General features: G+C 37.7%; 3 protein-coding genes across 11 annotated transcripts; 1 reads left to right on the forward strand and 2 right to left on the reverse strand.

Annotated features, from left to right (window-relative positions):
• Window positions 1-695: 695 nt before the first annotated feature.
• On the forward strand, window positions 696-75,564 carry hdac9b (histone deacetylase 9b). 7 transcript variants are annotated; one of them, XM_048211631.1, is made up of 12 exons: window positions 696-923; window positions 1,198-1,323; window positions 49,263-49,504; window positions 49,603-49,753; window positions 51,781-51,913; window positions 52,224-52,345; window positions 60,224-60,355; window positions 63,449-63,564; window positions 65,846-65,968; window positions 68,172-68,397; window positions 70,370-70,581; window positions 73,224-75,564. In XM_048211631.1, the coding sequence occupies exons 1-12, from the start codon at window positions 908-910 to the stop codon at window positions 73,542-73,544; spliced, it is 1,920 nt and encodes a 639-aa protein (XP_048067588.1). In that variant the 5' UTR covers window positions 696-907; the 3' UTR covers window positions 73,545-75,564. The 7 variants fall into 7 exon arrangements, with proteins under 7 accessions (XP_048067588.1, XP_048067590.1, XP_048067591.1 ...); XM_048211633.1 differs by lacking the exons at window positions 696-923; window positions 1,198-1,323 and adding an exon at window positions 36,159-36,427; XM_048211634.1 differs by lacking the exons at window positions 696-923; window positions 1,198-1,323 and adding an exon at window positions 36,161-36,427 and having other exon boundaries at window positions 51,790-51,913; window positions 68,172-68,367.
• Window positions 75,565-112,570: 37,006 nt separating this feature from the next.
• twist1b (twist family bHLH transcription factor 1b) lies at window positions 112,571-114,414 on the reverse strand. Of its 3 annotated transcripts, none has more exons than XM_048153879.1 (2): window positions 113,642-114,414; window positions 112,571-113,068 (listed from the first exon to the last, which is right to left on the reverse strand). In XM_048153879.1, exons 1-2 carry the CDS (start codon window positions 114,056-114,058, stop codon window positions 113,015-113,017), a joined length of 471 nt encoding a protein of 156 aa, XP_048009836.1. In that variant the 5' UTR covers window positions 114,059-114,414; the 3' UTR covers window positions 112,571-113,014. The 3 variants fall into 3 exon arrangements, with proteins under 3 accessions (XP_048009836.1, XP_048009837.1, XP_048009835.1); XM_048153880.1 differs by having other exon boundaries at window positions 113,697-114,270; XM_048153878.1 differs by having other exon boundaries at window positions 113,513-114,270.
• A 21,681-nt stretch (window positions 114,415-136,095) lies between these two features.
• tmem196b (transmembrane protein 196b) lies at window positions 136,096-140,945 on the reverse strand. The gene is made up of 4 exons (XM_048154267.1): window positions 140,579-140,945; window positions 140,065-140,121; window positions 139,586-139,840; window positions 136,096-136,761 (listed from the first exon to the last, which is right to left on the reverse strand). The coding sequence occupies exons 1-4, from the start codon at window positions 140,591-140,593 to the stop codon at window positions 136,711-136,713; spliced, it is 378 nt and encodes a 125-aa protein (XP_048010224.1). The 5' UTR covers window positions 140,594-140,945; the 3' UTR covers window positions 136,096-136,710.
• Window positions 140,946-144,179: the final 3,234 nt, after the last annotated feature.

The following is a 144,179-nucleotide window of genomic DNA, read 5'->3' on the forward strand; positions in this document are numbered from 1 at the left end:
ATTTCCCCCTCACTGCCGGAAAAACTCGAAGAACGTACATATATAAGCGGCAGGTTTATTATGAAAAAAAATATAAATGTTAAAAAAATTAAAACAACTTACTGCCATAGTGTAAATAATATGTAATCATGTAATCCATAAAAAAGTAACTGTGGTCTGATTATGAGTATTTTAAAAAGTATTTTAATCTAATTACAAGTACTTGACTTTTGGAATCTGATTACATAATCCAGATTACATGTAATCCGTTACTACCCAGCTCTGTGTATATATATATATATATATGTATATATAGTGTATAGAAATTGGGATTGTAGTTCTTTCTCTCACTAAAGACTGTAAGTCTTGCATCTTTGTCTTTTTGTCTGATTTTCATATAGGCCTACTTTTTTTTTGCTTTAAATCAAGTTTGTAATGTTGTGATTCACCTTGTAGCTGTAACACTTTAACAAAGACTTTTAAAAAAATGAATGGGACAAAAAATTGCGTTCAATATCAGCACTCTTGGAAGTCACTTGGTTTTATTATGCTTTTTATTACACAGGTTTCATAGAAGGTGTCACCGAAATATGTTCAAACCGTGAGTTTTCTGACAGTAGCGTAGGACTGTGAACGTGCTGTAATGTGTGACAGTAAGTGAGAGGCAGCTAATGACTCAGTCCCCACATCACTGCTGTGTTTCAATCCTTTCAAACCACTGAGATGGGGAAAGAGGAATTGTGAGAGCACGACTTTTTCATATCCTCAGACAATGTTCAGAGACCTTTAAACTTCAGATGGCCATTAGACACCACTTCCTCTGCTGGTGACTTTCTGACAGGAATCCTCAGTGTATGACTGTATGAATGAGGTGTGTGTGTGCTAGGATGATCGCAGATGAATATTGCAACAGAGGAGTGACTTCTTTATGAAGATCAAGAGTGGTAAGTGCACCTTAAACTGTTGATATAACTGTAAATGGGACCATTACACACACACACACACACACATATATATATATATATATATATATATATATATAAAAGTCTATGACCAATCACAACATTAAAGATACAGTCTAGATTATGAATCACATGATTATCAGTACAGTGTTATGGTATATTTTAATATAACATTGAAACATGAATCACTGTTTTTTTTCCTCTCTGTTCCACACAGTAAACATGTTTTTCTCCTACATTGTTCTTGTAATAACAGCTTTAGGTGAAGGCTGTGACGACTATATGACACACAGGTCATATGGGCCATCAGGATGGGGCAGGAGAGGTCACCTCTTTCCCTTTAAAACTCTAATCAGGCCAGGTCACTCAGTTTGGGGCTACGGTGAGTGGCTTCATACAGTATTTGTTTTGCCTCTCTGTAATGAGCACTGAATTGCGTTATTGTGCAAGTGGACTTACAAAACAAGACCTTGTGACAGACGAATCACTTACTCAGCAAAACTAGACATTACATTCTGTCTTTTGTATTCAACGGTCAAACATGACCAGGGTTCAGGCCAAAAATAGCACTGAATATGACAAAAATAAAATGTATAAAAATGCATGAAAAATGCAAAAAATAATGAATTACTGTTTTATCTATCATTTGATAACATTATCTAATATTTGGGTAACACTTTACAATAAGGTTTCATTATTTCATTAGTTAACACAAACTAATTCTAAGAATGAACAATACTTCTACTGCATTTATTAATCTTAGTTAATGATAATTTTAACATTTAATAATACATTATTAAAATCAAATGTTGTATTTGTTAACATTAATAAATGCGCTGTGAACTAACATGAACAAACAATGAACGACAGTATTTTTATTAACTAACATTAACAAAGATTAATAAATTCTGCAACAAATGTATTTCTCATTGGTTATTCATAGTTAATACATTAGCTAATGTTAACAAATGCGACCTTATTATAAAGTGTTACCAATTGATATATTTTTAAATTCTTATAGACTTATGCATGGGTATTAGGAGTCTCAGAGGCAAGTTTTGTCGAATATAGATAATTTAAAGTATATAAGTAAAAACATACAAATGTGTAGAAACAATTTTAACTCAAATTGCTAGCAAATAATTACAAAGGAATGATAAATAACATGTTGAACTGAACATGAAATTCTGAAGTATAAAAACTTAAATAGTAATTTCTGCTTCAAATAAATGCTGCAGCACAAATACAAAGCTCTGTCATAAAACTCTAGATGGTGCAGGCTGATAGGTCCTTAACTCAATCTGCTTGTAATCACATCATTCTAGGGCACAGCTGATTGGTTCAGTATTCAAATACTCGGTCAGCATTTGCTGTTGCAGTTGCAGTGCGCTTTCAGAAACCCCTCACCATCCCCAGCTCCACCTGTATAGATCTGCTACGGGTAATTCATGTATACTACACTGATCAGGCATAACATTATGACCAACTTCCTAATATTGTGTCGGTCCCCCTTTTGCTGCCAAAACAGCCCTGACCCGTCGAGGCATGGACTCCACTAGACCCCTGAAGGTGTGCTGTGGTATCTGGCACTAAGATGTTAGCAGCAGATCCTTTAAGTCCCATAAGCTGCGAGGTAGGGCCTCCATGGATCGGACTTGTTTGTTCAGCACATCCCACAGATGCTCAATTGGATTGAGATTATGGGAATTTGGAGGCCAAGTCAACACTGCAAACTCGTTGTTGTGCTCCTCAAACCATTTCTGAACCATTTTTACTTTGTGGCAGGACACATTATCCTGCTGAAAGAGGCCACATCCACCAGGGAATACTGTTTCCATGAAAGGGTGTACATGGTCTGCAACAATGCTTAGGTAGGTGGTACGTGTCAAAGTAACATCCACATGGATGGCAGGACCCAAGGTTTCCCAGCAGAACATTGCCCAAAGCATCACACTGCCTTCGCCGACTTGCCTTCTTCCCATAGTGCATCCTGGTGCCATGTGTTCCCCAGGTAAGCGACGCACACGCACCCGGCCATCTACGTGATATAAAAGAAAATGTGATTCATCAGACCAGGCCACCTTCTTCCATTGCTCCGTGGTCCAGTTCTGATGCTCACGTGCCCACTCTTCCCTGGACAGGGGTCAGCATGGGCACCCTGACTGGTCTGTGTCTATGCAGCCCAATACGCATTAAACTGTGATGCACTGCGTTTTCTGACACCTTTCTATCAGAACCAGAAATAACTTCTTGAGCAATTTGAGCAACAGTAGCTTGCTTGTTGGATCTGACCACACGGGCCAGCCTTTGCTCCCCGCATGCATCAATGATCTTTGGCCTGCTGCCGGTTCACCACTGTTCCTTCCTTGGACCACTTTTGATAGATACTAACCACTGCAGACCGGGAACACCCCACAAGACCTGCTCTGAACCAGCCGTCTAGCCATCACAATTTGGCCCTTGTCAAACTCGCTCAAATCCTTATGTTTGCCCATTTTTCCTGCTTCTAACACATCAACTTTAAGGACAAAGTGTTCACTTGCTGCCTAATATACCCCACCTACTAACAGGCGCCATTATGAAGAGATAATCATTGTTATTCACTTCACCTGTCAGTGGTCATAATGTTATGCCTGATCAGTGTATATTGTACAGCAGCAGCATGTCTTACTTGCTCACAGCAAGTCCCTACTTGCTCTGCAGCAGCAGCAGCAGCAGCAGCGTAGCAGATCTATTCCGCCAAAACCAAACATATCCATTATCATGTCAAACACTCTGAGAGCAGTTCATGACAGAACTGCTTTCAACTGCTTTTGCACATGGGCCTATATATAATATATATAGTATATATAAAACAATGCACTTTTTTCCTAACTCGTATATCCCTGTTGATTCTTCATTGTGAAGTACTGGAGTTTGGGCAGGGATTTGGTAGCTGTTATTGTGAGAGAGAAACTTGGATAGGGAAGTGTAATGTGCCTGAAAGAGGAAACACTGAAAGCTTCACACATCCTTGCACAAATAGGATAGTACATTCATGAGATGTCCTTTCACAAGCTTCCTGTTTGACTCTAAAAACTGTAAAGCTTCTTTTGTAATTTGTTGGTTTCTCAGAAACGGAAGAAAGACACAATGAGTGGCCTGCTCTAACCAGTGATTAAGACATTTTAATGATGTGAGATCATATGAAAGACACGTCCACCACATCAGACATTTTGATCTGAAGCGTGTAGCTTGAAGTACATATTTCTTGTCAAACAATGTTAGGATATGATGAACCCTGACAATAAGAGCAGCGTGGGTCGATTTCACACTTGTGGCCCGGTACGGATCAGAGTATGTCATGAATCATAGTCCCCCCGTAATGATGAGCTTACATACGTACCAGTGATCTAATCTTAGATTTAATCCATTTGGAGATCAATCAATAAGAGTGCAGACAGGGGTGGAGCTGAACAGAACGAAAGCTATTGTGCTCTATATCGGGAGCCATTTCAGGCTTGACGCAGAACATGGTCTCTAAGCAACAGCATCAGATTTTAAAGTAACAGAGCTGTCTACATTTCCATAGCGGTAGATAAACAACTTACCTGCATTCACCAGCACACATATCTGAAAACACAATACATGGGGAGTCTTTTGCATTAGACCCTCTTTGGTTGTAATATGCACTTGGAATTAAAAGGAGCCTTTATCCTAGAAACCTGTTGATGGTCTGTGCGACCTCAGTCCTACAGAATTGCCTGTTGAGTGATCGGATTGGTAAATTAAACTCTGGCCACTAAGTTTTGCCACCTGCTAAAAGAAGAAATCATTCTAAGCCTGCAACAACATGCACAATGTACTGCATCATTCATTTCTGTGCTATTTATAAGGCATGTGGATGTGAAGATATGAAAAAAAAAAAAAAAAACTGACAGATTTTGTGCCTCTATGTGTTTGAGAGAGAAAACGTGTGCGAAAAAGTGTGATAAGTCTGTGCAAATGCATCTGTGGTTTGCTCCATCTCTCAGCAGCAGTGGCCCTTCACACATGTCATACTCATCCTTCTACTGCCGCTGTGTGCTGGCAGAATGGAGATGAGACCAGCTGACAGTCACACATTTATTTGTCTGCTTTCTTAAACCTTTATGGATGTCTCTTCAACTCTAGCAGTTCTGTCTCCTAGGGGTTAATTTGTTTAATGAAAGTCACATTTAAGGTACACTATGCAACTAATGTTATGCAACTTCTGCCCTCTAGTGGTTAAAAACAAAACTGCATGCATTTTTCTGAAGAACATTGTTTTGGTTGTGCTTCAGCTCTGCGTGACTATGTGGCTAATTACGGTTATCCTGCTCATAAAACATTCACTATCTGGCTAAAGAGATATAAACAGTTGAGATGGAAAGGATCCCAAGCTGACTAGCTGAAGACGTAACTGTAGCTTTACCCATTAATAGATACGGTATTTCCTTGAACATTTATTCTAGCCCAGTGCTACAACAACCAAATGACCTTTCACAATAGATAATGCTTTACAATGAACTCTGTTAGAGAGCTACATTTGGCAATTTATCTGTTCAATAAAATACTTTACTCTCCTGGGGAGTACTAAAAACACCATTCTATAGAAGAGTGTTTTACAATATTTCAAATTCCTCAGTTCTCGCCATATTCAGAAAGCCACAGACTTATCACACTTTTTCGCACACGTTTTCTCTCTCAAACACATAGAGGCACAAAATCTGTCAGTTTTTTTTTTTTTTTTTCATATCTTCACATCCACATGCCAACAGGCAATGTTGATTCAGGTTTTATTACAAGCTCTGTCGCATTCTCTTTTTGCCTGATGACTCTCCTCTGTTTGATTTTTTTTTTTCTAAAGGTGCCCTAGAACATTTTTTCACAAGATGTAATATAAGTCCCCTGAATGTGTCTGTGAAGTTTCAGCTCAAAATACCCCATAGATTTTTTTTAATGAATTTTTTTAACTGCCTATTTTGGCGCATCATTAAATATGCGCCAACTCAGGCTGCTGCCCCTTTAAATCCTCACGCTCCCTGCCCCCTGAGCTCTCGACTATAAAACAAAGTTTATACAGCTAATATAACCCTCAAATGGATCTTTACAAAATGTTCATCATGCATGCTGCATGCATGCTTCGGATCATGTGAGTATAGTATTTATTTGGATGTTTACATTTGATTCTGAATGAGTTTGATAGTTCTCTGTGGCTAACGAGCTAATGCTACACTGTTGGAGAGATTTATAAAGAATGAAGTTGTGTTTATGCATTATACAGACTGCAAGTGTTTAATAATGAAAATAGCGACGGCTCTTGTCTCTGTGAATACAGTAATAAACGATGGTAACTTTAACCACATTTAACAGTACATTAGCAACATGCTAACGAAACATTTAGAAAGACAATTTACAAATATCACTAAAAATATCATGTTATCATGGATCATGTCAGTTATTATTGCTTCATCTGCCATTTTTCGCTATTGTCCATGTTTGCTTACCTAGTCTGATGATTTTGCTGTGCAGCTCCAGACGTTAATAATACTGCCTGCCCTTGTCTAATGCCTTGAACATGAGCTGGTATATGCAAATATTGGGGGCGTACATATTAATGATCCCGACTGTTGCGTAACAGTCGATGTTATGTTGAGATTCGCCTGTTCTTCGGAGGTCTTTTAAACAAATGAGATACACATAAGAAGGAGGAAACAGTGGTGTTTGAGACTCACTGTATGTCATTTCCATGTACTGAACTCTTGTTATTCAACTGTGCCAAGGTAAATTCAATTTTAAATTCTATGGCACCTTTAAATGGGTGATTTCCCAGAGGTTGGAGATTTAGTGTGCTAAATCATGTCAACCTTTCTCACACGTTGTGACAACTAACCTATGCCATTCCCACACCATACACGCGTCAAAGGAGCCGGGTAAACCTTTCTCTATTTACGAATTTGACAAACGGCCAAAGGCGAGTGATGTATGTTAGTTGAAATAATAGTATAATTAGTTATATTTAATATAAAGTATAAATATTTATACATTATAAAATAATTATAAATACATTTATAAAACGGTTAGTTCCTGTCCTTGATTCTGATTGGTCAATAGCTGTGTCTTATTCACGATAAAACACGGCTATGACCGCTTCACACAACAGTTCTGTGTATCACTACACAACACCCTTAGCAACCACTCTTAGCAACGTAAACTGTGTGTTCTCAATTGATATTGTTTATTGAAGCTAACTGTATTATGCAGAAAAGTATTGTGAGAAAGAGATCGAGTGAGCGATTTTCACACCATCTATTGGCGTGTAACTTCTGTTGCTGTTCACGGTTAGGGACTATTTTTTTTCCGGCGGAAGGAAGGCTTTTAGAAAAAGTTTACTTCATGAAAGTTGCATTGATACATATTTCTGGCTTTAATATTTGTATTGTGTTTTATAAAACCAATAAGGTACTCGAGGCTAGTGCTGTATCATGAATAAATCACGGCTGAAGGGTGTTGTTAGGCATGATGCAAAGCATTATTCACGATACATCACAGCCTTTCGAACATTATTGCTTACTAATAAAACAGTTAGTTCCTGTCCTTGATTCTTTGTTCATTGAAGCTTACTGTATTATGTAGAAGAGTATTGTGAGAAAGAGATCGAGTGAGCGAGTTTATTACCTGCATTCAGATTTAGCATTTTCCTTCAAGTCAGTCCTATGTTCATGATAAAAATCAGTTTAAATGTCCAATGTATTATCTTGTCCTTTTACCATTTAAGGGGTTTTTACATGACTGACAGCGCTAGTCAAAGCATTTGTCAGTTACGTCTTGTCCCATGTTCACAACAATTCAGTCTTTTTGATGTAAAAGTCTTCGTTACTTTGTCGCCATCTAATGGTGTGAAAATGTAACTTCTGTTGCTGTTCACGGTCAGGGACTATTTTTTCCAGCGGAAGGAAGGCTTTTAGAAAAAGTTTACTTCATGAAAGATGCATTGATACATATTTCTGGCTTTAATATTTGTATTGTGTGGTAAACGTTTTTATAAAAGCAATAAGGCTAGTGCTGTATCGTGAAGTCACAGCTTAAGAGGTTGCAGGCACAATGCCCTTCAGCCGTGACTTATTCACGATACAGCACAGCCTCTCCTTGCTTACATAAAATATAATATTATTGTTTTACTTTTTTCTGTTAAAATATGAAAACCCATTATAACAATACTAATTAGTCCCACTTTTTAAGTGTCTTTATGTACTAACTTTTAAATTAATCATTTGATAAAATGCACTTATTGTGTACATGTTTTTTCATTGTACTTATATTTAAAAAAGAGGCTACCTACATGTAGTTATATAGTTATTTTCTATAATTACATCGGTTGACCCTTCCCTTACACCTTAACCCACCATTAAACTTTCCTGCATCTCACCTCAATAGCAGCGAAAGTGTTTTGCAAGTACATAGTAAAGACACCTAATATATTGTGTGACCTATTAATCACATTTAATACACTTTAACTATTTCAATATTTATTGTGTGGAAATAATTTATGTACATTTTAACCCAAATTATGACTAGTGTAATCATTTCAACCACAAACCAAAAAGTCACTCCAAATGTTTTTTTTTAAGCCTAGTGTACTTAGTTACCATGGAGACAACAGTGTCAGTGAAGTGCATTCTTGATTTGATATGCGAGACATGATGTGTAAAGAAAACAATGAACATTCAACGCAAATATCATATTTAAAACTGTAATATTTTGATCGTGCCAATTCCAGTCTAGCTGCAACTGAAAGAAATAGTGGGAAAAGTGGGAAACAACTGCATTATGTGTGGTTCTAGTTATGAAATTAGCTTTAGCAAGATGAGGGAGTTAGCATTTTATTTCAGAAATGTTTAATGTAATTTCTACCACAGAATGAATGGTGATTTGAAATGTGGTATTCAGGGAAAAACAAAAGTGACAGCATTGTCCTTCATGCATGTTATTTCCACGGTTGGAAATGATTAGCAGACACATTAAATGAACTAGCGAGTTTGAAAAGGATTTCAATGGAGTCTTATTTCAAAAGCAAAGAAAAAACCCCCTAACTATGTGACTCACTGAGCGCTCAGAAATTAAATGTAGACAGATGATAGCTTATAACACTTTAAAAACCTTGACTTTGGGGGAATATCTCTGCTTACAGTGAGGACGGACACATTGAGTAATAATGAGTGTAATTAATTATTACAGGACTGTCTGTTAAGCTGAGGGCAAGAGAAGTCTAAAGGAAAGAGAACTAATTCTTTCACTCTCTGGAGGGTCATAAAATGCCTCCGACATTGAAGGTTGAGTTATTTTAGGGCAGGCCTAATTTACTACGCCTTCTATCATCTCCAGTTAATAATCCGAACCTCTCTCCAAAAAGACTTGATATATTGGAATTAACTCCAATATAATTTTACTAAAATAAACAAGAAAGTCTCTGCTGAGCCTTTTGTAAAGTGTGTAATAGCAAGATGTTAATGTTGCAAAAACTTTACTCCATGTAAACAAGAGAGATGGAATGTTAGCGGTTATCGGTAAGACAGGTGCGACCAACTGCATTCCATCTCAGCGTGAGATCTGTGATTCCCATTACCACATACTTGTTTTGACCCTGATAGCAGTAACAGACATTTCAGGGTGACATTGACCAGGTCCCATCATCCTCGGGGCCCAGGTCACCACGCTCTGTGATTGGACGGCCCTTTGTTCTGGCCTTTCATGTGCAGTGCACCTGCTCTGCCCCTTCCTTGAGCTGTCCTGATGAGTTATGGGATAGCGGTGGATAGAAAGGCGTGAAATGAGAAATGTGAAGTTGCTTTAAGTTTCCACATGCTTTAGTCACACTAAGTGGTGCCCCTGTTTGGTGTCTAAAGCAGGGCAGCAATATACCCCAGATGTGTGTGATTGACAGAAGGCTTCATATTGTCTGCTGCATTGTCTATGTTCTAACATGGTATGATGCAATTCCAGAGACACACAATTTTTTCCGTCTATTCTACAATATCACACAATCAATTCAACGTTTATTTCTATAGTGCTTTTTACAATACATATCCTTTCAAGTTGCTTTGCAGAAAAAGCATGTTTCAATTCACAGCCAATCAAAACAGTTTCACCCTGATATTTAAACCAGCATCATGGTTGCCAGTGATATTTATTAAATAAAATAAAAAAGAAATTAATATAGAATTTAACTTACATTTTAGACACAATAATTAGACACTATTTGTGCTGCGCCAAAAAAGAAAGAAAAAAAAAAAGCCATTGCAGAGTTAACTGCTGCTCTGAGTAACACACAGTTAGTAACGCACATTACTGTAACATGTGCCCTGGGTCTGTGTTCATCAATGTTGTCATATGGACTCCATTTCCCACAATTCCCCATTTAGGAACTAATCACACACTCACACCTGTTTCCCATCAGTGACACTTTATAAGCTGCATTCTAACACACACACTTGACTGATATTCACTCAAAGTAAAAGTGAAAGTAATAATCTTAAGTTACTTGAGTAAGAATAAAAAAGTATCCAATGAAAAAAAACTACTCAAGTAGCTTATTACTCATTACTTTGTAACATATATGTATGTTTATGTATATATGTATGTATGCATATATACAATACAATAGCATGTTATTATTTAGATAGATATTTAAATTATTATCATAATTAGATATCTTTGCAACAAACACAGAGACAAGCTGTAGCCACCATTGCGCAATAGGCTACCCACAAATCACTGCGGGACGGCGGGTGTTCATTTCATACTCTCTAAAATGGTAGCTTATTTAATGTATAAAGTAAGATATATGTCCAAAAAAACAGTAAAGAAATGCTACATACTTTGTTATCATGGCGTAATAATCTGTTTGGTTGTAAAATGTAGGCTATTGTCTGTATGAATTGAAATCAAATGAAATCGATATCTGTGGAATTGTTCACAGACAGCATACACAGTTCAACTAATAAAGATCTTCATCACTGGCAAACAGGATGCATTTGCAGATTTGCTTTTAATTGACTCTAGGTCCACTGCCACTTCATCCAATGCAACGAGTAAGAAACAGCTTCAGAAGATTCAGCACGTGCAGGGAACTGAACAAATCATTCAAACTGATTCGCGAACCAATTTAGACAGTTTTGCCAACTTGTTTGATCAATTCTTGACTCAAAAGAGCGATTCATTTGTGAATGGGGCATCGTTCATGAAAAAAAGAGACAGCGTGCTAGGAATAACTACGCATTTCTTAACATGTACAGTATTACATTAAAATACAGTAACGAGAGGAACGTTGCCCAACGTAGCGAAGTAAAAGTACAGATTTTTATTTAGAAATGTACTCAAGTTAAAGTACCCACATTTAAATCTACTCTAAAAAGTACAAATTTTCCAAAAAAAATACTCAAATATAACGAATTATGATTACAGGGGCAGATTAGCTATTAATAAATGCTTAAAGGGATAGTTCACCCAAAAATGAAAATTCTGTCATCATTTACTTATCCTCCTTCGAAGCTTTACGAATCTTTTGTTTCGAATCCGTGATTCAGAGTGCCAAAGTTACGTGATATCAGCAGTTTGGCATTTTGATAGGCAATCCGATTCGAAACAAAAGATTTAAAGCTGTGTTTTGAAATCAGCCATCACTAGATATCGTTGAAAAGTCATTATTTAGTTTTTTTGGCACACAAAAAGTATTCTTGTTGCTTTATAATATTAAGGTTGAACCACTGTACTCACATGAACTGTTTTAAATATATCTTTAGTACCTTTCTGGATCTTGAAGTTCAGTGACATTGCTGTCTATAGAGGCCTCATTGAACCATTGGATTTTATCAAAAATATCTTAACCCTTAAATGCATGACTGTTTCGCCAATCATTCTTACATATTCGGGTCTTTATCGACCTGGATCAATATCTAACACGGAAGGATCTCTCCCTGTCGCAATAATATAAAACTCCTCTGATATTAGAGTAACAATTACAGAAGAATAAAATAAAGCATATTTTGTTACCCTTTGGAGCTTGAAAGGGCTCCGTTTGAGCAGATGTTTATTGCCATCATCACTGTCCTCGTCAGAGCTCATTTCCCAGTAAATTCTGCAAATAATGGGCTAGTTTTATGTTTGAGGTCACGAATATGAGCCCATTTGCGATCTCAAACGTATTCTCAAAACTATATAATTTTCAACATCTTCAAAATCGATATTTCGATCGCTAACAGCTTCACCAGATCCATCCAGTCACAGTTACTGTCATATTTCATTGCGTTCAGTACTTGCTCTGCAGTAAATCGCTGAGCCATTTCATGTTTTTCTTATTATTTCGTTTTCTGTCTGAATGAGTCGTCACTTCAGCATTGTGTATCAGACATTGCCACCTTGTGGAATAAAGGTGAATTGCACTTATTCCGTCATCTAAGATTCAATTATTGTTGTGCAGAAAAAATACACGTACACTCATACATACCTCGGGTCGTTTGCAACCCTATACAATTTTTACAAAAAAATGAATACAAAAATAGGCATTCTTTTCTAATTTTATGATTTTTTTTCTTGTTATATTCTTTATAATGAATTGATTGAGGAATACCAAGAAGGTTGATGTCTAACTTTAAAAAATGAACTAGGAGGAGGGTAGTGAATGGCGTCCCGGGTCACTAAAGACCCGAGGTATGCATTTAAGGGTTAATTTGTGTTCCGAAGATGAACGAAGTCCTTACGGTGAACGACATGAGGGTGAGTAATAAATTACATTATTTTAATTTTTGGGTGAACTAACCCTTTAAAATTGCAGTTGCTTGTTTCGGTCCAAAATGAACCCATGTTTTGAATTAATTGATCGAATGAATGATTCAGTGACTGTCTAAAGGCAGTCACTTGTTGCCACCTACTAGCGTATCGATGTAACCTGCAGGGCACACATTTTGTCATTAGTTTGGTTTCTATTTTGTCATTAGTTAAAATCTAATAAATTAAACATAAAATATTTCTTATCGCCTGAGACTGTCACATATCGGAGCAGTTTCTCGTAGTGAACAAATTGCTTCTTGCTTGAGAATTGTCTCGAGTAACTTGTCTTTTATTTTGTTAATCTCTATAACAATATTTTTTTTTTTCAATATTTATATGTTGCATAAATATTTTGTGTACAATTTTATTGTAATTTTATTTTATATAATTTAATTTATATAGTAGTCATTATAGTATGTTAGATTCCTTTCTGTATGAGTTTCTGGCACTGTGTGCATGCATCTTACAGTAATTCTTTGCAACAGGTAGGCTATACTACAGTCTTTCCATTTCTCTTAGTCTTCTGTTTTTATTTCTCTCTTGTCATCTGCAGCTTGATTGTAAGGCTGATAAAGGCAATGGAGTTTCTATTTTAAGCCTTGCCATAGTGCTGCTGCCCTGGCCAGGGATGCAGCTAGTGCACTGATGTCATGTTTGCTTCTGCAACTGCATCTGTTTGATTCTGTTTGTAGTGGTAAGTCAACAAATCTCATAGTTACCTCAGGGGAGAGACTGTTGCTTTCCTTACCACTACTGTCTAAAAGAGAGCTAGAGGGAGAGAGAGAGAGAGAACAAAGATGAGAGGTTTACAGCTTGTTAGTGTGGCTGACATCGCAGTGGTTTAGTTGGAAAGACCAGGGCGGAACTAGATCTGGGATGAAAGGAGCGGTTAGGCTCTCCGAAACCACTCCTAAACACAGCATGTGGTGTATGTGCATGTGAATGACTGTGTGTCTATACATAAACCTTCACTTCCCTTTGTAAATGGTTACTTGAGATGGTAGGAAAACTAAAAAAAAAAGCAATGAAAAGAAGAAAGACTTAATAATTAAAAAAGCAAATTGAAATGACTTTTTCAGGCCAAAAGTCTAAACCAGGGGTGGCGAATGTTGGTCCTGGAGAGCCACAGTAATGCAAAGTTTTGCTTCAACCCTAATCAAACACACCTGAACAAGCTAATCAAGGTCTGAAGGGTCACTAGGAAGCTACCGGCAGGTGTTTTTATCAAGGTTGGATCAGAACTCTGCAGGACTGACTCTCCAGAACCGGAGTTCGCCACCACTGTTATAAACATACAATGGCCTCAAAAGTATTTGGACGTTTTATGATTTTTTGGGTCTACAAGAATAGGTTTTCATGCTTGAATGTTCAAAAGACAAATTATTTTTCACATATTTTACATTATTACAGCATTTCTCTTCCCCAGTCTGTCAGTAGTACTCTGTTTAGATCCAGTCTCTATGAAGCCCCTCCTTCCAATGTGCAATGTGCTCTGATTGGTCAGTGTGTTGTGATTAGTCAACCTCTTTAAGTGTGTTTCGGAAATGTCACAGCCTTTACCATAACCACGATTTTCAACACACAACTAACATGACTCAACCAAGCTTCACCCCTTTTATTCGTATGCCTTGAGCATGAATTATTTAAATGAGGAATATCAACTATCAACATCCAAATGAATCTTCAGCAGTCAGGTGGTACAAGTCAGAGCTCTGTAAGTTGTTTATGTTCATTATTTTTGTAATGTCATGTCTTTAAGCACATAAGGTAATTTAACACTGTCTCTCATGACGCTTTGCAGACTTTGCTCTGGCTGTGCGCGTTCATGTGTTTTGAAGGAGGCGTGGATTTGGGGAGCACTCTGAAGGGAAGGGAAGGTGGGATCTAATGATTTCAAAGCTAGCTTGCACTTCATACTTAAAATGTCTAAATGTCTTTTCATTGTATAATGCAATATAAAAACAATGCCAGTTGAAATAATTTTAAAAATCACTCAGAAAAGTGTCTCACAACTGTTTGCAGATGCCACTTGTGGCATCTGTTTTTATTGTGTTTTTATTGTGCTGTGCAATTGTGTGCTTTATAAAAGTACTTAAGATATTCTTTATTTGTGTTGAGCCTTTTGGGAAGCGAGAGAAAGAAGGGATCAAGAAGGATAAATGATGCAAAGTATGGATAGGGTAAACGTGCTCTCTAGAAACATTCTGTGGGAGGTTACGGCACTGTGAGCTTCTGGCCAAATGAGTGGGCTGACCTGATGTGCCCTCTGATCTGTATCCCACTCCTCATAACAGGATTCTGGGAGCTCCTCTGATAATTAATAATGAAGACCCGCTACTCCCACACAACATCACAGGGATAATGAGAAGAGACTTTGAGAGAAATAGAGAGAAGGGCAAAAGAGTTTGAGGAGATTTAGAGAAAGAGAAATTTTCCCTGTAGAATTATTTAAAAAAGTATAATGGTTATTTTTCAAATACATTCCAAACACTGTTCATCAAGAGCAGCAAGTGACCAGAATCCATCGGAAACTGATCTATTATTAATATTTTTTAGATATTAATATTGTACAACAAAATTCTAACATTCAATTATTATTATTATTATTATTATTATTAGTAGTAGTAGTAGTAGTAGTATTACATGCATTATGGTTAATACAATTGTAATTTATAATTTTTTTTAGATATTAATTCTATTAATATTGTACAACAACACTCAAAAAAATGAACTTTCACTGTTTTTAGTTTCACTCAAACCATCCTTGTTCACATTACTTAAAAAACCTCATGTAACTACATTAACTTAATTTAACTGAGTTGTTTCTACCAAAAATGAGTATTGTCAGCTTTACTTAAGTGTTTATTCAGTCAACTTAACATTGCTGAGTGAAACACAAATTAATGTTGACATAACTAGCTGGGCAGTGGATCCGTAGTTCCCAGCATGCTTTGCAAGGGACTGCATTAGGAGAGTAAATTTATGGATTAAAGTGTTATTTTATGTGTTTTTCAGTAAAGGGAAAGATGTTGTTAGTTTATGTTAGTGTTTAATGTTCAGTTATGTTGGACATTTAGAGGAGTTTCTGTAATGTTTTTGAATTTTGTGGTTACCATTATGCAGAAGTGTGATGCCTGTGTTTAGACTGTGCGCACTCATATAGCATGTTTAGTATGGAATGCCTGCTCTCAGTTCAACTGAGTTTGTTCAATGAGTTAATTTCTGAGTGCATTTTGTAGAGCAAATAGTTAATTTAATAATGTAAATTAGGTCAATAAATGTGTTCACCTTACATAATAAACATAACATTATTAAGTAAATTGCACATACAAATATTATGTAACAGTGACAAATTCAAATGATTTGAATTTACTCAAAGAAATTTTGTCAGCTTTACTTGAAATTCTTTTGTTCATACAGCTAAATTGTTATTTGTACTAATTACTCAATATAGTTGCATGGAACCACTTGATACTTTTTTTTTTTTTAAAGTAAATCCAACAGTTCGTTTTTTTGAGTGAATATCCTACAGTTCAATTATTATAGTTGTTGTTGTTGTTATTGTTATTATTATTATTAATAATAATAGTTTCAGTGCTAAAATATTGTATACAGTATAGTATATAATTATCATTATTACATGCATTATTGTTAATACAAAATTAATTCTGTAATTAAATTAATTGTATATTATAAATAATACAGTAACTACAATATAATATTAATACAATACATACATATGGCCTGTATTCCAAAAAAAACTTTGGGTTGGAGAGCAGTTTGATCATTTTTATTTATCATTTTATTTATTATTTTATTTTTTTCTTTATATACATATACATACATACAGTGGGTAAGTATTCAGACCCCCTTACATTTTTCACTCTTTGTTATATTGCAGCCATTTGCTAAAATCATTTAAGTTCATTTTTTTCTCATTAATGTACACACAGCACCCCATATTGACAGAAAAACACAGAATTGTTGACATTTTTGCAGATTTATTAAAAAAGAAAAACTGAAATATCACATGGTCCTAAGTATTCAGACCCTTTGCTGTGACACTCATATATTTAACTCAGGTGCTGTCCATTTCTTCTGATCATCCTTGAGATGGTTCTACACCTTCATTTGAGTCCAGCTGTGTTTGATTATACTGATTGGACTTGATTAGGAAAGCCACACACCTGTCTATATAAGACCTTACAGCTCACAGTGCATGTCAGAGCAAATGAGAATCATGAGGTCAAAGGAACTGCCTGAAGAGCTCAGAGACAGAATTGTGGCAAGGCACAGATCTGGCCAAGGTTACAAAAACATTTCTGCTGCACTTAAGGTTCCTAAGAGCACAGTGGCCTCCATAATCCTTAAATGGAAGACGTTTGGGACGACCAGAACCCTTCCTAGAGCTGGCCGTCCGGCCAAACTGAGCTATCGGGGGAGAAGAGCCTTGGTGAGAGAGGTGAAGAAGAACCCAAAGATCACTGTGGCTGAGCTCCAGAGATGCCGTCGGGAGATGGGAGAAAATTGTAGAAAGTCAACCATCACTGCAGCCCTCCACCAGTCGGGGCTTTATGGCAGAGTGGCCCGATGGAAGCCTCTCCTCAGTGCAAGACACATGAAAGCCCGCATGGAGTTTGCTAAAAAACACCTGAAGGACTCCAAGATGGTGAGAAATAAGATTCTCTGGTCTGATGAGACCAAGATAGAACTTTTTGGCCTTAGTTCTAAGCGGTATGTGTGGAGAAAACCAGGCACTGCTCATCACCTGTCCAATACAGTCCCAACAGTGAAGCATGGTGGTGGCAGCATCATGCTGTGGGGGTGTTTTTCAGCTGTAGGGACAGGACGACTGGTTGCAATCGAGGGAAAGATGAATGCAGCCAAGTACAGGGATATCCTGGACGAAAACCTTCTCCAGAGTGCTCAGGACCTCAGACTGGGCTGAAGGTTTACCTTCCAACAAGACAATGACCCTAAGCACACAGCTAAAATAAAGAAGGAGTGGCTTCACAACAACTCTGTGACTGTTCTTGAATGGCCCAGCCAGAGCCCTGACTTAAACCCAATTGAGCATCTCTGGAGAGACCTAAAAATGGCTGTCCACCAACGTTTACCATCCAACCTGACAGAACTGGAGAGGATCTGCAAGGAGGGATGGCAGAGGATCCCCAAATCCAGGTGTGAAAAACTTGTTGCATCTTTCCCAAAAAGACTCATGGCTGTATTAGATCAAAAGGGTGCTTCTACTAAATACTGAGCAAAGGGTCTGAATACTTAGGACCATGTGATATTTCAGTTTTTTTTATTTAATAAATCTGCAAAAAATGTCCTTTTCTGTCAATATGAGGTGCTGTGTGTACATTAATGAGGAAAAAAATGAACTTAAATGATTTCAGCAAATGGCTGCAATATAACAAAGAGTGAAAAATTAAGGGGGTCTGAATACTTTCCGTACCCACTGTATATATATATATATATATACACAGTAGTCAACATTTGAAATGGATCAAAACCTTTCATCAAAGTTGTCCTAAAACCTTCTTCTAAGGACAACTTTGATGAATTTTTTTGATCCATTTCAAATGTTGACTACTATATATATGTCTGTGCTCAGTTTTAAGGTCAGAGATGGGATGCAAAGGGAACTTTTCACTTGGTTCTTTTGGTTTATTTAAAAAGACTCTTTCATTCTGAAAAAGCTCAATTTTCATTCTGCTGTCAAGCAAACATGAGTCACCCTCCTTTGAGAATGTAATTTATTCTTCTCTGCAAATAAAAACAGGAAAAAATTGTCATCAGTTTTGTTCATTGTGCTATATACTTCTCTCTGGGACCTTTAGGAAAGCCGATTCACCCTGGTCATGGAAAGCCACAATGGCGTAGGTGGTAACATCCAAGACAATAGCAGTCAAGGAAATCTGCCTTTTCCTTTGTTGTAATGTATAATTTCCTGTTTTTCTCCAACCTTTTGCGCATATATATAGAATGAGATGGGATCAGTTCTGATCAAGTGCTGAACTGAGCTTTCCTGAGAGCTTTTCACTAAATGCAGAGGGAGGATCTGATTTACTGAGTCAAATGAAACTAAAGCTGTTATGTAAGAAATGTCCTCAGATCAGTTACTTTTATTGGCCTTTTATTCAACTCTTGCTACTGTATATGGTGAGTTTCTAAACATGGAGTTTAGAAAGTGAAGTTCCTTTGACGTCTTTGATTTTTATAGTTTTTGTCCATTGTTTTCATTGAGATTTCAATTAAATATTGTGTTACACAGGGAGACTCGAGCCAAGCAAAAGAATGATTATTTAAAAAAAATCTAGACTGAGCAATTTAGTTGTGACGCAGATAATCCCCAAAATAGTAACATACCTAAATAGGTAATGGATTTAGCATTACTGGATTGTCAGTGGCAGGGAAAAAAAGGACATAGAACCTTGAAGGTTGTGTGTGTTTGTGTCAGACTCCTTGTGTGCACGTTATAGTGTATATTAGTGCTTGTGAGGACATTGAATGTGTTTATAGATTGAGATGTTGAGATTATTGTGAGATAAAATCTCAGATTAACTCAGCGAGGTGCCTCAGTATTCCACTTTTGTGTTGGGATCTCTGATCTCTAATCACTGAGGCATGTGGCATCCAGTTCACAGATTTGTACTCAGTTCATGCTATTATATTATATTACATTATTATATTATATTAATTATTTTAACAAAAAAAAAACAAAACAAAACATGAGTTTCCTGCTTTGAGCCCCATAATAAAGAAAAATAAAATAAAATAATAAAGCTTCTCCTCATATGGAAATTTAAGTGCCATTTTTTTTATATTAATGCATCCCATTTATGACAGGTGGTGACCACATGGTTTATAAGGTTGGTATTAGTCAAATATTTCCAATGTGAGGGCTGAGATGGGTTCAGGAAGTAGGCTGCAGCAGGTTAAAGGTCAGAGAGAGATTGTGCGGTTGTGCTAAACTCTATCTAGCCAGACTGTTATTCTGAGGTAAATCAATATGCTCCAGCAGTCATGGTCTGATTGATCAGGGGGATTTCAGTGAACTGTCCCTTCCCTCCCAGCGATATGCACAGCAACATGTCTATTTTTAGAGCTTTATCAATACAGCACTGAAAGGACAGACAGCAAAGCCTCTTCAGAGACAGGCAATGCACAGAGAATACCAATAGAAATGGGAAAAATTTCTGATGTCATCACTGCTGCAAATGGCAACGTTCATCTGGGGGAAAATAATCTATATTGGTGATGTAAAATAATCCACATAGAATATTCTTCAAAACTGCTGAAAATAAAATCTTCAAGTGGTAGAAGTATTATTTTTTTTACCATCTGAAACCTACTGAACACATAATTTATGCAAAACAAAAATGATGCTATATATGTTTTCTCCAGGAGACCTGTAATACCTGGAGAACCTGTTAGCATTCCCATTCATCTCAATGGGAGTTGATCAGAATAGCACAAGCAGCCTCAGAAGGGCCCTCCAAAAATTGAGATTGAGATTTTTCTCATTTATATGACTGAGATTTTTCTAATTTATTTGTTGCTTTTGTGGCCATTGATGGAGAAACAAGCCTTTTTACCCAAATAATGATCTCGTTTTCTCAGAAACCAAATTGCATTGTTGACAATGGCCAGAATCGCCATGTCCCTGGGAGTAAGATAATTTTAAATGCTAATTCAGAAAAACCTATTAATATCTTCAATAATTAAACAGTTAGTTCACCCATAAATTAAAATTCTGTCATTAATTACTCACCCTCATGTTGTTCCACACCTGTAAGACCTTCGTTCATCTTCAGAACACAAATTAAGATATTTTTGATAAAATCCGACTGCTCAGTGAGATCTGCATTGCCAGCAAGATAATTAACACTTTCAGATGTCCAGAAAGGTACTAAAACTTTTAAAACAGTTCATGTGACTACAGTGGTTCAACCTTAATGTTTTTAAGCATCAAGAATAATTTTTGTGCCAAAAAAAAAAAAAAAAAAAAAAAAAAGACTTTATTCAACAATATCTAGTGATGGGCGATTTCAAAACACTGCTTCGAAGCTTACAAATCTTTTTTTTCGAATCAGCGGTTCAGAGCGTGTATCAAAACTGCCAAAGTCACGTGATTTAAGTAAATGAGGATTCGTTACATCATAAGTGTTTCAAAATTTCAATGGTTCACCACTCGGGGATATGACTTTGGCAGTTTGATACGCTCTGAATCACTGATTCGAAGCAAAAGATTTTTAAAGCTTTAAAGCTTCATGAAGCAGTGTTTTGAAATCACCCATCACTAGATATTGTTGAATAAAGTCGTTATTTTGTTTTTTTGGCGCACAAAAAGTATTCTCGATGCTTCATAACATTAAGGTTGAACCACTGTAGTCACATGGTCTGTTTTAAATATGTCTTTAGTAGCTTTCTGGGCATCTGAAAGTGTTAATTATCTTGCTGGCAATAGAGGCCTCACTGAGCCATCAGATTTGATCAAAAATATCTGAAGATGAACGAAGATCTCACGGGTGTGGAACAACATGAGGGTGAGTAATTAATGACAGAATTTTCATTTTTGGGTGAACTAACCCTTTAAGTTGCATGATTATTGTAGGTACAAAGGTGTTTTGTGGCAGTAACCACCCATTCTTTTCCATCTAAATTTGGTTCAACTGAGTCATGACACCCACATATAATTTCCTTTAAAATGGAGAATTCTGTCAAACATGTTGATCCAAACCTGTATTACATTTTTTCTTAAAAAAAGATGATTTTGAGTATTTTGTGTCCATATATGAAAGACTTTCATTGTATATGGAAAACATCATTTAAAATATCTTGAAACAAATTTCAAAATATCTTATTTTGTGTTCTGCAGAAGAAAGAAAGTCATAGATGTTTGGAACAACATGATGACAGATTTTTATTTTTTATTTTTTAATTAGTACATGCGGGTCCCTTGACAATGGCCTATGTGTGTCAGGGTTTCTTTCTTGCCTTATTATTAGACACTTCCACTAAAATTTATGAAGTAAACAGAAGAAGCACTTTCTGCACATTATCTGATCCGAGCTGCAAAGTGCTCTCACTCTCAACCTAAATGTCCTGCAGGAAATACCAGCGAAGGCTAGACTGAGTAACCTAATAAAGCCACAGCACCTAAATCATCAGACGGAGCGGAAACATGCCCCTAGAATACAGCCAGATGGAGATGCTAATTGGGTTTGGACCTTCATTCAACAGCCCTGATGCCTTTGGGCTTCTACGTGCTCAGCCAAGTGGTTGTATCAGGATGGAGGTGGACTTAGGTGACAAATTCACATGGAGAGAGATTGAGCAGGTCTTAGTGAAGGGCGAAATGGCAGTGAGCAGAGGAGGGAAAACCTCAGGATAAGGTGGGAGGAGGGAAGGAGAGCTGATGCAAGTGTGTGTGAGTGAACCTGAAATGTTGCCAGTATGTCTGTGAGGTGTGTTGCCCCAGATGAGCAGGACCCAGGGGAGAACAGAGATTTCTCGTTTGTTTTTAGGTACACCTACAGCACCGGGCTCCCCTGCCAGCGGCAACCTGAAACGAGTACATCCCGCTTATAATGCCACAAACAATTATGATGAAACTCTGAGGGGAGCAAATATGTAGCCATGCATAAACCGCACATATAGGTAAACAAACATATTTGCACATGGAATATTTCACCCTGTTCTTTTAGTAGTAGCCTAACTCACAATCTTTTTTTTCTTAGGCTACTACTGTAAACTAAAAATAAAACTGAGGTGAAAAAAGTAGTTCCTTTTCGATACTACACTAGTACTGCGACAAGTTTTATTATACATAAGACGAGACGCATATGGGGAAAATTTCTCTGATTTCTGAAGACTTTTTCAATCACGCAGTGAAACTGCATGGCCATTGGTTCGTGAAGTTAAAGTGAAGCCGCGCAAGCAAATGGTGAGTGATTCCGCTCGAGCCCGCCAAAAGGGGTGGGGTATCAGGCTATATAAGTGGCCGTCTCACCATGGCAAATCGTTTCATTCTCCTTCAGTGATGTGGATATCATCTCTTCGCTGAGACTACGAGACTTGAAGCTGCCTTCAACTGCTCGCCACTCTCTAGCAGCCGCAGCCCACGAGCAGCCTGCAACTCTCTCACCGCTCTTGTGCAGCGCTGATCAACCCGCAGAGTCTGAGTCTGCCCTCTTTGCGCTTGCGGATCGCTTTCTTTTCCGCCCAGGGACCTGTGAGGAAAAAACAGCGGGGCAGAGTATCCCAGCGCTCGGATGAGAGTGAGCTTATGCCGGCTCAAGTCCTGCGTACCTCATTCTCTCCACAAAGAGAGATTTTACCCGTCCGTTTCTCCCACCCTAACCAGCGCCTCTCTGCCATTGCGAGCGACCTGGTCTCGTTCGGGGGATCTGATGAAGAGCCGCTGAATGACAGCATTCATCTGCCCGCCGCCATTAGTTGGAAAACGAAGGTCGCTCACCCCTCCAAGCCCTGCCGCACTACGTCGACCCTTACTGGCCAGGCATACTTATCGGCCGGCCAGGCAGCTTCTGCACTCCACACCATGCCGGTACTCCAGATGTACCAGGCTAAGCTCCTGCGGGCTCTGGATGAGGCTGGTCACGACTCAGCCACCTTCAAAGAGCTGTGCAGCACCACGGACCTGGCCCTGCACACCACCAAGACCACGGCTCAGGCTATTGGCCGTTTGATGGCCAGCATGGTGGGGCTGGAGCGCCACCTGTGGTTAACGCTGACCGAGATCAAGGATGCAGACAAAGCCATCTTCCTCGACTCGCCCGTCTCCCCCACTGGTCTCTTTGGTCCCGCTGTTGATGGTTTTGCTGAGTGCTTCACAACCACACAGAAGTTGTCCCAGGCTATGCAACACTTCCTGCACAAATCTGCACCAGCTCAGCAGCCACCCAAAGCTACGCCACCAACCACTCAGCCCGCGCCACGACCTGAGCACCGGCAGCGCTCGCGCATTTCAGAAGATGCTGTAGTCCTGGCTGAAGCCACGAGTCCCGTCCCAAGCCTGGCGACATGGTCGCTGCTTGCTCATGGTGAACCAGATGTGCGTCACTTGGAAGACCCTCTGCTGGTTCAAGCAGGGCGTGGCAATCGGGACGATGAACAGGAGGAAGGTTGTCTGCACAGATGCCTCCAAGATGGGTTGGGGAGCTCTGTGCGACAACCGTCCAGCCTTCGGGACTTGGAACGGCCCGGAAAGCGAGCTTCATATCAACCGTCTGGAAATGATGGCGGTATATAAAGCTTTCCAAGCCTTCCTTCCTCTCCTGGTGGGACATCACGTCTTGGTCAGATCTGACAACATGACGGTGGTGTCCTTCATAAATCACCAGGGTGGGCTCTCTTCAAAGCCCCTCTTCACTCTAGAGAAAACCATCCTAGAGTGGGCCCAACGTAACCTGCTCTCACTGAGAGCAGCGCATGTACAGGGCGTACTGAACACAGGGGCGGACATGTTGTCCTGGAACAACCTTCCCTCAGAGGACTGGTCGCTCCACCCCCACACAGTTCAGAAAATTTGGGATGTCTTCAGGAGGGCATAGGTCGACCTCTTCGCCTCAGAAGACAATTATCATTGCTTAATATATTTCTTAAAAAACAGGGATGCGCTGGCCCACGACTGGCCCAGCCTCCTCTTGTATGCCTTTCCCCCGATCACTTTGATTCCCCTGGTTGTCAAACGAATCAGAGAGGATGCTCACAAGGTCCTCCTGGTGGCTCCTCTGTGGAGGACCCAACCATGGGTCGTGGACCTGTCTCAGTTATCGCCCAAGAAACCATGGCCGATTCCTTTGAGGCAAAGACCTCCTCTCTCAAGCGAGAGGAATGATATGGCACCCTAGACCCAAGCTTTGGGATCTTCACATGTGGTTTCTCAATGGGAGCCTGCAAGCCTCCCCGAGAATGTCTTAAACACCATCTCACAAGCTAGAGCTCAGTCAACAAGACATCTCTACTCCCTGAAATGGTCCATCTTTGCCGCCTGCTGCATGGCCTGCTGCGTGGATCCATTGACTTGTGACATATCAAAGATATTGTCCTTCTTTCAAGACTTAATGGATAGAGGCCTTACTCCCTCTACCCTTAAGGTCTATGTCATAGCTATAGCAGCCTCTCGTGCTCCTATAGCAGGGCAGTCTATAGGAGAAACAACTTGGTTGTTAGCTTCCTTAAGGGATCCAGGAGGTTGAACCCTCCCCGTCTCCTCACGGTTCCTACCTACCAAACCCCTTTACTGTTAGCTTTAGCATCGGTTATGCGTGTGGGAGATTTGTGGGCACTCTCTGTGAGCCCCGAAGGTCCTATCCACCCCCTTTAACCCTCTGGAGTCTGAGGCTGATTTGGGGCCTGGAGAAGTTTTGACATGCCCTGACATTTGTGCTTTTTTCAGTTGTTCATAAACATATAAATGACAAAAGTGTCATTACACTGTATTCAGCACAAACTAGGCTACAATAATATATGAGGAACATGTATGTACATGTTTGTGTTTTTGAAGGAATAATGTTTATGCGTGGTTACTGAAAAAACAAAAAAACTTAAGTCACTGAAATAAGGCCAAAAAAAGTATAGTAAATCTGTGTTTACAATACTTTAGGGTATTGGAGGTTGTAAACTAGAGTTTTTGCTTCAAAATTATGTAAAAATTATGCTGCCTACTCCTTCATATAAAACAATATATTGATTTAGTTTTTGTAAGACACTTTTTGCCAAGAAACACAGTATGCGTGGAGGCGTGAATCACCACTGAATAATGGGCCATTCTCACCTGAGAAGTCAGGTAGGCTGTGAAAAAAACCTTCTGTGATGTCTCAAGCTCATCATGATATATGAAACATACAGAAAAATATTATTACAATATAAAGTAATGGTTTTATATTATACTTTAAAATATAATGTATTTCTGTGATGCAAAGAGTCTGAATATAGGCTTTTAGTTTAAAAGCATGCACATTTGGAGAAATATTGGATTCTCATATGCTTATGTCAATTTTCTATACAGAGGAGTTATATTTATTTAATATTCATTGTCATTACTATGAGCGCTGGTGTTTTCAATTCATCAATTTAGGCTATTCCATGAATGGAGTTTCCAATTCATACTGCAGCCGGAGGGCGCTAAAGAAACAAAAAATCTAAAATTCATCTATAGAAGAAAAGAAAACAGGAACTAACTTCATGTCTTCTAGAGCTCCCTAACCATGACTTTTACATCCAGATAAACACTTTTCAAGACAATAAATACACGATTGAGATGATGAATGCATGTATTGCCTCTGAATTTGCATCTGAATAGCGCTCCCTCCGTGGGCGTGGCCGCATTAGCGGATAATGAGCTGAATCAAGGACTTCTGACATGGCTCTCTTTTCATACAGATTACATAAACACAGAAGGTTTGTTTTCGATTTGACTTACATGATTTAAAACCTGACATCTTAACATTTTTTTAGACATAAGTTTAATTTTTCTGTGATTAGTATTCACTAAGTTACAGTTCATTTTCTGAGAACTATCAGATTGGACTTCGTTCAGAGGGAGAGGAGAAATCACACATCATGTTAGTTTTCTTTATTTTACAAAAAGCACAACATTGTGTTTTTACTCTGAGTGTATACAAATAAAAGAAGATATTCTATAGTTTCAATTGATATATTACTTATGTCTCTATGACAAAAAATGACGGAGTATTTTAAGTCTGTTTTGCTGCAATGTGAAAAAAAACCTGCAAAACGCGCCAGCGCGTTTTCAGACCTCAGAGTGTTAAGGCGTAGTTGGTTATTCTCTCCGCTCTTCCTCCTTCTTAGGATGATCAGGAGTCGAACCTACTCTGTCCTGTCAGGGCCCTGAGGGCCTATATTGACCATTCTGCCTCTTTTCGCCAGGCGGAACAGCTTTTTGTCTGCTTCGGTGGCCGCACGAAAGGTCTTCCGGTCACGAAGCCCAGACTTTCCAGATGGATTGTCGATGCCATAGCGCTCGCTTACTCCTCTTTAGGCCTTTAAAGCCCTTTAGGCGTAAGAGCGCATTCCACGAGAGGCATGGCCTCTTCGTGGGCATGGTCCTGTGCGGTGGCTGGCTGGGCCTTGCCGTCCACATTTGTCAAGTTTTATAACCTGGACGTTCCTGCGCTTCAGACATGGGTCCTTTCTGCGTAAGCCTCACCGCTGTGACTAACTTATGTTTTTTCTATTATGTCCCCGACCATGTCCGGGTATAACTAAATTTTATGCCCACTGGTGCCTTGGCTATATGGGATTGGGAGGATGACTACAGTATTTCAGTCCCCGTTGTCCGTGCCATCCTGTCCTATAGGTATCTGGCGCGAGCCCTTTTAAGTGCTCTGCCCCGATGCTCTGTCATCCCCCTGCGTAGCAGGGCATGATTGAACTGTCCCCATATGCATCTCGTCTTATGTATAATAAGACATTCAATGCAGTACGAATGTAGTATCGAAAGGGAACGTACTTGGTTACTGATGTAACCTTGGTTCCCTTAGATACGGAACGAGTACTGCGTACTTTGCTGTGCTACTTGCGGGATGCCTCATGCCATTGCTTCAGTCGAATTAAATCGATTTGCCATGGTGAGAGGGCCACTTATATAGCCCGATACCCCGCCCCTTTTGGCTCACTATTGGCTCGCGTGGGCCTGCCGGGCCATCATTGGTTTGTTTACTTTAACTTCATGAACCAATGGCCGTGCAGTTTCACTGCGTGATTGAAAAAGGCTTCAGAAATCGGAGAAAAAAGGAGTTTTCCCCATATGCATCTCGTCTTATGTATAATAAGACATTCGACGCAGTACTCGTTCCGTATCTAAGGGAACTGAGGTTACATCAGTAACCGAGTATGTTTCTGTTATCGAACCATCTTCACACGAAAATTTAACTTGTACATTTGCAAATTTGATGCAAATTTGTTGACAAATTGTCAACATTGTGTCTAAAATGTAAGTTACTTATTATCGTCTTGTTTGTTGAACAGTTGTAAAAGCGATATCATCTTTGCAAATGTGCTTTTGTTCAGTGTCTGCGATGGCGTGTGTGGCCGTGTTTCTACAACTGAATCACATTTAAGTCAATTCATGTGCCGAAACCAGCTTCCATGCTTCAAAACATACCTAACCAGCATTGCTGTTTTTTTTTCAATCAGATCAGAAAATTTAATAACCTTGTTCACTATTGTTTTCTTATTATAATTATTACATCATAGACTGTCCTTTAGTTTATAATACTACTATACTATTATATTCTGAGGAGAATAGAATACATTTATTCTCTTTATGAATCTTTACTCATTTGAAGACGTTCATAAAATGGTTGTTTTTCAGGTGTAGCTAATTTCTTTAGATATTTTTCAGCAATTTTGTGTTAAAAAGTACAGCTGCTGTCTCTCTCACACATAGTACACCCAAGCCATCAATGAAAAAGTATAATTTCTTGGTCAGACAGTGCATCTAATCCATTTATTGGATCTAAGAGTTGCAGAGAGAAAGAGACAGACAGAGATGAGAGACAAGAGAAAAAAAGAGAGAAAAAAAGAGAGACTGAGATCTTTGAAGCAAAGAAAAACAAGTGAGCAGACACTCTGGAACTGACACCTCCTCTCCCACACAAAGTGGTCATCATCCAGTATGGAACAAAAACACGCTGCAGTCTGATCTAATTAACTAAAGAGCAATATTTGCTCACCCGGAGGACAGCTAATGCAGCGCTGCCTTTATATGGAACGAGGCGAGAGCAAGGAACCAAAGAAAGAGTGCAGAGCTTTTAGAGTAAACACATTTGGTGCCCTTGAAAAAAAAAATTCTATAATGCGCTTGGATGAAAATATATGGACATAATGCAATTGAGTCTTTTTGTGTATGTGTGTTACTTCATGTAGTCAAATGTATTTCTGCAAAAGCTGCATATATAAATCTATATAAAATCTTGCCTGTGTAAATGCAGAGCACGATGTACGTGCCATCTGTGCAATGCGACACAAAGCCCATTGTGGTGACCTTCCCTTTTGATGTGCTCTCTTGTTCTCCTTTTCTCTCTATTACCCTGTTTTGTTGAGAGCTCTCCATTTAGCTCAAATTTAAATTCAGAAAATGCTCAGGAGCTTTTGTCTGATCCAGCTCATGTCCTAGAGGTGACAGCAGTGGCCAGGCATATTTGTATGTTTGTGTGTGTGTGTAACTCCAGCTTAGAATTTGATGCTAGACTTAAATGCTTTAATAAGACTATAGAACGAATAAAGGCCAGTGATGACGTGGATGAGCTATAACTAGCCTCCTGCCACTTAGCCTTTTTCTGTCCATCTATCAGCGCGACTTGCTCTTTATGGACACAAAAATACATACCCTATCTCTTCAAAAAACCAGCACGGGAAGTAATGTACAAATATCAGTGAAGGCTATCTGTGAGTAAATGGCGACGAGTATTTTTAGATGCAGAGGAGATGGGGTCTTTGAGGTGATCTAAATCTTTTGAACACTATAAAATACTATGAAGATGCAGACTTAAAGTGATAGTTCACTCAAAAGTAAAACTTCTGTTACTATTTACAAATCTGTATGACTTTCTTTCTTCTGCAAAACACAAAATAAGATATTCTAAAGAATTGTAGTAACCAAATAGTTTTTGGCTACCCCATTTCCACCACATAATAAAAAAGTATTAGTTGAGACATAAAAAGTCCAAATTATGACATACAAAACATAATTATGACATACAAAGTTGAATTTATGACATACAAAACATAATTATGACATAAAAAGTCAAAATTATGAGATACTAAGTCATAATAATTAGATAAAATGTCAAAATTATGACATACAAAAATAATTACGAAAGAAAAAGTCAAAATGAAAGGGTTAGTTCAACCAAAAATGAAAATTCTGTCATTAATTACACACCTTCATGTCGTTCCACACCCTTAAGACCTTCGTTCATCTTTGGAACACAAATTAAGATAGGATTTTGATAAAATCCAATGGCTCAGTGAGGCCTCCATTGACAGCAAGATAATTAACACTTTTTTGTGTGTGTGCCAAAAAAAAACAAAATAACGACTTTATTCAACAATATATAGTGATGGGCGATTTCAAAACACTGCTTCATGAAGCTCTGAAGCTTTACTAATCTTTTGTTTCGAATCAGTGGTTCAGAGCGTGAAAGTCACGTCATTTTATTAAACAAGGCTTTGTTATGTCATAAGTGTTTCAAAATTTCAATGGTTTGGCAGTTTGATGCATGCTCCTAACCACTGATTAGCTTAGCTTAGTCTGTTTTTAAGATTCACGCATTTCATATGTATGAAAAATTCTTATTAAAGTGAACTCAATGCATGTGAACTATAGTTCAAATAAGTAAAAGTATAGACATTCAAAGCAAAATACACAGGTTTTTAACAATACAGTTTGCTCAATGGCAACTAATATTATTTCATAATATGCTTGGCAAAAAAGCCAAGACATCGGTTATGCTCATCTTTGCTCGCTCCTTTGAAGGTATCTTGAGTAAAGCGGCTCTATATTTAACAAAGCACATACAAAACACCTGAACCAGAAGCGATGCGACCTGTTTTACACAAAACGGAAGTTTGTTTTACAGAATATGGAAGACTATAGATGAGTTCTCTTTTGTGTTCACTTGAATGGTTTAAAGTGGAAGTTTAAGTGGAATGGTGTGTCTTATCGAATCTGTGGTTCTTGGAAATTTGGAACCGGTTCTAAAATGGAACCAGTTCTCGATACACAACCCTAATAATCTGTATAATTATTAACTTTTTATCTCATAATTTTGACATTTTATCTCATAATAACTATGACTTAGATTGTCATAATTTTTGTTTCTCATTATTATGACTTTATGCCAATTTTTAAGCACAAATGCACACTTTTTTATGTGGAAGAAATGGGCTTCTACAACAGCAACTGCACCAGTGGCATGCACACGCACACACACACACACACACACACACACACACACGCACACACACATTTATATATGCAAATATCTTCTTTTATGTTTCACAGAAGAAAGAATGTCATACATTTTTGGAATGAAGTCAGGGTGAGTAAATGAAGACATGAACTATCCCTTGAAAACAACTCTTTATTTAGCCTATGCAAGAAAGCTGACTCTTTATCTTAGCAGTCAAAGCATAGATTAATTCATTGGTTTTGATATTAACCTTCCTGGAAAGTGCAGTTGATTTAATTTATGCAGTTGATTTTAAACTTATATATATTAAGTTTATGTCTGCAATAGAAAGTGCCAGCTCATTGATACTATATAACTGACCAGCTCATTGAGTTCATAAAGACGCCCAGGGGCGTAGTTTGTGGGGGGGATGGGGGGGATGTAACCCCCCAATATTCAAATCCATCAGTTACAACCCCCCCAATTCAATACAACCATACCAACGTTCAACCCCCCCAAAGTTGAAACCCAATCTACGCCCTTGAAGATGCCAAACTGCTGTATAGTACTGTACTGTATGCACTATTTATGGATGCATGCTTATGCCATTAGTTACTTGAGTTACAAGTACTTAAGCTCTTGCCATAATATTTACTACTATCAGTAACCCTTTCCAAGCATGCTTGTTTAAAACTCCCCTTGAGCTCATCCTAAAAATCATTAGCCAATATGCTTGAGGTAGTGCAGTGCAGTGATCCCAACTCTTTAAATGCTCAGTGTTATGAGATGGTGAGCACTGGTGTTACATGATTAGCACTTAGACTAGAAAAAAACAACAGGACAATAAACAGTAACACAACGAGAACTGACAATGAACTGAAAGAAACACAGAGCTTAAATACACAGACCAAACTAATTAACCAAATAAACATCAGGTACAAACGATAATCAAACATTACATTACCAAGGTAACTAAATGAAAACAAAGGAACTGAACTAGTGCAAACAAGACTATAGCATAACACAAGACGTGTCACTCGTATTGTTTTGAATGGGAGAAAGTGTAACGCGCAATATGGCGGAATAAGTCCCGCCTTCTAAATAAGAGCCAATCGCCGACTGGTAAAGTCATCGCGTCACTTCAGCGGCAGTTAGAATCACCGGTTTCTATAGAAACAGTCAGCCTCCGAAGAGACGCGCATTTAGGTCTGCGCATGCGCATTAGCTTGATCCAGCCTGAAAAATAGTTTTTTTTTGTCATGATTCGAGCGTTCAGAAACTAAATTTATGAGCCGATTGTTGTTAGATTTCATTCGTGATTTCAAATATGAAATTGAATCGTAAGGTTGGCGAACAGTTTTGGAGAATTTGATGTTTCCCCATTCAAAGAGATTGCATGATGCCCAGGATGCCCGAGAGGCATTTCAAAGATGGCCGCCGAGTGAAATGACTTGTCTTAAAGGGACTTTGGTGCACATCCACCAAAAAAAAAAAAAAAAAAAAAAAAAAGCCCTATTTGAGGTTGATGAGGTGAGCATTTGGATGTCCTGCCTGATATACTGTAATTACCACATTGACCAGCTGTAAACGATCTGTCCATCACAGACTGCATGATTTCGCCACTTTCTGTGGATTTTTTTCCTGCAACTAATACAGTTTTGGCTGACTAAGCCTCTTTTCGTCGACTAACAGTTAGTCGACTATTAGGGGGCAGCCCTACGGAACTGGAATTTTACGTGAGGGATAGATGAACTTTGAACATGTAAATTCACTGTGTTGAGCAATATAAAGCTTATTAGTTTAGAAGTGACCTTCGTGCACCACTACACTATTGACAATAGACCTTCTTTGCATGCTAAATTTCACCAATGTTTCACTAATGTGACCGAGCCTTAACCTTGTTTCAGTCATAATTTTTAAAAAATCTGTAGTTTGACAAGTGTGTTGTGCCTTGGTAGGACAGTAAGATTTACCCTATGAAATTAAAAAGACATTAGCCTCCTAAAGTCTGATAATGGAGCAAAAATAACAAATATGATCTTCATGAAGAGGAAGATGTGGAATGTAAGGAATATGGTTCATCTCTATGAGTCAGTTTGCTTTACTATATCAGACACCACAAATATTTTTGTGCTGCTGGTTTGGCCGAAATTTCAAATGCTTTACATTTCTGCAGCTTTAATGCAATAAAAAGTATGGAAGAGTTTACTGAACTTTTTAGCTGGGATTTCTAGTAGGATTTCTACTATATAACAAAAGCTTTCTATCATTATTTCTCTTTCTCTCTGTAAGTAGTTTGTGTCTAAAAAAAGCTCAGGAGGCCTAAGGCTGGTGCATGGGGATGCATCCTAAATCTTGAGACAAAATGAGATGGAAGATGAAAGTGATAAGTAATTTTGGGCTTCCAACATGGCATCAGATTTCATGTTGGTGTGTATGTCTGCTGTAAAGCTTTTTAATAAGTGAAAAATAGCATCAATATAAAAATATCACATATCCAATTGAGGAAGTTAAAAATGCAGAACTAGATTTTCAATATTGTTGATGTCAGGAGAATCAGTTTTGTCTCTCAAAAAATTGATTGTTTCTCAAAAAAATTATTAGCAAAAGTTATTACAATAAAGCAAAATATGGATTAGAGTTCAGAGCAGTGTGACAACTGAAGGGATTGGAGTGAGAGTTTTAAATAAAGTTTGACCGTCACAGAGATGGCTCCCCCTGTGTGCTCTGAGCTACTAATTCATCTTAAACACACTTGGCCAGCTGGGAAATCCCTCCTGAAGAGCAACACTGGCCTCAATATACAAAGTGCCCGCTCCACAAATGACCACACACACAAACACAAGCTAAACGAGTTCAGCTTAGACGTACGTTAGTGTTTACACAAGCTAGGAAAGAATGTTTTCTCCTGGGAACTGTACTTGGCAATGCAGAATTGCTATAGTACATCTTAGCAATGAAATATCACATAGAGTGCACTGCTAAAAGTAAGTTAAAATACTTATTATAAGTTAAAATAACTTATTATAAGTTAAAATAACTTATTGTCTTTCTTTCGTCAGTCGAAAAGAAATGAAGGTTTTTGAGGAAAACATTCCAGGATCATTCTCCTTCCAGTGGATTTTAATGGCTACGCTGTATGTCCTACGCCTTCCCTATTCTACTTACGGAAAAAAACGAAACTGGCGCCGCGTTCTTTCCGTAAGTAGAATAGGGAAGGCGTAGAACATTCAGCGTAAGCGTTATGAAGAATGCGGAAGCGGAAAGTACGTTCAAGGCGATATTTTGTTTATAAAGCATAAACGGTTGTATTTTTTTCGAAAATGACCGATCGATTCGCTAGATAAGACCCTTATTACTCATCTGGGATCGTTTAAAGCCCTTGAAGCTGCACTGAAACTGTAATTTTGACCTTCAATCTGTTGGTAGCCATTGAAATCCATTGTAAGGAGAAAAATCCTCGAATGTTTTCCTCAAAAACCTTCATTTCTTTTCGACTGACAAAAGAAAGACATGAACATCTTGGATGACATGGGGGTGAGTAAATTTATCAGGAAAAGTGTATTTAAAAGTGGACTAATCCTTTAAGGGCTCGGTGATGGAAAATATGAGATGGGAGGAAAAATGATCTTTCACTGCTTTTGGATTTGTTTCAACCCGATCTCACGGCAATTGGTACGTATTTCATGAGGTGGCTAATTTGAATGAGGTCATACAAATTCATAAGTTTTTTTGCTAACTCATATGTATTTTACGAGTTGCCAAATTCGTATGAATTCGTATGAATGACCTACCCCTAACCCCACTCCTAAACCTATCCGTCACTGGGGTTTATACAAATCATATGAATTTGTACGAATTAGCCACCTCATAAAATACGTGTGAATTGGTCGTGAGATAGCGTTGGTTTGTTTACAAAACTTTTACATTCTTTTGCAAAAGTGTTGCATTTCACCAAGAAACTTTGCATTCACTTGAAAAGTTTTGTGAGCAAAGGCAAAATTTCTTGGGGGAGTGCAAAAATTTTGCGAGCGAACGCAACATTTCTCGTGGAACGCAAACATTTTTGGAAGAGAATGCGAAACCATCGAAATACAAATTTACTTCCTATCTCAATTTTATTTTTACCATCAATTGTCCTTCTTCTATAGCAGGGGTGTTCAAAATTTTATGAAAAATTGAGAATAAAATATATTTTCATGGCTAACATTTTAACAGTTATGATATTAAAATAAAATATGTTGAAGGTAATATTTTCAAAAGTACAATAATATAATAATTTGTGATAATCTGAATATTTAATTTAGAAAACAATTATTTAATTTTATTTATTTAATATTTTAAAAAATATTTCATATTTAATATCAATTATTTAACATCTGTTTTCAGAGATTTTATACATGAAAATATACCACTGCCGTTATATTTTAGGAATGGAACCCTGTAAGCGGGTCCAGAACAGTTTGAAATATGGAATCAGGCTAATTGGAGTATTATCATATAGTGCCTTTGCAGTGCCTTATGCAACATGCACATTCATATTTTAGTCAATACAATACACCAAGCATGGCACATAATGCCATTCAGTTTTGAATGCAAGATCTGAATGTATATTGTTGACAACCTTAGAAATGTTGCATTTCACTCTGCGTGCTGAGCACAGAAACCTTGCGAGAGTATCAGCGGCGCGGCTCAGAGCAGCAACATGTCAAGCAAAATACAGGGAGGTTATATTTATACCTCCAGAAAAACTGGTTGTGTGTCTTTTTATGGAGGCCAGAAGCATGATAACAGAAAAGAGATGGAGTGAGAAAGAAAATGAGAAAAAGAGATAAAGAATGACAGCATACTAAAACGATAGAGAGATAGACACAGAGACATGCCTTCTGGCTGTAGATGAGGGCCACAGCTGTGTTTGGTGTGGTATTTTTAAACGCATCAATGCTGCTCCAATCCCCGCACCGCGCCTGACCTATTTATAGCCCGAGCCGGCCATTGTTCTATTTCTGTCACCTGTGGGCCATGCTCTTGTTGATTCACATGCAAATCAGCCTCCTCCTCTCTGCAGCAAGCAACTTGACGGAAAACGAGAGGGAGAGAGATAGAAACGGGAGCTGCAACTCTGAAGAAGCAGAGAGCCACCTTGGAGGACCAAAAAAAACCTGTTTGAGAGGGAGGGAGGACCGAAAAAAAAACAGTGAATCTGACACATCGGAGAGAAAATAACAAGCAGTTTTGTCGGGACAAGAGGAAGGCAGAGCGTAGAGAGTGTGAGAGACTCTCCTGCTGATTCTCAGAGCCACTTAGGTGTTGACTGGAGAAGGATCGAAGAGAAGAGATGAGCAGAGCAGAGGAGGAGTGAAGCTTTTTAGTGTTAGTGAGGGAGAGCTCTGTCACTCTTCGGGTGTCGCTTAAGAGGAGGAGGAGGAGGAGGAGGAGGAGGCAGGGGCGAATGTTCCTAGTCTCTTGAGAGAGAGAGAGAGAGAGAGACAAACACACAGAGAGAGAGAGACCGAGAGAAGAGGAGGGGACAAGCTGACAGCAATACAGGAAGAGCAGAGCTGGCAGACGATGTGCTGCTAACTGAAGTACTAATGCTCCAGACCATTTACGAGGCCGACTCTTGTTTCTCTGCAGACGGCATCGGGAAACACCGGCTGCCTCTGACCCCTCACGACGCTGATATGCACAACGTCAACAACTCAGGTGACTGTTTTATAGATCTTGCATTGTGACATTAAACTTGTGGCAGCATCATCAAGAGAGTTTTATTCTGCAGGGTTGAAAGATTTTAAGTGCTTTAAGATTGTTATTATGATCTCTGAGGGGAAAGTTTCCAGGAGAGTAGGGTTCTATTGATGTCTATTAGTTGGCTTAACCTTAAATCAGTAAACTAACAAGGAGGCGGCTTGAGGTATGTGTAATTATCCTGTCAGACGTCATTTCGGCAGAAAGCGTAGGTTATAATGGGCACAAAGACAGAACATGTACAGGATGTTATGTGACTTTAGCCTTTAATTCAGGAGAGAGGAAACTTCCTGATAGAAATACGCTGTCAACGTTAAAGGCGCGTTACTTTTTTTTGTGTTTGCCAAAGACAGTCGACCCGTTCTATTTTTGACCTGACACTGTTTGCTGAGAGCTGGGGTCTGACATCACTGAACGAGCATGTTTGCTATATTGTCTAAATTTTGAGCGTGACTCATTTTTGCTCTTTGCTGTTGTTTCTGACTTGCGGTCGCTGCCAGAAAGCTGCTCTCACAACCTCTGACCGGTTCAGAACGTGGTGTTCTGGGAAATCCATGATATGAAAGTTGGGGTGAATGGAGGGGAAGGAAGTGCATGTATAATAAGAAGACAGATGGAGTCATTTCGGTTCCTGAAAGAAGGGTGGAGGACATTGCTTCACCTCTGATTTTTCTCTCTTGCGCTTATCATCGCTGAACCGCAGGAGATCGCCTGCCTAGATTTCAGATTTGTTGCAACATAACTGAAATTTTGCTGAATTTAATCAGCACATGCACAGCTTAATGCAATCCTGCCGTTCTAAATATACACTCTTAGAAAAAAAATTAAATAGATGTACTATGTAGAACCTTCTGCCAGGCACTTCATATATAGAACCTTTTAGGGGTTCCCACCATTTTATGGATTTAGTTTGAATTAATTAGTGTCAGTCCATTTGAATTTAAATTAAATATTATGAATGAAACTTACTTTATCCCTAGAAAAAATGACAAATTCTGTGAAACAGATCTCGCCTCCAATTTTCTACCATAGTAGTACTATAGGGGCGAGATCTGCTTGGTTACAAACATTCTTCCAAATATCTTCCTTTGTGTTCAGCAGAACAAAGAAATTCATACAGGTTTGGAACTAAGTGAGTAAATGATGACAGAATGTTCATTTTTGGGTGAACTATCCCTTTAAATAGCCCATTAAGACATTTCTCCTTATATAGAAACTTTTTTGGGGGCACAAACTGAGTGAAGAACCCTAGGGTTCTATATATAAAACACATTAAACCTTTTCTCTCTAAGAGTGTAGTTCTAACCCTCAATAGTTCATGAACTGTGCACAAAGACTGAGCTGTCGTCTTCAATAAGACGAGCAACCTGTTAGGAGGCTAAATCCAACCAACCAGGTCAGTAGGGCGCCCCGTTCCACCCCCAAAACTCTGATACCGAACAATTCAATTAATGCTCATCTGTCCAGTGAAAGCCCTGCACAGGCATGCGTGGCATTATACAGAAGTATGTGGTTAAACAACAGCCATTCGAGTGAGGCAGGCAGGCCTGTTGCACGCTCTATGGGTCAGCTATTATTAGTATGTTATTTTCAGCTTATAGCATTAGAGTGCTAAGATTAGCCACCGTGGCACTTTGCTATCATACCATCTCAACATACTCTTAATATAACCGTACAGTGGAACAGTTATTAACAGAGAGTTTTGTCACCGTCATGTGATATGCAGTCGGGTTTACATCTGTTATTGTTAACGAGGGTCTGCTTGTTTAAAAAAAGACTGTTTCTTCTTTTTGTGTTTCATTTCTTGTGTTCTGCTCAAGGCAAATAGCATCTTTGCAAAATTCAGAGTGTAGTTCTCATAACGTTGTGATTTTTTCACCGTGTGATCAAAGATCAGACACACTGCAGTTAATGTGTTTGAGGCAAATAGGTCAAGCTAAGTATTTCTTAAGAGTGCAGACACTAACCAAGCTCTTTGAAAATATGTGATCAGAGTCGAGGCAGAAATCTAGGAGAGCAATGCTGCTGTCGGAAGATGTTTATTGTAATGCTAATGTACGCTCACTGTCAGTTTTAAACCATTGAAGCTAGACTTCGAACACATTTTATAGTCATTCTGATAATGTCGAACAAAGCAAACACTTTAGAAGGCTAAATATTGTGTTGAATGAACAAATTATATTGAATGAACAGGTGGAAATCATCTTGTGTCAGTCAGCGTTGGGCATAAAATATCTTGAAGTACTATAATTTGTTCCAGTTTATTTGACTTGTCTGTTTCAGCGAAAACAAAACACAAGTGTCTCAAGTGTACAGAACTCATTATTCTCACATCGAACACACTTGCAGCAATTTTATGCTCACATAGCAAGAAGTCCCTTAATGTAGGTGATAATTAGAGACAATTAATTGATTTGTGCGGTTTGCTGTCCTTGTGTTTTTTAATATATTTCTGAATAAAATAAATGACTGTTCATGCATCATCTTGTTGTTTTTATCGGTAGCCTTTCACACTGCCCCAGGCTATTTTATTTTTAAAAAAATGAGTTTTGGATTATGCTAATGACAGTGATAAGCAAATAATGTGATCATGTGGTCTATGGAGAAATATACAGTAGAAAATTAAACCTTTTGTTGGCCTGATATTATGAATGTAATATGCAACGTAATGAGTATAACTCTCTTACTGATGTTAGAGATGTGATCACATTTCTTAAATGTGAGCTTTGAGTGCTATAAAACCTTTACATTTTCAAGATTTAGATTATTGCAATAATTGATTTTGATTGGTTTAGGCAAATCAATTTTAAAGAGTTTCTAGGTATTAAGTTTTCAATTCTAACATACCTTCTTCCAGAAACACATTTAAAAAAACTACTAATAAATATTTTCACTAAGTGTGAGAGTTTTCCCATATGGCTGTCTGACCAAAATATATTTAAAACAAATATATTTTGGTCCTCATTAGGAAAACCTTTTTTTTTTGAAAATGTAAAAATGCAGAAAGTTTTCTTTGAGGACTGTGTTTAGCATTTGGGATAGAATATACAGTTTGTACAGTATAAAAATCATTATGTATGAATGTCCCCATAAAACATGGAAACCAAACATTTGTGTATATGTATGCATGCATATGAAATGAAAATTGAAATATATCTAATTTAAACCCTCACATTTCTAAATAGAATATGCAATGTATGTCAGAGGTGGCTATTTTCTATTCTCTATTTCTACAAGACTTTTTTTTTTAAAAATATATATATTTTTAATATTTTTTTTTTTTTTAAATGCTTAGAGAAAAGTATGTAAAATACATTTTATACACTTACACTTTTACTCTTTTTTTTTTTTGGGCCATTTTTCTCCCCATATTTTATAATGCATCCAAAAATATACCCGAAAACATATTTTTGCTGAATGGGATGATCTGGATTCCCCCTGTCCTGTTTTTGCTGTGAGGAATAAGCTTCTACTTAAAAATACAGCAGCGTTTCCTGCTTTAGACACGCCTGCAGCTCAGAATAACATCAGCCGTAATGAGCACTCAGTCACCGCAGCATATGCAGCCAAAAAAGCATCACCCTGTTTTTGCTAAGAAACAAACCGTATCTCAACCCCCCCCCCCCCAATCATAAAAAACTGTTACTGACAACAGAGGTTAAAAAATAGAATTCCATTTAACTGTGCCGGAGGCTAATTTATAGGGCACCTGATTATTTTGCAGCTTGTTATCTGCATATAAACCATGTGCAGGGCAGGCAGGTCACACTACAAGAAAGGTTAACATATGCAGCATGTGAAGCATACTAACATTTGAGCTTATTTATGCAGTTCTTTATTTAAAAATGTCATGAACCATATAATTGAATTTAGTTATTCAACATTACCGCTGACTCTGTCAAGCCAAATTAAACTGAAGTAAATTTCCTTTCAAATTAAAAGGTAGCAAATCATTGTGAGACACATTTCTCTCAATAAAGAGTGTCATGTATGCATAGACAGTTAATTAAGAGTCTAATTTAGTACCTTTTCACTTAACGGTGTGTGGGAGGTTTGCTTTTGTGGCTGGATGCAGCACTACAAACTCAACGCTTTGATCATCTCTGTAATCAGCGGTAATGAGAAACATCAGTCTATGAGAAATGTATTGCTCAAGGGATTGTGGGAAATGTAGTACAGCAGATGAGTCACCATATCCCTTGAGTCTGGCCCTGTGGGGAAAGGGAACTGTTTGGACACAAGGCAGGATGCTTGTCATCCCTTCCTGCTAAAAATAAAACAGGGTGCTTTCGGTCTTCGAACTTGTGTTTACTGATTCAGTGCCACATTTGCACCACAATTCTCCTCTCATGTCATATCGTTCAGTCGAGAACTTGTAAGTAAAGCCACAACTAAAGAAGACAGCTCTTGAAAGCTAAGGTGCTTGAAATGTTTGCGGTGGGGGGGTTAGGAACGTGCCGCCCAATAGCTTACATAAATTTGACAGGGTGCTCTTATTTTTGCCCGAGTTAAAATTACCAGATGGCTCCACACGTTTGACAGTCTTTCACACATTCTCTATATTAAGAGTGTGCTCAGAAAAGCAGTTATATTTAGCCCAGTTACTGCTGGTTTGCGATTCTCTTTTCAGCTCAACTGGCATTAATACATCAACAGCTCTTCTTGGCTTCGTTACACATAATGTTCTCGCGAAGGCTCAGGGCCAAAACACGAGGTGTGATCGTGTTTTGTCTCATAACATAGATTTAGTGATGATGTCAGGTGATGCAATAATGGACCGCATCCCACTGTAGTCTCAACAAGTGCCTTGTTAACAATTAAAATAGAGTGACGGAAACATGCACGTCATTGCCGTTCTTAATTCATCATCCAACCTGTTGCTTCATTTACTAAACAAGAAATTATGAAAGTGCAGTGGATTCAATCAATATAGGCCTAATCCAATGACTGAACCGGTTGCATTCGGTTCTGTTAATGGTCTAACACATGCTTTCTGTACTAAGAATAAATATGTGGATACTGTACTAAAACACAGCCAAAGTTTCCTGAATAGTGCATGCAGTGCCTCAGTAACGCCGCTATTGAATTTATAGCATGAAATGACCAGTGTACTGCGACTCCTGAATGAAGTGAGTAGCGAATCAAAACAATCAGAGCAACCAGTGTAGACTGATTTACTAACAACTGACTTTAACGAGTTGGATCTTTTTAGTGAGTCAAAAACATTCAGCGCATAGTCAGATTTCCAAAATAATGACTCTTATGAGTCTTTGTTGTGAATAAGGGGGCGTTTACACAACACCATTTTCAACTAAAAACGTCAAACTTTTTATGCGTTTTGGCTGTTCAATTACACAACAATGGCGTTTTAGGGGCCTGAAAAGGCAAACAAAGTGCAAACTTTTGAAAACGATACCGTTATCGTCTCCGTGTAAACTAAACTACAAAAATGCGAATTTGTGAAAACGGTGAGGTCATGCGCCTGTATATTACATATTCAGTCTATAGGAACTTACTAGTGTTTCTTTAAGTTACATCGCCGACTACTGCCCTGGCATGCATAATACAGCGTTTTTAGTTGTTTTTGTCGATCCGTGTGGACTGGGATCGTTTTGACAACATTGTCGTCTGTACGCAAAAAATGCAAAGGAAAAACGGTGTAGTGTGATTCCCAAACGAATGAGTCTTTTTAAAGAATCAAAACATTTAGAGCAACCAGTGTAGTCTGATTCCTGAACAAATTACTCTTATGAATTGTTCTTTGTAGTATATCAAACATATTGTTGGACTTATGGTAATACTTCACTTACTATTTTTACTATAGTAATAACAGTAAATTATGGATAATTACATGCAACTAACCCTAAACCAAACTTGAACCCCAACCTCAGCCCTATAGTAAGTACATGAAATTAATTATTATTATTACTTAGTACTTAATTGTGTAATTACACCTTAATAACGTCTCCTTAAAATAAAGTGTAAACCGGCGTAGTATCTGGCTGGTTGTTCATATGAAAATGTGTACTTAGAGATACACAGTATGTGTTTTGTCAGTAACAGTGTATATATATATATATATATATATATATATATATATATATATATATATATATATATATATATATATATGTATATATATGCAGGGGTGCACATATAACTTTTTTTGGTCTGGTTCTCAAGGGAGCACCTGGAGATGTTGCTTGGGACTCACACTTTACGCAACACATTGTCCTCATCACTTTCCTCCTGACTGCCCTCCTCACTATCTTCTTTTCTCTCGAACATGGTAGATGATGATTTTTTTTATTCATTTTATTTTACTAACATTAATGACACAGACAACAGCAAAGGCTGCTGTCACTTTAAGGAAAGCACGGACCGAATAACTGACGCACATCCGGTTTCTTTCTTAACTGTTCACTCATGACATAACCGAGAGAATACTTGCCAATACAGGTATTTTGACATATTTTTGTGTGTATGTGACCATTCAAGCGCAAGTGAACGCGAAAGAGGAATTAATTCAGTGTTCGAGCGCTGACTCTCTCTCTGCGTGCGCGCACTCGGGGTTATGAGGCTGTGCGCACAGATAACAGCCCGCGAGTCCCGATTTTCGTCTCTTCTTCTGCTTTTAAAATCGTTTGAATGTGTTAATTGGCGAGACAAAACACGTCCAAATGATAAACTTTCACTCTATGATGGTTAAATTTAGTTAATCAGTTAATCCACGAATCACATGCTTGTCAAACCGTTGGACCTTATCCGTATTGATCACGGATTAACTGCGATCCGTAGCACACCTAATAATTAAAAAACAAACTTATCATCATGATTGCTATCTTACCAGAGATGAAGACAAATCCTACTCCAGTAAGTAAACGTGTCCCTGTGAACCGGTCCTCAAAAATGTTGGTACTCAAAAGCACTTCCCTCTATGTTATCTGGTGCGCATCGTTTATTTTTACCGTGTATGCGCACCTGTGTACCACTTATGTGCACCCCGTATGTATGTGTGTGTATATATATATATATATATATATATATATATATATATAAAGAATACTTAGAGATACACATTATGTGTTTTGTCAGTAATATATATATATATATATATATATATATATATATATATATATATATATATAAAGAATACTTAGAGATACACATTATGTGTTTTGTCAGTAATATATATATATATATATATATATATATATATATATATATATATATATATATATATATATATATATATTACTGACAAAACACATAATGTGTATCTCTAAGTATTCTTTATATATATATATACATTGCCCTCCATTAATATTGGCACCCTTGGTAAATATAAGCAAAGGCTGTGAAAATAAATCTGCAGTCTTCTTCTATAATGCCTGACGAGTTTGGAGAACACCTGACAAGATGAGAGATCATTCCTTCATACAGAATCTCTCCAGATCCTTCAGATTCCAGCTCCATGTTGGTGATTCTCGTCTTCAGTTCACTCCACTCATTTTCTTTAGGGTTCAGGTCAGGGGACCGGGATGGCCATGGCAGAAGCTTCATTTTGTGCTCAGTGATATATTTTTGTGTTGGTTTTGATGTTTGTTTTGGATCATTGTCCTGATGGAAGATCCAAACATGGCCCATTATTGGATTTCTAGCTGAAGCGGTCAGGTTTTGATTTTTTATCTGTTGGTATTTGATAGAATCCATGATACCATGTATCTGAACAAGATGTCCAGGACCTCTAGCAGAAAAATAGGCCCACAACATTAAAGATCCAGCAGTATATTTAACCGTGGGCATGGGGTACTTTTTATCCATGTGTGCACCAAACCCATCTGGTGGGTTTGCTGCCAAAAAGCTCTTTTTTTTTAGTTTCATCTGACCACAGAAGCCGGTCCCGTTTGAAGTTCCAGTCTTGTCTGACAACTTAATATACTGGAGATTGTTTCTGGATGAGAGCAGAGGATTTTTCTTGAAAACCTCCCGAACAACTTTTGGGGATGTAGGTGCTGTTTGATTTTTTTTTTTTTGACTTTCTGAGACTCAAGACTCAACTAATCTCTGCAATTCTCCAGCTGTGATCCTTGGAGAGTCTTTGCCCACTCTAACTTTCCTCCTCACCACGCATTAGGACGATTTAGACACACATCCTCTTCCAGGCAGATTTGTAACATCTTTAGTTGATTTGAACTTCTTAATTATTGCCCTGATAGTGGAAATGGGGATTTTCAATGCTTTAGCTTTTTTCTTACAGCCATTTTCTATTTTGTGAAGCTCAACAATCTTTTGCTGCACATCAGAACTATATTCTTTGGTTTTTATTTTCTCATCTCAAATATACCTCATTAATTATTACAATTATTTGTTTAGTATTGTTGTTTAATGCATAATTAAGGTGTATTATTGGATTGGAATTTTTTATGCTTATGCTTTTATGCTTAATTTTTAAGCTTTTTTATGCTTATGTTTTTTGTGTGTGTGTGTGTAAGCATAAATACAATCACCTTTTGCAAGAATTGTTTTAAATTTATTAATTTATTAATCTCATTTGGCAGTGGAATTTTATTTTCCCCCAAATTTTTATTCCTAAAAAGTATTACAAGAATTTGAGAACCATGATGAGGAATCAAAACCGGAATCATGAAATTCTTTACAGTTACCATTCTTAGACCTATAATAGTTCACATTAGAAGAAGTCCTTTGGCCTTCAATGACGTCAAAGCTTCTCTTCCCAACAATGTGTCGCAATGATGTCACGCTGTCTAGAACAGGGTTAAGTTGTGTTATCCAGAGGTCCATTTGGTCTAACCTGGTCATTCTTAATCTCTAAACTGCCTGCTACCAGTTGAGTTGGGCGGTGTGAGTGGGTTGACCTGAGGTTTCTTTGCCGAGAGCTCGGCTGGATGGTCGATCAAAGTGTATCTTTTTAATGACTCTAGTGGGGAGGGCAAGCAGGGAAACATAAGATAAATGAGATATCACCGTGGCGAGCGCTCCAAGCCAGCAGGTGTTTCTGAGGCTATTTTTAGCTCCATTAGGGCAGCGAGCCCAATGCCTGTGACTCATTGTTGAAGCTCATTGGCTGACTCCATGAGTGCTGTAAGAACACAGGCTGCTCTTTGTAAAGAGCTCTCTCAAGTCAGAATTAATATTCCCCCCATCATTCCAGGATGCTTAGGGTCATCTGTTTGCCTCACTACAGAGAGCCGCAACTGTCTCTTCAAACTCGGCTCTCTTCCAAGAAGTGCCGTCACGACAACAAACCAAGGTGAATTTTTGCTAAACATCCAGAAGTTGACTTCAAACACTTGCTTCCAGCTCAACTGGAGCTGACAGGCATAGCCAACATGTATCAGTTTCGACAGAAAGAGGGAGCGCTTGTGTGTGTGTGTGTATATGTATGTTTCTGTCTTATATAAGGGATGATATAATATCCATGGGTGCTCTCGGGGAGGAGACACCACACAGCGCAGCTCAATATCTGCAGGAAGAGGAGTCATTATGATGTCGCCAGCGTTGCCATGGCAGCCAGTTTGGGTGGTGGATTGGGTGTGGGTTTTGTCATAGTCTAAGATTGCACCACTTGCTTTTATGTTGCTATTTATAATCAGCGATTGCGCATGCAGACGTTTTTGATGATGGTGAAGAACATTATGTTCAACAAGCATAGAAATGCTTCACCATTAATGTGTAAATTGCTGCGTGTCACAATAAGTGCTTTGCTATGGCAACTCATTAGGGGAATATTCTAGGCTTAAGAGACACTGGTTCATGGTTAGAATTATGGTTTAAAGGCTCTGCCTGTGTTTGTGTGTGTGTGTGTGTATGTGAGCATTGAACAGGTGGTCGTGTGTTATGCCAATAACAAGCTTTATGAGGATTAAAGTTACATAGCTAATGAATCTAGTCTCTTGCATCTAATGTGTTTATTGAAATCCTATCTGTCTGTCGGTCGGTCTATCTATCGTTCTTTCATTCATTTGTTCCATCTGTCATTCTATCTTTCATTCTATTTATGTATGTCTGCACTATAAAAAATCTCTTTTTTAAATTTTGTTTTTTTTTCTTTGCACAACCTTTTTTGAGTTTTACTTACTACCAAAACTTAAATAAATTTTCAATAACTTAATTTTGTCAATTCAAGTACATTGGACAAATCAATTAAAATAAGGGTTAGTTCACCCAAAAATGGAAATAATGTATTTTTTTACTCATCCTCATGCCGTTTCACACCTATAAGACCTTCGTTAATCTTCAGAACACAAATTAAGATATTTTTGTTGAAATCTGATGGCTCAGTGAGGCCAGCATAGCCAGCAATGACATTTCCTCTCTCAAGATCCATTAATGAACTAAAAACATATTTAAATCAGTTCATGTGAGTACAGTGGTTCAATATTAATATTATAAAGTGTATTATATAATAAATTAATATTATAAGGTGCGCCAAAAAGACTAAAACTTATATAGTGATGGACGATTTCAAAACACTGCTTCAGGAAGGTTCGGAGCATTATGAATCAGCGTGTCGAATCATGATTCGGATCGCGTGTCAAACCACCAAACTGCTGAAATCACGTGACTTTGGTGCTCCGAATCGCTGATTCGACAGGCTGATTCATAATGCTCCGAAGCTTCCTGAAGCAGTGTTTTGAGTAATAAATGACATTATTTTCATTTTTGGGTGAACTAACCCTTTAAGTTTATTTGAATACAAGTGTTGTTCAATCTATATATCATAAAACTGAGACATATAAAAAATATAAATTTTTAAGAATTTTTCAAGTGTTTTGTCTACATAATCAAAAACAGTGGACCAAAAACATTGACTTTTAGCACAGACCAAAAAAATAAAATAAAAAATAAATAAATAAATTTACATTTTTCGAATCATTTTCTCTTGTGTTCTACAGAAGAAATGAGAAATGAGTGATACGGGTTTGGAAGAACAAAAAAATATACCTGAAACCATGAACAAATCAATATTCTCAGTTATTGATTCTGTGCAGTTTATCAGCCATTAACATTATGTACTAAAAAACTAGCCAACCGATCCATCATGCTGACTAAGAGGAAAACTATTTGATTTAATCATGTTTCCAGACATTTGCTCACTCAGTTAATCTTAAAGTGAATTGTTTTCTGTGTTGGGCTTGGGTTGTTACATCATTCCCAGTTGTGTAACCACCACTTCAGCGAGTGCTTTCCCTCAGTGTGAAACCTAAATTCACTATACCATAAGTATAATCTTGACCCGCTACTCTATAAACTTCTTTGTCTTTCTTCTCCACATTCTGTACATATGCACACTCCATCTCTTAGTAATTGCTTTTCGTCATGCAGAAGAGTCACAGTCTCATATGATGAACATCTCCTCTGTGTTTCAGGCTTGCTATTGATTTTCACTGTCTGTTGGATATATATAGTTCTTGGGGCCTTGGGGATGCCCTCTGCTTTTCATACCCGGTGTATTACTTGTAATGAGGCACAGCTTGAAGACAACAGCAGCAATTTTCCATAATGGTGAAGGTGTGATGATGGCTCTAAGGAGGGAGGACGGTGGGGGAATAAGAGGCAGGGACACAAACATCACAACTATCTATGTGAACAACAAACTGTGGCACTGCAGTCTCCATACAGACCAGAGGAGTCAGTGGAACGGGAATACTGGCTGGGATTCACACTATTGCAAAAATAGAGTTTCTTTAATGTTTCTACTGTATCTCTGCATGCTGTATCAGAGAAGCTCAAATGGGGCCAAACTTTGATGACTTTGAGATGTAGTTGGTACAGTAGCTTAAAGGCATAAATTCTGTCATCATTTATCTTTCTTCTGCTGAACACAAAAGAAGATATTTTGAAGAATGTCTGTAACCAAACAGTGGATGGTCCCCTTTGACTTCTATAGTAGCCCCCCTATACTATGGAAGTCAATGGGGCCCGTCAACGATTTGTTTCCCCATATTCTTCAATATATCTTTTTTTTGTGTGCGTGTTCAGCAGAAGAAAGAAATTCATACAGGTTTGGATCAACTTGAGGGTGAGAAGATGATGAATTTTCGTTTTGGGGTGAACTATCCCTTTAAGGCCAATTCACACCAAGCTATAACAATTAATATCTACAAATATAAAGTTTTAAAAATCACTCTACACCAAAACTATAACCATGATGACACAGAGAAATAATATTTTTGGAATTTATTAAATTTATTTATTTATTAATTTATTCATTAATTTACAGAACATAACTGAAGCACATTTTTAATAAGAATAAAAAATAAAGGGACATTTAAAAAAAATAATATTAATATATTTTATATATTTTTAAATATTCTTTTTCAAGGTAAAAAGTTTATTTATTTATTTATTTATTTATTTATTACAAATTTCATTAGATTTTGGGAGAGGTGCACCACATGGCATTTTACATTCTTGCTTTGTCATAAAAATGCCAAATATTTTAATATTTTAAGTGAGCTTTTGACCCCCGACACACAGTCGTGATGATCTGCATGGGCCTTTATGATTTAATATCTTGTTTTAGGTTTTTTCTAATGAATGTTGGTTGCACCACATGACTTTATTGGTTGCACCACATGTCATTGATTTGACGGAAACAAGTTTTTCAAATATTAAGAATTCATAAGACCACAGATGTTCGATAATATATCAAAATAATGTCATGCATATGTATACCTGATCGTTAAAATATCTATGAATGATTAAACCTTCAAAACATAGCAAAGACATCTGTACTAAATCCTTGTATTCTTGCATTTTTTCTCAGTGGACATTAAGCCAGAGGTTCCATTGGCTCTTGATCCAGGCTCCCCACTAGACTTACGTACAGACATCAGGATGCAGGGTTCTGCTTCAGACCCCACTGTGTGGGAAAGACAACTTCAACAAGAGCTGCTCCTCATTCAGAAGCAGCAGCAGATTCAGAAACAGTTACTCATCAGTGAGTTCCAGAAACAGCACGAGAACCTGGTTCGCCAGCACCAGGCCCAGATACAGGAGCATTTGAAGGTAACAACACAACAGTTGATGCAACACAAAAAGCAAGAAGCAATAAAATAATACTATCTACTGTAGATAAATAAATGTGTAATAAATCTGCCTCTCAGCTGCAGCAGGAACTACATGCCATGAAGCAACAACAGGAGCAGCTGGAGAAAGAGAGGAAACTAGAGCTACAGAGTCAGGAGAGAGAACTGGAGAGACATCGGCGTGAACAACAAGTCCTGGTCATCCGCAACAGAGAGCGAAGCAGAGAGAGTAAGAGCTCATCATCGCGATCACCCACACAACACTCAAGCACTCCACAACCTGTCTGTATCTAAGGACATCGAAATGTCATCAAGTCAAATGACACATGTATATGACGTCTGGGTATTTTACATGTTCAAGGTGTTTGAATAACACAGGACGAAACTGATAAAAACAACATAACATCGAAAAACGACTAGATCTAGTCGGCTAGATCTGAGCTGGCAAAGTGTACTGTATGTCAGTTTAGAAAAAAAATGTTTGTTTTAAAAAATGTAAAAATGAAATAAAGTAAATTTACAGTATAATAGCGGGTAAAAGTTCTAGAAAAAAAAAACAACATCAAAAATGACAGAAGGAAAGATAAAGTTAATATCTGTGTGTAATTGTGTAAAATGTTGTTAAATGTGACCAATGCGACCTCATATACAGTACAGTCCAAAAGTTTGGAACCACTAAGATTTTTAATGTTTTTAAAAGAAGTTTCGTCTGCTCACCAAGGCTACATTTATTTAATTAAAAATACAGTAAAAAACAGTAATATTGTGAAATATTATTACAATTTAAAATAACTGTTTTCTATTTGAATATATTTCACAAAGTAATTTATTCCTGTGATGGCAAAGCTGAATTTTCAGCATCATTACTCCAGTGTTCAGTGTCACATGATCCTTCAGAAATCATTCTAATATGCTGATCTGCTGCTAAAGAAACATTTAATGTGTACAATTGTACAAAATATTTGTGTACAATATTTTTTTTCATGATTATTTGATGAAAAGAAAGTTCAAAAGAACAGTGTTTATCTGAAATCTAATCTTTTGTAACATTATAAATGTCTTTACTGCCACTTTTGATTGATTTAACGCATCCTTGCTGAATAAAAGTATTAATTTCTTTAATTTCTTTTCAAAAAAATAAAAATAAAAATTCTTACTGACCCCAAACTTTTGAACGGTAGTGTATAATGCTACAGAAGCTTTGTATTTCAGATAAATGCTGTTCTATTGAACTTTCTATTCATCAAGGAATCCTGAAAAAAAAAGTACACAACTGTTTTCAACATTGAAAATAATCATAAATGTTTATTGAGCAGCAAATCAGCATATTAGAATGATTTCTGAAGGATCATGTGACACTGAAGACTGGAGTAACGATGCTGAAAATTCAGCTTTGCATCACAGGAATAAATTACTTTGTCAAATATATTTAAATAGTACACAGTTATTTTAAATTGTAATAATATTTCACAATATTACTGTTTTTTACTGTATTTTTAATTAAATAAATGTAGCCTTGGTGAGCAGACGAAACTTCTTTTAAAAACATTAAAAATCTTAGTGGTTCAACTATTTGCGTATAAATATTATATAGAATTAGGGAGGATGAATTATATCATTACTTTATTACAGATTAATTAAAATTTGGGGGAAATGTGCTTAATTGTCATCTCAGAATGCAAAAAAAGATTGATTGCACCATTAGATGTTTATTTCAATAGACTTTTTTTTCTATAGGCTCCCTTTTCTATAAGCATTTTCATTTTTAATGGTAAATATGAATGAATTTGAATGTTCTTGACAAGATTTACCCATAAACAGATCAATTACAACTTCATTTATCAATTATCAATCAAGTTCAGCCTTGAAGGGTGCCTCACTCCTGCTGTCCAGAAGAGGGAGATATTCCTTCATTTGTTTAAAGGTGCGCGAAAATATTTAGCCAATAATACTTTAGAGGCATCTGAACTTTTGAGAAGCTCTTGAGAAGAGCGTGTGGGTGAATGTGTAGGAGAGATGCTATTGTTTGAGTTGAGGCTGATCCTGCTGTGTCTGGGAGTGGCAGTAATACAATCATTTCTCTGACCTTGAAATGAAGCCAAACTCTGCAAACATTCTTTCTGTTTACAGTGACTCTAACCAGAGACCTAGCTGAGCTCTGTCAGGAATGTCTCAGTTTGACTGTATGCATTTTAAGTCTAGATATCATTAGATTAAACCCCAAGATACTCATGATTTCTCTGTGTGCGTCTCCTGGTCTGACAGGTGCAGTGGCCAGCACTGAGGTCAAGCAGAAACTCCAAGAGTTTCTGTTGAGTAAATCCACCAAAGACGGTGTGTCAAATGGGGTCCCCCAGAAAATCTCACCGAGCTCCAAACTGTGGTACACGTAAGTAACCTGCACAAACCGTTCACACTTGCTGTTTGAAATGAGCTTGTTTCAGAGTTTTCATTTTAAATGGATGTAGCACAGAAATGGCACAAACATTTAACATTTAGTGAAATGTACTTAGAGTTTATCAAATAAATAAAGCAAGACTGGAAGACTTTCCTAAAGTAATAACATTTAGGAGATTTTAGCTAATAATCAGTAAAGTGATACTCGAGTTGGATGGTACTAGAGCACAGAATGGCTGTCAGCTGTATTTATGACTGTGAGGTAAGTTCAGGAGTTCAGTTTGCATCTCCTTTCTGTTCAGGGCCTCCCATCACACCTCTCTGGAGCAAAGTTCACCTCCTTTGGGAGGCACGTCCTCCTCCTGCAAGATCTCCCTGCCCTCCCCACAGGACTCCCGGGACGACTTTCCTCTGAGGAAGACAGGTAGGTTTCTAAAAGTTGGCCTCTCAAAATGCATTATTTTAAATTAGCTGTACTGTCTCAAAAAGGAGTCACTCACAATCTGTTCCCACTATCATTTTGTAATATTGCCGTAATGTGCGTTGCGCATACTATTTAATATGTGGTTTTGCTCACAAGTCATTGCTTTTTACATGAGACTGGGGTTCTGATCAGAGTCTTTTTCCCAGAAATACAGGATCCCTTAAGAGAGATAATTCTCATATTTGCATTATTTCAGGGATCGTTTAAGTACAGCAAATGAAGAGTAGCTTTCCACAGTAGGATTTCTTTTCCTCCGAGCATGCAATGGAACCACAAATTTCCTAAAACGCTAAAAGGTATATAATTTTCATCTATATAAGAGGCTTTATTTATTTAGAAAATCCTTGACTTTTCGCAGAAAACACCACAGGTTTGTTGACTCAGTGTTGGAGGGAGTCTCGTAGGAAGTCAGTATTAGTGTGAGTTATGACTCCCACTTGGCCGGCCAGTCATGAGTTCTTGCAAAGGGCGAACTGTTCATAACTGTGCTGTTAAGTCACGGAAATGACATTACATTCCTTCCCCTTTGTGTCCCTTTGAATTATGATGGTAAACAATTATACCTGCTTAAATGCTTCACCATATGGGTTGGCATGTTGTGTATTTACATAATTTAGGGATCAGGCAACGGAGGTTTAATTCCAAATTATGCAGACTGTGTGTGCCAAATGTAAACTAATCTAAGGTAATTATGAAGGTTGTTCTGTTCAAATAAGCACTTTATAGACACATGAAAGAGACATGTTTATTGTCTTAGCTTTTGAACAGTAACCTCCCGGTTTCAGCATCAATTTCTGCTTCGCTCCACTGAAACCAGCCAATATCCTGAGAACTAAAAGGAGCGGAAGGTTCTGGAATTCAAACAGCCTTCTGAGAAAGCAGTCCCAACAAAGAAAAAAAAAAAAAAAAACTTATGCTGTTGCTGTTAGGAAAACTTACAAATATGAACTGCTTTGGTCCCTATTACATAGTATTAAGATCGATAACATATGGTGTGACCATGATAAAGCAAACAAAAAATTTTGTTAATTTTTTTTGTATTCATATTGGACTCGCACGGTTGTGAAAAACATTTTACAAATTTTAAGAAAAGTTTAAATTTAATGACTCTAATGTCATGCGGTGTAACCATCAAGTAACCATCATCTTAAAGGTGCCCTAGAATTAAAAATTGAATTTACCTCGACATAGTTAAATAACAAGAGTTCAGTACATGGAAATGACATACAGTGAGTCTCAAACACCATTGTTTCCTTCTTCTTATATATCTCATTTGTTTAAAAGACCTCTGGAAAACAGGCGAATCTCAACATAACACCGACTGTTACGTAACAGTCGGGATCATTAATATGTACGCCCCCAATATTTGCATATGCCAGCTCATGTTCAAGCATTAGACAAGGGCAGTACGTCTGGATGTGCACAGCTGAATCATCAGATTAGGTAAGCAAGCAAGGACAACAGTGAAAAATGGCAGATGGAGCAATAATAACATGACTTGATCCATGATAACATGATATTTTTAGTGATATTTGTGAATTGTCTTTCTAAATGTTTCGTTAGCATGTTGCTAATGTACTGTTAAATGTGGTTAAAGTTACCATCGTTTCTTAGTGTATTCACTGAGACAAGAGCTGTTGTTATTTTCATTATTAAACACTTGCAGTCTGTATAATTCATACACACAACTTCATTCTTTATAAATCTCTCCAACAGTGTAGCATTAGCCGTTAGCCACGGAGCACAGCCTCAAACTCATTCAGAATCAAATGTAAACATCCAAATAAATACCATACTTACGCGATTAGACATGCTACATGACGAACACTTTGTAAAGATCCATTTGAGGGTTATATTAGCTGTGTGAACGTTGTTTATGCACTGTTTAAGGCAAGCACGAGCTCCGTGGGCGGGGAGCGTGAGCATTTAAAGGGGCCGCAGCCTAAATCGGCTCATATTTAATGATGCCCCAAAATAGGCAGTTAAAAAAATGAATAAAAAAAATCTATGGGGTATTTTGAGCTGAAACTTCACAGACACATTAAGGGGACACCTTAAACTTATCTTACATCTTTTAAAAAGACGTTCTACGGCACCTTTAATTATTATTATTTTTAAAATGTTAACATTTATTTTTCAATGTAAAAAACATGTTTTATAAATGTCATGAATTACTAATTCATAAATATAATTATACTGTTGGGGAGTCGCACCACACAATATTTTACTATTTTTGCCAAATATCTAATATTTTAAGAGACTTATTGACCTTGTCAGACACTCTTTATGATATAATTTCCTGTTTTATGTTTTTTGTCTGTTTCAGCGTGTTGGTTGCACCACATGAAGTCAATTTAGCCAACATTTTTTTCAATATTAATATGCAGTGCAGTTTTTTTCCCCATAAGAAGTAATATTAACAATACAAATTATAAAGTTTATTTTGAAGTTTTTCTTAATTCATTATTATATAACTTATTGAAGTGACAATATTTTAGAATAAACCATTTCATAGAGAATTAACATTTATTTTCCATCAATACGCTACTGAAAGCAAAATAAGTGTTCGAAATTACCTGTTCTTTATGTGTGTTAATCTTATCCATTGCCTAAACCTTTTAAAACCTATTTCCTGCTAGTTGGATTCCAAACTCTATATGTGGTCACACCCGTGTAAGGTCCCCTCCCCCTCTTCCTGTCTGTCTCAATTAGAATCCCCTCAATGTAGGCACACAACAGGAGATACACAAAGATGCTGCTTGTTCTACATCCTGGATTTCATGGGAGATGCTTGACTGGCATATGTCAAGGGTTTAGGTTAGCGCTGTGGAGAGAAATAACAAAAACAAGGCTGTTTTGCATGTTTAGTGAGTGCTACAAGAACTGACACTTTTTCAAGAGGTAATCCTTAATTTCCCTGGGGTCCTCAATGCCGTATCATCTACAATGTGGCTTTGGTTTGATCTCACTGTTGTGGAAAAGCCTTGATTGGACTTGTCAAAGAAAAACAAGCCGTTTATCTCCAAAGCATCACATGATTAGATTGTTTACTTGCCACCTATCTTCTTTGCCACCTAAGATCCGTGTGATCAGAAAAGATCGTTTGTGACACTGCTGCGGGCAGGAATAGCCCAGCTTATTGAAGGCGGGAAAAAAAAAACTCCTTCTTAGTCTTGACCCACATACCCAACATGTGGAGCAGGTGCAGCTGAGATGAGAGGGATTTGAGTTTGTGTGTCTTAAATGGTGGATATTTTGGGCGGTCAGACCAGGCCTGCTTTATTATGTTACGCCATTATTCCCCACTGGAGATGGAGGGATATGGTAGGGGAAAAAAACAAGAAAAATGAACCGAGATACAAAGATGAAGTAATATGATTTGCAAGGGCAGTGTTGTTTCATCACATAGCCCCCATCTCCTGAGTAAACAGGTGTTTGTATTTACTAATGAGAGAAAAAAAGTATCAGACAGGCTGTGGACAGGATAAGGTGTGTGCACAGATGGGTTACCTTTAGAAGGTCTGACTGTGCTCTTCTTTTAAAGGTAGGGCAGCCAATTGCAGAGAGGCTAGCAATAGCAAGTTAGCTTTGAAAACTTGAGATCCCACCTTCCCTTCAGAGCGCTCTCCAAAGTCTCGCCTCCTTCAAAACACACGAACACGCACAGCCTGAGAAGAGTCTGCAAAGTGTCACGAGAGACTGTGTTACCTCATGTCTTAAAGCACATTACAATAATAAAGAACGTAAACAACTTACAGAGCTCTTACTTGTACTACCTGACTGCTGCAGATTCATTTCGCCGTTGATAGTTTTGACGTATAGAAACGCATAAATCCGAGTCTGAGGACGTGAACAGCTCCGGGTAGAACATCACGGGTTGCCATCTCGTAATTATGGTTATGACATGGCGTGAGTGCAGCATAAGCTTTCATTTATTTTTTTATTTTTTTTAAATGTTATTTTAAAAAGATATCAGCTGATAACCAATGTAGTGCTGATACTTTTTTCGTTCTGAGTGCAGAATTATTGTGACAATGTGCGAAATTAGTGTAAATTGCAAAAATCAGTCATAAAACTGTATTTTGCATGTTTTGACAAATAGTACAGTGCTCACAGCATCATATATGAGCTGATTTCCATTTCTTAAAAACTGGATCTTGCAATAGAAGACTCATATTGTCATGTTGGTGACTGAATATTCAGTCGCCACAAGACGTTCTGGAGTTCAGTTCACATATCCCAGATAAACTTTCAACTGATGATACAAGACACACAAGTAGCAAAATGTTTTCTTTAGTTCGCAGTTTAATAAGTGTTTGTTACTAAAATAACACTGGTGAGAGAAACAAATCAATGATATACTATAATAGTTTTTGTTAATATTTTGAATCACTTTAATTTTAGTTTTATGGTCCCACTTTATGTTAAGTGGCCTTAACTACTATGTACTTACATTTAAATTAATCATTTGATACAATGCACTTATTGTGTACATACATTTTTTTTACATTGTACTTACATTTTAAAAACACCTGCATGTAATTACAGCTGTAATTAATTTCTGTAATTACATTTATAATTGCACTGTTGACCCATCCCTTACACCTTACCCCTACCCTTAAACCTACATTGTATTTATTTTTTTAATGTAAGTACATAATAGTTAAGGACACCTAATATAAAGTGGGACCAGTTTTTTTTTTTTTTTTTTTTTTTTAAATATGTCTGTATAGTATTTATTTATTATGTATAGGTTTTAGTTTATTTTGTTTTAGTTATTTTAGGACTTCAACTTTAAACACATTTATTCATGGTTTAGATTTAGTTAACAGTAATAACCCTGTCTCTCATATCAATTATATCTCTGAACATTTAACCATGATTAAGTTACCGTAACTAACAACAAGTAACTTTGTTTTATTTTTTTAGCCGTTTTAAACCACATTTGCACTTGGTGAATGTCAATTATTGACCTTAGTTATCACATAGTAGTAGATCTTTACAAGATCTTTACGCACTTTTTTGTCACTTTACACACACATATACACTCTTTACACTTGTCAGACATGCTAAGCCGCACAACTTTGAAGGGAACTTCATCTTTGACTTGAGACAACACAATAAATAGAACTCGGCAGTGCGTACCCTCCAGCGCTGCTTTCAAATGTAATAATCTGATTGATTTATGGGCCTGTTAAGTCTTTGCCTCATACATATTCCTGTTTGACTTGGCCTCTGGTTCTAGGCTGTATGTCAGCTCAGGGAAAAATCAAGCAGGTGTTGGGCCTGTCGCTCCAACCATGTGATGACCACTGTTTTTTAGCGAAACTGTGGAGTAGAGTGATGAGTTCTCCCATGGCATCACGATCACAGCCTCCCACTAAACCCACCAACAATCGCTCTTCCACCTTCACAGCAATAGGGTAGCGTTCCCGTGGTGACAGGCTGCAGCGCGGAATAAAAATAGAAGGCAATCAGGACAGTGTGGGGTGCAAGGCGGATTGGAGAGGGCTCCCTGCAGTTCGCTCTCAGCCCACTCCGCTAGTGGGATTTACATCCCATTAGCGCACTGCTGGATGGGAGCAGACAGTCCTGCCTCTGCTTCTGAAGAGGCCTGAAATAGCAGCCCAGCCTGCGGTCCAGTTCTTTCCCTTGAGATTACTACTTACAGCTGTGTCTTCCCATGACTCCTACTTCTCATACCAAGTCATCCTGTATGGTCATTTCCATTTGGTCAAACTCTCTTTTTAGTATGGCAACAATACGTTTCTAAAATAAATCAAGATCATAAGATCTTAACTGGAGGGCTGAACAACATAAAGTGGCGAACACACACACACACACACACACACATAAATATATAGGGCTTTTAACGCAATTAACGCAGCATCCTTTTTTTCCCGTCATCCTTTAAATAGCATTGCATTATATGATTACACTAACATTCATTCAAGTGCTATTATTCAAGCGCAATAAGATGAAAAAAAGAACTCAAATCTTTACTGGCACGCTGTCTGTGAATCTCCTGTCTGTGTGGCAAACACACACGACTCATGCACACAGAAAGCCGTGCATTCAGTTCTCTTTCAAGCTTGAACAGAGAAAAACACACAAAGGCATACCAAAATGCCTGCTTTGTTGAGTATCCTTGTAAGCACAGTCTTAAATGAGTTAAATAAAGTCTTAAATTACCTGTCATCACAGTCATTCTAAATGACTTCACATTCTTAAATGTGTCAGATCTTAAAGTTACAGCAGCCTAATAAACCTGCTGTGTCTGTAATTGATGTTAATTAAAGAGCTAAAGACAAATAGAAAATCACTCCCAGCTCTTGAGTGAAAATCACTTTTGTAGCTTTAATAAGAATTATTCTATATTTAATTGATAATTTATGCAGTGAAGACTGTGAAGTGTTTGATAACTTTATTCAGTTTCTGCATATTTCCTATATGTTCGATCAAATATTTTAAATATACTATATTTATGTTGTTTCTACATTAATTTGGAGATTAAATGTGAAATTATTACAATATATATGGGTTGTGAAGCAAAATTAGTCAAGAACCATTGATCAACATACAGTAATAACTTGCTCACGAGGTGGTGGTGTTACTACTGCACAATGAGGAACTGATGGGGAAAGAAATAAAGCAGCACTCATAATGAGACCAAATATCGATATTTTTGGCTGCTTGTTGTGATGTGGGTGTTTCCCAAAGGGAGGCACTGAATGTGGGTGGCTGGCTGGCTGGCTTACTCACTCACTTCCCATCAGGGAGTTGTTCAGAAACACTTGCCTGTACATTACAGTCATATAAACAGACACGTCTCCATAATTCAGCAGTATTTAAATGATGGTAAACTACTCCACAGGGTGTAATTTCAATATAATGATATAAAAAAAAAAAATTCTATTTTAGTTATTGTAATTTTTTTTTTGTATGTTTTGCATTCATATATTTTTGCATAGAAGGCATGTTGCTTTCACTCACCAAAACATCTGCCAAATTTATCTGTTAATTTAATGACTACTCACTATAAAAAAACACTCAACTAAAAACCACTGCACACTTGAGTGCATGCTAAATTGGCTTAATAAAATATATCTAAACTGAAGTTGCTGTTACTATAAAATGTTAATCCTGAATATTAATATAATAATAAGAATAACTTATTTGCATTAATAATAATATATTTATTTGATTAAAATACAGTAAAACAGCCATATTGTTATAATTGATTCGATTTGTTATTATCAATGTTGAAAACGAATGCGCTGGACAATATTTTTGTGGAAACCATGGTACTTTTTTTCAGGATTCTCTGATGAATAATAAATTGAAAAAAGAGCCTCATTTTTGTAACATTATGACTTTACTGTCACTTTTGATCAGTTTAATATGTCCTTGCTAAATAAAAGCATTAATTTCTTTAATATAAAAAAAAATCTTACTGAGCCCAAACTAATATTATACATTACTAACATCATGCCAACATTTCTTATTTTTCTGAACATATTTTTTTTTATGGTCATTGTATGTCAAACCTTTTTGCTACTCAGCCTAATTTACTCCAGATGATAAGGGAACTCTGATCTTTGAAAATAGCCGGTAAATTCCCACAGATCTAATCACAGACCTGTAACATCACAGTACATGAATGTTACTACACAACACTGTGGATTCCCCTCTCCTGCTTACTAACAGGCATAGCTACAAATACATCAAAACATTTCCATAACAACACTTGGCTAAAAAGACTAAAGAGTTTAGATTCAGAATATTTGATTTAAACGTGTCTTTTTGTTTTCTCTTCAGTCTCAGAGCCCAATCTAAAGGTTCGGTCCAGATTAAAGCAGAAGGTTGCAGAGAGGAGGAGCAGCCCGCTCCTCAGGAGGAAGGAGGGGAGTATCATGACACCCTTCAAAAAGAGAGCCTTGGAGCTTCTGGGTAGGAGTTCCATCCCATAATGCATCTCACATTAGACAATATACCTAGGGCATAATCAGTAAGACTTCCTACTGGTTGGCAGTCCACTGGCAGTTTCTCTCCATCCACCCTCTGTGAAGCTCAGTGTGCTGATGTTATTATGTAACAGCCGCTCTGGCAGGTGTAATCCAGAGTGCCATCCAATGTGGTTTTGAGCCTTGGCCGGTTGAATGATTTTTCCATGGTATTTCAGTCACTTATGTATATTTATAATGTATCAGTGGCAGCATTTGGTGGTTGGGTTTGGAAAAACACAGTGGCAAGATTGTCATCCAGTAAAACTTATGCAAATATGCCAAATATGACATCATCCTATTGCTGTTCGCCAGATCCAAGTCAATATATCATAAAATGCATAGAGAGATTGATCAATGGCATGACATGCATTTTTTTTATCAAAGTTTTTTATTAGTTTTTACATTATACAGAAAGGAGAAACGCACATAACTAAACCCCCCTCCCCCGATCACCAGACATAAACATAAAATCACCATGCATACTTAGACGTCCATGAAATAAAACATTTTTACATTGCCATGTTGCCTGCTTCCATTCCCTCAACAAAAGTTAAGAAAGGCTGCCAGATATTATAAAATGTCCCAGTAGACCCTCTGACTCTATGTCTAATTTTCTCCAACTTAAGATGGCTCATGACTTCCCTTATCCAGTGGCGATGTGTCGGTGGATTAGGGTCTTTCCATTTAAACAGTATCAGTCTCCTAGCCAGAAGACAACAAAAGGCCAAGATGTTAATTAGGTTAGTTAGGTGTTTATGCAATAACAATGCAATAAATGGGGATGGCTCTACTATCTTTCCAAATACCCCAGAAAAGTTCTCAAAAATATAAAGTCAGAAATGTGTAAAGTCTTGAACATGTCCAGAACATGTGCATAAGAGTGGCGGGGCCTGCCTACATCGATCACATGTGGTGTCTATGTCAGCTTTAATTTTAGAGAGTCTGACTTTAGACCAGTGCAGACGGTGTACAATTTTGAAATGTATTATAGCATGTCTAAGGCATATGGATGATGAGAAAATTCCCTGTATTATTTTGTGCCAAATTTCTTCTGAAATCGGTTCATCTAAATCTGTCTCCCAATTGTTTTTAAGTAGGTTCTAAAGCCTTGTTTACACTGCACGCGTGTGTGGCGCGTTACGGCTGCGACGTGGCTACCAGAGCTGATACGCGACCACTCTAGCCAATGCTCGTGTTTACACCAGCCGTGCCACGGTGCGTTTGAGAAGTGTCCCAGAAGCGGCTCACCGCGGCTCACCGCGGCGCTTCGCTAAAGATAGGCGCCTCGCCTATTTTTGATGGACGCCGCTTCCAAGACGCGCAGCTCAAATACAAAATAAAGTCAAAATAATCACCTGGTGTAAACTCCCACTCATATTTCACATCACTACGATGCCAGAAACTGACGACAAGAGATTCGAAGTTGAAAAACTTGAAATTTCTTTGTTTTTGTTTTCCATAACTGGATTTTTAAGTGTATTAACTTCACCTGCAGGCTACTGCAAAATAAAGTATGGCATAGCAATAAAAACAATCAAACCAGACAAAATATAATCATTTAGCCATTAAAAACACGAAAAAATCATGATCCAGCCGCTTCGCTTCTGAAATGCTTCTGGTGTGAGTTGACACTACGTAGAGGACGGAACAAAACCTTGCTGGAGCCATAACATACACGCGTGCAGTGTAAACAAGGCTTTAGGGTGTTGAATCATACATGTTGAGTAGTTCATAAATTCTGCTTATAGCCTGTTTTATGACTGATTTACATTTAAAAATTGGATCTAATAGAGAGGTGGGAGGGCATGATGGGAAGCAATTAGAATTCGATGCTACAAAGTCCCAAAGCTGCAAATACCTGTAGAAGTGCGTTTTGGGGATGTTATATTTCTGTACCAACTGTTGGAAGGAGGCAAAATTTCCATCAATATAAAGATCAGACAGTGAGACCACACCCTTTCTGGTCCAAACATCAAAAGCCTCATCCATCATCGATGGGGCAAACAAGTCATTTTTTGCGACTGGTGCAGCCTGTGATAAATCTTTAAGGGAAAGAGATCATCTAATCTGATTCCAGATTTTGATTGAATGTATAATAACTGGATTAGAAGTTAAACTACTTGGGCCAGTTGTTCAAAAAGTTTAATCTGGATCAGAATGATCTGGATTTGGAAATCCTATGTTTTGCTATCCAGGATCAGGTAATCCATCTTACTCTTGTGCTGGTTTTTCAAAGAAAAATTGGATTGGATTACCATGATCCAGATACACACTTTTCTAGAATACCAAATCTGGATTACCAGTGCTCTACGGAGCCCCTAAAGGGACATGATGATAGAAAGAATATGGGTTTTGAATTAAATATAATATTTTTGTTGGATATTTGGGGATTGTTTTATGGCACCAAAATCTTTTTTACTTTACAGTAGGTTACCGAAAGGCTAAATATGTAGGTTAATGTCTACTTCTAATTTATTTAACAGTTAAACTAATCAAGAGCAAAATAAAAAAATGTGTATGTATATTACATGATATAAATGTTGTATTTTTTGACCAGTTTTAAAGTTTTACTACTTTACTACATTTTACTCCTGGAATCCACCTTGAAATCCTACCCCCTGTTGGGATCAGGATAATCCTGTTTTTTTGGATCAAAGTTATCCAAATCCTACTGACAAGTTTTGAACAACACAAACTGAAGGTTTGATCCAGATTAAAACTAGGATTGGATTTTGTGATCTAATCTGATTTCAAAATCCTTTTTTCCTTTTGAACAACCCATTTTCAAGATTTGATCCAATCCGAAAGCCGGAATCCGATCAGATTACTTTTAAACAAATGGCCCCTAGAGATAGGCTGTGTGAATGGTAGGTCCACACGGTCATAAAAATTGGGGTGTGTGGACGTCCGCGGACCCTCCTGATGACGAAAATTACGTCACACGGACAGTGCGCGGACTGTCTGTGGTGTCTTATAAATGATAATGTCAATGATGTATACACTTGAACTTATGTCTGTTTAATTGAATCTTCCCCAGAATCCACAGCCAGCAGCAGTGCACCAGGATCAGGGCCCAGTTCACCCAACGGAGCCTGCAGTGCCTTGGGGGCTGAAAACGGACCCTCCTCACTACCAGTCACCACACGCACTGAGGTACTTACATTAAACATGTTTTATTACAGGTACAAAAGTCTATTAACAGTTTAGCTTTCTTACAGCAGTTTCATCAAAGCTTTCCTGAACGATTAGAACCTGTACGACTTAAAGAAATGTTGATGGCCACCAGGCTGCACCCATAAATTTCCTTGACACAAGCCCAGTCTGTCCTTGTGCAGCTATGAAAACAGAACTCTGTCTCTACAGCATGTGACCTGCTTGTCCGTCGCAGTCCAATGAAAACTGCTCCCAGCACGGACAATAAAGATTCAGTTCACTTCCTCCCACAAACTCCTGCTCTATACCACTAACATTTACTGGCATAGCTATGTGGTTCTCTTTGCCTGCGGCTCTCGTAAAGCTCAGGGCAAGAAAGAGTAGATCAGATACTGCTCGAAACAAAGTTCAGGGATCACCTATGGACACCTTCATCCTTCAATATAGCGTGCATATTAAAGAAATATTCTAGGTTTGATACACTACAAGTTAAGCTCAATTGACAGTGTTATTCTTAATGTTGATATCCACAAAATTAATTTTGACCATCCATTTAAAAAAAAAAACAACTGTTTTACATTGAGGCATTTACAATGGAAGTGGACGTTAAATGGTGTAAACGTTAAAATACTCACTGTCTCAAACGTATAAGCAAAAGATGTAAAACATATGAATGCTAACATGATTAGCCTATAGTTTGAAAAAGTGCTTTTATAAAATAATAAACTTCATATTTTAAATCATCCAAAAAATTTGCCTCAATTCACCTTAAAATAATAAATGTCATATTTTAAATCATCCAAAAAAATGACCCTAATTTACTTAAATTTTAAGTGCCTCACTGTAACCTTAATTTTTGCTTCTTTTTTTTTTAAAGGAAACATAGAAGTCAGAATTATTACTATTTTGTTGTTGTTGTTGTTGTTTTGTGGTAATCAACATTATGCCAAAAATGCTGTCAATTAGGGCTGCATGATTATAAATAATCATGAAAATAATCATAAATAAATCACAACTGAAATCGCAATATGTCTTAGAGCAGCATACTGCAAAGGCTGCAATTTAATTAAAAAAAATATATATATGCTGCACGTTTAAAATTGAAGCGCAGCACTGTGTTCTTTTACATTTCAGCAGCTTATGAAATTTACAATAGTAATATTTTTAATTTAATTTTTTTTATTTATTTATTTAGTAATAATGATAATAATATCATTGACATATTGATTTATAATCACAAAATTTGGTGCCAAATTGCACAGCACCACAAACAAGAATTTTTATCAGAAAAATATAAAAAATATTTTTTATCAGAAAATTTTTTTTTTTGAATCCCTACTGCCGATTGAGCGTAACTTGTATTGAACCCAAAATATTCCCTTAGGAACGCGGAGGGCCTTTCCTTTTCGCCGATGTTCATTAGCTCCCTCTGACTCACTTCCTGGTGGCTTCATGGCTCGGTTCCTCCGGGTCCCTGTGGACTTTGCTCACAAAGAGGTGTATTCTGGGCAAATGTGACATGTCTCTGTGAAGCCTCAGCTTAGCAGCTGTGTTATTCTTCAACACCACTGTTTACACTCCCATGGACCTCCGATGCAATAGCCGACAAGGAATGCTTATTGCGCTGTGATCCAGGGTCGAGGTGGTGGGTGGTTGAGCTTAATTGATCCACCAGCCGCTGGTAGCCAAAGACACACTAACAACACAAACACGCCCGATCGCTATTGTATTGACATAAGCTTGACGTCTCATGGATCGGACCGCTGGGTCGAGGTGCTACCCGCAGACACCGCGCCAGTTTCGAAAGCGAGCCGTGTTTGCGATCCGTTACATTGGGTATCTTCTTTCAGAGGGAACTGGTCCCCTGGGTCAAATAAGGCCGGATATCCACATACAGGTCAGTGAATAGGCAGGAGGGATTGGAGGGTAAACAGTACAGCCTCTCTGCCACATGCTGATGGGCCACACCACTGGGTGGAGGAAGTACAGTTGAAAACTGATCAGTTCTTTTCTCTGACACTGTTTAACTTCAGTTTGTGAAATGATAGCGACTGGGATACGATTCTGCATTTGTGGGTTTCTCTGTTGCCTTGGTTTTACGTCCTCCACGTTGAGCTCATACAGCTCCGCTGTGGCAGGAACAAAACCGTCATTCGTTTTAGTACATTAAAGTTTATTGTTCTGTTGCTGTTGCTCTTTCCAATGGTCCATAGTGGGATTTCAAAATATCTCTTTTTCTCTCTCCCCTTCTTCCATCCCTCTCTCTCTTTTTCCATCACAGCGGTGGCCGTCACAGCCGAGGTTATTAGGGCCTGAAAGCTCAATGTCTATGTTAAATCTCTATACGTCTCCATCGCTGCCCAATATCTCCCTGGGTCTCTCGGCTGCCTCCTCTCCCATCAGTGTAAGTCAAATACTGACATGACTTTCATAACTTCTCCTGTTAAGGCCTGTTCACACTAAGTCTAGATTTTCGGCATGAACAACATGATACAAAAGGGCTTTTCACACTGCTTATCCCTGGGTTATCGTCATTCTAAACACCGTTTTTAACCCCGGGTAAAGGAATGTTTCACACAATTTAGAAATGGGGTTAGCAACGCTTTTTACCCGGGGTTATGAAGCCCTGTTCCAGAGCAGGGTTAGCAAAGCTTTTGCGGTGTTAACCCCGCATTACAGTGCCAAACAGTAAATTCAGCGTTCGAGAGGAAAAATGTTGACAGAAAATGCGACAATTTGAGTGAAGAAGAGACCGTTTCTTTCTTACCTTTATAGTCCGAAATGTCCATTCAGTATAAACTCGATAATACAGTTGGCAATAAGAGGATGAGCAATGCTAGAACTATGTAAACAGGTCGTGCGCAGTGTTCATCCAATCAATGACACGACACTGCAAATATCCAAATAAGAACATTAACCCAGGGTTTATCAATGTACAATGTGAAACGTCAGCTTATGAATATCCAGGATTAATTTTAAACCCCGGGTAAATTATGAGCAATGTGAAACGTGAAGCAAGATAACCCAGGATTCTGTTTACCCAGGGTTTAGAATGACCCAGGGTTAATTATTTCAAGTGTGAAAAGCACTTAAGTCTAGATTTTCGGCATGAACAACATGACACATGGGCTTTTCACACTGTGCTTAATCTTGGGTAATCTTCATTCTAAACACTGCTTTTAACCCCGGGTAAAGGAACATTTCACACTTGTAGTTTAAAAGCGGGGTTAGCACTGCTTTTGCATTGTACAGTGTGAAATGTTAGAATGTTACGACTAGATGCTTAGCAACAGACAGTCGCATACTCACATTCACATGCTTTAGACAGTCACGGAAACACTGCATGGGCAATGTTAGAGCCTTTGTGTAAACATATTGCGTGCAGTGGTCGTCCAATCAGTGACACTGACTCCACAAATATGCAAATAAGAACATGAACCCAGGGTTTAAGAATGTACAGTGTGAAACATCAGCTTATGAATATACAGGATTAATTGTTAACACCGGATAAATTATGAGCAGTGTGAAACATGAAGCAAGATAACCCAGGATTCCATTTATCCAGGGTTTAGAATGACCCAGGGTTAAATATTTCAAGTGTGAAAAGCCCTAATGAAGTCTGTCATACTGATTCAGACTGTGATGAGTATGGAGGTAGTGCATGTGTGTACACACACACACACACACACACACACACACACACACACACACACATATATATATATATATATATATATATATATATATATATATATATATATATACACACACACACACACACACACATAGTGAAGATATAGTGAAGATAGATATATTTATATCTTCACTATATATGTACTTGTTCTCATATATATATATATATATATATATATATATATATATATATCTCTTGATGCTGAGCAATTAATTCCGGTATCAAGTCTATTCAAAAGAACTATGAAACTTATGTGTAAAAATACATATTGTATAATATTTTATGAAATACAAAATAAAAGAATAATTAATAAATCACATTTTTAATTTAATTGTCTCTTGTAAACTCTGTTTTAAAAACTGATTTAATTCTAATTAATTTTATGTGGATGTTTATGCTGATAAATGAGGGGAAATGTAGTTTATGGTCTTGGCTCAGCTGCATATTGCTTTGACTGATGAAAGACTAGCCATCACTGGCTGACTGGATGATATGTGTAGCCTCAGGGTGCTGGCCTTTGACCTTGGGGGATTTTATAGGCCTTAGATAAATATTGTGCTTAAGTGTCTGGTGTCGGTTGCACTCCAGCCCTCCCCACTCACCTCATCCATTACTGCTGTTTAAAGTCCAGCCAAACCAGGATAATTAAGTATAGCTCCAAATAATGTTTAATCTTCAGATAATTTGCAGTTTAAATATGTTATTGTTCTTTACCTAGAAAATTAAATAAATATGGATACATTTGTCTGTGTTTGGCTATACAGACATTTTGCTCTGAACAATTCAAGACCATTTCACATCATCCCTTGTTTATCAGAGCACATATTGAGGTTTTAATCAGTCTATATTTAAAACTTTTGCAAGTGATCCAAGAGAAGAAAAATAAGACAGTATCCTCTCTATCATCTGACAGGCTGCTTTAGGACTTCAGGAGAAGCATGTTGAGGCTGGCGGGGTATCAGCGGTCATTCAGGGTTTGCCCGCCCAACTTCTGGGTCCAGTGCCCCTATCTGTTGCTATGGAAACCAAAGTGAGCAGCAGCCACCAAGCTCTCCTGCAGCACCTCCTCCAGAAGGAACAACTTCGCCACCAAAAGATCCTTTCTACTGGTGAGAACATCAGAGCCTTCGACATACAAGGTTCTTATAGAATACTTCAGAACTCTCTGTTCTAGTTCAATAGAAGATTATAAATTGTATTTCAATGGCTTTCACATGGCAGTGTTAAGTTACATGGGTAACACTTTACAATAAGGTTCATTAGTTAAACATTAGTTAATGTATTACCTAACATAAACTAACCATGAGCAATACATTTGATAATCTTCATTAGTTAATGAAAATACAGTTGTTCATTGTTTGTTCATGTTAGTTCACAGTGGATTAACTAATATTAACAAGATTTTAATAATGTATTAATAAATGTTGAAATTAACATTAACAAAGATTAATAAATGCTGTAGAAGTGCAGTTCATTATTAGTTCATGTTAACTAATGTAGATAACTACTGTTAACTAATGAAACTTATTGTAAAGTGTTACCGTTACATGTATAGTCCCCCTGGAGCAATATGAGGATAAGTGCCTTGATCAGCAGCACAACGTTGGTTGCTCAAGATATTCCCTTGTGGGGTTTGAACCTGTAACCTTTTAGCTTGTGGCCTAAAAGTTTTTTTTAAAGGAACAGTTCACCCAAAAATGATGATTCTGTCATTAACCCTTAAAACCATACATTGGGTTATACATCAACCTTCTTAGTATTCCTCAATCTATTCATAATAAACAATATAACAAGAAAAAAATTATAAAAGAATGTCTGTTTTCACATTGTAAATTCATTTTTTGTGTATTGGGTAATTTTAAGTGTGTAGGGTCGCTAGCGACCCGATATATGTAATAGTGTAAGTATTTCTGCATTCATAAGCCACCTTGTGTGGCAATGTCTAATACAAAATGATGAAGTAGTTACAGCAGGCATAAAACAAAAAATCCACAAGTATCATCAGCAAAACTTGAAATGGCTCAGCAATTTACTGCAGAGCAAGTACTGTATGTAATGAAAAATTTGTATCAGTCAGTCATTTGATGGAGGATCTGGTGAAGAAGCTGTCAGGGATCAAAAAATCGATTTTGAAGATGATGAAAACGATAGTTTTGAGAATATAGTTGAGATTGCGAATATGATCCAGATGCTGATTGTACTGGAGAAATGAGCTCAGTCGAAGACAGTGATGATGCTCAAATTGAACCCTTACCAGTTCCAATTGGTAAAGAAATATGTTTTATTTTATTCTTTTTTTTTATACTATTGTGGCAGTTATAGATCAATTCATGTTAGATATACCGGGTCCCAAAAGACCCGAATATGTAATAATAATTGGTAAAACATTCATGACTGAATCTTGTAAACTTTAAAAAAAGCAACATTAAGGCTTCAAAGTCTTCTGAAGTCATACGATCTCTTTTTGTGAATAACATACTGCTAACTACCGCAACTGGGTCATTGAGTCTGAGTTTATAAAGACTGAAAACTGGAATGCACTATATGACTTTTAAATTCTGAAAAGATTTTAAAACACTAGGGATCAAACATTTGCCGACTGAATGGTTAAAGAGAAAAAAAGGGCAGCATACACTAAACAACTGAGGATCACACACTACCAGACTTTCAAGTTGTTCTGAACACAACAACCTCTATCGTGGCTGTTCTTCTTAGCATGCAATAATGATGACTGAGGACTTGAATTCAAATAAAACAAACTGTTTGCTGAAGTTTTGAGCAGTATTAAACAGGGATTCAATCATTTTTGCAGAGCACAGACTGTAAGTCTGTAAATCTGCACAGAAGTCATGTAGTGTTTTCTAGCTTTAAGTCTAACTAATTTGTAATAATTTGTGAACTGGATCATCCAATTCATTGAAAAAATCCAACTCAAAAGGATGATTCATTCACAAATTGAGCATCGCTTCTTCTCTAGGGAACATGCAGATCTAGGATGAGCAAATTTCATTTTTGGGTGAACTATTCTTTTAAATGAAATCAGAGCAGAGAGGTGAAACTTTAATTCTATTTACATTTATATTTATCAGATACATATATTTTGTTACATAGGTCAAAGTCCTGTGCATCCTCCCTCTCCGCTGGCCATGATGGAAAGCTCTCCGAGCAGCACCCGGCCCAAACTGCCTCGTCACCGGCCCTTAAACCGCACCCAATCGGCTCCGCTGCCCCAGAGCACATTAGCTCAACTTGTGATTCAGCAGCAACATCAGAACTTCCTTGAGAAGCAGAAACAGTACCAGCAACAGGTCCACATCAACAAGGTACAGTCATTTAACCAACTGTCAGGGAGCAATGATTTTTCACACCTGGCTCGTTTGGAGCATTTGTTTAGAAACTTAGCACGTTTTCTCTCTTAGTTTGGTTCGTTTAGGCATATATGAACATGGCAATCATGCTTGGCTCCACACCAAAATAATTGGCCCGAGATGGCCTGAATGGGGTGGTTTCAGCCCAAATGAAAACAAACTCCAAGCTGTATGAAAATTCATAATGGGAAATGTAAAAAGCAGCAGTGTCTATTTCTTTGGGTGACAACATTAGTTATTGCAGTTGGAAACCAAAGACCTCTTAATCTTAAAGGGATAGTTCATCCAAAAATGAAAATTTGATGTTTATCTGCTTACCGCCAGCGCATCCAAGATGTAGGTGACTTTGTTTCTTCAGTAGAACACAAATGATTTTTAACTCCAACCGTTGCCGTCTGTCAGCCGTATAATGCGTGTCAATGGTAACACAATTTATAAGAGTCAAAAAACATGCATAGACAAATCCAAATTAAACCCTGCCGCTCATGACGATACATTGATGTCCTAAGACACGAAACGATCGATTTGCGTGATAAACTGAACAGTATTTATGTCATTTTTTACCTTTAAAACACCACTATGTCCAACTGCGTTCAGCACTCGGTTAGTGAGGTCTGATCGCGCTCTGACAAGGGCAGTGATGTCTCGCGCTTATACTTCATTGAGTGCTAGACATCACTTCCGCTGTCACTAAGCGAATGCTAAACGCAGTTGGACATAGTGGTGTTTTAAAGGTAAAAAATGATATAAATACTGTTCAGTTTATCACGCAAATCGATCGTTTCGTGTCTTAGGACATCAATGTATCGTCGTGAGCCGCAGGGTTTAATTTGGATTTGTCTATGCATGTTTTTTGACAGACGGCAACGGTTGGAGTTAAAAATCATCATTTGTGTTCTACTGAAGAAACAAAGTCACATACATCTTGGATGCCCTGGGGGTAAGCAGATAAACATCAAATTTTCATTTTTGGGTGAACTATCCCTTTAAATTGTCATGTAATTGCTCACCCCGACTGGTTTGTCATGAGCTGGTCCTAAGCAACTAGCTCCAGCTCAGGACTAACTAAGGACCAGCATAAACCAGCTCAAAACAGCTGCCATGCTTCAAAACATACCTAACCAGCATATGCTGTTTTTTTCAACTGGGTATATAATTGTTTTGCCTATAATTTTTTTTGATACTGGGATAATGAAGACTTATAAACATTCATAAAAGTGTTAATGTGCACTTTTATGTACATAAAGCCACAAAGCCCCCATAAATTCACATAAATCCCAGAACATAAACAGGTGCACTCTGACCACTCAGAGGGCAGTTGATCTCACATGTGACTTGCATAAACACAACTTGGTAAGCTTTAAAATGTTGTCTCTGTTTTGGAACCAAGCAAATGATCTAAAGGTCTAAAAACACCCTTAGTGCCATCATGGGGAAGATGAGGATGAAGCTGAATGATTATATTGTCATCAAAAAACACATTTACCTTGAAATACCATTCAGTTCACATGGGAACTAAAGTTGGACAGCCCATCTCCATTATGTGAGGGGGAAAACTTGTACTGGGTTCAGAAGAGGCATTTGAATTAGCATAGCTTAAGGCATCAGTTGCTTGCTAACACCACAAAATTGCACAGGGACAAGTTCAAATGGGCACCAAAGTGGATAGAATACATACTTTTGTTCCCTTGTGGAAATATTTGTGTTTCTGTGCACCAGCAGCCGTGACCTGGCCATCCGTTTAAGTGCAATTATTCTGCCGCGCATGCAAGGTTAGCGACACGGGAGGCTCGCGCTGTGAAAGACTCCATTGTTAGCGGGAGCTTGCAGATTGATCTGCCTTATTATTGCTGAGAGTGCTATGGGAAATTCAAGGTTACATGTGCAATTTTCAGACATGAAGATCAAAAGTGCCAAGAGAGCACTTGTTTTGCCTATTTATTGTTATGGCCTCAGTCACCAGGGGCATGTACAAAAAAACAAGTCTGGTCTGGGTCACGAATGACTGGTGTAGATGCACGAATGCAGTTTGAAAGTTGCTAACTGATTTGTTTTTCATGTTTAAATGATGTGAAACTGTAGAAAATAATGTTTAAATACCAAAATGAGTTAAACGCATAGTGTAGCTGTTAAAAGCGACTGGAAGCAACTCCTTGTAAGAGTAAATAATCTCTCTTTGGATGGTCTGTAACCCTAAACAGCTGTAGCTAGAAGTAAATGATTTCTGAGGGAAATGAGGTCATGAATGCTGTGAAATCAGGGATTAGCTCTCTGGCTTAATAACTGAATGTTTTACCTGTGCTAAATAGGGCACCTGTGTAATTTTACATCCAGCTTTAGTGGGAGATATAAAAAGTATGTTACTAATTCCAGGACACAATGACTATATTTGCTTGACGTAGGCTATATTTATATGAGGTTTAGATTCCTCCTCGCTATTTAGCTGTTATTCTATCCTTAGTATGAGTTCCAATTCTGATAAATGACACTGTTTGTGTTGCCTGAATTGGCATGGCGACAAGAAATCACTCATGAAATGATTATGTACGATGACAGAACCTCTACTAAATAATAAATCTTGTTTTTCTCTTCTTTAGATGCTATCAAAATCCATCGAGCAGCTTCGTCAGCCTAACGTCCACTTGCAGGAGTCAGAAGAGGAAGAGGATTTTCATGACCATGCCATGCAGGAGGACAGCTCGCCCTCTGGTGGCGTCATCAGGAAGCACAGCCCCGACAGCAACCGCAGCTTCGGTTCACCCATTGAGCCACTGGACACTCACCCTGGGGTCATCCGGATCAAAGAGGAACCCGATGCCAGTGATGATGAGACAATGGCCACTCAGAGCCTGGCTGACAAGCAGAGCTCCTACATTCACCAGGTTAACGGGAGGGTGGTGATACACGCCATGATATGAAATGACAGATACATCTTCACACTTGCACACGAAGGCACAGGCTGACATACACGCGACATGCTTACATTGCTTTGGGAGCTTCGGAACTGGTCTCATTCGTGAACTTGTGAAGTGATCTGTGTATTGTACGTTGTATGTTTTGTATATAATTGAATAAGATGAGAATTTAGCCGACTTTGGTCTTTTAAATGCTAAGAAGCAGTTTTTGATTGTTTGTTGAAATAATAATTTAAGAAATTCTTTCTACTTTCTATCCACCCTTTGAGAAACAGCAACTCAAAGCTCTTCTAGGATATTTCTGTGATTTTTCCCATGGCACTATGGATTTCTTATAGATCTTACTTTGCTTTATATGAATGTTATTATAAAGATATATTACAGTATGTAAGAGTACGATTTTTTTTGCTAAAAGACTTCTAGATGGTCTGGGAACAAAGTCGGTAAGCGTGAAAATCCACACAACAACAAAATAATTAAAAGAATATTCCAGGTTTAATACAAGTTATGCTTAATTGACAGCACTTGTGGGATAATTTTGATTACCGTAAAATTTATTTGCGACTCTCATTTTCTTAAAAAAACAAAAAACAATAATAAAAAAAAAAAGTTAAAAGTTAATGGGGCCAATTTTAGAAGATTAATATAATATAATATAATATAATATAATATAATATAATATAATATAATATAATATAATGATTTTATGAAAATGGTAATTATCGGCCAGGACATTATGCAGTAATTTTATGGAAATTTCTGTTAACACAATGCAATGCATAAGTCAAAATACAGGTAATACACCTGTAAAAAAAAAAAAATAAACAATACAGAAAATCTTTTCATATTTATACGGTACATTGTGCCCTATTTTTACGGTCTTTTTATACAGTGAATTCTTCTGTTGAAACTTGTGTATTATTTGAGCTATAAAGTTGTTCTCATTTTTATGGTCATTTTTGGGTTTCAGGTGTTCAGTTGTTGTAAAATGGCAGCAAACACATAAAATTGGATATAATTTTAGACATTTTCACACTAAAAACATGTTAACAAGTATATTGTTTACGTCTTGTGCTTATTGAAACTGTGAGTATTTTAATAGATTGGTCCCATTCATCTTTTTGCATTTTTGTTGTAATCAATATTATGGTAATTGCTGTCAAGCTTAACTTGTATTGAACTAAACCTAACTTGAATTGAATATTCCTTTAACAGTTGGAATGAAATCTGGAAAGCTCTAGAATGACATTCTGTGTTCCTTGTTCTCCTGTGGCCCAAACTGAAGGCTGCCCGGGATCGTGAGCAGCACTCTGCTCCTTTTCAGAGGGAGAGAGTTGTAGAGGAAATGCCTGGTGGAAGCCAGGAATCAGAATGATTCATGAGCGCAGGAATGCTGGGAGAGGACAACTCCATGCTGAAGTCAGAGGGCCCAGCAGTGAGCTCTGATTTACTGTTGAGGCAAATTACAAAGTGAGTGAGGAGACGGCGGGGGGAGCCCCCTTTTAAAACCAATCATTTCCTCTGTATTCCCACGTGATGTGTTTACCACGACACGCAGGCTTGATGTTTCTTCTGTAGAAAAAAAGGTAATCGTTCTGTTCTTTCCTGAGGCAGTGTTGCCATTCGTTGGCCGTCTTTCTTCATGAAGTGCTCAGATCAACTTGCGTGATCAAGAAATGTACTATTGTCATTTTTTTGTTAGCGATTCATCTTTCCTGTATTCCCCTTTTTTTTATTTCAAGCTTTTGGTGTAAAGTTATTTTTTTTGTGAATGAGATCCTCTGAAAAACAACAAAAAACAAGTTAACGAGGAAAACATGTTTAATTGATGTGAGCCATCACTATGTCTACAAATAGCCTGTGAGTCAACCTGAGCTGGCCTGTTTCATTCCTGTTGTCTGTTCCACTGGATGTTAATGAGAACTGTCCGTTAGCGATATAATGTCACATTTACTTTGTAACCGTACGCGTTCCCTTCTGTCACAGATCACCTTTTATAAATAAAGTTCTTTTCCATCCTGTACTTCTCTGGACAATGTTTTCACTGGAGATGTTAATGAGTGAATTTCCAAAAATAAACAGAATTGGAGTATAAAATGCAGTTGCTCCCTAACAAACTTTCCCACACTCAGCCAGAGTCCGGCTTCTGATTCTGAGGGCAATCCGGAGGTTTTAGTCTCTGACTTTGAAGGCTTTCGGAACGGGGCTTTGAAGTGAACATGAGAGGTTCCCTAAGTCTGCATTAAAGATGTTAAGATAAAGTGAACCTCAAGACAGTGATATATACCCTGGGTTAAAGCGACCAGGCCAAGTTTAACCAATTATGCAAGGTAGGCTTAGCCAGAGCCCGGACAATTCCCAGTCTGGACCAGTGATCCAAATGCAGTGTGCCACCTGTAAATAGTCGATTTTTGGAGTATTTCAGTTTGTGCAGCTTTCCAATCTTTTGAATCTAGAGAGGTGGACTGATGTTTAAGAACACAATAAATTGCACTTTTCTGAAACTTGCGCTGTAGGTCTTATATTAAATATTCAGTGTTATTGACTAATTGCCAGTTTTATGTCTGAAATTCTAAAAGTTTGATTATATTTTTTGTGACTGTTTCAGAACATCCAGCAAAATATAATTCACTGTAAAACTATAAAATTGAATTCAGTATAAAACACTTTATTTCTTTTATTCTGACACACCCATTTTATTTCATGGACACACCCCTCAACCATCATTGGTTGACAAAGAGATAGTCCCGCCCTGAACAAGCAGAAATGTTTTGATAGGCCTATATATACACACACACACACATACATACGTAGTTCAACTAGTTAAAGTTAGACTAGTTCAACGTAATTACTAGGCTAGGTGAAAGTATTTTATCATTCACTTCAACAATATAACTTTTTTTTTCTGTCACTATTAATTTTAATGATCTGGATCAACATGGTCGACAAGCGTCAGCATAGATTAGCTTGTAAGTATTAATGCATCATATAACTGAATGTATTTAGCAATGATTGACAGTAATAAGATGTTAAAAAGCCACTTTTTGGCACCTTTTACAATGTGATGGACAGAAAATGCCACGTCTAGTATTCCTAGTATCTGACAGTCCACAATCCTGAAAAGTGTCTTTTTTTCTGGCGTGGATGTACTGATGCCAGTGAGACGGTGAAATCAGATGTGTGGGGTTTTTTTTTTTTTTTGGTCCTTTCCATTTGCCTTGACCAAACTCAAGGTGTGATACAAGACTGCTGAGACTATCCTGGCAGCCAGTAAAGGAAACAGCGTTTCTTTTCAAGAAAGAGTTATAAAACGCCCACCCGGGATCCAAATTTATATCGAATAAAAAAGGAGTGTGAACTGTAAAGGCTCCTCTCTGGTGTGGAATCATTTATTTTGGAGACACGTCCATGCCCAGTTCTCTAGGGCCTGGTGTTGGTGTTATTTTTGCAGCCTGTCAAACCAAATGTACACGGTGTGCCGTTCAATTGTTCGGCTTCTTCCAAGTTGGCCGACTGTGATTGACTGGCAATAAACTATGCTTTGCTTAACTGACAGATCATGGGCATTACATCAATGGAGAAATTCTGTCATTGGATTCATCATGAGACATATAATATATCTGCAAAGCAAAATATAAGAGTGGTAACTGCTTGATGGGGACGTTGTGGCTCATGCTGGGTTATCATTACCCATTATGTAAAGCTATTTGGTGGTTTTGCAACGTTTCACGTTGTATGGTCAAGACCTCATCCAGTAGACGTCAATGTATTACAAGCAGCCAAAATGGGAGAGTGAGACACTGAGACAGCCAGCTTTCGTCTCGCCCTTTGCTGTTAGGAGAACGGCAGTCCTCCGCCCTCAATGATTGAAAAGGAAGAAATGTTGCCATAACTTTGACCCACAGAAATGTTGTCAGTCTCACTGGCCAGTGTCATCCAAGCTGACTCCAACAGCACTGATCTTCCTTTTCATGTTTAATGAGGGAAGGGAATTGAGAAGTGGTGTTCAAAGAGCAGGCAGCGTGCGAGACCTGCTGTATCTCACAGTCAGATTGGTCGGGCTGATAGGTGAGGGTGAGGAAGAGCAGTGGCCCGGGACAAGGGTTCCCATGGGACGAGCTGACTGCACACCAATCCATGAGGGCCAAAGAAGTTTTTTGAGAAAAGACCAACATCCTAGCTAACAATTTTAGGTTTCTAAGAACATTTTGTAATGTTGCCATTAAGTTTTGGACCATATTACAATGTTTCATTTCCTCATTATGCAATTGAACCACAAAAGTATTGTTTTTAAACTGAACATTTTAGACCAAACAAACTTCAATATGACTTAAACTGGATTGGACAAAAATACAATCTAACAACAATAAAACAGAGCCCAATAAAGCACTTATAACTATGAAACACTGCCGACTATTAAACTAGCTGATTCATTAACTACACTAACAATGTATGAAATTCATGCTATGGTTTTGAGAAGGCTTATAAAGCCTGATAACTTTGAGCGAACGTTCTATTAATGTTACTACAAGAACATTATGTTTGTAATATTAAGAGGGTCACCGTGATTTTGCCAAGTAAGACATGTTCCTGGATCAACATATTTTGTTGATCCTGGAACAACATTCCTGTCCAAAAATTTAGTCCTAACCCTATTCCTACCCCTAAACCTAACCCTACCCTAAGTTATCACTAAAATCAGAGGGAAATGATAGGTGAATAACACTGATTTAGAAGCACCTAACTCTGGTTGTAAACCTAAACTTGACATAAACTGTAAACTTGTCCATCAAATATGAATGGTTGATTGGAATGTTGTTCCAGGATCAACAAAAGCTGAAATTACCCGGAACAATTTGTCACAGGAACTTTTACCCCTTGGACCTGCTGCTGTCTGCGTTTCCATCGCGGTCTAGTCTGATTAATCCGATGACGTAGGACTGCGTGTGACTTTTCAGTTCCTGCTGGATTTCGTTCTCCGCTTATAAGTTTAATAAAGTCGGTCCATCGGTCGTAGTTCTTAAACTCCATTACTGATTTGAATAGCAAACAACTCTTACTGCACGCACCACAACAGACTTTTAAAAATGGTGGTTGAAATAAAATGCTGCATGAACTCAACCAATCAGCATGTTCAGCGCCCAAGTCCCACCCCCAAATGTTCCAGAACTTTAAAAAGAAAAAGAAAAAAACCACCTCGCGAGCAGGGACTTTCTGAGGGGGAAATTTTTACCCGGAACTTCATTTAGTCACTGGTTCCTGCAGTTGAAACACACCGAGTAGCACCCCAAAGTCTCTAGTTCCTAGTTCCTGGGGAAAGTTACTGTGGTGGAAAGTGGCTAAAGATGTTGATCCTGGAACATGTTGCACTTGGTGAAATTATGTTCACCTATTAAAAGAACCTTTACAGAACATTAGCCAGCGTTCAGAGACTAAACAATAGATTTTCTCATTATGCAAATGCACTACAAAAGTTGTTTACAAACTGAAAATTTGAGACAACACAAACTTCAATTTGCCTAAAAACATGTTAAAAAAGACTGGCTGGAGAAAACATGAGGAAAAATACAATCTAACTGCAATAAAATTGAAAGTAAAATAATGAAATAACAGAGGTCAATAAAGCACCTATAACTAATGAAACACTGTTAACTACTAAACTAAACTTTAGATTCATGAACTCACAGACATTTAAGGAACATTTGAGAAGGCTTATCAATAACTTTGAGAGAACATTCTATTAATGTTACTACAAGAACATTTTGTACAAGAGAACTTTTACAGAATGTTAGCCAACATTCAGAGATAGCTGATAGCTGGAGGTTAAAGGAGCAAGAATGAGTGCAACTGCAAGAGAATGAGAAAAAGAAAGGGCGAGAAGGGGAGAAGGAAAAACGAAGCTTTGATATCCATAGCCAGGCGTTTTTTTATGTGCCTGCCTTCCCAGTCCGACTCTGTGAGCTCCAGGGATCATAAAGCAGACCTTTGGCTAGGGACCTCTGGAGTTAGTTGGGCAGGACATGTTTGTAAGTGTTGCTTGAATGCACCGCCAGGCGGAACAGCACCCGGAGGACTCTTAAGACTGTGATTTCTGCTTGCTGCTGGCGACGTGAGCTTTATCCTGCTCCCAGTTCAATCCTATATGTGTCATTCGCAGCCTGTGTGATCATGGAGCAGAGGGGCTGCAGACAGCGCGGCCTATTAAAAATGAAAATCATTCCATTCTGACTTCAGAACTTATCATCGTACTACTATAATTCTGTTTGAGGGATCCGTCTCGTTGGTGTTTTTGCATGTGTGCAATAATAGAATATGATACTCATGCGCAAGCCTATCAGGTGTGCTGTAGTTTCTAGACGAACAGAGAAACAGCTTTTGGCTTCAGACTGAAGAAAGGAGTCATCAGCTCCAAAAATAAAACATTTAGTAATCATGTAATGTACGTGTAACGATGTAATAATCCACATACATCCATCATAAACATACAACCCAAATTCTGGAAATGTTGTGAAATTTTGTTAAATTTTAATAAAATGAAAACGAATAAAACGGTCTTCGGGCCCTCAGACGACACTGCATCACTCATCGGCATGATTGTGTCAATTACATTACTAAATGAGCCCAGGAATACTTTCAGTAACCACTGTCGGTAAACGCAATCCGCCGTGCCATCTGCAGATGCCAACTAAAGCTCTATCATGCAAAAATGAAGCCATTTGTGAACATGGTCCAGAAGCACCGTCGTGTCCTGTGGGTCAAGGTTCATTTAAAATGGACTGTTTCAAAGTGGTATTTATGCAAAGTTTTCCTGATTTTTTTTGTTGAATTATTGTGTTAAATGTTTATTAGCAGTCTTGAGAAATGCAATAACAGCCAGTGTCTCAAGTCATATTACGCCGAAACGCTAAAACTAAAATACAATCATGTTCAAGAAAATAATCTCATTGCACAGGGCTTTTGTATAGCAGAAAGAGAATGACAAATTCCTATATGACTCCCTTGATCTTCTGCAGAGAGAAGTGTTCATTATCCACAATATGTCAGTGACTGATCTCTGAGGGGAACATTTGGAAGATAAGGCAGATAACACAGGCATGCAGTGCAGCAACCTTGCACTTTAAACATGAAACACAGGTCCAAAACACTATTACTGTCACTACTACCACAATTCTCCCTCGAGGTGTGTAAATAACGTCATCACACAGTTGGCAGGAATAACCAGTGGGGCCAGTGTTTTATGTCGCTCTTAGAGTTTCAAGTCGCTGCGTGAGTCTGGGGTGCTATAAAAGTCACTGTAAAGTTCATGTTTGCATGCCTTGAGCTGAAGCTTATATTAAATGTTGCAGGTTTGTCCCACTCAGAGGGGTGAAGTTGGCAAAGACAGACTTTTTAGTGCACTTCTTAAATGGCTGGATATCAAATCAAGGTGCAGTATAATCTATTAGAGCCAAACTTCACATAAATATTTCCGGTGAAAACAGTTTTTTCTTACACTTATGGTGCAGACATTGATTTTGCATACAGCCAAGCATATAATACTGTTTCCACTTAGGATGTGAGGTTATGTTCCTGACCTTGATATTAACACCAGTGAAAAAGGCCATTTTTCATTAAATGAAATTAATCATTCAGTCACTGAAATTGTATTTAAGTGAATAAATTGTAGCAAAATAAAAAAAATCAACTGACAGAATACCCTCCACGAGAAAACACAAATTTGTGCGAGTGGACTTTTGACGTAAAACCTTTTATTCACTGAAATATCACCCTTGAGACAACTTGCCTGGTTTCACAGACAAGGCTTAGGTCTAGTCCCAGACTAAAATGCATGTTTGAGCTGTTTTAACTGAAAGCAACTTTCACTGACATTTCTTAAAGTGTTAGTTCACCCAAAAATGAAAATTCTGTCATTAATTACTCACCCTCATGTCGTTCCACAAACCTTAAGACCTTCGATCATCTTCAGAACACAAATTAAGATATTTTTGATAAAATCTGATGGCTCAGTAGGGCCTCCACTGACAGCAAGATAACTAACACGTTTAAACGCCCAGAAAGCTACTGAAGACATATTTAAAACAGTTCATGTGATTACAGTTGTTCAACCTTACCCACACAGCAGGAGACTCCTAGGCGGATCTGCATTCAAGTCGCCAAACTCGCGTGACTGTCACATTCATTTTGGCGCCGCCCAGAGGATCAGCTCCGCCTCTGAGCGGCGCCGTAAATTCTACTGTCAATCAGCGGATCCTGAGCGGACCCATGTTGGATCTGCGGACGCGCACGTGCCTTTACTGTAACGGTTGTATCAATTTGCGGGTCTCAAACGGACCCGCCGCGGAGTACTTTTGCTGTGTGGGTAATGTTCTGAAGCAACAATAATATTTTTTGTGCCACAAAAAAACCCCAAAATAACGACTTTATTCAACAATATCTAATGAAGGGCAATTCCAAAACACTGCTTCATGAAGCTTTGAAGCTTTACGAATATTTTTTTTCGAATCAGTGGTTCGGAGCGTGTATCAAACTGCCAAAGTCACGTGAACCATTGAAATTTCGAAACATTTCGAAACACTTATGATGTAACGAAGCCTTGTTTACTGAAATCACGTGACTTTGTCAGTTTGATACACGCTCCGAACCACTGATTCAAAACAAAAGATTCGTAAAGCTTCGAAGCTTCATGAAGTAGTGTTTTGAAATAGCCCATCACTAGATATTGTTGAGTAAAGTTGTTATTTCATTTTTTTTTTGGTGCACAAAAGTTGAACTGTTTTAAATATGTCTTTAGTACCTTTCTTGGCATTTGAAAGTGTTAATTATCTTGCTGTCAATGCCTCACTGAGCCATCAGGCACAGACGAAGGCATAAAGGCATTTATAAAAGCTACTTAAAGGTGCTACAGAGGATGTTTTGTTTTATACATTTTTGCAATATTACTTGAAACTGTCTTTACTAACTGATAAAAGACTATTTATTAGGTGCACTGAAAGGAATAATATTAATATACATCATCTGTGCACGAGGTAGGGCCTTAAAAACATCAGCCTTTTTACGCGATGATCGCGTAAACGATTGGCCCTCTGGCTTGTCAATCACTGCCATGACGTTCCTTGTGAGAGACGAGCGCGGCTGCGCGCTCCAGTAACTTTCCACACTCCACAGGCGCCGCATGCAATGTTTTTGTCAGGAGACAGGAGTAACAACTGCAGATTATGAGTTACCTGCGGTGAGTCCGACATAATGAATACACTAACACGACACAGCGAATGCCGGTGGTAAACACTCATGTTCCAATACTCGTGCACGAGTTTTGGGAGGCATTCCCTTGAAATGAACTGTGAAGGAGGGGGGTTGTTCTTACGCATGCGCTCATTTCAAAAACTCACTAACAGTCTTTGGTTTCTCAGTCGACGAAAAGATCCTCTTTAGCACCTTTAAATGTCCTCATTTAACTAAGGCCTAATCCTGGGTCTAATCTAAGCCCTGTCTGTGAAACCAGGGCTCTGTGTGACAGTCAGCTCTACTCTGCTTCTGTTTTTTTCATTCCCTCCATGTAAATATTATTAAGGAAGATCTTAGATAAGAGATTTTTGGAGACTTACCTGGTTAGATTTTGTAACATTAGGCCTCTATTACAGCATGAAGACGCCTGCCAAAGTTTGTACCCTATAGATGCTTTTACTCGCAAAACGACTGGTTTCCAACGATGAATAACAAAGAAAATCATAATCAATCTTCTGTTGTGGAAGTGAAAGTCAAGCCCATTTAGAAATAAACAGTGTGAGTAAAGAGTGTTCACATCTGTTGCATGAATTAACAGAGCTGACTAAGCACCGCTGCCCCCACCATCTGCCCAACACCCTTGGTTAAATGAGCTGAAAACTGTTTTAAAAGGCTGTCTCCTGGTGTTTTTGGCCCCAAGCACAAAATAAAGGTATGTCACACCAAACAACAGTTTTAAAGGATTAGAAACATTCTGCCAGATTTCATAGGTTTATAGAGTAAACATTATTACAATTTTAATCAATTTTATATTTTAATAAATTTTAAAATGTATTCCTGTGATAGCAAATATGACTTTTTACAGTAACATATAGTCATTAAGAAATCATTTTAATATGCTGATTTGTTGTTCAAGTAACATTTATTAGTGAAGGCCAAGTATGGTAAACCATACTCAGAATTTGTCCTTTGCATTTAACCGACCCAAGTAAGTGCACACACATTAGGAGAAGTGAGTAATGAACACACACCCAGAGCTGTTGGCAGTCATTTTGCTGTGGTGCCCGGGAAGCAATTGGGGTTAAGGTGCCTTGCTCAAGGGCACCTCAGTCATTTCCTGACAGTATTGAGAATCAAAACCTTCAGGTTACCATTCTGACCCTCTAACCATTAGGCCACAACAGCCCCATTACATTTCTTATTACTTATCACAATTTAAAAAGGCTGTGCTGTTTGATATTTTTGTAGAAACTGTGATACATTTTAGTTCAGGATTTTTTGATAAATAGAAAGAACAGCGTTTATTTGAAATAGATATTGTAACAATGCGAATTGCTGTCACTTTTTGATCAAATTAATGCATCCTTGCTATATTAAAGGGCACCTATTATGCCCCTTTTTGCAAGATGTAAAATAAGTCTCTGATGTCCCCAGAGTGTGTATGTGAAGTTTTAGCTAAAAATACCCCACAGATAATCTTGTATATAGCATGTTAAAATAGTCAGTTTTGGGGGGGTGAGCAAAACACAGCGTTTTTGTGTGGGTCCCTTTAAATGCAAATGAGCTGCTGCTCCCGGCCTACTTTCAAGAAGAGGGTGGAGCTTCAAGAGCTCATGCAACAAACAAACAGGACAATCCCAAGCACTGAAATTGTCAGAAACTGTCAGTAATGGTGTTCAGTTCAAACCGGAGTCAGACAATGATGTCTACAGAGCCAGAGAATATATGCTGCATGGAGATAGAACAGTCATCGTTTATAATTTATGCTGTCACCCCGTCCGAATGATGGCTAAAACTTTACTGATGAAGTTTATTGTACATCACACAAAACATGAAGAGTCCATTTTCGCAGTACAAAAAATGCGTGTTAAAGTCTTATCCTTTAACTCTCTCTCTCAACCTTGTATTATCATCAACATTCACAGTGAATTACACAAAACACTCGTTACAACTAACAGTACACAAATGAATACAGACCTTATTCTTTTTCTTGATGGGGATGCTTAATAAACTGGTGAACTTTCCGTTATCCGTAAAACAACTCCGATGAACTGTAATAAAGTGCATGCTCTCCTTTTCATTACTCTGTGACCAGTTTTGCTCCGGAGACTATAAGCTGGATCACGAACAACTGGTACTGATCTATCCTTGAGTAACAACTTCTTAGCAGAACCTGTGTTTTTTATTGTCCTTTTTATTGCCCCTAATTCACAAATGGTGGACAGCGTACAACTCGCTGAGGGAGGAAACTATGGTAACGCAGGACTGTCAGTCAGCGGCTGTGGGCGGGGCCTGAGCAGCATGACGTCACTGCTCAAAATGGCATGTCTAATGAGACTGCTTTTGTTTAATGGGTTTTTTTTTTTAAAAAGGAGTGGGTGGATTTTTATCATTGTAGCCCAAACACCATGTAAAAGTGGATTCTGCATAATAGGTGCCTTTTAATTTCTTTTTAAAAAAATCTTACTGACCCCAAACTTTTAAACAGTATTGTATCTTGTCACTATGAATGGTAAGTGTTTACACATCAGCTGGGGTGATATGAAGCTAAGAGCTAACACATCCGTCCTGACAGGAACAGAATCTCTGGTGAGGCTGGTGATGGCATGCCAGTCGTAACATGCTGGGAAATCACTCTTTATTAACGGGGATCAACTGATTTGAGTCGTTGGATGCCACAGCTCTCAATGTACTGCAGTTAACACTAGCCCTTATTTACATTTTGAAACTCAGCTGGCACCACCAATTCATATGGCCCGAGGGTACTGTGCCATGAAAAATTTTACCTAATGCCAAGAACTCTGGGAATTGGCGAGGGAACAGGTGTTTTCTTCCACAGCTGCCCTCTGTATAATCAGAGCTCTAGTGTGGGTCTCATTCATATGAATGGAGAGACTGACATTCTTCTGATTGGAATTTTGCTTAGGCCTCATAGGCATGCCAATGGAATGCCTGAAGTGTCACACTTGACACTGCCAACACATGCCTGTGTCGCTGGTTGTGTTCTGGTACTGGCAGAAGGGGTATGATGCCTGTGTTGTTGTTGTTTTGTTTTTTGTTTCTTAATTATTTAAATTGTAACATTTATGGAAGTCTACAGCTTTGAAAAAAATATAGACTCTTGCCAAGGAAAATAAAGGAGGTGTTAAGAATAGTTAAAGTCCTTCAGGAGGATTTACTGATTTACTGAGTGGCAGATGTTTTCTCCATTTACTGTATGTAATCTCTGTGGAAAATGCACAGAAATGGCAGCCACAAACTAAAAATAGTCCCTCAATTTCCACCTCCACCCACATGCTTAAACTTTCACCTGAGGAAAAAATGAAGGTCTGTAAATCTTTGACTTTTTTCCATCCATTTATATCTGTTGTTAACTATATCTTATATCTGTTTTTTTTTTTTCATAGAATGTTGTCATCGTAACTTCAAAAGACCTCAAGCACGTTTGTTATCGTTTATATCTTGGACGGAATCATGTGCTTTTCCCTGGATACACAGCCTCAAATTGATAACAGATTGCTTGGGATCCTGTTCTGTGCAGAGGGAAGGCACTTTGTTTTCTTTTTTTAAGGGGGGTAGTAAATGCTTGAGACACTGTAATTTTTGTTTGAATGAGGAATGGACCTCTGCACTGGGACAAGAGTCAAAAGCCTGAGAATGAAATTGTAACTTTGCACCATAGAAATAGTTGGTGCAGCATGATTAAAAGGAATAATTTACCCAAAAATTAAAATTCTGACAACATACAGTATCATTCCAAACCTGTTTGATCTTTTAGTAGAGCACAAAAAGAAATTTTAGACACAATGTGTTTAAATATGTTATTTTGATTATCAAAGATGAGTTTTAAGGGATGAAATTATTGACTGGGGGGACACGGCTCCTGGTCACCATTCACTTTTATTGTATGGAAAAGAGCAGTATGAACAAAAACATCTCTGTTTATGTTCCATGCAAGAAAGAAATATATTTTTCATTTTTGACTGCCATTATTTTGAGTTATAATGAGTTTTTTTCCATAATACATAATGTTCCACAGCTCCTAGAGATGAGGCTTTTCAGGACTGTTTTGAAAGACGGGCTCCGGTCTTCTGAGGTATGGCACAGTGACATAGCCTCTATAGAAGGAATTGGCAAAAGATGAAAAAGGATCAAGAGAAAGACAACATACTGGTTTTAATAATAAAATGCTAGTATCCGCCAAGAAAGACTGACAGTGCAATCATATATCGCTTGTTTGATGGCTGTCAGCAAAAGACTTATTATAGCCCCACTGCAAAGGTTTTGAGTGAAATTCCTTTAAGAGGCATATCTAACACCAACAATATTGGCTTGTAAGGAATTTGGTGGAAGATTTAATTTTTCTTGAGAACAGCACTTGAAGATATTCACACATGTATACTTATCTGTTTATACTTACCTGTTTATTTATTGTATAAAAGATGAACTTTTGGAGATAGTACAATGCTTGAATATCTCAGTGTTGTGGAATAACGAAAAGTAGCAATGCTATTAGCTACATTTTTTATTAGTGTGCCAGTAGTTATGCTGTCTTCATAATAATTGAGCGTTTTTTTTTTTTTGGGGTCATATCGTATTTTACATGAAGCTTTAACGCTGAGTGAACTGAGGAAATAATCCAAGTGCTCTCACTCTAAAAACCCAAGTTGGGTTAAATATGGACAAAGCCAGCGATTGGGTTGTTTTGACCCAGCAGTTGGGTTTAGTTAGTTCACTTTCAAATGAAAATTAGCCCAAGTTTTACTCACTCTCAAGCCATCCTAGGTGTATATGACTTTATTCTTTCTGATGAACACAGTCGGAGAAATATTAATAAATATCCTGACGCATCCGAGCTTTATAATGGCAGTGAACGATACCAACGAGTATGAGCTGAAGAAAGTGCCTCCATCCACATCCATCCATCATAAACATACTCCACATGGCTCTGGGGGGTTAATAAAGGCCTTCTGAAGTGAAGCGATGCGTTTGTGTCAAAAAAAAAAAAAAAATCCATGTTTAACAAGTTATGAAGTAAAATATCTAGCTTCCGCTAGACTGCCTCCTGTATTCAAGTTACGGAAAACCTTTAAAATGATTGAAATGCAGCATGCAAACTTAAAATAACTTGCAAAATCATTTATTATAATTCACTACAGACTTTCTACTCATTGATTTATATATAGATTATAGATATATGATATCTATATTATAGATTAGAGTGTCTGCAAATTCCGAGTTTTCTACTGGTAAATACTTTGCTCGTAATTACGATATTTCCAATTCCATTATTCTGACCTCCTCTCGTATGCATTTTTGATGTTTCCACCTTCTTCAATTGTTGTTGTGGACTGTGTCCGAAATCGCCCCCTTTACCCTTATTCACTATTCCCTATACCTTAGTCCACTAATAGTTCACTTGAGGTAGTGAATGAAAATGTGAAATAGGGAACTTAAAGGGGCTATATGTAAGATTTTCACTTTAATAAAGCACAAAACTACCCCAATATGTTTGCAGATATTTAAGAAACATGCTAAGTTCATCTATTTGTTTGTCAGAAAAACAATACTACAGCCAGACATTCTACTTTGAATGTGCGTTCTGTGTTGGAGTGTCTGTCTTTGTTTTGGTCTGTGCGAAACCGCGTGCTGACAGTTTATCCAATAGTATTTCGACATCACAGGATGCTAGTTGGAAAACTAGTCGGAAAACTCAGCGCATTGCAGCCATGGAAAGCAGCAAACAAACTGGGTCAGAGAATCGCAGATTCTACCTGACCTAAAAAGCCTCAGCATCCATCTAAAAATCTCTGTGAATGACAGCATATTAAAACAGATAAATCAACTTACAGTGTGTAAGTCTCCTCAGCTTTCATTGTCAATTGTGCTCCCTCTTGTTGCTTCTACTCTGGCAACCCACGTCTTTGAAGGAGGGGGCGGGGCAAACAATATTTTGAATTTGGACTGCAGTACCTATTTCGACCACTGTCATTCCTACATATAGCCCCTTTAAACTTAGCTAACTGGCAGCTCCAGTAGTTAGATGAAAAGATTTATCTTGAATTCTGTCATGGAACTATGTATAAACCTTAATTAAACAATTTAATAATCAATTAAAAAGGAATTTATACCAGTATGATATTACGCTGTACCCACATTGGACCAGTGGTCTGGAAAATGGATGGATGATTCAAGTGCGGGCGACATCTTCTGGACATACGCAGGAATTCATTCAGCGCATGACTCTCACAGTGTATTATGGGTATTCTCTAGCCGTTGAGCAGACATCAGTTGTACACTCATTATTGCGGGTTATTAGTGCACGATGGGAATGAATGAGTGCACTCGATAATGTCCACCACTATAAATTGCTGTCCCCTCAAATAGTGCTCTATTTAAGGGTATGGGATGATTTTGGAAACAGCCTTCGACTGTTGTTGTTTCTTCTTCTTTGAACAGATCTTAAAGGTCCCGTTTTTCGTGTTTTTTTGAAGCTTTGATTGTGTTTATAGTGTGCAATATAACATGTGTTCATGTTTCGCGTGTAAAAAAACACAGTATTTTTCACATAATTTACTTATCTGTATACCGCTGTTTCCACTGTCATAAAAACGGGCTGATGACTTCCTTGTTCTATGAAGTCCCTCCTTCAGAAATACGTAACGAGTTCTGATTGTGCCAGCGGTTCCTGTGTTGTGATTCGACAGCAGCTTAGCGAACCTTGCCCGGAAAGGTCACGCCTCTTACCATGACGTGGAGATGCACGCGCTCAGTGTTATTGTAAACATGTCTTTAATTTTACCATATCAATTTGAGCCGGAATCAGACCCGGTGATTGGACTGCGGGATGAAAATAACAGCGTTTCGACAACATGGCGACAAACACACTCTACAAACGCAACTCTTGTGTATTCCTGTGGGCGGAGGTTAGTCAAAAAACTGTTTTAGTGACGTCATTAAAGAAGGAAGTAGAGGGATGTAGTCCAAACTGGCCGTTCGATGTAGGCGACTTCTGTTAAATAAAATATCTCGCTTGGCATTGAACTTTGAGCTTTAAAATTTTACAGATTTTATTTATACTCTAACAACAACATTACACACTAACTAAAGTTTGAAACATGGGATCACGAAGAACGGGACCTTTAAAAGCAACAACTCTACTTAACTGTGAGTGTTAGGTTAGTGTCAACCAATTAGTGCAGTTATTGATCAGGCACTTGCACAGATAACATGTTCAGTTAGATCAGGGGCGTTCAATTCTGCTCTTGGAAGGCCACTATCCAGCAGAGCTCTAGCCCTAATTAAACACACCCGAAGCAGCTAATCAAGGTCTTTAGGATCACTAGAAACTTCCAGGCAGGTGTGTTAGACTTATTGGTCAAGAAATACTTGACAAATATGCAAAGCTACTATGTCCGATACATTTTTGCCAATCTATCCCTTCTGTACTAAGTGGAAACTGGGATTCTCTGGATCCAACTCAGTGTACTACTGGACCTGACAATATGGCTGGTGTGTGTTGGCCAGCCTTGAGCCCTGCAAACGTAATGCTGTTTGTAATGAGAAATACAAACAAGGGACAGCAGTGAGGCATGACAAGTATGTGTTTCTGTTGGAGGGAGCCCCTCACAAGAAAATACAAAGGAAAGGAGAAAAAAAGAAGTCTAGGCAGAACCATGTCCTGAAGGAGATCTCAGCTGGGCCCGGCGCAAGACTAATGTTTTGATATATTGGCTGCACCAATGCCAGGCCTCCACCGATAGTCCCCCGACAGGTCACTCTCTCGCTTTCATTCCTCTTGCTCGCTCCCTTGTAACGCCAGAAAGTGTTTGCTCAGGTGGATGGTGACACAGTTAGAAGTGAAGCATGCTCCACCATCTCCCCGTGCACGGCCAAAAGATGTGTCACGCAGGGAAGGTAAGCTCCCAGCCCCTCCGCACAGTGGGTGGGAGAGAAGCAGGAAGCTGCAACACAAATACAGGCCAGATAGATGGTGAAAGATGAGGGAGAGACGGGGTGCGAAGGGAGAAAGAGAGTGAGGAAAGAGGAGGAAATAAGCAAAGGAGGTGAAAAGATGGAGAGTATGTATACACGCTAAAAAGATGAAAATGAAGGAGACGAAAAGCGAGAGGTGGGCGACCACCCGTTTAGACAATGAGCGCGGGGGCCGGGTTATGGATTTTAAAGTTTATGGTCTGTGGAACTCGCCTTGAAACAGCGCGGTTCTCCGTTTATTTTATCATGCCATGCCGTCTCAGAACCTCTGTCAGGAATTCTCATTTTGTGAAGACTAATCACAGTCTAAACACGACATCTGAGTCAATAGGCAACCCCACTGTATTGTTTACTTTTGCTTCCAAACAATCCCGACATCAGTCTGAGATGGAATTTTGCCCCTAGGCCGTTTATTTTTGAGAATAAAAACTGGCAAATTAAAAAAAAAAAATGGAAATCAGAGGCCATTGATACTTTGGAAAACAGTTTTAAGAGTGTTAAAGTTAGTGTTCACCACAACTCTATCACTATATCCTTTGCCATTCGAAACCTCTTTTTTTTCTTGTTAAACACAAATACAGAATCATTTTGCAGCTCTTACCAAACAATATGTCACCAATGAATGCACCAAACCAAAAGTGGTCCATAAAATTTGTGCACTACAATAGCTTTGTGTGAAGACCAGGCTGAAGATTAAGTAATTTAAGCCGTGTTAGCAACCAAAATTTATAAATATAGCACACAGGCCACACTTTTATGGTGTACATTTTCGGATACACTAACTGTAAAACCTGATAAGTTCAGAATACTCAAAACTTTTGTGTACAATGATTACCTCAAAACATTTAAGTAAACCAACTCAATTTTTTAAAGTTAAAGGTGCAATATGTAAGAATTTTGCAGTAAAATATCCAAAAAACACTATGCCAGTGTTGTATATTTTGTTCACTTGAGGACAATATCCCAAATGTTTGCAACTATTTGTAAATCGTGAGAAAATTGCAATTTTATCCAAGGCTCCGGGACGTGTGAGGAGTCGCCTGTCAATTACGTCATACCCGCGTTACCCTCGGTTTCCGGTTTTATTTTGTAGAAACCATGGAAACACCAAAGACGCTTTAATATTTACATGTTTTAATAGACAAGGGAACAACTGTTTTGATACATTCATAGACAGAAAACTAATTATTGTTATATAGCTCAACATAGTACGTCTTATTGTTTAAACCTAATTTTCTCCATTTTTTGTGAGTACCATGCTTTACCATGCCTCAGAGAAAAACACTATTTTGTGAATTAGCTAACATAGCATAATCAGATGCAGCTTTATTTTTAGTAACAGTAATACAGCATTTTCTCCATCATAAAATATGTTTTAAAATTAATTCCATGGCATTTATCAACACAAGCCATCCAGCATTTAATATGATATTCTAAAATCAATCTAGCTTACTGCAATGTGCAACAAGTGTCTTACAGCAGCCACCGAGCAAACGTTATAACATCATTTTCAACACACTCAAATGTATCCAATATGATAAACAGAGCTGCGTTACCTCATACTCATGACCGGAAAAGCGGAAGCGGCGCCGGCGACTGTGGCATAATAAAAGTTCCACTGCTCGCGTGTGTTGCACAATCTCACCAGTGGTCTCGTTCAGCTCCCACAACACTCGGTCCTGTTCTGCTTCATACTACAGTAACGTTAATAATCGCATCCATGAACGTGATTTCTGCCCGAGTCCTATCCCAATTGTTTTCCACCGGCTGTGAGGAGAAGACCATAAGTCCCAAGATTCCGTGCTTAAACTTGGCGTCATCAAGCTACGCTTTTGTTTTGAATAGGCCTCTAGCGACCTCAAGTGGACAGAAAATCTTACATATTGCACCTTTAGCTAACTCAAAGTTTATGTTAGTGTAACTTAATTTTATTTTGCACTACAAAAAACTTGTTAATTATAATTTAATTGAAATATTAAATAAACTCAAAATCTTTATGGTTAAGTGTTAGCGCATTAGCATGCGCTAATGTAGAGCCTATCACTATATGCTTACACGAATTGCTAATTGACATGCAGTATATATAAAGAAGTTTTGCAGCCCATTCTCCACATAACCTCACCACAATGGTAAACCTACAAAAATATAACAAAAAAAAACTTTAAATACCAAAATAACAAAGCATTAAACAATAACACATCTCCCCCTATATTAATCATGTGCAAAAACACAAAGTAACACTTAATTCCAACATTTATTCTCCTTACACTGTCTGACGCAAAGCATTCTGGGAACTAGAAATCTGCTGCAACTCAGTCAGTTTAAGTTCCACTAACTAACATCAGATTTTGAGTTCACATAACTTTTTTCTATTAAGTACAATTAACTTTTTGTAGTATTTGAGTGAAACAAACTCATTTAATTTAATTAGTTTAAACTGTTCTGTTTTACAGTGGCTCAAAATAAAGCCATCTATAGTTGTTGTTTTTTTTTTTTTTGTATACAGAAAAAGCTTAATTTCATTATGAACAAAAACCTAATTAATGCATTCTCTTTATTAGCAAAACCATTAGCAACAGATTTATCTCTTTAAAAACAGATGGCAAATAAAAATATGCACACACATGGCATCAACAATGTCAAAAGAGAGAGAGAGAGAGTTATTTATTTTGTTTAATTTTAGAAACAAACTCGACGTGTATATATTTTGCATTCATATGCATATTTTCAAATCACCAAGACCAAATATAAAGCATCCAAAAGGTGACGCAAAGGAAAAATACATCCTCCATCTCCCAAATCAGCTGATAATGATGGCAATGGGGCATGATGAGCTTCCAGGTCTTTTTTTTTTTTTTTTTTTCTCTCACAGTGAACCCACTAATTACTCAACTCTAATTAATGAGCTCTGATTAGCACATCCTGATGATATGACAGACTGTTCACATACATGACTGATAGTAAACAGCACACTCAGAAACTCTCACAAAACTCGCTGTGAAACATAACAGACCTGGAGATGTGTTTAGATGTTCTTAAATGACACTTGCCCAAAGTTAGTGTTGATTTACAAGATGACGGTATATTTTAACAGCAGTTCCCTCTGAGGTGTAATAGGTTGTCTGAAAAAGCAGAGGCAGGAAATGAAGGCTGCTATCAATGAGAACGCCTCACATCTGGATGCAATTATTTGCCCTCGTTCTTTTTGGCAAGTGATAAAAGATTTAGCCATGCAGCTCTGACATAATTTTTTCAAGACAAAAACAATGCTAAGAAAAAAACTGTACAGTAATTCAAAATACTTTGGCAGAGTGACAAAATAAAAGTAAAATGATTGTGATAAGTTTTAATGTTGGTTAAAGCTTTCAGAGGAAGCTATTATTAAACTGTACAGTCTGTATGACCAGGGGTGTTGGGTCGGGACGATATGTTTGAATATACATTATATTAGTGATTTTACTGTAATGTGAGTCATATAAACATATTAAAACATTTTAAACCTTAATCATTGGAACATAGAATGTGGGTGTATGTAAAAGATATTTGGAAGAACATTGGTGTCCAAACACCATTGGGCCACATTGACTTTATCATGGAATGGACAAAGACTATTCTGATTGGTCAATAGCTGTGTTTTATTCATGATGGTTTACACCCAACAGTTCTGTGTATCACTACACAACACCCTTAGCAACCACTCTTAGCAACATAAACTGTTTGTTCTCAATTGATATTGTTCATTGAAGCTTACTGTATTATGTACAAGAGTACTGTGAGAAAGAGATAGAGTGAGCAAGTTTATTACATTTAGATTTAGCATTTTCCTATGTTCATAATAAAAAATCTGTTTAAATGTCCGATGTATTATCTTGTCCTTTTAACACTTAAGGGGTTTTCCCGTAACTGACAGCGCTAGTCAAAGCATTTGTCAGTTGCGTCTTGTTCCGTGTTCACAACAATTCAGTCTTTGCTACTGACTGACACACTCATAAAGACAGTCTTTGTCGCCATCTAATGGCATAATAATGTAATTTCTGTTGCTGTTCGCAGTCAGGGACTATTTTTTTCTGGCAGAAGGAAGGTTTTTAGTGAAAGTTTACGTCATGAAAGTTGCATTGATACATATTTCTGGCTTTAATTTGTATTGTGTGGTAACCGTTTTATAAAAGCAATAAGGTAATCGAGGCTAGTGCTGTATCGTGAATAAGTCAAGGTTGAAGGGGTTGCACAGCCTCTCGTACCTTAATGCTTACATATGTTTGTGTTTCATTTGTTGACACAAAAAGTCCTCATTTAAGAGAACAGTTTAAATTAGATTTATATAAATAAATATACATCATTTTGCTGAGTATACAATTAACGGCAAAACAATTAGTTGCCATTTACCAGTTCAAATTGTTTAAAACATATGAATGTACTTTTCTCAAGTTTTAAAAGTTCGTATTCAAATGAAGTACTATGCACAACTTTTAACGTTAACTTATCATACAATTAAATTTTACATTTTTAAGGATTAGTTCACGTTCAAATGAAAATGACCCCAAGCTTTATTCACCATCAAGCCATCATAGCTGTATATGACATCTTTCTCATTATGTGAGGATTGCCATCCTCACATAATGACTTGCAAACTTATCCTTTAAAAAACAGACAGTGCAGTTTGCAAGTCATTATGTGAGGATGGCAGACTTTGCTTGCTGAATACCAAGTGCAAAATTATGCAACAAGGAGGTATAAATATAAAAGTTAGGGCAGGGTTCTCTCAGTGCGTACTCATACTGAATCTGTGATTAACAGAAAACTTGCGACATGCTGGAAAAATGGCAATATTAGATGGGTTTGTTCAGACTGGAGGGTGAGGTGGACTAGAGCAGAGGCAACTGACCTTGGTGATTACACCTCATATTATTGTTCCTGTCATCTGTTTTCATTGGCCCCAGGGATGGTTGCCATGACAACGGCACATAGCAGGCCAATCGGCGGTGACCCCACCGTCCTTTGCATTTCCTGGTGTGCCCATGATGAAGGGAGGCTCTTCCAGGGGGAAGGATCTCCGTGATGAGGCAGGGTCTCTATTTCAGCTCCAGGTCCCAAACCCCTTTCATTCTCCCCCCTTCCCCCCATTGCTGTTCAATCACAACGGGGCTCCTGCCTGATTAGACCTACATTGTTTAAGTTCTGTGACGGAGCTGCTTAATTGTATGATTACCTTAATTGGCCTATGGGACCCCACCACACCCGGGTGTCACTCTGGACACTGGATCTGGAGAGGGGCCCTGTCAGAGCCCATGAATTGGGCCCCTGCTTGATGTGCTGTTGATGATGCAGGCCAGGGAGCATGACCAGTCAGTGTTATTTCTGGGATGATGTTTCCCTGAACCATCAGCAAGAATCCAGATTTAAATAATTCAGATTGTGCTTGGGCAGGTGGTGTGCTGCTACCTTAAAGGTGCAATAGGACATTTTCAGAGAGGCTAGCTTTCAAATCATAACATCCCACCATCCCTTCAAGCATTAAAGTACCACATGTCTCAAAGCACATAACATTACAATAATAATGGACATAAATAACTTAGAGAGCTTGTACCTGACTGCTGCAGATTCATTTCGGTGTTACATAACAATACATAATTTCGAGTTTGAGGATGTGAACAGCTCCGGTTAGAACGTCACGGGTTGCCATCTCTTAATTATGGTAGTTATGGCATGAACGCAGCATAAGCTTGTTCTTTTGATTCAGTAGGAACTGTAAAAGGTGACTGCTGTTTGTTTGTGGTGCTCCGTGACTGACGTCTGTCTACATTAACTCTGCATAGCATGAAACACACTGATGACATATAATGTCTGCGTGAACAGGGTGCAGACCGAATATAATGATTGGATGAACATTTTATGGTCCTATGCCTTCCACAGACGATATATATTTATAAAAATACATTTAGACCATTTAACATCAGGATATGAAGAGACTTTCAATCAGTATAACAAAAAATGTTTCTGTAGAGATTCACCTATTGCAACTTTAAGGTAAATATCTTGGCACAGCTTTGGCACTTTCTGGTTTTGTATCCAGTTCTTACTTCATTGCCAGTCCTTTGATGAAGTAATGTTTTCTTTCTATAAAGCTTGTCATTGCTTTGTGTTTAAATAAAGAATCATTATAGCATGTGGGTCAGTGATGAATAAGTGTGTCTGTGATAATGAAAATGAGTTTAAAACACCTGTGCCAACTTAAAAACTCTGTGTATTCATGTTGGTTTTATTTGGTTTGTGGAAAGAAACTTTATACCATTTTCAAGAAAAGTTTCAACTGAATGATTTTTAATGTGCACTATGACCATAAAGTAAAAAGCAATCACTTATTTTCCACCTTGGATCATTTCCTTACACATCGTAATCATCATTTTAAAGGTATTTTATACCATATTGGTTAATAGGTGTTTCTTTTCACAGATTTCTATTTTTAAATATGGATTTTTCCCCTCATTATGATATCATTTGTATCACCTTTGACTTTATGGCACAAAATAACATCAAATTCATATCAAAAAGGAATACATTGAATGAATTGCATTTTGAATTAATTCATTTTCACAGACACACATAGAGCAATGATACAGGCTACTATTTTTTTTATTATTATTAAACATTTTTAAATTGAATAAATTAAATAAATGAGGTTCATGTCAATGACCCATACATCTCACAATAAGAAAGCATACACTTTAATAAAATATTCTTTGAAATGTCAAAAAACTGGTAAAAAATATGGTATTAACATTTTTGGTTATATAGATTTAACTTAAATTTACAGTAAAAAATGTATTTCATTAAGATGATATAGATATAATATTAATATATATATATATATATATATATATATATATATATATATATATATATATATATATATATATATATATATATATATACCATATACAGGTGCTGGTCATATAATTAAAATATCATCAAAAAGTTTATTTATTTCACTAATTCCATTCAAAAAGTGAAACTTGTATATTATATTCATTCATTACACACAGACTGATATATTTCAAATGTTTATTTCTTTTAATTTTGATGATTATAACTGACAACTAAGGAAAATCCCAAATTCAGTATCTCAGAAAATTTGAATATTGTGAAAAGGTTCAACATTGAAGACACCTGGTGCCACACTTTAATCATCTAATTAACTAAAAACACCTGCAAAGGCCTTTAAATGGTCTCTCAGTCTAGTTCTGTAGGCTACACAATCATGGGGAAGACTGCTGACTTGACAGTTGTCCAAAAGACGACCATTGACACCTTGCACAAAGAGGGCAAGACACAAAAGATCATTGCAAAAGAGGCTGGCTGTTCACAGAGCTCTGTGTCCAAGCACATTAATAGAGAGGTGAAGGGAAGGAAAAGATATGGTAGAAAAAAGTGTACAAGCAATATGGATAACCACACCCTGGAGAGGATTGTGAAACAAAACCCATTCAAAAATGTGGGGGAGATTCACAAAGAGTGGACTGCAGCTGGAGTCAGTGCTTCAAGAACCACTACGCACAGACGTATGCAAGACATGGGTTTCAGCTGTCGCATTCCTTGTGTCAAGCCACTCTTGAACAACAGACAGCATCAGAAGCGTCTCGCCTGGGCTAAAGACAAAAAGGACTGGATTGCTGCTGAGTGGTCCAAAGTTATGTTCTCTGATGAAAGTAAATTTTGCATTTCCTTTGGAAATCAGGGTCCCAGAGTCTGGAGGAAGAGAGGAGAGGCACACAATCCATGTTGCTTGAGGTCCAGTGTAAAGTTTCCACAGTCAGTGATGGTTTGGGGTGCCATGTCATCTGCTGGTGTTGGTCCACTGTGTTTTCTGAGGTCCAAGGTCAACGCAGCCGTATACCAGGAAGTTTTAGAGCACTTCATGCTTCCTGCTGCTGACCAACTTTATGGAGATGCAGATTTCATTTTCCAACAGGACTTGTATTGGTCTTAAGTAATATTCAAATTTTCTGAGATACTGAATTTGGGATTTTCCTTAGTTGTCAGTTATAATCATCAAAATTAAAAGAAATAAACATTTGAAATATATCAGTCTGTGTGTAATGAATGAATATAATATACAAATAAATATATATATATATATATATATATATATATATATATATATATATATAACCATTTGATTCATCATGTGAGAAAGTCAGTGAGAAAGCTTTTCTACAAGCAGAGAAAGAAAATAGTATATAGGAGGTGCACAGTGTCATTCACACATATAATAAACACACACACAAACACATTTTTAAAAAATGCAATAAACATTAATTTACCAACATTAGATATAACATAAAACCCTAATGAACATAACGTATTAGAAAAACTAAGAAGAAACATATAGTTTCACTTTTTTTCATGCATGCACGGACCATAATGAGACAAATCTACCTTTGCTACACCTTTGCTCATCAGATATATAAATCATGCAAACAAAACTCGCATACTTACTGAGACATGTTTAAGAACAGAGCAGTGAGAATAGCATGGGTGGAAAATCACACTGTAAGTCATAAGGGTGTTATGTAACTACTGGGTGGAAACTTTGAACTGTCATCTAGTATACTATTGGACTGATCGATTTGCGTAGGGACTGCATTCCTTACACTGATACAGTTGATGCATGAACTGGGAGCCATTACAGTGACTCTGGGAATGAAACCAAAAGGGTCTGCAAGTTTTCACCTTATCAGAAAGGCTTGAATTATGAAACAATGTATTTATGAGGGGCAAGATAAGCAGTAAACATTTGTTTGTGTTCGAAACAGATATACAGAATATAATGTATGAAAATAAATGTATGTGCACTATCAGTACCAGATGTAAAAAGTTAAATACTTTGCAGAGGGAAATAAATTGCACGAAAACCGAACCTTTGTTTCCTGTCGGGGGGCAAAAAAAGTAAGCATTATTTACAAAAGCACACAAATATTTGATCACCCCAGGCAGGGGGTCTGAGTGTTGTAATGACCCAGTCGGCAGGCAGCAGTCTGTTTATGAACACAGTATTGAAATGCCATTGAGCCCCTTGGGTCGGCCTTTGAAATGAAACAGATAAGATAATTGGTCCTAATAGAATCCAGAGAGGCCGTTCAGCGAGGCTTTCCCCGGGACCTTTCTCACTTTTTTTTGGTTTTCCTTTTATTATTTTTTCTGTCTCTCTTGAGTTTGCGTTTGTGAGGCATGTGGAAGTCGCTTCTTAATTTAAACCAGGCCCAGTTCTGCCAGACCCTGCCTGGAGTCTGCAGCTCGCAGACCTTTTGAAGTTGCAAAAGTGTTCGGAGAGCTGTTGGCCTTCTAATTTGGTTGCCGTGGTTACTCTAATTTGCGCACTTTAATGCTGACTTTATTATGAAGGAAAGCAGCCATTATATGTGCCTTGGGCATTCGTGTGGTTTTGGGCCCAGTGTCAAAGGTCATCCCAGAGTACACAGAACCGGTTTAATCTGAGATTTTAAAAGCTGCGATCACCAAATCGCATCCGTCACAGAAGCAAAAGTAACTGTAGTAGTCCAAAACACTTTGATTGTGATCAGGCAACTACTTTTAAGAGATGCATGGGAATAAAGTGGAAAGACTCCAAGATTTCCAGGCCTTTCTTTCTGTCCTCAGGTAGAAGTTTAAGTATGCGTGTGTGGGTGAAGGAAGAAACTGTAGAACAATGTGTGAAACAAAACATTCAGTTTCTGTGTTCCTTCATTCCAAATACTTTGTGTCAAGGGTCTGACGCTTATTCTTTTGTCCTGTCTATTAACTAATTAGAAAATACATTAAAATGATTAATATATACAATGACTTAAATACACTTCATTTTTATATTTTTAGAGAGCATAAAGTGAAAAATATCTGAGTGATACAATTGTCCTGATATCAATGAAAAAAGCCTCTTAAATTTGTAAAACAAAATAAAATAAAATAAATAAATAAATAAAAATAAAAACTTGAGTTTTAATTTGTAAACAAAAAATTCATTTTACTATTTTTGGAGGGCATAAAGTGAAAAATATTAGGGTAATACAACTGTCTTGATATCAGAATGAAAAAAAAATCCAGAAAACCTTCAGTAGTTTGTCTCAATCCTTTATTGTTATTTCTTTGTTTTAATATTTGAAAATGTTTGTCTGTAAAATCAAAGTCACGTATTCCAACCAACATGCAGAAACATGCAAAAGAAAAAAAAAAAGGAAATGACATCATATAGAGGACTCCTGCAGAACCTCACAACTGTGTGTCAAGGTCAGTAAGGTTCTTGAAATAATAAGATAATTTGATTAGATTAAAGATTATTCTTTTTATGACAAAAAAAGTTTAGTTCCAGTTGACAAAATGTCATGTGGCGTGACTCCCCTAAAACTTAAAGGGGACCTATAATGTTATTTTCATAAGTCTCTGGTGTCCCCAGAATGTGTCTGTGAAGTTTCAGCTCAAAATACCCCACAGATAATTTATTATAGCTTGTCAAATTTGCTCCATTTAACACGCCTTTTTTGTGTGTGTCCCTTTAAATGCAAATGAGCCGCTGCTCCCGGCCCCATTTCCAGAAGCGGGCGGAGGTTTAACAGCTCGTGCTTCAGTTGCTCAACAACAACAACAAAGCTGGAGAATCTCACACAGCCAAAATGATGATTGTCAGTAATTGTCAGTATTGTTCAAAGCAGAGTCGGACACCGATGGAGAGAGACAGGAAGAAGTTACAACTTTTAGAATGCATCTGGATGTTTCTGAATGGTTAGTGGATAAATTTATGTAGTTGTTGTGGAGTTGATTCAACTCATCAACTAGCATGTGCCGTCATGTTAATCTTTTGTGCAAATCCAGCACTGAATTGACCCTCATTTGTGAAGCAGTCCTGTGTAAAATGACGGCATGGTAACAACACTCTACTACAACAACTCTTCCTTTCTCTCTCTAAAGCAGCCCAACATGGCCTTGCCCCTTTTGTTGTGTGTTCTTGGGGGCAGGATTTATGTAAATTTTAGGGTTAGTGATATCACTAACCTGGGAAGAAGCTTGTTGTAGTCCTTAAACAGAGAATTCTTTAAAAGAAAATATCTCCCTTTGCATTGAACTTTGAGCGTCGTAACAGATATTATTTATGCGCAAACAGCAACATTACACACTAACTAAAGTTAAAAAAGTGAAATCATAATCAACCACCCCTTTAATGATATTTATGAATGAATAAAACTTTTTACCTTGATAATATATTTGAAATAATGATTAAGATGAGTTCTTGAAAATGGTATAAAATCGTACTCAATAACCACCTGATTGTGTGATCGCTTTGGCTCAGCATTGAAGTGCATATTTATCTTACCAGCATATGTGCAAAATAATTGCTATAATAGCACATGCAAGAATCCCCAACATGCAATATTTGTATTATTTTCTGAAATCAGTCCTTTCTCCATATATCTGTCCAGTCTAAGCTCATGATTTAAATATAACTCTTCAATCAATCCTTGTAAACATCATGCAGCTTTACAATGTTAGTGAAACTGCAAGGAAGGAGGATGGAATGGCGTTTTGGAATGGAGTTTTCCTTCAAGGCTGGTAGTTTGCACTCATCCACAGCCCATGAAGAGTTAATGTGGTGTGTCGCAGGGAAAAGGCAGTAATTATTGTCCCATGCCACTGCGCAGTTCACAGCGCTCCACACTTTTCGTGAATGTCCACATTCTTTGGGCAGGCTAATCAACACGATCAATGGTGCCAGACAGTTGAGCTTTAAAACAGCGTTACGTTCTGCCATGCCTCTTCTACCTAGTTTCCCCACAGTTTCAGTCTTATCAGACATGTGGTATGTGCAGTCGGAAAATAGTGATGCCAGTGGGCAGATTTAACATGTTGATTTCAGGCAGAAAGTCCTAATGGGCTGCTGTTGACCTAATGGGCCTGCTTTGTTCTCAATGAGTTATGCAATTCTCACAATTTTCGAGGATTTATCACGTGTTGACAACACGATGATCAACAAGCTTTCATCACTGTACATTCACAGACTGTAGTTTGAGTTTTAATGTGTAGGCATTTAAATATGCACGCCAGGATATGATAAATACTGAAACAGTTTAAAGGAATCATTTGGGTTTAATATAAGCTAAGCTCAAAAGGCAGAATGTATGACATATCATATACGACCAAAAATAGTTTCAACTCGTCCCTTGTTTTCTTTAAAAAAAAAAAAAAAAGGCAAAAATCAAGATCACAGAGAGGCACTTACAGGAGAAGTAATTGGAGTCATACTTTGAAGGATTTAAAAGCAGAAAATTGAAGTTGATATTTTTATAAAGCACTTACATTAATTATTCTATTAAAACTTTCTGAGCTGTAAAATTGTTCCCATGATTTTTATGGTTATTTTAGGCATTATCATGGCAACATAAGATATACACAACTCTTGAAAACATTGTCACAAATTGAACTTAACTTGTACTGAATCCGAAATATTCCTTTAAGGTCTAAATGAGTATTTCCTGCCTGTAGAAATGTCACTCTGCACACTTCAAGCTGTGAGAAAGAGTCAAAGGAGCAACCCCAGGGTTGACCAAACATAAGGCAGGCTGACCAGATCCCAACAGCGTATGCGTAACACAAAACCTGCGAGCATGCCGTGGGATGCTTTGAACTTGATTTAGTACCCGGGTCACAAGCGACTTGGTTTGCCTCTCTGCAGGTTGGAGCCAGTTCCCCGGGGACGCCAATCCCTTACACACAGATAAGGCAGGGCTTGATGTCATCCTCCATGTTACGACAAAGAGACTTGAGATTAACTAACAAGCTGCCCTGCAGAGATCACTCAGACATTAGATAAAGCACATAGAAATATTATTAGTCCAGTTAAGGATGGCTTTACTAGCAGTCTATACCGTATGTAATAAAAATCAGACTTTCAACATTACCAAAATTCATTACACGCAGTCAAAATTCCGATCTCTCTGCGGGATTTTTGGGAAACTACATCAAAGGTCTGTTGGGAATAAGAAACAGGAACCACCTTGTACACATATCACATCAAAACTCCCTGATCTATGAGATTCGTCACATTTCTATTAGATTTTTTTTTTTTTTTTTTTTTAGATATTTAATATAACAGACCTAATAGTCAACAATATATTTGAGTGTATTCACATACGAAGATATAAGATCCAGATACAAACCTACACACAGAATTTTTGTTCAGTACTGAACAGATGTGCTCTGATTATATTCTGAAAACATTGTTTAACCCTTTTACTACTGAAAATTCATAAGGGGCAATAATATATATAATATAGGGGATACAGGGCTAGTTGCTAGTTGCTCAGGGAAGATCAATAAATACATTATAAGGTTTTGTCAAAAGTAATTACTGAAACTAAGGGTATTTTTCATAAATGCCCGGACAAGATCATTTGTATTTGATATAGATGTCAGAGGATAGAGGTCAGATTTTACTTTGTAATGCTATACAGTTAATTAATTACCATATTTCATAAATTTTTCATATTACAATATTCATATTTGTTTTACTGTTTAAATTTACCTTGTATTAAGCTGTTTAATGGCTCTTAGTGACAACTTAGTGTGACAATAAGGCTTGCTATTATGTGCGTGTGTTTGTGTGTGTGTGTGTGTGTGTGTGTGTGTAAGACTTTAAAAAATAAGCTTAGCCTAAAATATATTCACTGGAATAAAAGCATTACCCCCCCCCCCCCCCACACACAATCTTATTTATTTTGAATGTTAATACTTTATGTATTGCATCTCAAATTATGGATTTATGTTAGCTGAACTGAAATGTGACACCTTTAACTATGAATTATAATAAGTCATCCTGCTGGGAAATGAACTGAAAATTGCATCATATTGAGTCATCTTCATCAGAACTGATGATGTTGGTCAAAAGACCTGCTGAGCCACAGCATCAGGAACTCTTTGTTAAGTTTTTGTTTTGTTTTTAATTTTAAATACATTTCTAAATGTGTTAATATATATATATATATATCACCATATAATCACCATATTATTATTATTATAGGTTTATTGTCTTATGAAACAATATAAAATATTATTATATCAACCACAAAAGGTACATGAATGTCTGTTTATAAGGTCAGATAAGACAAACATGCTCTCATTAAAAAATGCAGCCATCACTTTTTAATGTGATATTTCATTTTTATTAGCATCTTACATTTGAAGAGACAGTATCAAAAATTTGGAAACATTACTTTTTTTTGACAAGAAGTCTCTAAAGCTCACCAAGGCTGCATTTACTGTCAAAAACACAGTAAAAACAGTAATATTGTGAAATATTATTACAATTTATTTTAATACATTTAAAAATGCAATTTATTCCTGTGATAGCAAAGCTGAATTTTCAGCATCATTACTCCAGTCTTCAGTGTCACATGATCCTTCAGAAATCATTCTAATATGTTGATTTGTTGCTAAAGAATAATTTTTTATTGTTATCAATGTTGAAAACAGTTTTTACCACTTTTGTGGAAACAATGATACCATTAAAACATTTGTGTTGAGAGAAATTAATACTTTTATTTAGCAAGGATGCATTAAATTGATCAAATGTGACAGTAAAGACATTCATGATGTTCCAAAAGATTTCTATATAATAAACGGTTTAATAAATAAATTTAATAAATGCAAATAAATGCTGTTCATTGAAGAACCCTGAAAAAAGTATCATAATTTCCACAAAAATATTAAGCAGAACAACTGTTTTTAACATTGATAATAACAAGAAATGTTACCTGAGCATCAAATCAGCATATTAGAATGATTTCTGAAGGATCATGTGACACTGAAGACTGGAGTAATGATGCTGAAAATTCAGCTCTGCCATCAGAGGAATAAATTACATTTTAAAATATATTCAAATATAGAAAATTCTAGCTATCTAATTACAAAATAAAAGCATGAAATGTGAAATTATTAGCATTGTTTGCCAAAACATGCTTAGGATGTAGAGGTTAAATGATAATGACCCTCCTGTTTTAACCTCAAGGCTGTTTTTTGCCTTGTTAGCCCCAGTTACGCTTCCTGACACGTAGAGGAAGGAAAAGGGGAATCATTGTAATGCCTAAGAAACAACACATCACTTATCTTCCTCATATTGCGGTGAAAATAGGCCTGTGTTTCAGTGCTCCGGTGGGCTCCAGGTTAATGACTCTATGCAGCTTAGTAGCTGTTCAGGAGCCGACCCCATAGGAGGGAGAGTGGGGGGTGTCATTAGGGTGATTGCCCCTGGGCCAGAGAAAGTGACGTAGGCCATTTGACTGGTAAGAGCATCAGTCACACATTGTCTCTGAAAGATTCCTTAGTACTGAACATTTCAAGGCAAGCTAAAATACCATGAGATGGAGAACTTTAATAATGAGCCAATCATAACATACCTAAGGGTTCACTTTTTGCTCCAGTAAATGATTCTGGAAAAGTGCATTAATTTGACATCTGTGGATATTAACAAAGTGCTCTGTAGAAGCTTTAAGATGTCTGAAAGGACTTATGTTTAGACTTGTGTTTATTTAACAGGGCTGTCAGAAAGTTGGCTATTGTAATGAGTCAGTCTCCTTCATGGAAGCTGACATTCGGTTCTCTTTTCTTTTGCCTGACAATGGCGTTATTTCGTGCAAGAGGTGCAAGTTGTATTATGAATTTAGCAGTATTTTCACTATAGTCCTCTAGACATATTCCTGCTAGAGATGCACCTATACGAAATTTCTCCACCGATACCGATAGCCGATTATTGAGAGTGATATCTGCTGATACCGGTAACAATAACGATAGTTTGGGGGTTCTGCCTTTATACCTTCTTTTAAATTAATGATAATTTCACTATAATTAATAATATATCATTACATTTTTAATTATTATTTTTTGAAAGAAATTCTCTCTATTTCATTGAATTGTTTCAGAATAACTGGTATCAGTAATAAACAAACACATTACTATTAATCATTATTAACATTAACACATCAACTAAATTCTGAAGAATATTGAATATTAATATTTCTTAACTTCTGAATGTTATTAATTCATATAATTACAACCACCCAGAACACCCTAGCAGCCGCATAGAAACACCCTAACAACCGAGTGCCGAGTTTTGCCACTGCAAGCACCACTCACATTTTCTTCAGGAAATGTACATTCTAGTTACTATTAATATTGAACATCAAACTGGTTTCTTAGCATTTTTTATTTTACACAAAGTCTAAATTCAGTGCATTTTCCTGCCCTCTTTTGATTGCCAGGATATATTGGCTCTGACTATCGGCTGTTTTTAAACTATCAGCTGATCGCCGATAGTGTGAAAATTTGCTTTTATCGGCCGATACCTACTTATACTTATATTGGCCGATATATTAACCCGATCTCATGGCAATTCGTACATATTTTACGAGGTGGCTAATTCATATGAATTCGTACGACCTCACTCTTACGAATTCGTATGTTTTTTGCTAAATACGTATTTTACATTCATATGAATTTGCACGAATTAACTACCCCTAACCCCGCCCATAAACCTACCCGTCACTGGGGTTTATACAAATCGTATGAATTCATACGAGTGAGGTCGTACGAATTCGTATGAATTAGCCACCTCGTAAAATACGTACTTATTGGTCGTGAGATAGCATTGGATATATCGTGCATCTCTAATTCCTTCATAACAGAACACAAATGGGGTTCTTTACTGCGAAAGAGTAGATGGTGTTAAGTGATACAATGTGAGCCACTTAATAAATTTTCAGAATCTGATTACTTTGTTTAGGGGAAATAATTTGTTTACCATGAACAAATCTAAAGTACAAATTCACTGAAATACTGTACCAAAAGCTAAGTAACAATAATGCTACAAATAAATGGATAATACACTGATGTTATTAAAGGTAAAAAAATAAAAATTCTGTCATCATTTACTCACCCTCATGCCGTTTCTTTCTACTGCAGAACATAAATGAAGATATTTTGACAAATGTTTCAGCTGATTTTGTCCATACAATGAAAGTCAGTGGGGTACAACGTCAGTCAAATGAAATCTTAGAACTTGTTTGATATTATTGGTTTGATGTAACTGAAATTTAAATATGTTGCCATATTTGATTTGGGCTCTGTATACAGAATGTCTTTGACCTCATTGACACTGTATGGACAAAAACAGCTGAGACATATCAAATATCTTCTTTTGTGTTTTGGAAAGACACAAGGTTAAGTAAATGTTCATTTTTGGGAAAACTATTGCTTAATTCATTGAAATAAATGTACTAGGTAAATACATATAATTATAGGATTATGTTAAATTATTGTAACTTAAATTTATATTTTAGGTCCCAGTCATGCTAGATGGCTTCCAGCCTTCAAGGATGTATTTCTTAAGCTCGTTTACGAATCAAATTTTTCGTATTCTTTTTCGGCTGAGCATCCAGTAAACATCACTAAACATTAACAGGAAAGTTTGAAAGCGGCACAAAAACTGCTTTAACTTCCACGTTCTGTTTATCCGTCCTGCAAAAGACAAGTCTATTTATGGACAAGCAGATTGCACAAATAAACAGTTCTCCAGATATGAAAACTCTGCCTTTATTATCCATGAAACACCACAATGGATTTGTGTACTTCTCGTGCAGTGTTCTGATTGCCTGTTTATTTTCACAGCAGCCCTCCTGAGCCAGTGGATGCTGGGCCAACCACCACGAGGTGCCAAGTCTCTCCAGCCATTTCCTGTGTGTGACATCATTGTGTATCCCCTAGCGGCAGCATGATGCGTGTCTTGTCTGCTCCCTGGGTGGCGTGTGCTAAGCATTCTGTAAACATGGGGGTTCAGCGCTCTCTTTGTTGAATGAGTTTGAAAGGGGACTTTTGATGCTCTGTCACTCTTAATGCAACACTTGCAGCACTAGGCCAAATACAACCAAACTGTAATTTAACTACACTCAGACTGCAGCAGTTGATCTTTTCTCATTCCCAAAAAGCTAAAGCATGACAGTTTTCTCAGTGATAGTGATATTCTCAAGGGCAGGAAAGAAAAGTCATTTTTCTTTCCTGATTTTAACTGCACTATTTAGTTGGATTTTGTAATGAAAAGACCCTCAATGTGCCTTGCCCTCCTATATGAAATCACATAAAATTAAACAACATTAGTGACAATTCGTTTATCATTTGTGAGCATATTCAGTTTATATATATATATATATATATATATATATATATATGTGTGTGTGTATTTTTTATTTTTTTTTAAACAAGATTTTGGGTAAACAAGATGTATGGTATAAAAACTATATATATATGTATATATATATATATATATATATATATATATATATATATATATATATACACACACACACACACCAAACCTTGAACTACCATGAATTGTGCATTTCACATTTTTGGTAAATGATAAAATTGATTCAAGTAAGGTTTGCTTCTAGGTATTTTACAGAAGTAAACAGCTTTTTTTTTTTACCCATCTTACAGCAGATTATATCTAAAAGTTCACATTTTTGTGTTTAAACTTTTTTCACATTCATTATTAAATAATCCTGACAACCAACATAAAATTTGACCATTTTATATTAATGTTTTGCTCTAAAAATATTATAATAGTGGCCTATTATTGAAATTGAATTGTGTGACTATCTTAACTCACTTTGCTCTTAAATTATTATAATAGTAGCCTATTATTGAAATTGAATTGTGTGACTATCTTAACTCACTCAGACAAGAAAATCTGATGTTAAGGGGTTTTAAGGTGTAGGCCTACAGTATCTGTTTTATATAACCCTAACTCTATTGACCTGAGCATAACTGTAACCATGCACCATCTCCAGATTATTACATCTCAGTGTTACGCTCAATAATGTCCCTCTGTCTAAAGAGCCCAAGCCTTTAATGTAGAAACTGCAGCATGTCAGATGACAAATGTTTTTCAGAAAACTTTTATTTATTTCCGAGCACAAATGTAATAATCACAAATGTTTAAACTCTTATCAAACAAATAAAAATATGGACGGTTCAAAAGTGATTATTAATAGTGCTGACTGGCAGGTGTTATAGCCTAGCATGAAACTTACAATTCAAAACATAAAAGTTTAAAATCGTAGCCTACATATAAAAATATAAAATGGGTTTCAATACAGAAAATAAAGGGAAAGAAACTTATATTTGGAACGGAATAATAAAAACATGTTGCTGCAGTGCCCACTTCCGCATGCACACAGTCTCTTTATTTACCCTACAAAAGGTCGACTTTAATGAAAGATGAAGTAGGCCTATTATCGGCGCATCCGGTAAACATTAATTCGTGGCTTCAGTTTTCGAAATATTTTTGCTTGTGATTTCAAAATGATTACAGCTACTTCTGCAAGTTGCACCTGTTTCCAGGAGCAGAAGATCTGCTTGTCGTTTTAGTGGAAAAGTATTTTCCTTCATAAAGTGAATTGCCAGCAGTTGTTGAGCTGTAGCCTAGCGAGCCAGCTGTGTAAATGAACAAGTGCTCGCTTTTACTTCCATCCTCACTTATTTTATTTAATTTTTAATTTTTTTATTATTATTATTTTTACCCTACATAAAGGTTCGTTTCGCTTGTAAAAATACTTTTATTTTGATCAATACATTTTCGACAAAGAAACACTTTTTAATATAGATCATAGATTTTAAGAATTCTGCACCCCACGAAAAGGTTATTAGAAGAACTTTTGTTTGTGTAGCCTGTAAGATTTGAAATTACATATTTATAAATTACCTAATGGACCATGTTTGATATTAAAATAATAGGCTAGTAAAAAATAATACATCATCAAATTGGTCTGCCATTTAGACAGGTTTAGGAAAACTGATCAAACGGGGTTAACACTGACAAAGATCATTATCGGTTCATAATAAAAGTAATCTGTGATTAAATGTGACACCACATTTCAATTATCTGAGCAGTTAAGTGTAAAAGTATTAATGTACCATTTATAAATATATTCCTATTTCTGGCGTTCTACACAAGTAGGCCACAAACTCATTCAGGGTTCGACCTAACGTAAAAACAAACAAAAGTCAAACATATGCGCAATGATGTTGGATAAGCAGCACCATCATGTACAGTACCTGTTAGAACAGCAATTCTACACGGGTTTCGTTATTTGGGAAACTCCCACGCGCGGTCTTCTCGACATTGGATCCCACGGGCCGTGATTTAGAGCAAAAATATGAAATCACCGTATAGACCTCGAATCTCCGAGGACAACCAGCGTCACTCCACGCGCTCTATTCCTTCAAGAAAAGCCAATGCTTTGTTTCTAAGATTTTCAGTATAGTCTATTTAAAGGCGGACCTCAAAATCTGAACATCTGTTCAATTCACGTGACTCTAAAATGCTAACATCTGTTCAAAATAAGTTTCATTCGTGTGCCTCTAACATCCATCTGCCAAATGCCTTACAAGTGGAAATGAACTCAAACTTTGTTCCAGTTTTCTCCTGAAGTTCACTGCGGGATAATCTTTATGACGTTTACGTAAAAATGAGAAATGTAGTGCATTTGAACGAAATAGGCTATTAGAGTTGTCTACAATAAATTATTAGTTAAAAAAAACAAACATGTAATTTGTTTGTATGTCTCTCAAGGGGGTTTTATTTAGGTTAACATTACAGTTGCTCAGCATATAGGCCAGCTTCATCCACCCCACCTTCTTATGTCCTGCTGAAGGCATCTTAAATTTCATAGACATCTGGGAATTCCACACATGCCTCAAAATCCAATTACACACCTTCAAACGTGCACGTGCTTTTATTTCAAATATTCCATCTTTCCTAAATACTTTCCCAGACTTCATATAAAACCAAAGGCAACTATATGATTTAACGCAAAAATCACACCACGGACGTAACGAAAAATATCCCGCAGGCCATAGCGAGACAAAACGCATTTTATGCTTTATTCATTTAAGTAACACTTATAAATTGCAATGCTCTTTTTTCCCGCCAAATGAATGAAACTGGACAATAACATAACAACACACAACAGACAAAACTAATGAGTAGCTTTCTTTTTTTCCTGCACACAGTATTTTTGGAGCGGCCTCTGGCTATACATCCATTTAAATCCCTCGGGATTTGACCCTATGACGCACGTGCGTATTTGTGAAAATGAAACCGACGATATTTATTGCAACTGTAAAAAAAGACTTTTCAATTTTAGCGGTAGGCCTACATGCCATGAATCCAAACCTGTTCTCTTGTCCTCCTCGCTTTCCCCCTCCTTCTCCCTTTTGTCTTCTTTCAGATGACCTGACAGTACAAATTGTTAAACCTCCATAACTCATAAAGTTTAGATGAATGTCAGCCAAAAACCAAGTCATACAAGCCAGAATTAGTCAGACCTACGAGAATAAAACTCAATATTCCACCGCAGTCTTATATATTCGTTAAAGACTGTTCCAAAAAAAATAAAAAAAATAAATAGATGTAAAAGCTGATGTATTTTCGTGTGATGATGCACAATTTTGTATGAGTTAGCCTACAATATAATATTGTATTGATAAAAATTGGGACAGTTTTTTTTAGACTAAAGGTACAAAATAATACCAAATTTTTATTGAACGTATTTTGTCTCTGGTTTGCTTTTCATGTCAGTCAACCACCTCGTGCAATTATTTTTAGATACGCTCATTTGTCATAATAAGACTATAGGAATGTTAATAACATTGGTAATAACATGGTAATAACAATTCCACGATTGAATTGAATGAATTCTTATACTAACGTGAAATATTTCTTAAAAGTTCTTCCTCTTTATTGCAGAAATACACATTTATTTACAAAAGTAACAAAAAATAAGAATGCATTTCGACACAGGATACATTTGCCTTCATTTCAAAAAGTGTGTCATCAATAAATAAATAGAATTGTACTAAAACTTTGTATTTTGCACAGGATTCGAACTAGAGGCTTCATTCCCCATCTTCTCATCGACAGTCCTTGTGATGCAATTTCACTTTCTCCAAGAAAGCTATGCACAGCTCAATCTTCAAAAAACTAAAAATAAAAAAACATGCATATGCACACATTTCCAACATTCGTCGTCAATAATAACACTCGCGAGGAAGTCCATATGCAGCGCACGCGCAACAAATCGCTGTCCGTGGCCTTCTCTCGATAATAGCCATGACCTCTGTTGGAACATATGCCGTTTTCCCCAAGATTATGAAGGAATCTAGCACTGTGTCGGCGCATTGGTCCTCGTGTTTTCCAAGTTCGTGGCTTTCACCTGCGAATAATAGCATGATTTAGGGGGGATAATATTTGCTATAGGCAAAACATAATTTACAGAGACCCCTTGTTCTGAGAAAATTCTAATCGATTGTGGAAATTATGTGCTACAATAGCCCGTACTGGTAGTAAACAAATTCAGTTACATTAGCCTACATGATGCAATAGCTGTTTAGCAACTTTTTTTTTTTTTTTTTTTTAGAGGTAAGCTATATTTTGACCTATCTTTATTTTTTATTTGCGCTATTACTATCTCTAAATAGAGAGAAAGATCGTCAAAATAAAGCTATACTGCTAGTAAACAAATCCAGCCGATCTGAATTACATGCAACAGTTGTTGGCTTTACAACTCGTGCCTAAACGTGTAGAATGTAGTAAAGGTTTTTTGAGAATTGTTAACAATACTACATCATTAAAGGCTAGGGATATTGTGAAAGCGTACCATCTGAAAACAAAAGCAAAAAAAATTCCCTGCACACTAGTGAGATGCAGACATGGACCAAGCGCCCTCCATCCTCCAAACCGAGAACGCGTAGCTCAAGCGCTCGTGAGCAACATAACTACAACTTGCCATCTTGGAGTCCAGCTCGTCACTCTGTAGAACCTGACAGAGAAAATCGATGTACCTGGCGGCGAGTTTCAGCGTCTGTATTTTGCTCAGTTTATCGGATGGTAAAGTTGGGATGATTTTGCGCAAAGCCGCAAACGCTTCGTTGAGCGACTGCGTCCTCTGTCGCTCGCGCACGTTCGCCATCACGCGCTGTGTCTGCAGCTCCTCAAAAGACTGAGGGCTGTTGCTGCTGTTGCTAGACTTTTTCCCCCTTTTCCCAAGGGTCGAGCTGTCGGAATCCTCCCCGTTTTTCCTGCTCGACCGTCTTTTTCTCCCGCTTCTCTTTGGTGGCCTGTCGGGCTCTCCGTCGCTGTTGCTGAGGCTGTCCGCTGGAGACACGGGTGAGCTGGAGGAGTCTCGCGCGGGCTCTTCGGGCATCTCGCTCAAGTCTGCTGAAAGCGCGTGCGAATAGCCTAAAGACGTTATTCCCTCATGAGGGTGAAATACAATTCCAAGCGTACGTTTCTTATTCTGGAGGAAGTAGGTATCCAGGATTCCAAGCAACTTTGAGTTAGGTTGAAACGAAAAAGTTGGGGAGTTCTTATAGTCTGGTAAAGTGTTTGTAAGAAGAGAGATGATTGGCCAAGAAGGCTTAAGACGTGAGAAGGAGGGTGGGGGGAACTTTTCTTTTAAACTCAAGATATTTTCCTTGTCAAGTCTGACAGTTCTTTCGGTGAATAGAAAAAGAAAAAAGAAAAAAACATAGCGATTGCATGCTCAACTAACTGAAATGATTCGTTGTGCTTTGATTTGATTTGAAAACAATGCACCGTCAGTACATTTTTAAATCAACTCGCTATTTCCTGTGGAATTATAACCTACACTTAATTTGGTCTTTCATCACAGGAAAATATTTTATTTGAACCAAAATCACAACAACCACGACAACATTTAGTTTCTGAGAAAAAAAAGGTCAAGTGAAACAACTCATGTCAACCATTTTCAATAACACAAATCTGAAGGAACGTGTTTTTTCATGCGGTATACACGCATTAGACAAATGTGTATCTGGCCTCAAGGTTCAGCTTGATTTGTGGTTAGAAATTAATTATGAATTATACATTTAGAACCATATCTTAAAATATTATATCTAATTCAAAATAATATTTTAAGATTCAAATAAGTGGAATTCAGTCTCTGTTTACATACAGTAATTTCCATTAAATATACATTACATAATCTATTTTGATTGTGACAGCCTTTCACTTGGGAGAACAATTTGAAATCCAGACCAAGACATAAAACCTAAACATGTCAAGTGTAAATGATCAGTATCAATACATTTTTAACACATAAATAAAATACTATCCACTGTAACACTGCACAGACTTGTAAGTTTATAGTTTTGTTTATATAAAGTGAATTGATAAACGCCCTCCACCAGGGGTCGTGATATTCTGTTTGATGTTGTTTGTTCATTCCACAGTCAGAATACTAGAGTTACAAGCACTTGAATTGAATTGGTAGGGGACTAAATCAGAATGAAGACTCAAATTATCTTGAAATCAATCAGAAAGTCAGACTGGCAGATACATTTTTAACATTTACAGTTTACACTTTAACAGCTCACCTGATGATACCGTCAAATCATCCAAATTTAAGACAGAAAGACCTCAAGACAGAAAGTAGAAACTTATATTTCCACCCTGTGATGATTCATGTTCTAATCCTGGGACAACATTACAGAGTACAACACACACTAGTATATCTGAAGGTCTTTCAACAACCAGCCGATAACCCTAATAACACTTGGGTTACAGCCCTACCAAAGGGACATAAATTATCTTCGTAATGTTCAATATTCACCTCTTGCATAATTGAAAGTTGTTGCACAATTTATGCAGCAAGGGCGGGGGATTGATAAACATGTTAGGGGATTTTGGTCCGGTTCAGTCCAATGTTTGTGCAGTCCTGTTTCTGCTCCCTGGGTCTCTTAAAACTCAGATCCTGGATTCACATTATATATCTAACACCACACACGTGGCATATAATCGATTTCCCTGCACAAGGACTGCTGAGTGAGTGAGGATTTTGACTTGCACTAAGTATGTGATGATGATTCACGCTCTGACTCAAATATCGAGAAGTCCAAGAATCTGATATTTTACAGCTCCTCCCGCTGCACAGAGTGTAAGGCCAGATCCAGCACTGCTCTAGAGCCAGACCAATGACTGCATTATCATGTATTAGCCATGCTGTGAGAGGAACATCCTTGTCTCTTTGGGCCTTTACTCCTGTCAAGTGCTGAAACAAGCCATCAACATTGTATGTCTGCATGTATTACTATAAGGACTAGTTTTGAATTCACTGCTACCTCACCAGCAACAGTTCATGAATGGAAGCCAAAAGCTTTGATTTTAAAATGTTCAAGGCTCATTAGGGGATTCTGCTCAAGCATATCCATCCCTTTCTCATATGATGTCCTAGTAACCAAGTTGTTCTACCATCTTACATTGTATGCTTGGAAGGCCAAATAGGCCTGTAAATCATTTATACAGTAGGTGGGATATTTTGAGCAATAGACCACCAAAAATTGGATGTATGGATGGATATAAAGAATAAAGTCAGTGGGGAAAAAGACTAATTTCATAATTTTTTAACATCTTTTCTTCAGGTTCTGGAGAGGCTTAGTTTATTCTCATTATATTAAGGTCCTCCGTGAACGAACGCCATGATGAGAGGCAGACTCCAGACATCATATCGGCTCTTGATAGGACCTGTCTGGACCAAGAAAGAGAGAGGATATGGGTGAAGATTAGAGAGGTGAGGATGAATATAAACAGATCTAGTCTGTCTGGATCTGAGGACTGGACTATGAATGAGTGCTTTCAGTGTAGATGTCAATGTGGCTAGTCTCAGCCTCAAACGTCACACCTACAGACAGAACGTCTGATACATGAGGCACACAAAATGGAAAACACTTCAGGAGTTTTGAAGTCGTCATCTGATTGGTTGCATTCTACAGGATTTCCAGGAAATGTGTGTGTCGTGTTCTTTGACAGTCCGCCTGGAAACAAAGCTGAACCTCATCATGGCCATCATGTTTACAACTGTGATAATGAGTGCTTACCAGGATCAACTAAATGCTGGATTTTCCCAGTTTTTGGAGACTGATGTGCCATAAATTTGCATGACATTCTTGAATGAATTATTTATAGGTTTCATGCCAGTCTGTTATTGTAGGAACATCAACTTTTTCACGGCCCTGACATGACGCTGAACAAAACCTACTATTGGTTGCTTTACATGTCAGTCAGATGGGCAGGTAGGCGGTCCTAGGCCAATGAAAGCTGCAATGGAGTCCAGACCTTCTGCCATCAGCCTGAAGGTCTAGCTACGCAAGACTAAGATATGGTTGGAGTACCAAAAGAGAAGTGACACATGATAATTTTGAGCATAATAAATACAGTTTGCAATGTTCTTCATGGACTAATGAGATCTGAGCCAAACAAGCAAACAATAATTGTTGAGGGAGCAGTTTAAAATATAGTGCATATTAATAAATATTTACAATGACAGGATGAAAAAGAGACCATGAGTAAAAAGAAGCCAATGTGTTTTTACCTCAACACATATTGGCTGTTTCCAGCACAGCTATTGAATCACCAGCGCCACAACAAATACATAATTTTACCACACCCAAGCTGTGAATGTGACTGAAATAAAAATGATGTACTGCAAAAGAATGATGGCAAGAAGAAACGCCTTTCTAATTGTCCTTGCGTAATGGGCCAAAATACAAACACAGGTTGATTCACAAGCAAATTAATCGTAACTCTTTCCCCATCAGTGTTTGTTTGTTTGTTTGTTTGTTTGTTTGTTTGTTTTTAAAAAGTTGCCTGCCAGCACCTGCATTTTAAACACTTTTACACAAATTTCTTGGCCCCCAGAATATTTTGTTAAATGAATATCTGAACATACGATATATAAAAAGAAAGAACAGAACTCTGCTTTAAAAACAAGAAAAAAAACAACATTTTTTTGTAGTGAACTGTAGTGAAACGTTTTGCATGATCCCCCCCCCCCCCCAAACGATTTAGCAGAAATCCCCACCCTGCAACCAATTTTTGGCTGAGGTTACAGTGACGGGTAGATTTAGGGATCAGGTTTGGGTGTAGGCAATCATTAGAATTGGCTCCAGGGTGGGATTTCCGCTGAACTGGTTTTGGGGGGGGGGAGACATGTTTCTGCTTCTTCTTCACTTGTTTTTGGATCCGGAGATTTGGTACAATTTCTGAAGATATGTAATAGCGCCCCCTGCCGTTTAACATTGAAAACATGGATCGCCGTAAAATTCTGTCATATCGTTGTGTCATAAATTAAGGCTGGAACACACCAAGCTGACGCCGACGAACTAGTGGCGACGAAAGTCTGTGTCCAAAGTTGCCCTGACACACCAAAGGTGGCAGTAGCTGAACAGCCAATCAGAATGATCAGATGACCTGACGGGCCGACGAGCTCCGATGCCGATTCAACATTTCGAATCGGCAGAAAAAAGGTGATGGTGCAGAACACACTGAGAAAACTTAGTCGGCCGATGAACAAAAACTGCCCGACGGCCGACCGTCGGCTTGGTGTGTTCCTTACAGGGAAAGTGTTAATGCATCTTTCAAAACCAGATCAATGTTACTGGTATGAATCAGTCACCACATTCAGCACGATTATAGTAATTTCCACTTGCCAATGGAGATCACCCACAAAAGCCTGAAATCGGAGGAAAATCGGTGTTAATTCACGTGGGTGATGATCGCTATATTTGAATACACATGACAAAAATGCGATTTGAGAAAAGTGCTGCTGTGTCACAGATACCCGTGACATATTTAGTAGGTTAAAGGTGCCGTAGAACGTCTTTTTAAAAGATGTAATATAAGTCTAAGGTGTCCCCTGAATGTGTCTGTGAAGTTTCAGCTCAAAATACCCCATAGATTTTTTTTTTATTAATTTTTTTAACTGCCTATTTTGGGGCATCATTAAATATGAGCCGATTCAGGCTGCGGCCCCTTTAAATGCTCACGCTCCACGCCCACGGAGCTCGCGCTTGCCTTTAACAGCATAAACAAAGTTCACACAGCTAATATAACCCTCAAAATTGTTCTTTACAAAGTGTTCATCATGCAGCATGTCTAATCGCGTAAGTATGGTATTTATTTGGATGTTTACATTTGATTCTGAATGAGTTTGATGGTGGTCCGTGGCTAAAGCTAACATTACACACTGTTGGAGAGATTTATAAAGAATGAAGTTGTGTTTATGAATTATACAGACTGCAAGTGTTTAAAAATGAAAATAGAGACGGCTCTCTTGTCTCCGTGAATACAGTAAGAAAAGATGGTAACTTTAACCACATTTAACAGTACATTAGCAACATGCTAACGAAACATTTAGAAAGACAATTTACAAATATCACTAAAAATATCATGATATCATGGATCATGTCAGTTATTATTGCTCCATCTGCCATTTTTCGCTATTGTTCTTGCTTGCTTACATAGTCTGATGATTCTGATGTGCACATCCAGACATCCTGCCCTTGTCTAATGCTTGAACATGGGCTGGCATATGCAAATATTGGGGGCGTGCATATTAATGATCCCGACTGTTACGTAACAGTCGGTGTTATGTTGAGATTCGCCTGTTCTTCGGAGGTCTTTTAAACAAATGAGATTTATATAAGAAGGAGGAAACAATGGAGTTTGAAACTCACTGTATGTCATTTCCATGTACTGAACTCTTGTTATTTAACTATGCCAAGATAAATTCAATTTTTAATTCTAGGGCACCTTTAAAGGGGCTCTATGTAATAATGACACCCAGTGTTCAAAATAGGTACTGCCGTCCAAATTCAAAATATTGTTTGGCCCGCCCCCTCATTCAAAGACGCGGGTTGCCAGCTTTTACAGCATATGGTTGCCAGCAACAATAGGGAGCGCAATTGAACATGAAAGCTGAGGAGACTTGCACACTGTAAGCTGATGAGTTGATTTATCTGTTTTGATATGCTGTTGTTCATAGAGATATTTAGATGGATTCAGAGGCTTTTTAGGACAGATGCACCAATTGCAATTTTCTTGGCTGATTCCGATTTCGGATTGTTTTGTTAGTGTGATCGGCCGATACATATTTTTTGCTATTCCGATTTTCTTTCTAAGAACTATAAATGACAACATATACAAACAAAAATCTACTTTTCTTCAATGCAGAGTTTTATTTTCATAAAAAAAAACAAGTAAAAATCAGTAATAAAATATAAACAGCTCAAATAAATGCAATAGAATAAATAGAGCTATGAAACTAAGTTTTTCGGGTTAACTGGGTTTTTATTCAGGTAAGAAATACTACAGAAATGAAAGTAATCAAATGTAAAATAACACATTGTGTTATTTTGCATTGGTTACCTTAATTTCTGTAGTCTTTATTGCAAATAATTCTTACTATTAAAGTTATACAACGTATTCAGTCAAGAGCTGAAACTGATTTTCTTTGTCTTTTGTTCTTTGATTAACATGACAGACAGCAGCAGGAATATTGAACTGCTGTCCCTTTAAGAGTTTATGAACGGTGTTCAACGGACCCAATACTGTTACACACAACATGAGTTCACTTTCTTAGCTATTTAACGATTAAAAACTGACAGTGTTTATCTGTGTACTCGCCAAGATTGCCTGTGCCACTGGTTTTGCCATACTTTTGTATGTATTTGACAGTTTAAGCGCAGGAAGGCGCTTATTTTTGGTACTTGTGACTCTGTTTGCTTTCTGTCTCTGTTTGAGACTGAGCGTGGCTTGTTCGCTTCACTAATATTGATCAGTGGTGCGCGCGAAACCTGCGGGAATTACTAAAATTATGCGCAATACAAATACTACTTAACCGGAGCGAATGAGACGAGAGAGAGAGAGAGAGAGAGAGAGAGAGAAGGCGCCCGCGCGGGTGTGTGTCGCATCAGAAGAGAGCGAGAACGCGCAGCTGACGTTATTGCCTGATTCTCTGACCCAGTTTGTTTGCTGGTTTCCATGGTTGCAATAAGCGGTGTTTTCCGCCAACTGGCAACCTGTGATGTCGAAATACTATTGGATAAACTGCAGCACGAGGTTTCGCACAGACCAAAACAAAAACAGACATTCCGACACGTAACGCACATTTTCAAAGTAGGCTGTAGCAATTTTTTTCTGAGAAACAAGTAGGTGAACTTAGCATGTTTCTTAAATATCTGCAAACATATTGGAGTATTTTTATGCTTTATTAAGGTAAAAATCTTACATAGAGCCCCTTTAAATATTCTAAACCTGTCTTTGATGTGTGATCCAAGTCCTGTGAAATGTGTTTTGACTAGAACATTGGCGACGACAGGCAGTTGTGTAGCATGAAAATAACAGAAAAACAAATACTTTGAAAGTCGTCTAGACCTTATGTGCCAGAGAAACAAGTGCACCGTCATTGAGTATATTTCTATGGCATCGCGGGTGAAGTGAATTTACTTATTGTACAGTTATCGAAAGTTATCATGAGCATTGTAATGTTTGAAGTAGATGTGATAAATGTCAGTAGACTGGAAAGATTTTAAAATGGAGCGGTTCATTCAGAAATCCATAAGATCTTACCTTCATGCTGTGGAAATACAAACCGGAAGACAGAACACAACAAGCTCAGAGCTGAAAAGGGGCGGTGTTACATAAGGTCTATAGTGTGTGGCATTAATGAATGGAATTCATCCTTTACTGAAACAACAATTGGCTCCCTAAGGGGCCGTTTCCACAACACCATTTTCAACTAAAAACGGAAAACCTTTTACGCAACATTGTTTTGGCGGCCTGAATACGGGTTTCAAGTTTTTGAAAACGATACTGTTATTTTCTGTCTGAACTACAAAAATGTGAATTTGTAAAAACAGTGATGTCATCCGCTCGCATATTATGTGTTCAGTCTGTAGGCGCATAGTTTTTCTTTACAAAGTGACTTCGCCAACTACTGGCCTGGCATACATAATACAGTGTTTTTAATCACTTTCATGGATCTGTGTGAACGGGGATCGTTTTGACAACACTGTCGTCTGTAAGAGAAAACCACAAAGGAAAAACTTTTCCATTTTTAGTACATCATTGTTAACATGTAAACATACCCTTAAACTGCAAGTTTTCACAAGTTTCACTGATGTCCACCTTCTAACAAAGTGAGTTTTGTGTAGGTCTACTTGATTTTCCAACTTATTGGTCATTTATTACTGACTGGTTGTTCATAACATCAGTGTGTAGTTAACGATACACAAAAACAGAGAACATTTTAATAATACATGACATTTTTTATAAAAATGGTATTTGCATGACATATAATACATATTCTATACATTGTAGACATAATGTATAGCCTACATTGTATACACATTATGTACACAGCCTATAAAGTATATGTTGTTCACGTAGTCAAGTAATTGAAAGTTTTCCCCCTTTGTACCAGAGATAAAGTTTAGCATGACAAGTCTGCTCTGACAGCATTCATTTTTCAAGACCTATTTTAAATTCAGAGCCATTTTCAATCAAATTTCAGTAAAACTGCTGAAATTATATTTATACAATAAATCTGTTTGAGGCCCATGATCTGCTTTATGTTTTTAGATTAGACACTGTTCCATTGTTTTAATGTTCTCGGGGCCACTGAGTTGCTCCATACCAGTCCAAATCATTACTCAGAATGTCATGGCAGACCACACACACACACACACACACACACACACACACACACACACACACATACACACAGAGTGGTATTTTAGTGGGGTATTTTGAATAATTTTACATTTTGTGTTATGACAAGTAATTTAGAAAATGTTTTTATTTCCCTGGAAGGGATAGTTCACCCAAAATGAAAATTCTGTCATCATTTACTCACCCTCAAGTTGATCCAAACCTGTATGAGTTTCTTTCATCTGTTGAACACAAATTATATTTTGAAGAATGTTGGTAACTGAACAGTTGATGGTAGCCATTGACTGCCATAGTATTTTTTTTTTTCATACTATGGAAGTCAATGGCATTATCATCCCGCAAATGCTAATTTTATACAGTTCATAAATATATTACAATTTAAAAGTAAATACACAATGTTCCTAAGGGGGGCATCTTCTCCCATGTTACCATACATCGCAGGGCGTTTGTGGCGCAGTGACAACAATAGCAAATGCCAGTTACGTTGTCCAGTTTCTAAGTTTCTACCTGAAGGAGATTCAAGGTTAACGCAGAAACAAATCTTTCAGCGGATCTAAGGTGCGTTTCCCAAAAGCATTGTTAGTTCCGTCGTTACTAACATAGTTCAATGATTTAATGTTTCTTGAATTCATAGTTTGAATGAATGTTTGCAAACAGCATTGCAAATTTGTGTGGTTGGAACTGCAGCTTTCGCACTTTCCTGTTTGTATAAGTTTAGGAATTGATCGTGCTCTTGGGCACATTAAATAAGATAATATGCAGTATACATATCTTTTTTCCATTTAAATATATATGCATATTAATCTATATATTTTAGTGTGTCAACAATCAGCATCATTTTTGGTCATTTTTTCATTTTCATTTAGTGTGCATGTGCATAAATGCATAAGGGAACCCCAGTGTGTGACGAAGAGGTAACCTGTGATGAATCAAACGACAGGGATCAAATATGGTAAAGTAGTCCTCAGATGCCATGTTCATTACAGCAGCCTTTAGGAGAAATTACTTCATTGAGAAAGCTGCTGATTGAAAGAACAAGTCTATGGGAGTAAAATGTACAAAAATTATAAACATGATTACATGCTTGTTTTTGTTTTGTGTAAATTAACTATAAAAAAATTGACATTAATTGCAATCTTGAATTGATTAATTAGCAGAAGTTGTTACTACACCACCTGCATATGATGTCATTAACGAGAGTCCTATATTAGGGGCTTTTGCACTGGGAAGTTACTGGAACTCAATTATAGGAACTAACCACCTGGACGGTCCACTAAGAGCTAAATTTTTCTCCTAGGGCCATTTTCCAGGTTGCATTTGTACTGCCAGTAAGAACTCTAAAGTGACGCAAGTCAGCCAGCAGCAACATCATTTAAAGGTATAGTTCACCCCAAATTGAAAATTCTGTCATCATTTTTTCACCCAAGTTGTTCCAAACCTGTATGAACTTCATTCATGTTGGAAGAATTTCATCAAATAGTTGATGGGCTTCCATAGCGTGGACAAAAATAGGCTATGGAAATCAATGGGGCACATCAAATGTTTGGTTACCAACATTTTTCAAAATATATTATTTTGTGTTCAACAGAAGAGAGAAATTTATACAGGTTTAGAACAACTTGAGGGTGAATAAAAGATGACACAGTTTTCATTTTTGGGTGAGCTAAGCAAGGCATTTAAAGGGTTTGCCCAAAAATAAAAATTCTGTCATTAATTACTCACCCTCATTTCATTCCAAACCCGTAAGACTTTCGTTCACCTTCGGAACACAAATTAAGATATTTTTGATGAAATCTGAGAGCTTTCTGATCCTCCATAGACAGCAATGCAATTACCACTTTCAAGCCCCAAAAAGATAGTAAAGAGTTCAAACAGTCCATTTGACTACAGTGACGAGAATACTTTTTGTGAAAAAATAATTCATCGCTGTTCACGTGAGCACCACGACTCGTGTGTGTTGCTGATGTAGGAGCCGGTCAATACTGAGCGTGACATAGAACCTGGAAGCACTGCACTGTGTTTACAATGTGAAAAGCATTGACAGAATGACAGAATTTTTATTTTTGGGTGAAGTAACCCTTTAACATGTCAACAACTGGAGGATGGAGGATGCCATGATCGGTTGAGAAGTGCCTTGACTTCTTGACTTGTGGAGCAAGTATATGTGAACTATGTGTTTACACGTCTTTTTAAAAATGGCAGGTGCTGGTGTTTTGTATGGGATGCTTTTGGCCAATCAACATACACTTTGTTACTGGTAGTTCCTAATCTTCTGGGCTAGACCCTACTGAAGTAGGAGCTAATTAAGTCCCCCCCAAAGGTGTTCTAACAACAGTTATAGGAACTATGAAAACTTTCCTCAGGTGCGAACCTTTTCATAGTTCCTAGAACTATTGACTGAAGCACCCGGATTTTTCACCGCAGGAACTAGGAACTATTTCAGTTCTAGGAACTTCTTTTGGGGGAACCAAATTAGCTCCTACTTCAGAGTAGGGTCTAAACCAGCACTATAGGAACTATCAGTGACGTAAGTGTAGAATGATTTGGTCAAACGCATGTCAAACACCAGAACCCGGCATTTTTAAAAAGCCATGTAAACATATTTACTTCACAAACATGGAATCGGCGATAACGGCATTTACCTCTTGTCTGTAGGATTGTGTTCTTTTCTCCGCCTCAATGATATATAATACTGAAAGCTGTCATAGGAGATTTCATCTCTTAGCCTAATTTTTTGCTCTTTCAGTTGCGTAAATTATGTGTTTACACTCCATCTCCATTATCACGAAACCCAAGACACACAACAAACACATCTCAAATCACGGCATCTTCCATCCACCAGTTTTTCGCATTTGTAAATGCCATGCTTAAAGACGCCCCTGTCAGCCGCTTCATAGTTCCTATTCCCGGTGCGAATGCAACCAGGAACATGGCCCAGGGGAGAAATTAGTTCTCTGGGAACTATCCTAGTGGCTATTTCCTAGAACTATTCGGTGCGAAAGCCCCTATTGTTGAACCAGCATGGTTCAAACGACGGAGGTGCGTCCATGTTACTATGGTTAAGCTAGTTAATTTCTCCAACGATGCATACTATGGTAGTTAAGCAGCAACTTGCAGTATTGTATTCTATGAATCAAAGTGAAATATCAGCATACTTGACTATCTGTTTGAACTTGAGTTATATTACTGCATGCGTGTTTGTTGGTGTGTGTGTTATGATGGTCGGGGTCACAAAGAGTGCTACAGCTGTGTGTGGGGATGAATATAGGACGTTGGGGTAACAGGCAGAGGTTGGGGGTTGTAGGCTGAGGGAGTGCAAGCAGGGGAGGGACCGGGCGTCCAGTGCCAAAAACAACAGAGAAAGGGGACGGATGCTCCTGCTGGCTCTGCAGCCTGCACTCGAGGGAAGCTTAGCCACAACGTCCTCCCACCAACACTCCTAAACTCTGCAGCTGGGGGAAGAGAGGGAGAGATATAGAAAGGGAGAGATTGTGTTTAGGGGTCATGCACTGGTTGCCTGAAGTATTAAAATTTGTGTGACCCTTTCGATTCAAGTGGGGTACTTAGAGCCACAAATGTCTGAATATTTTTTGTTTTGTCAGCTTTAAGGCCTCGTGTTACACTGACGATAAATTTTTCAGAGGTTTTTAGAAGCAGGAGATCTCCAAAAATGTGTGGGAGCAACAACAATATCTCTCCTCTTGTCTGCACAATCACAATTTTTCCATCACACCAACCGTTCAATTCACCTACAAGCGTAGTTTTCCCAGGGAACTACTTCTGCCTGTCAGTACACAATCACTGGCCTGCTAAACAATGTTTTTCTTGGAACGATCCGCAGACAGCCACAGTTTCTTTATTATGCACTGGCAGAAATGTGTGGTGAAAACTCACTTTAGCCCAAAGAATAATCTGAATTCATGATATTGGGCTGAATATCACGTTACCTCTCGGAGCTTCTGGCGGCTTGTTTGTTTAACTTTAATGAAGTGACTTAACGGCACGACTATGAAGTTCCCATCTCGGCCAGAGTGAGTTGCTCAAGGGAGACAGACAGATGGACAGAACGATGAAGACAGAGTGTGAGAGGGAGAAAAGCAAAGAGTTTGCGAGACAGGCAAATAGAGTTGGAGAAAGTCAAATAGCTCACGGAAGGCAGAGCGTGAGAGTGAGACGAACAGCTTGAGAGATACAGACGGTGAGCGAGAGAAACAGGCAGCGGGAGAGAGAAAGTCTACAAGGAAAGAGGTGCAAAGTGAGCAGTGAGAACTCCACCACCCTTCAGCCCTTCCCTGCAGGACGCTGAAAGCTACACCCCTCCTGAGTGATCTCCAGGCCACGGTTCCTGGAAACGCCACTTTGAACTTAGTGCTGCCCTATAGATGCTTTCTCCTGAGACATGTAGGGTTCTGCTGAGATGAGGCTCAATGAAAAAGAGAGATTACTACAGCCACTGTAGAAGAATGTTGGTATGCGCCAATACATATACTTGAAATAAGGCAGAAAAATCATCAAGCACAAATGAACATGGGTCTATAATTTTGTCCCAAGTGATATAAAATTGAGTAAATAACTATGTATAGTATAATAGTGTATTGTATAAGAGTTGGTCATCTAACATCCCTGTGCATAATCAGGGTATTTGAAGTGTACTTTTTCATTTTGGATTTTTTTAGTGTGAACACACTACACTATTTACACTACAAAATGTAATAGAATAGTGCATAAGTATGTGAATTGGGATGCACCTTATGTCACAATTACATAAATGTGAAATAATTTGGCGTTAAGCTTATTTACGAAAATTGTAAATTTGGATAATTGTGAATTATGTTTTTTCATTTTACTAAATAAAAGTGTTCTTGTGTCAAAAAGAATAGTATTGTGAAAAGGGTAAGCAAAATGTCCCCTGATGATCTACTTTTTCCAGTAGATTTCTGAAGTGTGGATCCAACCCACAACCCATTATGCTTTGGAGGAGGATTCGGTTCAGAACTACAAACATAAATAAAAAGAACTACAAGTATGGTGGATGTGTGCGAGCCCAATGGTTTATGCTGCCTTCACGTGCTATCCGAATTTTCATAAATATGAGTTTCCAAATTAAAAATTGGCTATGAAAGCCCTCTCAAGTCGTATTTACCACTGCAAAGTTCAGAAATTATTTTGATACCCGAGTTCCCGAGTTGGGCGGACCATAAACTTCAATCATGGCGATGAGAAGAACGATTACTGCTGTTACAAGGTACGTTTTATTAGTTAGGCAGTGCGTATTTACAAATATGAATAATCATTTGAAGCGTATTGTATGTTTTATACTCAGTGAAATGTATTTGTATTTGACAGAAATTCCAAAATCGTCAGCAAGCTGACTATCTAGATAGCCCGGCCTGTGAATGTTTATATGGTTGTCACTAGCTGCGTTTCCACTGCCGGGCCAAAGGCGGGCGTGCTAGTGCGTGCCAGGGCCGGTCGCGTTTCCACTGTCACTTCAAGGGCTTGATCGTGCCTCTTCGGTGATTCCTCGGTGCCAAAGGCACGGGTTTTTCGGCCCGCCGAAAACCTTGGTCCAAAGCGGGCCAGCTGGGGCTTGAGGCGCGGTCGAGGTGAAAGGCGGAGCTAATCGTAGTCAGGTGATGGTCTACACGTTGAAATGGGTTGGGTTGTGTGACGTTTGATCAAGGGAGGTGTGTTTAAGTGCGTTTTTTAGATCAGCGCTGTGGAGCTAGCGGACTGACAGTGGAAACGCAACTTGATTTTGGCCTCGGTGCCTAAGGTCTGTGGCCACAGGCCCAGCCCGGCACGCTGTTAGCCCTGGCTCGCACTGCCCCGACAGTGGAAAAGCGGCTAATGAATCCTCCATGATTCCTGTTCTTTCCGACAACAAAACACTTGAATGTGACAAGCTCGTAATCATGACTTCAGAAGTTGGAGCATTAGTAGTGGTGCCCTGAAAGGGGGTTGAGTTATAGTTTGATATTTATTTATTTATTTATTGCGCGTGTGTGTGTGTGTGTGTGTGTGTGTGTGTGTTCTATTTCATTTGCAACTACATTGTGAACTTTTATAAATATACTAAATAGCACAACAGCAAAACGGATAAGTCTGGCAACTATTAAATGCATCATTATGCAAAAATCAAGCGTTCTCAGCACGAAAGACCCACTGACAGATCAACAGGCTACTTGTTTTCTCTCCAATACAGTACAGCAAATTTAACTAAACACAATGTAGAGTGTATATATAAGGTGTTAAAGGTAGGGTAGGCAATATGTTATAAACACTTTTTGTTATACTGGTTTAAACTCTCTTAACATCCTGATAGCAATCAATAATAAAAGTGGTCTAAATATTAAAACATGTGCATATATCTTTGGTGGAAGTCTCAGTATCAAAAAATGTTCGTCCAATCATTGCATTCAGTCAGCAGAGTTGCTGACAGACAGTCACCGAGTGCCACAAACAAACAGCAGCCACCTTTTACAGTTCCTCTTGAACCAAAACAATGAGCATATGCTGTGTTCTCTCCATGTCGTAGCCGTAATTACAAAATGGCAATCCGTGACATTCTACCCGGAGCTGTTCACGTCCTCAGACTTGGATCTATGTGTTTCTATGTCAACACTATCAACGTCGAAATGAATCTGCAGCAGTCAGGTGGTACAAGTCAGAGCTCTGTAAGTTGTTTTTATTCTAGGATCTCATGCTTTCACACTTGCTATTTCTAGCTTCTCCGATATTGCCTATCCTACCTTTAACTGTGATAAGTTGATGACAGGCTGGTTCACGGTGACAGGCTGTACGTAATTATGTGAAAGAGTGCAATTTTATGACATTCGTCCCAAACCCTACTTTTTTTTAAGAGTACACACTTTTAGATATAAGTAGGCAAATTGAGACGTAACGTGCATTTCATCAGGATGAGTGCCCATTTCCTATGGCACCTGAATATTTAATTCTGTATGCCCAGACAAAGGGATGGGGGCTTATGAGGACTGTAAATACAGTAGGTGTTGTTAATGAATTTAAGTTGTAGTTGTGTTTACTGTTCTGTCTAGTTTTACATATGCTGTTTTGAGTTAAATGATGGTGTTTTATAAGAAATTACCATCATAAAGATTAGTGTTCATTCTAACATACTAATTCTGAGAACATGCTCGGTGCACATTATGTTTAACTAGCTATTTTAGTTATGCATCAAATTAGTTATTGCATCAAAATGTAGTGCATTTGTAATATAAAATATTAAAAAGTCTGATTGAGAAACTATTCACTTTAAGAGGTTAATATACAGTTTCATGTATGAATTTCAGTAAACATAGGATGTTGTTTAGTATACTCACTTAATGGAGTATAACTTTGCAACCACTTACCTTAAAAAACGTTGAAAATCAAAAATCTATTTTTATACAACATTTTCACTTGCCACTGGAAACAGAATGAGGTCTTTGTGAAGCCTTTGTGAAAAAAAGATTAAGTACAAAAAAATGTGTGCACGTTTCTGTTTATACGTGTGCACTTCTGCATGTGTGTGTGTTAGAGCAGGTATTTGTATGCGCACCTGCAGTTCACGCCTATAACAGCCATCTGCTGGACATTAGCGAGGTGACGGCGGGTCGCTGTTTGTCTGTTCAGGATAGGACTAACTCTCAGCACCAGGCTCGTGTTTAACTAAGGGCGAGGCTGAATGATTCACTTAGACAACAATAAACTAACCTGAATCATACATATACAGTTATCAAGGAATAAAAATATTTAGAATTCGTAGTATCTCCAAATGACGATCATGGCTTATTTGTTTATTTTCAAAGAAAATAAAAAACTAAAGGAAATTCATCTGATTAAAAAGGTCTGTAATGTTTACTTGAAGCAAAGTAGTGGAGAAAATAAGATTTATACTACATAGTTTTGTTAATTATGCCTAAATCAAGAGAAAAAATACAGCAATAAAGATAATTTTAAAGGATTAGTCCACTTTTAAATAAACTTTTCCTGATAATTTACTCACCCCCATGTCATCCAAGATGTACAAGTCATTCTTTCATCAGTCGGAAAGAAATTAAGGTTTTTGATGAAAACATTCCAGGATTTTTCTCCATATAGTGGACTTCAATGGCCTCCAGACGGTTGAAAGTCAAAATTACAGTTTCAATGCAGCTTCAAAGGGCTTTAAACGATACCAGACGAGGAATAAGGGTCTTATCTAGCGAAACGATCAGTCATTTAAAAAAAAAAAATACAACCGTTTATGCTTTATAAACACAAAATATCGCCTTGAACATATTTCCCGTTTCTGCATTCTTCAAAACGCTTATGCTGTATGTCCTGGGGTAGGATTAAGAATGTAGAATAAGGTCATGCAGAATAAGGCATTAATATTTACTTAATAATTACCAATAAACAGACAATATTTTAGTAATATGCATGCTAATAAGCAACTAGTTAAAAGACCCTAAAATAAAGTGTTACCGGATATTTTTCTTACAAAAATGCATCGCTTCGCTTTAAAAGGCCTTTATTAACCCACTGGAGTCCTATGGATTACTTTGATTATGGATGGATGCATTTTTTTGTTGTTGTTGTTCAAAATGCGCTAAAGATGGTGTTTATAAATGGTGATATTGTTAACCTCTTAACAAGGTTTACCAGAATTCCCAAACACACGCTTAATCAGTGAAAATAAATAACCTTCAGTCAAATTTCCACTCTGAACTAGGTTCAGACGGCTTGTACCAAAGAGTCTTCTATGGGAAATCACCATTTACAGACAATTAATGAGTCATTAATAATGTTGGTAAGCCTCGTCTCCCTCTGACCACATCCTTCAGTGCACTTCTCCATGTCTGTGTTCTCCATTATAGGCGGGGTTGGCAGACCTCAGCTGCTACAGCGTCAATGTGACCTGTCACGAGAGAATTCCCTTCATCTTCTCCATCTAAAGCACTCACCACACACGCCGCTACCTGGTAGAGTGCTCTGTTTGAGTGGTCAAAACAACAAAAGCTGCTCTATGCCTTATATATACGGTAATGTATCAGTTCAGCTCAACAGAGTGTGATAGCCAAGGGCAACAGTTATTTTTGAACTTCAGTCAGTAGAACTTTCTGCACTCAAAATCAATTCAGCGGCACCTCTGAAATGAACCACACAATGACATTTAAATTTCCAAGCATCTTCTGCCAGAGTGATGAGCCAGCACACGATACGAGAGGACTACTTCCTGTCTCCACTAGTTTCCTCCAAATACTCACTCATATTGTGATTGCTGTGTGGTTTAATGCCCGGAGAGGCAATTATGGAGAGAACGTCCCACTGGTCCAGGTTACCCCAAGTTCTCAGTGGCTCTGGGAGGGGAGAAGAAGAGAGATGATTTACACAGCTCATCCCTCAGACACCGCCAACAGTGAGTCACAAAATCTTTGCTCGTATGAGTCAGTGGAACAAGGTCGCCGCTCATCCAGACAAGCGAATGTGGAAAGCGACCAGAAAGAGAAACAAACTGACTGATTTAAAGAAACATTGTTCCAGCTGATTGAGCAAGTTGTCCTCTGATAACTATCCGTAAAACATTTTCCATCTGAACAGGGCGTGTTTATGTTTATCTATGATAAAATGGGGGAAGTTTTAAAATGTTATTGAGATGTAGGGAACACAAAGACCAATAGTCGGAAAATCCCATTCATTTTCTCTATAGAGAAATTGCTTTTTAATGATAATGTACAAACCTTTCATACCATGAAAGATGGCATAAAATGAAGATACATACTGGAAGCCAAGAGTAAGTGTGATTGCATTTGATTGCTGATGATGTCATTAATAAAAGCAATAGAGATGGGAATGCTTTGCAATATATCCACAGTTTGCAACTAGAGGCTAAAGTTTGTGAACAAACATTGATGTTGGCTTGAGAAGCCTGAACTTCGATCTGAGAACTTGGATCACCTTGTGCTCAGCTGCGGCATATGTCAGAGCACTACACAACAGATTATTTTTATCAGTTATTTTGTCTATGGGACATTATTTCTGTCATGATAACTCTCAGAGTGTTTGGCATGGTAATGGATATGACATTGTTGATATGTTTGGTCTTGGCATAATAGATCTGCTTCGCTGCTGCTGCTGCTGCTGCAGAGCAAGTACAGGACTTGCTACTGCCAATACATACACAACATGCTGCTGTGAGCAAGTAAGATATGCTGCTGCTGTACAATATAGCATATATGAATTACCTGTAGCAGATCTATACAGGTGGAGCTGGGGATGGTGAAGGGTTACTGAAAGTGCGCTGCAACTGCTACAGCAAATGCTGACCAAGTATTTGAAGGTTGAGCAGCGAGCTCATTGCCTACTGATACAGCAAAATGTTCACTTGCTGCCTAATATACCCCACCCACTAACAGGTGCCGTGATGAAGAGAATCACTTCACCTGTCAGTGGTCATAATGTTATGCCTGATCGGTGGTTCAGGACTGCTTAAAGTCAAATTAAATCATGACCATTCTTATTTTTTATGGAATATTGTGGTAGTTATTATAAATGATTTATCCGTGCAGATTGTTATTTTTTATTTTATTTTTTAGTTCATGCGCCTCGTAATCTTTAAACAAAATAACTTATTCTCTCTTGCAGCGACATCTGTTCTCTGACGTGTTTGCTGTCACGAAGTCGTGACAACCTATTACTCGCGATCGACCGCAATTACTTGAGATCGACCAATAGCAAACCGCAATCATCCAATGATCCAGTTAATTCCCCATGGACAAAATCAAGTCTCGCCGTACATTTTTTCTTGTTCAGGAAGCCATTTCACTTGTATAAATAAAGTCAATTGCATCTTCTGTTTCATGCCAAACTTAATGTTTTTGACACATTAAGAGCGATAAAAAAAAAAAATGCATGAATTAGAAAATAAATTGTTGGACATGCTTGATGTTAAAAAGAGCTATTAAGCACAATAAGCAGTGAAAATGAACTTAATGTGGTACTCGTGCTGACTGACACACACCCAAAGCTGCTTATTGTGCTTGAACTGTCAAATACACACAAAGTTATGTCAAAATGCCCGTTTTGGCTAGTATTCATATAAACACAGTTGATTATGTCTTAAGCAGAAATAACAGTTGAGAAAGAAAATGCTTGTGTAACAGTATTGGATCCATGCAGCTCTTAAAGTGACAGCAGCCTAATAAACTTCTGCTGTCTGTCCTTAAAATCCCCATGAACCGGAAGTTGCAAATGACTTTTCTCCAGTGTTGTGACGTATTTCCAAGTGAAACAGAATATTGAATTGAGGGCAGGGTTTTACTTTAGCGCTCCTCCTCTCTATCTCTGCTCATAGCAGACTAATAGTTGGAGGGGAGTGGTTTTAAGCGTTTTCAACCCATGCCGTCAAACTAACGTCATCAGAGAAGGAATGCCATTCCAGACCGAAAGTAACTTTTCAGATTTTGATTAAAGATTACCACGACAAACAATTTTTATCTGTGTATTAACTTGCACAAATTAATTGTTCACCACAAGACTAGTAATATGCGCTAAGAAAGTAAATAGGGTCAGCTTTGATTTCATGCCGAATTTAATTTTAATCAAACAACAAAAGAAAAAAAGAGAATCACTCAATGCTCTTGACTGAATAACTTTAGTAGTTTTAATAAAGAACAAACTATATTTAATCCATACAGTGAAGATTATGCAGTGTTTTATTTTGCATTTGATTATTCAATTTCTGTATTATTTCTTACTTTGAAGCTAATGTTAAAGGTGCAATATGTAAGATTTCTGTCCGCTAGAGGTCGCTAGAGGCCTATTCAAAACAAAACTGTAGCTTGATGACGCCATGTTTGAGCGCAGAATCTTGGGACATGCGGTCTTCACCTCACAGCTGGTGGAAACAGTTCATGGACTCAGGAAGAAATCACGTTCATAGATGCGATTATTAACATTACTGTAGTATGAAGCAGAACAGGACCGAGTGTTATGGGAGCTGAACGAGGTCGCTGGAGCGATTGCGCAACACACGCGAGCAGTGGAACTTTTATTATGCCACAGTCGCCGGCGCTGCTTCCGCTTTTACGGTCATGAGTATGAGGTAACGCAGCTCTGTTTATCATATTAGATACATTTGAGTGTGTTGAAAATGATGTTATAACGTTGCTGCTGTGAGACACTTGTTGCACACTGCAGTAAGCTAGATCGATTTTAGATGATCATATTAATAAATACTGGATGGCTTGTGTTGATAAATGGCATGCAATTAATTTTAAAACATATTATATGATGGAGAAAATTATGTATTACTGTTACTAAAAATAAAGCTGCATCTGATTATGCTATGTTAGCTACTTCACAAAATAGTGTTTTTCTCTGAGGCATGGTAAAGCATGGTACTCGCAGAAAATCAAGAAAATTAGATTTAAAAATAAGACGTGTTGAGCTATATAACAACAATTCGTTTTCTGTCTATAAATATATCAAAACAGTTATTCCCTTGTCTATTAAAACATGTTTCCATGGTTTCTACAAAATAAAACCAGAAACCGAGAGTAACGCGGGTATGACGCAATTGACAGGCGACTCCTCACACGTCCCGGAGCCTTGGTTAAAATTGCAATTTTCTCATGATTTACAAATAGTTGGAAATATTTGGGATATTGTAAGTACTCAAGTGAACAAAATATATAATGCCTAGTGGTTTTTGGATATTTTACTGCAAAAATCTTACATATGGCACCTTTAAAAAGGTCAACTTTACCTGAAAAACTAAAAGTTTTCTATATCTGTGGAAAGTCAGTTCTTCAAATGACTGCTTGTAAATTTTATCTGTATTTTTGTATTTTCAAATGATATATTACTTGTATTTTAATTAAATACATTGTATTTTATTTTGATACATTTGATGAGCAAGTATTTGTAATTTGTAACAAAATACTTTTCGATGTAATGGTATCCCTGTTGTTACTTAGTTTGGATCAACAAACGAAACTCTTGATGTCTAAATGAGATTTAAAAAAACAAAAACTACAATGCAGACATTTTATGGATGTGCTTATGGATGACCAGCATAGTCTAGGTCAAGGAAAAGGCAAGCCTTGCATTTGTTTTCTTATCTGTAATTATTATACTTTCTTCCTTATTCATATCATCAGTCACAAAATTATTAGAGGGCTTTTCAGAGAGTAAATGGGGAAGTGGACAGAGACCACATTTCTTTTACATGGGTTATAAATCAGGGAGTTAATAAATTGTGTGTTAAACGACTTCTTGCCCTCGGCATATATCATGGGAATGAACCAAATGAAGCCCTATATACCCAGAGGACAAAGGAATGCTTCTGTTCATAACCATGATTTGTGAATGGTTCACGAGCTGTCAGCTTCAGAGACACAAAGTGGAAGAAAGGGGGCAGCAGGGGTTGAATTATAGTGGCGACTAGCTAGGGAACAACAGCGCCCTCTAGGATCATCACAGAGACAGCATTCAGATATTTCACCTGTCAAATGGTGCCGGTTTTTGAAAGGAGAAAGGATTTCTGCATTGTTATGTTCAGTAGTGTATCGCTGTTATGTCATGATCTGGTTCTTTTCATAAATTATAAGCCTATTGGTATTGCCTTTGTAGACCATTGCTAAACTTGAACACTGTCACTCTGTTCTAGTATTAGAATCAAGGTCTCATGTGCAGAAAAAACAACACATTTTGTTTAAAAATATTTATTTGCATATAGAGAGATAATTACTTTGATCTCAGAGCATAAAACAGACACAAAGTTATTAAGGTATTATGAAGGTCCATTTCTTGATGGTCTTGGCGGAAGGGAAAGGGGTCAAAACAAAAGGTAAAGCACATATTCCTTTGCTTTTATACAATAGGTTTCAACAACAGGGGTTTCAAACGTGTCAGTGATTATAAAAGTCGAAGAAGCCAGAATGTAACAACAATACGCTCGAGCGCTTTCCATTGCGATATAGGGCAATTCAGCACACGTTAAAAAGTCGACCCTGGTTGCTTTCTTCTTCTGCTGTTAGGCACTTCGTGCTCCACTTAGGTGCTGACACGTTTCACCAGCAGATGTCGCTGTTGTATTGCAAATTCCGAATTTTAGCAGCAACCATTCACAGGGTCATTGACCAGCCTACTTGTCCTTAGTTATTAAGTAACAGCAATAGGTTTTCCTTCTGCGGCTGCAATGTTTTTGCATTTTGCCTTTCAGAGCACAAAATCCTTGATTAGCGATTTTGCAAGGTGCTTTGAAAACAGCCTGGTAATTGGAACAGAGAATGAAATGAGTCTTTCTGATAAAAACCTATGCAAATCCGATGGTTGGAAGCTTTATGGCAGTGAGGTGCTCCTGTTGTGCTTAGCATGCTTCACTGGAACTTCCTGACAGGCCAGAGAAAACAGTCAGTGTGATCATTTCCTCTCTCTCTATCTCTCTCTCCCACACACATACATAACGTGTTTGACTATGCTGTTTATTTTTAACCCTATTAAGTCTACTTTATCATATTTAATACACAAATTTCTCTGAATTACCAACATGATAAAAAAACGTGTTGAACACCATCTACTGTCTTCTGTCGTCTGATTGATAGTGTGTATTTTTTTTGCAAGTAAAAGGCCTTTTGGTATCATTTAAAAATATATATATATCATTGTATTACTTTACATTATGATTTGCCCCCACTAAGACATAGAGTGACAACTGATATTTATATGCATTTTATGGAAGTAGACTGCTGTATTGTTATAAAGACCTCACTGATTTCCATTACACGCTATCAAATTTTCATCTTCATTTTTCGCCAATATCAACAACTTCACCAAACTTGCTTAGTTTGGGCCTCTGAATAAAATTAAGGTGTTTTTTTCCCCCCTCCTTGAGTATGAACTCCATATTCTCCTAAATCATACTGTGAGTAATAAAAACCTGATCTATCAAATATGATATGCAACAAAACACACATGTAAACGTTTTTTTAGATTTTGTCTAAACGTTCAATAAACATTTTTTGGACAGATTGTTTTCTGACTACTTTTTCATATGTCATGCTTTACATGGTTAACATTAAAGTACCTAATACCTGACCTTTTAACCTTTCGAAGGTTTGACATATATTGAATTCTTCATTATTGCAAACTTACACCATCACACCTGAGTCTTCATCCAGTGACAGTTAAAATATGTCTGGAATGTAATTTATCCATGATTGTGTCCCTGATTAGCAAACCAGGAATAAAGTAGACTCACTTACCAAAGTTGCCAGTAAACATTATATTAACATTATATATTTATGCCAAATCAGAATGGTCGTATTCCAGGATTTATTTTTATAACTTTAACAGTGACATGAAATAAGACCTTTCCTATCTCATGAAAGACAAGATAATCATGACTCAACTTAAACTTAAAAGTAATTCTACCAAAGACTTTAGATATACAAAGATGGTGCACTCATATTACTATGAATAGAAGAAAGTGCAACATGCAATATGGCAGAATAAAGCCATTGTATCATTCCAGCTGCATTTAGAAGCTCCAGTTGCTATTGAAACAGTCAGTAGCTGCGTCCCAATTCAGAGGCTGCATCCTTAGAAGGACGCAGACTTCGAAGGCCACGAAAGTTGGAATGAGCGTTGTTAAATGGGATCTGAGGAATTTGGAGGCCAAGTGAACACCTCAAACTCATTGTTGTGCTCCTCAAACCATTCCTGAACCATTTTTGCTTTGTGGCCGGGCGCATTATCCTGCTGAAAGAGGCCACAGCCACCAGGGAATACTGTTTTCTATGAAAGGGTTAGCAGAAAATTGCCCGAAGCATCACACTGCCTAGTGCATCCTGGTGCCATGTGTTCCCCAGGTAAGCGACGCACACGCACCCGTCCATCCACGTGATGTAAAAGAAGACGTGATTCATCAGACCAGGCCACCTTCTTCCATTGCTCTGTGGTCTAGTTATGGTGCTCACATGCCCACTGTTGGTGCTTTCAGCGGTGGACAGGGGTCAGCATGGGCACCCTGACTGGTCTGCGGCTATGGAGCCCCATACGCAACAAACTGTGATGCACTGTGTATTCTGACACCTTTCTATCAGAACCAGCATTAACTTCTTGAGCAATTTGAGCTACGGGAGCTCGTCTGTTGGATCGAACCACACGGACCAGCCTTCGCTCCCCACGTGCATCAATGAGCCTTAGCCGCCTATGACCCTGTCACCGGTTCACCACTGTTCCTTCCTTGGACCACTTTTGATAGATACTGACCACTGCAGACCAGGAACACCCCACAAGAGCTGCAGTTTTGGAGATGCTCTGACCTAGTCGTCTAGCCATCACAATTTGGCCCTTGTCAAACTCGCTCAAATCCTTATGTTTGCCCATTTTTCCAGCTTCTAACACATCATCTTTGAGGACAAAATGTTCACTTGCTGCCTAATATATCCCTCCCACTAACAGGTGCCGTGATGAAGAGATAATCAGTGTTATTCACTTCACCTGTCAGTGATCATAATGTTATGCCTGATCGGTGTATAATCTCATCTTAGTAAGATATGTCAACATTTGAACTGCTTTAAAGTTTTTTTATTTTTACATTTGTATCATTAGATATTCAAGCAAGTTGAAACCCAATACTTGCGTTTAAAAGTGTAATTTGGCAATCCTGTCATCACCAGCGTGCAATGAATTCTGGAGCAGGCCGTGAAGGATCCACCTGTTGTATCCTTCATTGCACAGGAAACGAACAACGCATTTAGAGGCAGCATTTGAAGGAGCTTTCGAATTGGGACAGCCTTCGCTGCGCCGTGGCGATGCAATCGGTCTTCAAATGTGGCCTTAGAAGGATGCAGCCTCTGAATTTGGACGCAGCTAGTGTTCTGAGTCCTGTACTTAGGACTGCACATGCGCGTTAGCTGGTCCAACCTGATAAATGCAGTTTTTTTGTCATGATTTGAGCGTTTAGAAACAATTTATGAGACAGTTATTGTCAGATTTCATTGGTGATTTCAAATATGAAATTTAATCGTAAGCTTGCTTGGTGAACAGCTTTGTAGAATTCAATGTTTCCCCATTCAAAGAGATAGGAGCTGTACTTGCATGACTGAAGTAGCTTCCCTAATGGCGTTTCAAACCAAATCTACACGTATTTTCAATAAAAGCAAAATAGATCTCACAGTCCCTTGATAGTTCACCCGCACACCGCCTTCACCTTGTCGCCCATCTCCACGGAATGATGCAGGGACAGATCCCTTTCCAGAAACATTCTTTTCTGTTCACTGCTGGCGAGTCTGCAGGTGAGCCAGGTGGAGAGGGTGCAGCCCAAGATGCCCAGGCTGGCCAGGCAGAGGAAGACCAGGTGCAGAGAGTACAAGCTGTTCGTCCGTTTCACCATTGCACGCACAAACTGGACGTTGAGAATTCCCCCAATAAGTCCACAGATGCAACAGGCTGAAAACAGGATCATCTGTGAGGCGGAACAAAACAAGCGTGATAATTACACAGCATTATTAACTATATAAAAGTTACTATCTTTACATGATAGTATCATAAGAGTGATGAAGCAGGGATTACAGACAATGATTACAAGCTTATGGCGGTGGCTTACAATGGTTGTTATCTCTGTGTATGTGTGTATAGATTAGATAAGAACTATTTATATTGTTGCGCCTTGTTTCACTATCCTCTTACAGTCAGTCCAGTTCTCTTCTTGGCACACAGTATTCCACATAGTCCACAGACAAGAAACTGAAAAAAAGCAGAGATTTGCTACTGAATCTAAATCAAATTCTAGTAAAATTTCATATTATACATTGTGGATATCATAATGCAGTTGCACATTGGATATTGTAAAGGTAAAATCACTCTAATAAACTCCATGCATAAAAATAATTACAGTATTTAAAGTGTGAATTAAAAAAAGAGAAACTGTTTAAATATAATATAATATAATATAATATAATATAATATAATATAATATAATATAATATAATATAATATAATATTTTCACGGGAGTTTGCAGGAATACAGATGAAGATGATGAATAAAGTTCCAAAACACAAAGTTTAATAATAAAATCCACAATGCAGGCAAACAATAAGGAACAAACACACTCAACGGAAACTTAACCGGACAAAGAGTGCAGGAAATAAAGCAAACACAAACTAGATAATTAATCAAACACAGCTGAAACACAGAACTCACAATGACGGTGACCATAGTAACTAAAGATTGGTGGGAAATCAAACAAAGGAAAACAGGAACTGAAGAAATACAAATTAAAAGTCCACAAATTAAACTAAACTGAACATAATAGTGACAAATATGTTATAATAAAACTTATTTAAAGTCCCCCTGCAGTCAATAATTTTATCCCTTAAAACTCATATTTGATCATCAAAATGTTGTTTTTTTTCCTGTGAAAATAATTTCTTCATGCCTTCAGTTTACTTTTATGTTTACCATAGGCTTTATTTTACTCATAAATTGAAAAACACCATTATAAAACTCCATAGAAAATCTTGAGGGAACTAGCGGCGAATTAGTCTTCTGGGTTTTTGAAGTCATCCCTGCACGACTCTATGGTGTTGACTGATGAATTTGCACATGGTTTGTCTTAAAGAATATGAAAAACATGACATAGACATATAAACAACATTTTCACCACATGGGGTCTTTAAGTACTAATGTAAATGATTATAACTGAATAATTTATTAACAATAACAGAACAAATAATAATAAATACAACAAAGTATTTGACAGAAATATATACAATAATATAATATATCAATTAATTAATGCCTTATTTAAGACAGAGTTCTTGTGAATGATAATAATTGAATAACTGATTAACAATAATTGAACAAATGGAAATAAATGCAACAAAGTATTTGAACGAAAAATATAATAATACATTATCCATCCATCCATTCTGCAAACTGCTTGTCCTATAGGATTGTGGACAATATAATATAATATAATATAATATAATATAATATAATATAATATATAATATAATATAATATAATATAATATAATATAATATAATATAATATAATATAATATAATATAATATAATATAATAGCTGACATGCAGTACTTTAAAACAATACTAATATTAGATTTAGAAAAATGTGGTAGAAATCAGGTAAGAATTCACTATTTTATCTTCATTTTACACACACACATATATATATATATGTACATACATACTGTATATGTAAAATTTGTAAATAATTTTATATTATTTTTATTAAAATATATTTCATTTTATCATTATAATTCAAATATAGTCATAGTACATTAATCTCATGCAGAAGAAGTTAACAGTCTCTTACACACGCGCCGCTCCACACTGGTGTCGAAAATGAGGTTTGGCTCTTCTGTAGCCACAGGGCTTGTGTGATCCCCAGCAGACCCAGAGAGATGCAGGACACCCCGAGTCCCATATGAAAGACAGAGAGGACCAGCAAAGTCCAAACAAGCGCTCTCTTGGTGCACATGCTCCTCCGGGCATCATTCCTCAGACTGAGAGAAAAAAAATCAAAGGGAGAAAATCCCTCTCTCACCTCGCCAACCAGCTATTACAGATCTTCTGCACATTCCAGCTTTAAGAATAAAACTGAACTGTTTAGTTTAGTTTTTAACTCAGGTGTCTGTTTTGTATGTTTTTATGATAAATATAATCTAAAATAAGCAACAGCGAAATGAATCTATGTGCTGCTCCTGCCTATTTCAGAACTCTTATAAGCAGATAGTTTGACCATGCAGGTCACATGACTGACCATACCATACACACAAACCATAAACACACAGCCTTAGTAGCCTACTTCCCTGAAGACAAAAGCTGAGTACTTAAAGGGTAAGTTCACCCAAAAATGAAATTTTTGTCATTAATTACTCACCCTCATGTCGTTCCATCTTCGGAACACAAATGTATCTTTTTAATAGCTTGTTTGCAATCACGTGGTTCTGATGACGTGAAATTCAGGTGGAGGGCAGAAAGTGAAAATTAGAATGGAAGAGATGGAGAAAAGTCAGTACTGTGATGGTTTAGAAAGGTGTAAACAGAAAATCACAACATATGTTGGATGTGATCCTTATGTTATGAAGAGGAGCGATTTTTCTACTGAATTGAAAGACTTGCCTGCCATCGAAAGAGGTAGATATAGAGAATGTGAAGCTGCCATCACGCCATGTTCAGTTCTAGTCTGTTTTGTTTATATCGCGCTGCCTTTCTGCTAGTGACTTTAGGGCAGTATTTTGATTTTCTGTCGTGATTGTGAAAAATGTTGCCATTGTAGGTCATTCATGTTGAATCAGTTACCAGATCAACATTGTGAACGGAATTCTACAAAACTTGAGTGAAAACACCAAATGATCCAAAAAAAACGATAAAATGAAAACGATAAAAGTTACATAAATGATAAAAGCTCCTTGTGGTTTCTCGGTTTGATCAATTTGAGCTACCATAAACGACGCAAAACATAGGAATTTTGAGTTTGTGATAGCAATTCCTTTATAGAATAATCACTTCCTGCCCTCCAGCTGCATTTCGCGCCACAGCAATGACGTCATGTGCAAATAACCTATGAAAACTGAGTTTTTTTCTCTCCATTGACAGCTACGCAACTACCACTTTCAAGCCCCAGAAAGGTGTTTAAGACATCATTAAAATAATCCATTTGACTCCAGTGGTTCAGCCTCAATTTTATGAAGTGACGCGAGTGCTTTGTTTTCTCATTTCCAAATCATTTACCACTTTATTTACAAAATATGAATCGCATTCTACTACCTTTCTGGGGCTTGAAAGTTGTAGTTGTGTAGGCTGTTAATAAAGGAACAAAAAAATCTCTCAGATTTCATTAAAAATATCATTTTTGTTCCAAAGATGAACAAAAGGCTTAGGGGTTTGGAATGACGTAAAGGTTGAGTAATTAATGACAGAATTTTCATTTTTGGGTGAACTAATAGTTCAATATAAGATGAAACTTCTGTCATCATTTACTCACCCTCATGTCGTTCCAAACCTGTATTGACATTCTTACTTCTATGGAACACAAAATAAGGTAATCTGAAGAACTGTTTTTTGCCCATACAATAAAAGTTAATCAGATCCAAAACATCATTTTGTGGTTAACTTTTAAAGTTAAGTAATTCAGTAACCTTCTTTTGCCATACTTTACCTTCTTAGTTCCTTAATCGCAACATAACTGCTGGAGGTGACTTCCTCACTGTTTCTATCTGACAAATTTAGTATAAATGTAGTTTAACAAATGTATTATGACGGCTATGACTCTGAAATAGCTCGGTGAGGGGTGAGAGGGGTCTATTTTTATCTTTCATCATTACATAAACTCCAGATACATGGCCCACTATCTATGCTGATGTGCTCAGATGCCCCTCAGTGAGTGTAACACTGCTCTGCCACCCTCTGCATGTGATCCAATGAAAGGGTCCTGCGATAAAGGCAGTCACATCCCATTAATCTCAGTTTGATGTGCCTCAGTGCTCATGAAAAAAGGGGCTCTGACACTGCCGAGTATGGCCGCTCTGTGCTGATCTACCTCCAGGCACTTCTCAATCACTCTCTGAGATCTGCAGCACAGGATGAGATCTCTCCGCCTGAAACCTTAATTAAAAATGTGTTAAATCGTTCTACTGTATTTCTAAAACTAATGCAAGCTAAAAAGGTAGCTAAGTTATACAGTGTGGTTCTAATATAAAACAAAAGCTGTCCATACACTCTCATTCAGTATTATTAACATAACTTTTTAAATAACCGCATTATAAAAACATTTTAAT

This window comes from Megalobrama amblycephala, linkage group LG13 (assembly GCF_018812025.1).
Source record: "Megalobrama amblycephala isolate DHTTF-2021 linkage group LG13, ASM1881202v1, whole genome shotgun sequence".
In the NCBI taxonomy this organism is placed as follows: Eukaryota; Metazoa; Chordata; class Actinopteri; order Cypriniformes; family Xenocyprididae; genus Megalobrama; species Megalobrama amblycephala.

Excerpts from the sequence above, each read along its gene's own strand:
- hdac9b (XM_048211628.1), top strand. The coding sequence starts at position 45,566 with ATGAGTGCTGTAAGAACACAGGCTGCTCTTTGTAAAGAGCTCTCTCAA. Across the intron at positions 65,969-68,171 it reads CTGCCTCCTCTCCCATCAGT|GCTGCTTTAGGACTTCAGGA; the intron begins GTAAGTCAAATA and ends ATCATCTGACAG. Across the intron at positions 70,582-73,223 it reads AACAGGTCCACATCAACAAG|ATGCTATCAAAATCCATCGA; the intron begins GTACAGTCATTT and ends TCTCTTCTTTAG.
- twist1b (XM_048153878.1), bottom strand. The coding sequence starts at position 114,058 with ATGCCCGAAGAGCCCGCGCGAGACTCCTCCAGCTCACCCGTGTCTCCA.
- tmem196b (XM_048154267.1), bottom strand. Across the intron at positions 139,841-140,064 it reads AGAAGAGAACTGGACTGACT|ATGATCCTGTTTTCAGCCTG; the intron begins GTAAGAGGATAG and ends TCCGCCTCACAG. Across the intron at positions 136,762-139,585 it reads CCGTGGAGATGGGCGACAAG|GAAGTTCCAGTGAAGCATGC; the intron begins GTGAAGGCGGTG and ends CTGGCCTGTCAG.